Source organism: Hemibagrus wyckioides, linkage group LG15, assembly GCF_019097595.1.
Source record: "Hemibagrus wyckioides isolate EC202008001 linkage group LG15, SWU_Hwy_1.0, whole genome shotgun sequence".
NCBI lineage: Eukaryota > Metazoa > Chordata > Actinopteri > Siluriformes > Bagridae > Hemibagrus > Hemibagrus wyckioides.
The window spans coordinates 9,979,834-10,097,049 of record NC_080724.1 but is presented as its reverse complement, the minus strand read 5'-3'; the positions used below and the strand labels follow the sequence as shown (position 1 = coordinate 10,097,049).

The following is a 117,216-nucleotide window of genomic DNA, read 5'->3' as shown; positions in this document are numbered from 1 at the left end:
CATTTCTAGCTGCCCCTGGTGTACACAGTGTGTGTGTGTGTGTGTGTGTGTGACAGAGAGAATGTAATAGTGTTATGGGCTTATGTAACTTAATGAAGTTCCCACTAATGAGATGGCGCAGACTCAAAACAAATTCAACCACGAAGAGACAGAGAGAAAAACAGGCAGGGTGTGTGTGTGTGTGTGTGTGTGTGTGTGTGTGTGTGTGTTTGTAGATCAATACAGGCAGCTGGGTGATAAGAAGACTGAATGAAGGTTAGGCAGGGACACATAGAACACCATCTAAACAATGTTACACCTCTCTGTTCCCTCAGCACTAATGCCTCTGTCTCTCTTGCACTCATCACTTAGTCACTATGCTTCTATGTGAGTGTGCGTGTGTGTATTGATGCTGTATGATATAAGGTGTATTGTCTGCTAATCATAATCATTCAATATTGCCTTTGCAATGCTGATGTTGTAAATAGATTTCTAGCCAGTCACTAAAACGTTCATCGATTGTCTGTTTGGCCAGCTTTTGTTATTGAGTCTTGAATTTACGAGTCTTGAAAGCCAATCTTGATACAATGATTTCTTTGTATAGTGCAATACACACTGACACAACGCAACGTCACATAAATCCAGTTATAGATTTAGATTCCTACTGAGCAAACCACAGACGACAGTAGTAAAGAAAATTTGCCTGAGATGACATGAGCAATGTAATGTACAATCCTGGGATGTTTTTAACCATATGAGAGTTTTTATGATTGCAGCAGCAGTTCTTGAGAATATATCTACCAGGGGAGATTGCACACTGACGCAAGGGTGAGATCTGTGCGTAAACGTTTTTTGGTTGCACAAATCTTTAGGGTGTTCATGTGGGAGAAGAATTAATGAAGTGCAAAATGATCTCAAGCGTGACACTACAGCGAAGGCTGCATTGTGGCAACAAATAACCAATTATATATCTTGTTCATTGGGTGCTATAGCTGTAAGTAATTATGGCTTTCAAACCCAATAATTTAACATCACATATTACAGAAAAAGAAATATAAATGCAGTGTGCATTGTGGTACATATGATGACTATGCTGTAGTTCGTGTCTGGGGACAAAAAGAAACCTGACATGAATTAAATTTCCTCTAAAATAGGTGTATATAATGTATCACTCTATGATTTATGTAATATTATATAGTATCATTTCCGTTTGATTGTTTGCACAAAACACGCTGTAAAATGCTAACGTTAAGGTAAGGTAAGGTATCCAAATAAAAAAGAAGGAAAAACAAGAAATTGCCACAAAGGGCAACGAGTGCATCCTTGTTAGAGCGCGTGCTTCATCAACAACAGTCAAGGCAGCCAATAAAAGGCGTGAGGGACAAACCGGTGACCAATCACCATCGCTTACAGCGTTAATTTGGCAGCGAGGCTCCGCCCATGGACTTTAAGAGCTCGCGCGGAGCTTTAAATAGCAGGTGTTTGAGGCGCTGCTCGTTTTTTGCTGCTGCTCGCCCGTGACCTCTGCCATGTCCGCCGCCAGCCCCGAGCCGTCCGCGCCGATCCCTACGTCCCCGGGTCGTGTATTCTTTCAGACGGCACCCGGTGTGGGGTGCGTCGGTAACGGCCCAGTGCCTCGGGACGAACCTGTGCAGAAGAAGCAGGGAAAAGTCACGGTGAAGTACGACCGAAAAGAGCTGCGGAAGAGACTCGTGCTGGAAGAGTGGATCATAGAGCAGCTGAGCGAGCTGTACGACTGCGAGGTTTGTTTGTGTGTGTGTGTGTGTGTGTGTGTGTGTGTGTGTTACAGATACAGCTGCATGCGCATTTGCACAGCTGTATGCGTCTCTGCACAGATGCACAGCTGCATGCACCTGTCTCTAGGCGCATCAATTGTCAGGATCTGTTATTTGACCTACATTTTGTCTGGTCCCTTCTGCGGTGCCTTCACGCATCACCACACAATACAATCCTCAGTGCTGCAATAACTCTTATGTTCTGCGTTATACTGTGTAGCGGTTAATTCATCAAATACCACAAATCTAGTCGATACCCTGCTCTCCATCATGTGTACGTCATGTTGATTTTGTGCTCGTCTTGGCTTTTAATGTGGCAGAATAGATTTTTATACTAATTAGGAATTATAGGAGACCTTGGTTATTAACTGGACTTATTTTTTTGTTCTTTGTATTTCCCCTGATTCATTGTTTCCAAATCCTGCTCTGATCGTATTAGTATTCTTCCTGCTCTAAGACTCCAGACTTCCCTAATCAGCTCATTAATAAGCCCTGCGTGAGATTAAATGGTTCTGTAAATGTAATACCTTGTTGTTCCACTGGGGAATCGGAAAAAGCTGCATAAACGGGTGAGACATGGTGAAATCTTAATAGAAGTGAATCTCTATTATTACAAATGCATAAATATATTTGAAACTGCTCATTTGTAGTTTCTACTGTTCATGCTTGCCAGATAAAGGCAAGATTCTGGAAAAAAAAAAAAAAAACTGAACATGTTTTCAGTGTCCTGTATCAGTGACCCTGACTTGGACCCCATACCCTATTTTTTAGATTTCCAGTCCTGGTCCTTGATTTCTTCTTCACTTTTCCACTTTGTTTTCCCTGTCCTCAGCCACCTGATTCTTTTCTTTCAGCTGCTCCCATTGATGGTCCACAGATTTTTTTTTTTTTTTTGTACCTAACCTCCCACTGTGCAATTTCCAGTGGTTGAGGAATCAAACCCAGGCCATAGTGGTAAGATCCTAGTGCAGGATCCTATCCACTAGACCACCAACAAATTGGCATCATATTTGCCCTCCTTAGGTCCCTTTTCTTCTCCTAAGAGAATTTTGCAAAACACTTTGCTCTCATTAGCACGACTGATGTGTGCTTTTCCACCACAGATTTATAGCCAGTTCCCCTCTCAACTGCTTTTACTACTGCTTTTAAGACAAAGTGATGTTTGGGTCAGTAAATTAGACTCTAGTGCTTTATATATATTCTGCTCCTGTCTTTTTTTTTTTTTTTTTTTTTTTTTTTTAAATCTTAATCTTTAATCTAATAAGCTCACTAATAATCCCTCGATGAGATTAACCGGGTGTGTTTGGACAAAGAAAATGTACACTTCAGGAGTGTAAAGGAGTTGAATTGGAAAGTGTGGTCTAGTTTGCATCTTGCTCTAAAGAAGCCTGAAACAGTGCTGAAGTCGTGTTTTTTTTTTTTTTTTTTTCCTCTGGTTCTTGCATTAAATAGTCATTTGCTTTGTTTTTCCTCTTTGCATCAGGTCATTAACTTGATAGGAAATTAATATACATGGTAGGAATGCTACTGTGTGTCTACTGAGCGATTTGGGGATTGGTAGTGAAGCTTTTTTTTAAAAAAAAAAAAAACACATAAATGGAACCAGATGCTGAATTATTTTAGTGTTTATTTCTCAGACAAAAGTACAGATGTATTGTGTACATCTTCAATGCTCTTTTTTTATCCGTTTTCAAAAATGTAATCTGTAAACAAAGGACCTCATCAGTGGGTTTTGTTGATGCTTGCTCATACACCAGTAAGATGGTTGGATGGTGAATTAATGCCTTTAAATGTGGTTTCCATCCATTTCCTAACTCCATTTCACTTCAGTGTTCTGACTTTGTTGTGTACAAGGTAAATCTGCTATACTATAACACCAGCACTTGACTTAAAGAGACAGATCTTGCATGACGTTTTCTACCTGCAATGTCAGATGCTCAAAAAGCACTTTTCCATAGCCCATGGAGGCGTGCGTCAGTGTTTGCTCCGGTGCTGTGGAGATCACTTGAGAGATGCTGCAGAATGTGTTGTGTTCCCTGAGGAGGTTAAGGTCTGGAGCGAGTGTGTGAACAATAACATAGATTGTGGTTTGAATAGATGCTATAGTAATGGTGCTGGGTATAAGGAATATTCACAAAGCTATTCTTAACCTGGAGAATAACACAAACAAGGCTGTATTTTAAGTACGTCTAGACATTCAGTAGTATCTGTGTCGAAAAGTGGAGGTGTGTGGAGTTCTCAGCACAAGGCAGAGAGAAACTAGCTCATAAATGACCAAAAAAGAAGGAAACACTTTGAACTGTTGTACTGGGGCAAAGACCAACATTAGCTGAAAACATCTTAACAATGGCAAGCACAAAAGTCTAGCTAGCAAGTAAACAGTCATTTGGTTAACATGAGGGTGCCTCCACCTCTTTGGTTGGGTTTCCCATTGGTCAGATTGACCCATTTAAGCCACCTGTATAGAGGAAAGCCAGATCGGCTAGCATAAACAAATAGAAGTGGGAGAAAAGCACATTGAGGCAAGCAGCATGCTGTCTGTTGAAAAAGCAACAACCGAGAGAAACCTTGTGAGCATATGCTGTGTTTATTAGACTCCAGCTGGTCACTTTCAGAGAGCTGCTTCCACTCGCACTGCTGGAAAGGTTGTCGGTGTTATATAATAAGTTGCTTCTATTCCAACCGTTGTGCCTGATATGAAGAATTTTCAAAGGAAACTGGAGACATGTTAAATATATTTGTACTGAGATATTTGTCATGTGTTTAATGATTCAGGTGCTAAGTTTGTCGGCTGGTGCTGAATTGACATTTTTCCTGTTAGAAGTCAACACTGACATGCCATCCAGGTGATTTCTGTTCAGGAATTTTAATGATATTCATTTCCTGGACATAAGTAACGAAGGATGTGTATGAGAATTCGTCTGGGGAAAAAAGTTGCATATCTTGATTAGCTAACTAGCAAAATGGTTTGGCAAATTTATCTACTCTTAAACAAAACTCCACCCTGAACATGTTAAGGATGTTTATATTGAAGTGTTTATAAAGAGCTCAGCAAGTCTGTTGTAAATCGGTTGGTTGGCCGTTTTTGGTGTTCTTGTGAAAGGCTAGCATCATAGAGGAACAGAGCTAGTGTGGCTGCAGTGGCATTCAATAGGTTAAAGACAAAATTCAGTCTCATAGGGGATGTGTTTATCAATTAGTTCCTAAAAACATAAGCACATGTGCTAATGATGCAGTCGATTGAAAAGAGACTCTGCTCTACTAATTAGCGAGCTACATGCTAACTAGCGTGATGGTGTTAATGGCAGTATTAGCATGAAAGTTGAGGCTTTAGAAGCTGATCTGTTGAGCAGTGTACAGATGAACAGGTAAGTGAGTTGAACATACAAAAGGATGAAAGTGCAGTTTCCAGCTTTTTCTCTGCTATATTTAGTAATATCTTGGGCATTCAAAACAAACCATGCAAGATTATTCGAGAACGATATTTGGTTTGAAAGGACACTTTTTGCACTAATGTAAAGGTTGAGCGGTGTGTGTGTGTCCTCAGTGTGTATGAGCGTCTGTGTGGCAGAAAGTCTCGTCATTGAGAAGGTCAATGTATTGAAGTGGCAGCAGCAGCTGATGTGGTGGAACACCATGATATTTCACGTAGGTGGACTCGCTCTGCCAGCGGGCTTCCAGTAGCATGGGTTTGTCTGTAAACACGCCACACATACACACTTCTTGCTGTGGATCGATTGGTCTTTTGAGGTTGAGCCTGGAGGCCATGTCTGTGTGTCTGTCTGTTTGAACCCATGAGGGATTACAGTTCATAGTGCGAATACAGAGCTTGTACTAAGATTCTTTTTATTTATCACTTATTTCACACAATGAGTGTGTTTGCATAAAAGCAGGTGAACAAAAACAATAATTCTAGAGATGTTCCCAAAAACATCATTTGAGTTGAACCGATAATGTATTCTAAACAGAAACGATTCAGTAGCCACTTCAGTAGGGGGCCAACGTAATATCGCAGGAATGGTACAAACCCATATAATAAACGCCTGAGCGGATTGAGCTACACTTGCGAGTGTTTGTATTACATGAAGGTGAAACAAGGTCAATTAGAAAACAAGCATCAATATATGTACCAATGCTCTTTCTGTTACACCATGCAGGAAAGATAGTCTGTATGTGAGCATTATGTGGGGGGTAGGGTGATGTAGAGGTTGCTGTCTGCTCAGCGTCTAGCTGGTATCTTTACTCCTCATAAGCTCTCTCGGTAGAATTCCAGCCTGCTTGGTATTCCTTGGTAAACCTTACGATAAACTGACCGTCTGCTCCTCTTTGTGCCTGCAGACAAAACGCAGCTCGCCTGCACAATGAGGTGGCACAAAGAAAGCATGGAAAATTTACTCAAATTGCCTGTGCCTATGGTTTAAAAAAAAAAAAAAAACTTCTACCGCCACACTAATAAATGAAGCGCCTTGAGGAAGTAAGTGGTTAGATTCTAATATTTTTGTCTTCTCCTATACTGATGAGAGATACTCTAGCTCTGCCTCTTAAACGTGACGTGTGCTTGACTATATATAGACCGTTTTCCTGAGACTTTTACTTTATAGAGGTTCTTTAACAAATTGCTTTCACACAGCTAATCCTTCTGTCGGCTTATCTTCATGGCTGTGCCTCGCTCCTGATTTAGGGAGTGTAGCCTTGCAGCTCCACGGTCCTCAACTGGATCTCTGGTTACTGTCCATGTGAAACTCGCACATTCCATATTGTTTTTTCTAAGCGCCTAGAAATGTGAATGTTGATGGAGTGACAGTTGGTTAAATTTAAATTTTTAGTAATGTACGTAACTGTACACAATACGCCAATGGATTTTCACTGTCTGTGATGTAAAGGTAGAACGAAATAGAATAAAAATAATTACCAAACTTAGATATGGAATTATCTATGCAAGTGAAACTATATAGAGAAAATCTTTTAAAACATTATATGAATATGATTAGCCTACTGGTGGCGGCAGGATCCTGCACTCTCGTTGCCACAGCCCGGGTTCGATTCCCAGCCGCTGAGGAGTTAACTTTCAACGCTGGTCCCAAGCCCGGATTAAATGGGAGGGTGTGGCGACCCCAAACGGGGAGCAGCCAAAAGAACATGTATGAATGTGAATCAGTGGCAGAGCAGCATGACGATGGTCAGTAAAGTGCTATGTATATATGTACATATGTAATATGTTCTGGTTGAGGGATCAATGTTGTGTTGAAAAGTCCAGAAATAGTCAGTTTTCCATAAGTATAGTTATCTTTTAACTATGTATAAAGAGGCTGCAATAAATTTGTCACAATATTTAGACAGTGAACATTTATTACTCTTGTTGTATTTATGGCAGAGACGTGATGACCGTTTATCTTTTTGTTTTTTTGTTGGACTTGGCAGGACCACAGTGCAATGCTTGAGAGTGAAAGTTGTCCTGCTTTTCTGATTATGCATCTGTGTTTGGACAGCTGCGTAATATGTGTCGGCGTGTGTGTGTGTGTTTTTTGGTTGTTATTATTAGGCTTGAGAAGTGTGTAAACACCTCACCTTTTAAAAGGCACTTGTCAGAGTGGGCATTGATAACTGACAGGATTTCACATGAAGCTAAAGACTAAAACACACACACGTATACAATGTGACCGCGATTGATTATTTTCCACTATAGCACACCCTGAAGTAAACGCTTCATTCCTCTAATGTAACCACATTTTGCCAACGCTAACAGTTTCCTCTTTGTTAATGAATAAAAGGATTAATAGATTTTTATCCATTTATAGTTACATTTAATATTGTGGAACATGCTCAAAACATGTTTTAGCAGTTGTAGCTGTATTCTTTTTACTGAAGTTAATGAGGCGAAAAATGCTTGTCGTTGCTGGGGAAAAAAACAAAAACAGGAGTATTCTCCAACTTAACTACCACTTTACCTCAGACTGCTGACACTGTAGACTTCTTACAGGTGATCAACATTAAAAAAAAAAAAAAAAGCTGTGTATATGAATAACATTAGAACAACACAATAATGTGAAGAATCAAGAATTTAAACAAAAGATTTCTTTGTTCATATTAAAGGCATATTCCAGATTTTTTTCAGCCTTTTATTAATTTACTCCACATATGAAAAGAAATACAGTGAAATGATATTGTGCTTACTTGGGTCTTTTATGCTTCTGATTTAAAAGATGTTTTCATCCCAAAAGGCTTCTTTCTTTGACTAAAGAATTCTTGAACATTTTAGTAACACAAAAAGTCTCAGTATATGCCATTAGACTTGCATTGTAAATAAGGAAATAAAGTTGGAGTAGGTGTTTAATTCTTTTTTTTTTTTTTTCTTTTTTTTAAATACAGGGGGGGAAAAGGCAGCTATTATCCCTGGTAACATGCGTGCACACACACACAGTGGTAGTAAAAATGCATTGAAGATTGAGGAGAAATGGAAGATTTTGGATAAAAGCCCAAGCAAAGTGCTTTAAATATATCTGGGGAAATGGCGCTTTAACAAATTTTCCTTCTTGAGTCTGTGGAGTGGTAATAAATGTGAGCTGGACACATGCTTGGCCACAGAGGATGTTGAATATGCACTATTTTCACTTTCTTCCCTACTGGTCATTTTTCAGTGTGCGTTTCCCTTTTTGCTACCCACTCGTTCTCTCTCTAACACACGCACCATGCTCATCTCTTATCAGCTGTTCCCTAACCATTCACTAATGCAGCCTCTAATTACTCCGACCCACTTCATCTCCCTCTGTTTTTCATGTGTGTGCTTTTCTTGAACAGCTTCTTGCATCAAACCAGAGGATGGTATAATGGCAATTTTGTTTATTAGACAGATATCAGGCAGTATTCTTGTAGTAATGCACCATGGCAGCTCTCCTGAGGCTCTTTTGGCTCAGCTCAAACAATTTTCAACAAGAGTTCCATCTCGGTAAATGCAATTTATCACACACACTATATCATGTGTCTGTGTATCGACTGTAGAAATTGTTTCTATAAAAGATGTTTGTCTCTGTCTGCCTGAAATCCAGTTAGGACACTTGTTTTACAGTGATGGCCATGTGCAGTTTTTTTTTTTTTAAAGACATCATTTTGCTGATGGGAATGAACTGATGCAGAGTAATGTGCGGAGGTGTGTGTGTTTCAGAGGTGATGACAGATGAAATTGGACAGGCAAGGGGGGGATTCAGCTGCATAATCCAGCTGGCAACTATCCATAGAGGGTGTATATACATGCGCGCGCACACGCACTCTTTCGCATTATATATTAACTGACTAAATGGTAATTAAATAATTTACCAACTTTTATCACTATTTTTGTTCAATGTTTGATCTGTGACATAAGGACTATGGGCTCCAATGTTCAAATTCTTTGTGGCCCAGATGTACATTAGCCACACCCCTTTGACTGAAGCCTAAAAATAGAGGCCATGCCTCCTTTATTGAGGCCCAAAGGTACAGTTTGCCACACCTCTTTCACTGAAGCACAAATGTATAGAAACCACACCTCTTTCATTAACATCCAAAGGCATTTAGGCCACACCCAAAGTATGAACAAAATGGGAACAGAGGCCATGTCTCCTTTTAATGAAACTATTCAGCGGAAACGCGTTTCAGAACTTTTGTCTGAGACATGCTGTTCTGAATCTGATTGGCCATGTTTGAAACAAATAATTGTATTGATAAATTTTTATATTACTTTGCAGAAACCTGTGTATTAACCTACAAATTAAAATTTGGTTGTTGGACCAGTTGCCTAATATTGATTGCATACAATTTTGGTGCATTTGACTGAAACCCATGATTGACTCTGGTGAGGTGTTTGTTGCGGTTGTGTTTATTGTTTGTGGTGGTTGTTTTGGTTGTGTTTATTGATAGGTGAGGTGTTAATTATTTGTAGTGATGGGATTATGGTTGTTTATTTGTTGTTGGTGGTGGTTTAGATTAGTCATGCGTTGTAGTGTTGTGCTAATTTAGAAGAATTTACCGTATTTTTCACTTGGGAAGCATTTTATTCTTTTCTCTTCGTCTTTGTCTCTCGCGTCCCTCAATATCACAGCCACTTGTCAATCTTCCATTCCAGATAGATTGCTTAATGGAAACCAGACCCCTTTCCCCCCACACATCACTTCAGATGCATATTTATAGCCTTCATCCCACCATGTGATTGTGTGGATGTGTGCTTGGGTTTTTTTTTTTTTTTTTTCTGTCATCGCTATGGTGATTTAATGAGGTATTAGATTAATCTCACCCTCGTGACCCCAGACCAATCCACAGTTATAGGATGTTTTTAAAAACTGTTCAAGAGATTTCAGGATGGTACACTGCTGCAAATTGTCACCATGCTTCAACATTCTGACCGTCACCTCCAGACGAGAAACACGATGAATGACTGTGATGAATGACCTTTTTTATTCATTTAACCTAGAATAGATAAATCTTGGAAAAATGCTTGAAGGGGAAACCTGGGGAAGATTTTTACTCGTCTGTCTTCTTTTTTTTTTTTTTTTTTTTTTTTTCTTTTCCCCAGGAAGAAGAGATGCCAGAGGTCGAGATCGACATTGATGATCTTCTAGAGGTGAACAGCGAAGATGAGAGAGCTGTAAAATTACAGGTAAGTGCTTCAATTCACACAGGAGAGAGAGACTGTTGGCTCTTTTTGTGAAGTCAATTTGAACTGTGTGTCATTTCTATGAGCAGATAGTAAGAATACACTAAAATGGCTCTGATTTTGTTTACATTTTTGTTTCTCACCAGGAATCCCTCACAGACTGCTATAAGCCTACTGATGTAAGTCTATCCTAGATTTGCATTTTTATGATCCATGTTCCATGCTCCCCTTAAAGGAAAGGGTTTTTTTGGTTGCTTAATGTTTTTATTGCTCTAAAATAGTTCTACTTGGAAACTTTAGTGAAACCTTTTCCAGGAGCACAATCTGAGAAACCATTTGGGGGGTATATTTTTTTTAAAAAATGTTTATGGCACTGATTAGTCAGATGGTGTTTAATTTTCTGTTCTGAAATGAAAATGTGTTAATGTGTAGAAATTTTCTTTAAACAGACATTTAAAGCTTTATATGAGTCTCCAGGGTTAGTAGTTTGGAGCAGTCCAGTTTCACAGGAACACATACTAGCACTTATTGCATTTAAAGGAAACTTCAGAATGATGATTATTTTCCTTTAACTTAATCTCATTTATCTCATTGCATTTTACTCCTCATGTGTAGTACAGTATCTGGCTTTCTGCTCCAATACACACGTCCTGGGTCAATCTCATGAAGCCTACTGACCAGAAAACCCATACTTATCTAATGGATTCATATAAATAAAATATACTGAATCACTGACCTCCATACAGACTGAGAAATGCTACTATACAGGATAGTAGAGTGCAGTTGAGGACTGAAATGTTCTATTTTTGGAAGTGTCTGTGTGTACATCATGGGCATCCAGCCATGTTTCTGAATATCTACCACCCTGCAAGTCTGTGTAAAATTTTCCCTCTTCTGACTGTACAGCATATGTGTGATTCATATACGTGTGTAATTTCAGGACGATTCCAGGACCTGAGAACTTGTTTATTTGAAACAGGTCACATGAAACATCTATCTTTTTCATATAATGCTTATTATTATGTTGGCATGGGCATTGGTGGCTCAGTGGTAGGTTTCTTGCCTACCATGCAGAAGGGTTCAATTCCTAGCCAATGCCCAAACCCCAGCCACTGGATGCAGTGCTGGTCCGAAGCTCTCATAAAATGGGCGGGTTGTGTCAGGAAAGGCATTTGGCATAACACCTGTGCCAAGTTGTTGTGCAGAATAGTTGGTCCACTGTGGCGACCCCTCACACACACAGAGAGCAGCTGGAATATCAACACTGTATGTTAGCAAGTTAAGCCTTAAAGGTGTAATGTGTGTATGGTGTTGCTTGTGTGGAGACATGAATGTGTTTCAGTTTTTGGAAAATGATTCAAAAGCATGCTGATACAGTGAAATATTCTCTCTCTCTCTCTCTCTTGCGTGCTCTCTCTCTCTGTCCCAGCAACACTAACCAATTGTAGGGATCTGTAAGCTCATGTATGCAAAAGAGGGCAGAGAGCACTTTTTTCTAGTGTTGCAGCTGGTAAAAAATACCTTGGTTGGATTTATGTGCATCTCTGAGTAAGCACGTGCTGGGCTTCTCCCTCTCCGGTTGTTTGGTGGTTGATGAATTTCAGCTGAGGTCAGGAAAAAGCAAGTATGGATCCTAGAGTTCTTTATACTGAAGAAAAAGCTCAAAAACTGCTTTCCCACATGATGTATTATAACCTTTGGCAGCATATCATGGTTATTTTAACTAGTCATAGAAGGGTACAGGGTAAAGCTTGTAAGGTAAACTAGAGTTCAGTGTGTTCAGGTGTGTGTGAGATTTTGATGGGTCTTGGAGACTCTGTAATTACATTATCCCCTCTCATGTCTAGCTAATCCTGACTGAAACTGAAAAATGGAAACAAAACCAACAACCTTGGAGCAGTCAGGCTGGCCATAGGCCAGACACACACACACTGCAGCAATGGACCACAGATTATAAGATCAAATGTCTAAGCTCGAGGACAAAACCCACTGAATTTGTTCAATGTCTCAAAATTTATCTTAAGATGACCTGATGCCATTTTATGCCTCTGTCTCTCTCTCTCTCATATGCAATCTCTCCATCTCTGTCGCAGACTTTTGTACAGGAGCTCCTCAGAAGGATAAGGGGAATGAGGAAACTTGGTGCTCCACAGAAGAAAAGCCTTTAAGTGCTCAGCAAATGGCAACGACAATCCAGCTGCAATGACTGCAAGTCTCAAAATCAATCATCCAGCCCGCGCTTGGTTCGCCCTAACCAGCTCCTCATAGTCTGGACTACAAATCCCAGACAGGACTCCAGTATTTGCGTCCAAAATTGATAGATTGTAGCGTTCACTTAGCACAGCCTACCACAACCTCATAGGTTTTTTAAAAGCCTATAATGTGATTTACATGACAAAATGTTTGGTTGGTTTTTTTGTACAGTGCTATTCATTTAATGTTATGTCTGTAATCTTATTGTAAGACATTTTTTTTTTTTTTTTAAATGGATAAATTGTCCGCATTTTAAAGGTCAAGGATTTGGAGTCATTGTTAGGTGAGCTGTTTATTTTGAGCATTTTGATTCGTCTTCCCGACATTTATATTACAATCTAACTAGCATTTCAGTGTAGTTTTTGGTTTGGTTTTGTTTTTAAAACCTTGTTACACACTTTGGAGTCTTTTAGTTAAAGACATGTGACTGAAACAGTATGTAAAGGGAATTTTCTAGCTCAGTTTAGATGTAAAAAGCAAAAACGAACAAACAAATGCAGCCTGTTTTATGGCTGATGCGTAGCTACTGTATAGTGAGTGCTATAGAGCCATTTCAACTAGCTTGCTTTGGATATTTTAAGCATTGTGTGTGTGTGTATATAAATAAATTTGTCTACACTCCTTTTTATTTCTCCTTTTGTACGTCGGTCGCCACAGAATGCAAAATGGTGGAGTGTGTATAAAGAGCTGTGCCTGTAAATGAACGTGTGTAACATCACCGCACTCATTTCCACCTTACAAATGTCACCCTCCTGCTGAGACGGTGTACAAATTGTCCAGTAAGACAGAAAAGCAACGATGGTGCTGTTAATGTTCCCTTATTAATTCTTCAAAAGCAGTGGTGCCATCGTCCTGGGCTTTCTGTATTCAGACTTTTTACTCTGCGATCTTGTGTTAAGTCTATCATTCGTTTTCTCATCACTGGATGAGTGAGATGTCCGTTGTCCTGAATGCAGCGTTTTCTCTCATTAAAGGAAACTTTGTTTTTTATTTTTATTTGTTGGATGAGACTGAGCATCATGGTGGATTGGACAGGTTCCTTTTTGTGATCCTGTTTGATAAACTCTTATGTATGTGTGTTTTAGATACTCGAGAATTCTTCAGGGTTTTTCAGGGCTTTGGCTTAACTTATTCTTTTAATGAATTCTGTAAACATTAGAAGAAATGAGTCTTTTACTTTTGCATGTGTTTCACTGGCATGAAGGGAACTTTTTAGTCCAACACTTGTATCACTTTTTTTTTTTTTATATACCTTATTGATATTACTGTTTGACACTCCAAGATTTTTATTAACTGTATATCTGAGTTATAAATAGATGTTCTTTTTTTTTTATTATTGTGTGTGTGTGTGTGTGTGTGTGTGTGTGTGTGTGTGTGTGTGTGTGTGTGTGTGTGTGTGTGTGTGTGTGTCTGGTCTTTTGCATTGTTTTAATGATAATAAAGTGAAATGCGAGCGTATTTGGGATGGCTACTTTTATTATTAATTAACTGGGTTTTTTTTCCTGCTTAATGTGATTTTTAAATTATTTGTTTCCATCTTTGGTAATAGAACAAACTGAATTCTTTAGAAAATGTTGCAAACAGAAACGAGCAGAAATAATTATGGCTATGTGTGGGATTGAGAAATTCCTGGCAGTGGGTGTGATCTAGAATAGGCTTGTTTTCTTCAATTAAAAAAAAAATTGTGTACAAACAAGGTTTTAATGCTTAAATGTTTTATCACTTGAAAATGAGATTTCTTAATTAACTGATTGATTGCATGGAAATTCGAGCGCTGTCCCTTTAATTTTTTTGACCCACTTATTTCGGCGCGCAGAGAAGCGCGTTCATGAGACGAAGCACTGTGACCGCAAGGTGAATGTGAAGAGCCGAAGACGGGCACGCGCAGAACTGTACGCATGCGTACCTCTAAAACTGAGGGACAAAAGGATATCAGCAACTTGTCCACTAAACCGACAATATAATCTGAATCTGCATTTTTCAACCTGAGAAGGAAACGGTTCCGTTTAAAGTGAACAAGTCTCTCTCTCTCATGGATGGATAAAGTTACAATTAATTTCTAATTAATTACAATTAATTGTTTACTATATAAATATTTTCTCATCATATTCCTGAAATTTTCCTCATTATTTCTTAGGCTCACCCCCCCTCCCCCCCAAAAAAAGAATTACCTCTGCTGTCCTGTTTTCCATTCTCAGTTTCTTCCTTTCAATATTTCATTCCATTCCCCATCCCCCTATCCATACACCCGTCCTGCATATGCCTGAGTGTACAGGGGAATAAACTACAAGTCTCCATAAATCTACATACATTCGCTGATAAGCTGAATATGAATTTGAAAAAGTCTTTACAATCTTGAGCAAAATAAGTAATCACTCTCAGTGACAGCAAAATATTACAAAGATACAAAGTGCAAATGTGAGTGATCATTTTGTTCATTTTGCCTGGAGTGAATCTGGCTACATTTAACAGCTTTTCCTACTGGGCTGGAATCTCTGACTCTTGAGGGGAAAGAGATGCATTGTGGGACTTTTGCAGCACACAGTGCTTCAGTGACATTGCATTTTTGGCCAAAAAACTGGAAAAGCAGAACGAACACCATCCTTTCCTTTCACATCCACAGAACATCTGGCTAATGTGCACACACACACATACATGCTACATGAATGCGTACTACATGAACATGCGTATATGATCCTCAGAAATATGCTTATAAATAACCAATGAGGCACCATATGTCAGAAAAATGTCAACAGCTTAACAGGGATCCTGAACAAACAAAACCACATGCCTCTATATTGAAAGCACAATTCTGCTTAAACTGGACAAGGCTGTAGTGCCTGTGTGTGTGGGTGTGTGTGCCTTGCTGAGGCCTGAGAGGGTGTAACTGACCCTAACCAATGGCAGCCATTGTAAAATTCAGAACTGCATGTTTATTGGTTATTGGTATTTAACACCCCTTCATTAACCCATTTCTGTGGTGAAGCCCACAGGCGCTGTGAGGAACAGGATACATGGCATTGGACCAACTCCATCATGCAGTTGTAGAATTTGAGCTTTATAACAGCGTCTAAGACACACACAGGATGTTTCATTTGATCTGCAGGATGCAAATCTTACAAATGTGCGATGGACCGGGAAAACCCTTTACATGCTGAAATGTGGACATTTTCTTTCAAAATTAATTCTGAAACTAGACCTAGCAGTACATTATCTTTTGTTTTTGTATAATGCAAGCAAACGTACAGAATGTATAATAATATAATAATATAATTAGCCTTTATTTGTCACATATACATTACAGCACAGTGAAATTCTTTTCTTCACATATCCCATCCTTGGAGGTTGGGGGCAGGGTCAGCTATGATACAGTGCTCCTGGAGCAGAGAGGGTTAAGGGCCTTGCTCAAGGGTCCAACAATGGCAACTTGGTGGTGCTGGGGCTTGAACCCCTGATCTTCCGGTCAATGTATACAGCAGCACATTAGCATGGTGATGTAAAGTAGCAATTATGTAGGCTGATCACAGATGTAGATAATAAATGCAGTTAAAGCTCCATTTCCTGTTTTGATGCCCTTCATGTTGATGTCATGGCTAATAACACAACAGCAACCAGCTTCATAATGAATGCATTTATTTATTTGTTTGTTTGTTTGTTTATTTATTTACTTATCTACTTATCTATCTATCCATCCATCTATCAATTATTATTATTATTATTATTATTATTATTATTATTATTATTATTATTATTATTATTATTATTATTATTATTATTCATGGAAAACTGCTGTTTAAATAAATATATGCCTAAAATTACATTAAAAATAAATAACAATTATTTATTAAATAATAAGTAAAAAGGTATTTATATTTTTGATTTATGGTCCATTTACTTATTCATATATTACAATAATAATTCATTATTATTCATACTTTGATATAACTTGTCTTTCTTTTAAATCCTGAAATCAACAGAAATCGAACAAAAACGTCTCTCAAAATGTATAAACATAGCACAAAGAATATAGACCCATTTTCCTCATTTTATTTTCACATGCTCTGCAATAATCTACCACCAAAGTCTGGTCAATGGATTCCTTAAGCTACTTATTTATGATATTTAATAATAGTATGTAAAGATCTTTTTAGTACAACTTGATAGCCTCGTCTCACTGTATGGGATTTTTTCCCCCAATTTTTATTTTATTCTGTAAATCTGGGCTCTTTCTTTCTCACACACCCAGTTTTAAATCTTTTCCTGCTGTTTTTTGTTCATACTGAGACTGGAGGGCGTGAAATTGCCCGCTGAGATGGGACGTGTGACACTAAAATGTGCGCAGGCAGAAATTCTCATGCATTTTCAAACAAGATTATGTGCTGGATTAAGTCCCCTCATGCAGGCTGTGATTTAATTAGCGTTAATAAATGGCCAACATTGCAGGCCTACAACAACACTCAACTGTCAAATTCCATATTTATTCTCTCAGGCGCTCCGCTCAGGAGACTGAAGGATGACAGGAAGATCATTCTCACTGTCAATTAATATTTCATGCACCGCTAAATTGCATGGAATCATCATTAAAGATGCATTTCTGCCATTCTGTCTGTAGATTCATCAATAAATGCAATGTTTAAAATCATTCTCCTTCCTGGATCCTATTAAATGTTAGCTATTAATTATTAACTGTTATTAAACGTTAATGTTTGATTTGAGGTCGAGCCTTGAACATTCGACCAGTCTGTTAAGTTAACTGTTCTGATTTGATATAATGCAGGGGAAAAGGTCATAGTGCCTACTGGCACACACACACACTAAAAAATACACTGAAGTTTTTAAAATATCTAGGGGTCAATTATAGTTCATTAGACTAGATCTGCTCAGGTTTTCATTCCAACCAAGCAGAAGCTCCACCTGATCTTGACTTTCAGTAGACTCAGGTGTGGCTTTTGCTCAGTTGGAATGAAAACCTGCACCCACACCAGCCCTTTCAAGAGTAAGTAGTGTGTGTGTGTGTGTGTATAGTGGGATTTATTAAAATAATGATCAATTATTAAACTACATTTTTTTATTCCTGAAATCAACAAAAATATAGCGAGAATATTACCGAACATCTTTCACAAAGTATAAACATAACATATAAACAGACTCTACAGAAGTGTGAATACTGCAGATTGGTTATTATTGACCAGTCAGATACTCACTGCTGTGTATCATTCATTCAGACACCTTCGATCACAGACTTCTAAACAGCAGATTCAAAAAAGAGATGATGGCAAGATTGTTCCTCTTATTTCACTCATGCTAGTTTCCAGTCTCTTCCTGCATGACTGACAGACAAGACTGTCAAAACAAGAGCTCCAGCACATATAGGCATATAGGCATATTCTTCCCCTCAGGGCTGTAACAGAACAGACTGCACATTAGTTTCACACAGTAACATTATACAGTGTTTCACTCTTATACTCTCAGGGTGTCCAAGGTTCTGTATCCTGGACATACTGTCAAATTCGATATGATATTTTATTTACGATATTTACTAAACTGTCTAATGAAATATAGGATGGAAATAGATGAGAGATGGAGGTTAGAGGGAAAAGAAATAGATATAGATAACCACAGGCAAACAAATAATGACAAATAAAGGCAGGGTTGATGAATAAAATACAGCCAGTGTTAAATGGATCCCGTTTGGAGACTAAGCAGACATGTGGGAAAGATTCTTTGGTCTTATAAGAGCAAAGATTTATGTTTTGGCCATAGCACAAAACCATAAGTTTGTCAATAACATGTAGGGCATGTGGTTTTATTTATCACATGCATTGTTATTTACTACTTCAGTTCAAAATAATGTGCAATTCCAAGGCATAAGGTGTTGTTTTTCACATCTTGAGTTCTTCCAATGCTCATGTGAAGAGGGGAGGAATAGAGAGAGAGAGAGAGAGAGAGAGAGAGAGAGAGAGAATATGTTAAAGAATACTTGAGCAAGATTAAATGGGTAGAGGGAAAGAGAGAGTGGTTGAAACATTAACAGGTTCCGCCCCTGTAACTTTCCCCTCACAGTCCAGCAGGCCTCTAAATTTACTCAGCTATCCTCAAGCATCGCTCCTGTGTCCTGTCCTGTCCTCGGTGTCATGGCTCTCATTTCCACTCTCACTCCGGTGTTCGTGGCCATCCTGTGCGTCGTCATCGCCATCGTGTTTAAAACACGGCGCGGGTCCGAGTATTCCTCGTCTGAGAAATCTTCCAGCGGTGGGGGAAAAAAGACAGAAAACCGGCCGTGGGTGGACGAGGACTTGCAGGACGACACCGAGATCAGCGGAAGAGAAAACGGTACGAACCGAACAGAACTGTATCGCCTTAGGTTACTGACAGTCAAAAACTACTTTGCACTGTACTTGAATAATGATTTTTATTTCCCACTTTTTTTATTTTTAGCTTATTTCGAGCTTATAAACAGCTCGGATATTGACCACAGTCTGCTTACTGTATTGTTCAGTAATTTGCATTGCACTTTTGTCTCCTTTCTGAACGAGTCGACTCTTTGATTCGTATCTCATAAGGGAATCGACTCACATTTCCAAAGAGCTGTTTGAAATGTCGGTGACCCTCTCGTTGAACTGATCAGCAATGTATATTTACGAATCACTGACGTACATATTGGTAATCACAAATGCTGCTGAAAAATTGATCAAAACTCAAAAGAGTTGACTTATCTGTGAGCTGAGAGTTGACTTCAGTGAGCTGAGCCGACTCATAGAAAAGAGTCGGAATTCTTACATAAGGTGTGTATTTAGGTCTAGGAGCAGAAGTACAGTTCGAGTATACACTGTTTCGACTTGGCATTCAGGTGGTTAGGTCCAGCTTTATATTAATGATGATCGAAAGAGACATGCTCAAAGGATCTGTATTATGGCTTTAGGGGATACAAGATAAATATTGTTTTCAAATGGCTCATGTATTAAAGTATATAAGGTGTTCTTCAGCTGCATGCAGCAGGCTGGCATGTTGTGTGGTGTAAAGTCTACACTGAGCCCATTTGTATTTTTTTTAATCATATGATCTTGAAGAAGGTATGATCAACTATTAAAAAAACAAGTCCAAATGAATAAATAGAGTAGTACAGACTGCATTTACATGGAACATCATGCAATGACCCAGCAGTGACCTTACACTGAGTTTTTGCAGTGCTTTACAGAAAACTGACCACTTCTTCATACCTGCTGATCGAGCACATAATAAAGTCCAGAAGACTGTTCCTTTTGTTCCCAGTTATCTACATCAATGTTGCATTTTCTCGCTGATGTGTTTACAAATCTCTTTTAAGCAGCCCTTTAGTGCAGAAGCTCTGAGAAGACAATGACATCAGTGACCACAGACCAAAGTAAAGTTGAAGAGGATCTGCATTCCAGTTGGTTGAATTACAGTGGAGAGAAGTCCTCCAGAGTTGAATGGGATACTGACTCCATAAAAATGTCTTGCACAAGAGATCATTCAGTGTTTATTCACATGAGACAGATATTTCCTACATAGAAAGAGTTGCAAATTCATTTATATGACCCATGGCCAGGAACATTCATAGATGTTTTGAGATATTTTAATGTTTGTGCATGTGTGTGTGTGTGTGTTTACACCAGTGCAGTTATTTCTTAATGTGTTTTGTACAGCAGTACTGTTAAATTCTTGCTTCTGATTGGTCAGAAGGTGCTGATTCATTTCTATAACAGCAGCTCTGACTTCAGTTCCAGCTACATCTATTTCTATACTAATTAGATTAAAAAACATGAGCAAATAATATCCAGTCAGCAGTGGTCTATCAATCTATAATGGTGGACCATTTCAGTTAATAGGTGGGGTAATGAATTGCTATTGAACTGTACCTACTGTAGCAATTTTCACCCTATTCTCATGAGTTATACTATGAAATTGTGTAGAATAGTGCATAAGTACTGTATGCAATTTAGGACTACATTCAGTTACTATGTTATAGTAGATTCAAATATTGATATAAAAGTGAGCGTACCTAATAAATTGACCATGTATCAGTGTGTTTCACTAATCATACTCGTGATTAGCTAAATGTCATGTTTTCTTCTCTGTAGAGGAAGATGATTGGGCAGACACAGGGACAGAAGATCTCCCCCACGTTCCATACAATCCTTGTCGCTACCCAGAGGACAAAATGCTGGAGCGCTCCAAACAATTCTACACCCTTTTGAACGAGCGCCGGTCAGTCCGCTGTATCAGCCCAGAACCTGTCCCTCGAGAGGTGATCGATAATGTGATACGTGCTGCAGGTACTCACCTCATGGCTTTGTGCCTCATATAAAACCTGGACATTTTAATACACTATAATTAAAAGATGATTCTTTTGGATAAATGTGAACATGTTTTATAACGTATAACATTCTATATCTAGGAGCTCTGAAAGTAGTTCCGGTCACTTGACAAATCACTGGTTTTTATTATTGCGCTTTGTTAGTGATTTCTATACTAACAACTTACATATGGACTCTCAATGTAAAGAGACAAAAAAAATAATAAAAAAAACAAAAACAGGGACTACTGTGCATTCAGGTTCTCCTGGGAAGTCGTAATTATGACATCAATGTCATTTTTGTCAGAGCAAGATGGAAGTGCAACTTCCCTTAATTAACTAAAAAATATATATAGCAATGATTTTACATTGTACTTCTAGAAAATGTAGAACAAAGAATGAGGTGTGTTTCAATCTTTTAATATTTTTAATCAATCTATTAAGGGACTGTAAACTTTACTGTTATATATTATATTGTAATTTTACAATGCTATTATATTAACACATAACTGAAAACAGCTTCATAGACGAGTAAACATTCAATGTCAACGAATTTACCGTTTACTACAGACGCTGCTGCACCCACTGATTCCACTATTTTTTCCTAATGACACGCCCCCAACCCCGAAAATCAGAGCTCGTAGAAGATCCGGTTTCCTACACGTAATTACGACTTTGAGGTTGCATTCATGAGTATTCAACTCGTAAATACTATCTATCCGATATTGCATGAACGCACTATTTATTGATATAGTGATGTTTTTAGTAAGGGCTTATTTATTTATTTATTTATTTATTGTTTGCTAGTTAGTTAGTTAGTTAGTTAGTTAGTTAGTTAGTTAGTTAGTTAGTTAGTTAGGAAGGCGTGTCCACTGTCAGCACTTTGTAAGAATCAGGAACGATGCTGCTTGCGAATAACTATAAGCTGCTATAACGTAAGTGACAATAGCAATAAATAGTTAACATTGACCGGTTGCTGTGTGCTGAAACGCTTTGAGACAAAGTCATTTCTTAAATGTATTCGAAATGTATTCCTTCGCTTTATTATTTGAAGCAACAACTAAAACTGCAAAAACAAGAACCATAAACCTGAGCAGTGGATAAAAGGTGGAAACTTACAATATGTAGTGGTGCTAATGAAGGGGAAGCGAGACACAGGTGAGCGTGAATGAGACACGTGACGTGTTGGGGCTGAGAGGGCCTCATTACCATGACAACGCCCTAACGAGACTTGATATTCTATTGAATATTCGGTTTTTATTGTATCATACTTTCCAATATAGTGTATTCAACTTTTGGTACAGAAGTGACATCGTGTGAGGGTTAGTTAGTGGTATAAGTTACAAGGTACCTGTGGTTCTTTTGTGTGTTATATAAAATGAGCAAAAAATAGAACGAAAATTTCACTTAGCTGTATAAGTTTCTAGAGTGAGTGAAAACATGGCTTCATGAATAGACTAATAAGTGTGTGTGTGTGTGTGTGTGTGTAAAAGGCACGGCTCCAAGCGGTGCTCACACTGAGCCCTGGACGTTCGTGGTGGTGGCCGACGCCGAGACCAAACACAAAATCCGGGAGATCGTGGAAGAGGAAGAAGAAATCAATTATAAACAGAGGATGGGAGATAAATGGGTTCACGACCTGCGTCGACTCCGGTAAAGGTCAAGGTCATACGAGAGAGCGCGCTCGTGCGTGCGCCTGTTTGTCACTGTAATTGCCAAAATTTACTTATTAATTAACGCCATTAATTTCCTCGGCTCCTGTTGCACTAGCACCCTCTTGTGACTAATCTTTGAAATTGCACCGTAGCTACCAAATAAAACAGTATCCCATTCACAACAAATCCGTTGAGCAAATCCATTCCAAGGATCATTTTTTGTCATACAGGACTAACTGGGTGAAGGAGTATCTTGAAACGGCGCCGTATCTGATACTCATCTTTAAGCAGACATACGGAATAATGGCAGATGGAAGGAAAAAGACTCACTACTACAATGAGATCAGTGTGTCCATCTCGTGTGGCCTTCTCCTGGCAGCTCTGCAGGTGGGTTAGGGTTCTGGTGGTCCACTTAAACCTTTTTTCACTGTGGGACACGTGCACTTTTTACGTTTTGCATCACAATTGACTAAACAGAAGTTTCAGGAAAAAGGAAACACTCTTACAATTTTCCATAGTAGGAATATTATCGGTTATAAATGAATCCTGTACTCTGACATACTTCTTCTCAAATCCTCAGAACGTGGGTCTGGTGACGGTGACGTCCACGCCTTTAAACTGTGGGCCACAGCTCCGGGTCCTCCTCCACCGTCCAGCCAATGAAAAGCTGCTCATGCTCCTTCCTGTCGGCTACCCGGCTCCGGACGCCACAGTACCTGATCTAACACGCAAGCAACTTGAGGACATCATGGTGTTTGTGTGACATCCCTAAAAAAATCCATCTGTCATCTGTTGTCAGTAGATAATGTGACTCATGTGTGTAGTTCATGCTTCCAAGGATTCAAGATTTTTCTGGAGTCAGTTTTTTTTAAAGCCAGTACTTCCTACACTTCCACATCCAAAAACATGGATAGAAAATGCAGACTTAATTCTGTTCAATGTAACTGAACTTTTTTGTCAAACCCTGCCCACTCTTTCAGACATACAAGTTATGTCTGAAGGCTGATTATCGCAGTGCACAATTTCTGTATTAAATCCCCACTACACACACTCTTAACTCACCTGCACCTTCAGTAAATTAACAGTGACACCTATGTTTTTTTTTTTTTTAAACAGCTATTATATCTGTGCGTCAGAGTTTGTTAAAGGAGCAGTTTGTATTGTAGTTTGTTGGTAAGTTGCAGCACAAATATTGACATGCCTTCATCTTTACTTTCCAAATCCCACTGCATAAATTTTAGATAGCTTTTAAACAAATGCCGCAGAGCTGAACAGCTTTGACCTGTGTATGAGCATGGATTATTTCTGTCTCAAAAAATTTCAAATTTTTAGAAAAAAAGAATGAAATTATTAAACAAAAAAAAAGCCCAGTATTGCCAATTACAGTGTTTCTATGGTGCATTTAAAAGTACATGATGGTTATGAGTCTGTATTTTTTTATTTATTTTCATGTAGTTGTTGTTTGATTTAGATTATTTGGAGAGGAGTCCAACTTACAAGATATTAGTATAGAAGTGGTAACAGTATACTATATGGCCAAAAATAAAGTGAAAGTAGTAAGTATTTATATTCCAGTGTCCTATTTTTTTTATTACATGTCCACTATCACAACAACGACAGCTGCATTGTTCACGCATCGTGACTTTTATTTTAAAATTCTCACTAAACGTCTCACTTGACTTCGGGACTAGTCGTGACCGGAAATGCCGTCAGTGTCGACGCCGGCAGCTCCCCATAGCTGGTGATCCTCCTTCACACTCCAGAAAATTGTGACCGGACCGCGGTGCCGCTGTCATCATGGCTCTGTATGAATATGTCACTCAGGAGCAGCTCTCCGGCTTTGATAAATATAAGGTGAGGTTTGATTATATGGGATTTAACGTTATCGTAATCAAACACAGCTATTGCTAGTCAGGCTAAGATGCTAATAATGCTAATATTAAAGGCATGGCACGGTGGTTCGAGCCCCGGTGTCCTGCGTTAACCGGTTAGCTTTTGTCCCCTCTGTTACATTTAGTAAAGCTCACTTTGAACATATATATTTGCCCAACATTTATACAAGCTAATTTGTATAATTAGCTTGTATGATCGATCAAAATCAGCTTAGAAGTGAAACAGAATTTCCTGTCAGAAATTTGGGTTGGGTCGGCGTTTACTTATCCAGGCGTAGTATTAAATACTTGTGAATTAGATATGTAGTGCACTATGTAGGGCGTAGAAGCCTTTATTTAAAGTTCTATGAAGTGCACGCGTGTAGGGCTCAGGGCGTGGTTTAGGATAAAGCCTCAGTTTTACGGTCTGTCTTTTGGAATAATTCAATTCACGTTATTGTGGAGAGGTGATTATCGATATTGTGATACACTGTAGAACAATTTTTTTTTGCGATGTTGTCGGTATCCTGTTATCGGTTTTGCACAGAATATTTAGCTTATAATATTATAATATCATAATAATGTAATCATATTACAATGATTCTTATGATTCCATAATAATGTAATCATATTATAATGATTATCTTACGATATTATATATTGTTATTTTATTATTATTATTATTATTATTATTATTATTGGAATAATTGGTCTTGTGTTCTCTTCGTTAAAAAAATCTATTATATTTAAACATTAACAGTTTAAGGAGACATTGTCTATTGTATATCTAAGTATTTTAATATATTTTCATCAGTTAATTTCCAGTTTCCTTTTTGTTGATGCTTCTTATGTAAATAAACAATACATCTTCAGTATGAAGTCCCAGAATGCAGTGCAGCTTTGTGACAGAGGCTTGGCTAGCTAGCAATCTATGATACTGAGGTGTTAACATTAAAGTTAAGGATCTGTTTGAGTAGATTGTAGAGATGAAGAGGTGAGAGTGCTGAAAAAAAAAGACTAAAGTGCCACTGCATTGCTCTGTTTAGGTAGAAAAGAATTGACTCTGCCATGACTATCAGCAGGTATTTGAACAGCATTGTTGGTAATATAGTGAAAGTGAATGTAGACCTTAAAAATGGGAATCCCCCCCCCCCATGTAGCACATGCAGCAGGGTGTCTGTGTACCTCAGCATAATGAAGCCATGGAGCCTCCTCGTGTGTTTGGGGGTCGTCATGCAACTGATCTTTACTCTGTTTGGGGCGTGTCTGCGAGAGTAAATAAGCCTTTGGCCCAGTTGGCAAATTTTTCCAGTCGAGGGCATTAATGTTGTGATGGGTGTATTATAGATCAGTCTTTTCTAACGCTCTTAAAGACCTTTTAGAAGTAATGTCACATGACATGTCTTCAAAAATCATAACTTATAGTTTCAGCCTATTCGTTATTCCTCTCTCTTCAACTTTCAATTTTTAACCCTATGTGATTTGTGTCTTCTTTCTCCCTGAGCATAATTACTTTAAAGACTAAATCTCTAACCAAAAAAAGCCAAAATTCTACAATTTCCAAAAAAGTTATTATAGTTACTTAAAGGTGCATTAGGTAAGATTTGTGTGAAGAAAGATCTCTAACGGTTAAATGGGTTGAGTTGAATAAAATTTGAATGATTTTTTTTAACCCCATTTGCACTCATGCACTCAAAGCTTCACCCCGAAAGGTTATAGCAGTTCAACTAGAGCATATTTGGACCAAGCTAGGTTCATATGACAAACTTGCTACTTCTTTTCATACTCATATATGAGGATGTGAAGGGGTTTTGGGGGCGTGTCTATGTAATGTAATATAACTTATGGTCAGATAGTAATCCAAGGGCTGCATTAATATCCATTAATCCTCTTGTGGTTCCTGAAGTAGCAAATCTTTTGTACCTCTCTTTATTTTGTATGTCTACCATACTAGCACAGTAAAACCTTTCATTTTCTTATTAGACTGGAAACGTCACAGCTGAATCACTAATGCCTTCCTATTCACTACATCTGCTCACTACACATTAAATTTGACACTATCACTATAACTGGTAGAAAAAAATCTGGACAGCTGAAGCATCACTGAAACATAATTCATTTATCAGCCAGAAAGTTCCTGAAATGTGTGCTTTATTGGTTTACATTAAAACACACAACCTTTTACAGTCACATGTGTTTCTTCGCCTTTAAATGTGTAAATATTGCGACTGTTTAAACCAAGAGATGCACGGTGCGCTGCATTTCAGCATGTGGTAAGATCACATGGTTCACCCTCAAGAGAACGAAACCACCAGAACAACCACTGATTTGAAAGTATGGTGGATGTTCTGGTGGATGTTCTGGTGGATGTTCTGGTGGATGTTCTGGTGGATGTTCTGGTGGTTGCTCAGGTGGTTGCTCAGGTGGTTGCTCAGGGGTGCGGCAGCAAGTATGCAAAGTATAACATAATTTCGGTGTTTGTAATGCACTACTAATCCCAGCATCTTAGGACATTTTGAGGTCTGTGTTGATCTGGATGGAGATGGTGATTATGTAATGAGTCAACAATCATTATGTTTATTGCAGCAAAACAGACATGAAATGGCTCCATTATCTAGGTTGTGTGTGTGTGTGAGAGAGAGAGAGAACTACTCACCCCTGTTTCTTCTGTTTTCTCGGTGCTTTCAGTACAGTGCGGTGGACACCAACCCGCTCTCCATCTACATCATGCACCCCTTCTGGAACGCCATGGTGAAGGTGAGAAAGTCATGTCACTCTTTCGGTCACCACTTTCACCACGAATCCGTTTAAATCCCAAAATGTGCAGAGACTCATTTACTTTCCATAGACCTCCTCCTGGTTCATATCTCTAAAACTGACTTATTTGAAAGTTGGCCTTTAGGAAAAACACGATGAAATTAAGGAAATCAGGTTTCTTTTGTTCTTCTGTAGACAGCACTGGTTTAGACCACGCAGAGTTCCTATAATCACACTCTTGTGGTTTGTATTGTGTGCTTTTTTTCTCTCTGTGTTTCTGTGTGTTAGGATTTTTTAGCAGTGTTTGCACTCTCACACTCCGTCTATTAAAATTCAAAGATGCAACTTTAATGAGTTTTCCACTTAGATCTTATTACAATTACAAGAAAGACCACACCCTATACAATAACAACAACCTCTCTCTCTCTCTCTCTCTCTCAGATCTTACCCACTTGGCTGGCCCCTAACCTCATCACCTTCACTGGGTTCATGTTCCTGGTGCTCAACTTTGCCATCTTATCCTTCTACGACTATGACTTCTATGCATCAGGTGAGTGTGTGTGTGATAGAGAGATAGAGAGAGAGATATGGTGATGAACTGCAGGTTATCATGACATGTGTACAAAGTCCTCTCTCTCTCTCCCCTTCTCTTTCTTTCTGTTCCTCACTGTCTCTCTCCATTTGAACACTGTAATTTTAAGACCTGCTTGTCATGTTTTCTTGTAACACCCCCCCCCCTTCACACACACACTCATTTCGATTCACTTTATCTCATTGTTCCAGTTTCACTTTTCCTTTTTCAACTTTTTTGTTTCAAGCAGTCGAGACATATCAGCAACTGAACTAAGGTGTAACACCCCGTGAATCTCCTGCTTATTAACATGAACACACACTGCAAAACGTTCAGCACACCCTGAACTTTCTTTACTTATGCAAGTCAATAATTAAATGAACCTGTGTTTTGTGACTCATTCATATATATGTGTGTGTGTGTGTGTGTGTTTTAGCGGAGGGTCATGCTCACGTGCCAAGTTGGGTTTGGATAGCTGCAGGCCTTTTCAACTTTCTGGCATACACACTAGGTAAGAGAGGGTGGGTGTGTGTGTGTGTGTGTGTGTCATTGTTACCCTTGAGGTTTAATTAGTACCAGCAGTGTGTGAATGTTGTGAAACATATGTGTGATGACACTAACATTCACACACAGCTCTTATTAATAAATTTACATCCCTGTAGTACAGCTGACTTTAAGAAATAAAACATTTTGAGGAGTTCTGTTGTAGTAAACTAATCAACAAAATGGCGGCGTGATGTGGACGAGACTGTAATAAATTGTGTGTGTGTGTAGATGGTGTTGATGGGAAGCAGGCTCGCAGGACGAATTCGAGCACTCCTCTGGGCGAGCTGTTTGACCACGGCCTGGACAGCTGGGCGTGTGTGTTCTTCGTGAGCTCCATGTACTCTGTGTTCGGGCGTGGTGAGAGTGGAGTCAGCGTGCTCACGCTCTACGGCTTGCTCTGGGTCGTCCTCTTTTCTTTCATCCTCTCACACTGGGAGAAATACAACACTGGTGTGCTCTTCCTGCCCTGGGGCTACGACATCAGCCAAGTGGTAAGTGATCGTCTACTGCAAGCACACACACAGAAATACACACTAAATTGCAAATGAACTCAGCAAGTACTCACAGGTATACAGGTTCAGGCGTCGAGGAGTCAGTGCTTTAGGCAAATTTAAGAGGAGCTGTTTGCTTGCACAATGCTGAGGTGTTATGATGTAAACCCTGCTATGATTCCCACGTAGGATTCCCACGTAGGATTCCCACGTAGGATTCCCACGTAGGATTCCCACGTAGGATTCCCTCGTGTGATTCCCTCGTGTGATTCCCTCGTGTGATTCCCTCGTGTGATTCCCTCGTGTGATTCCCTCGTGTGATTCCCTCGTGTGATTCCCTCGTGTGATTCCCTCGTGTGATTCCCTCGTGTGAATCTTTGATGTGGTTCCCTGATGTGATTCCATTCTATGATTCTTTGATGGGATTGAATCATCTAATTCCCTGTTGTGACTCCCAGACTTGACTCCTTGAAGTGATTCCCTAACATGAATTCCTGTTATGAATCTCTAATGGTGATGTAAACATGATATGAATCTCTGATGTCAATCTCAATGTGATTTTCTTTCTTCACTGCTTTTAATTATGATATGATTCACTCATATGATGCCTTAATCCTGATATAATTCACTATAATTCAGCAAATAAAGACATAATATTATTTTAAATACTAATAGTATGTTATTCCAGAGTGTTTTGACACCACATCCCTCTCACTCTTTACCCTTTTTTTTTTTTAATTTATTTTTAATTTAATACAATTTTTTTTTTTTTTAAACTCTCTGTCTGTCAGACAATCTCTATCGTGTACATCATCACAGCTGTGGTGGGCGTGGAGAAGTGGTACAAACCACTGATCTGGAACATTCTCTACAGAGATCTCTTCATCGTCATGATCTTGGGTGAGGGTCTTGAGCTCACTGTTGCCAGTTCAAGCTTGATTTATCTTTTCTGTAACACGATTCCACTTTGTTCAGATCTCGCTGGTCAGTTTTATTATCAAAAAGCACCAATCAGGCATAATATTATGACCACTGATTATCTCCTCTTTATGGCACCTGTTAGTGGGTGGGATATATTAGGCAGCAAGTGAACATTTTGTCCTCAATGTTGATGTGTTAGAAGCAGGAAAAATGGGCAAGAGTAAGGATCTGAATGAGTTTGAGAAGGGCTAAATTGTGATGGCTAGATGACTGGATCAGAGCATCTCCAAAACTGCAGCTCTTGTGGGGTGTTCCCGGTCTGCAGTGGTCAGTATCTATCAAAAGTATCCTTTAAGTCCTGTAAATCTTCCTGCTAACATCTTGGTGCCAGTTACCATAGCACACCTTCAGGGATCTAGTAGAGTCCATGCCTTTGATGGGTCAGGGCTGTTTTGGCAGCAAAAGGGGAACCAACACAATATTAGGCATAATATTATGCCTGATTGGTGTATGTCTTTTACAATTAGGGCTTGTTGAGTGCCAGAGCTTTATAAAGTCTCATCATTGCACCTCTCTTGTCTGCCTTACAGGTTGTTTGTTTGCTGTAACGCTACCAATGAGCCTTTACAACGTCTTAAAGTAAGTGTCGCTCCTTAAAATTTGTTTTTATGTACCTTTTCAAGCTTAACCAATGGGTGAGTAATATATTAGAAAAAGTATGTTGTAGATAGATGTATAAATCCTTCACGGTAACATAAATAAGAAATTTAAATACGATGTGTTGTACATAAAGTTGTGCTAAAGAAAAATCATCAGTGATGGATAATGTCGTGGATAAGGGCAGTGGTGGCTCAAGTGGTTAAGGCTCTGGGTCGTTGACCGGAAGATCAGTGGTTCAAGCCCCAGCACCGCCAAGTTGCCACTGTTGGGCCCTTGAGCAAGGCTCTTAACCCTCTCTGCTCCAGGGGCGCCGTATCATGGCTGACCCTGCGCTCTGACCCCAACCTCCAAGGATGGGATATGCGAAGAAAGAATTTCACTGTGCTGTAATGTATATGTGACAAATAAAGGTTGTTTCATTTCGTGTGACCCCCCCCCCCCCCCCAAAAAAAATATTGAAAAAAAAATTCTTTTGGGATGTGGTTTGAGTTATTTCAGTGTCTGTTGTGTGAGTAACAGTGCTTATGGAAAATGATGCTGGTTTTGTGCAGGGTGTACCGCAGTAAAACGCTGAAGCACAGCTCTGTGTACGAGGCCCTCCTGCCTTTCTTCTCGCCCATGCTCCTCTTCATCCTCGCCACACTGTGGGTCATCCTGTCTCCCAGCAACATCCTAGAGCTGCAGCCCCGACTCTTCTACCTGATGGTGGGAACAGCCTTTGCCAATGTTACTGTGAGTAAAACACACACACACACACACACACACACATACACATAGCGTTGTTTTCTCTGGTATGCCTGAAGTCGTCATATAGACAAGGGACCTCTTGTATCGTGCCTCTCTAGCTTTCTGCCTGTCTCTTTGTCTTCTTCCGCTGCCTCTCAATCTCAGCTATGTTTTATTGCCATGAATGTAACCTCACATTATTGCCAAAGCAGATATTCTGGGAAATTGTAGAATAAGAACAAATTAATATAACAAGATGAATAGAAGGGAAAACATTGATCAGCAGTAATAGTCTGATAAATAGATCCTTTTAGTTCCTTTGAAGTGATTCTTAGGCATGAATCATTTAAAAAAAAAAAATCTCCAATAAAGATAATCTTAAATGGGGAGCCCAAAAGAGTCAAATAAATTGATTCAGTATTGTAACTGAATCATTGTCTGTATCTGTGGTGTATGTTTCAGCTCTCATATCTAAAGGTTTAGCTAGATTAATGAATTAGCTGGATTAATGTGAGCGAAGTTGATCTTTTTACACATCATGTAACTGTGACTGAAGTTGTCTGTTTTACTGTTATTTCCCATGATGCATCTCCAATACCCATGTGTTCATGTGCTCTCTGGTATGCAAAAACGTGCATAAACATACTACACATACAAAGCTGCAGTTATGCTGATCTCTCACCTCCTTTTCTCCCCCTCCTCTCTCTCTCTCTCTCTCTCTCTCTCTCTCTCTCTCTCTCTCTCTCTCTCTCTCTCCAGTGTAAGCTGATTGTGTGTCAGATGAGTAACACACGCTGCCAGCCTCTGAGTTGGCTGTTGGTGCCAATGGCGTTGGTGGTGTTGCTGGTGATCTCTGGAGTGGTGCAGCAAAGTGAGACGGTGCTGTTGTACGTGTGGACAGCTGTAGTCATCCTCGCGCACATACACTATGGAGTTTCAGTGGTGCGTACACACACTCGCATGCAAATTTTCTTTATTTTATTTTTATTTATGGGATCATTTTCTGTTAGTCTGCTTGAGTCTTACAGCTGAACCAAGATGAGCATATCACACACGTTTGCACACGCACGCACACTGTGGTTTATTTCACCTTAAACAGGAAGGTGAGCTGTGTTGGAAATAATGTAGGGTGCGGCTGTCGGTGATGATAAAGCCAACATGTCTGAAATTTTTTTACTTTTCTTCCCTCTGTCTTGGTATGTGTGTGTGGGATGTGTTTCTGTATGTATATTTACCTCACCATCTCTGACTCTATCTGCTCATACGTCTGTCTATCTATCTGCTTCTGTCTATCTGTTTAACATGCTTTTTCCTTCTCTCTCCATTCATTTTACATGTCTATCTATCGGCTTGTTTGTATCACTGTTTGTCCATCTGTCTGGCTGTCTAATTGCCTGTTGGTTTTTCTGCATCTCTCCATCTTGTCAGCCTGTCTGTCCATCTGCTGCCTCTTTATCCACCTGTCCATCTCTCTCTCTCTCTCTCTCTCTCTCCTGGGTTTCTTTAGTCACCCTTCCACTAAGACCTGTATCTCTATTTCATCAGTGTCTTTCTCCATCCCTCTCTTTGTATCTCTCTTTTGTTCATCCAGTATGTCTCTGTGTTTGTCTGTAGGTGAGACAGCTAAGCGGTCACTTTAAGATCTATGCGTTCTCGCTGAAGAAGCTGAGCTCGGACTGACTAGATGAGGAGAAGATCGGCCTGACGGCGGCGGAGGTCTAAGCAGTCACGGTGTCCTCCTCGACCCATCGACGCTGAACCCACCAACGCCGAGACACACCTCAAACCAGGAAACCAAAAGCTGCTGACCGAACACGCCTTCTCCCACCCGAACACGCAGGACATAGCGATGCGGTAGACACGTCTCTTCCTCATCCTCTGTGGAGCTGCGTGACAGGATCAGCTGCGGGCGGTTCGGCTTCTCCGGTGTCCGTTAAGCAGATTCACTTGTTTCCTACGGAAATGCACTTTCTGCCAAGATACTGGAGCCTGGAATGATTAACACATATCCACATTCTAAAACCTAACCACACACATACACTCATTCACATGCAGCAACCAACCACGTGTTAACATGTAACACATTAATGAATGTTTTCTACATTTTTGCCTTGGGCCATTTTATTTGGATTTATTTCTGGCTTATTTTTAGTCTCAAAAGGTTAAAAAGCTTAAAAAAGGTGACTTTTTCTAGTTTGTGGCATTACAGGATCATAGTGTAGTAGAAGTGGAGCAGACTTTGTTTTTGGAGGAAATCTGGGTTAGATTCTTACTTTCCTCTGGTGTTTTCATCAGACCTCTATTCAGAAGACGGACAGACTCAAAGAGTCGGGCGGAGCATCAGCTGTAATAAACCACTCACGGACCTCAGAAGCTCCTTTGATGATCAAACACATGGTTTTATGGGGCCTGACCTTTCACTCCTGCATCCCCACCCAGCTTCAGCTGCTTCTTCTACCTTTTTTCCCCTTTCCTTTATTTTACATTGGTGATGGTGTGTCAGTGTGCCGATTTTACTTTTTTGTTTGTTTTTTTAAACTAGTGAGCTTTTATTGAGTTTATTTGCGCTTAAATGAAGAGTGCGCTTCAAACCCTGTCCAGGAGAGGGCGCACTCGGAGTGAGCGAGTGGCACCTCGCTCTGTTCTCTAAACGCAATAAAAGCGCTAGTCATGTCTCATCAATTCTTTTCCTTTCTTATGGTCTTTAGCTTTTCTTTTTAATCCTTTTATTATTATTATTATTATAACAAATTTGACTTCAGTTTTCATCAATGTCCAAAGTGTCAGTATGCGTGTACTGTAATGTGTGTGTGAGAGAGAGAGTGTGACTCTGGACACTTCATGGTACTGTCACCATGGGATCAGGGTGAGTCTGTGAAATCCGTAATTTAATACTTGATGTTGATGATGTAATATAATGTATTATCACCACAGTTACTCTTCTAATCATTTTTAAAAAAAAAAAAAAATCAGATGATGTGAAACTTCTGAGATCCTCCAGGGGGCGTGACCTCGAACGTGACCTCGAACGTGACCCCCTCACCCACTGGTGTGCAAACATGCACAAGCAAATGGACTGCGGGAGAAACCTCTCTAAACTCTGATTCTTTGGGAGGTTTATGATGAAATAGCTACGTTCCTGTGTGTCGTGTTGACCGTGTAACAGCTAAACAGCTATTTAATAAACAATTTTGCACGAGGTCAGTACCTAGTGTACATCAAGCCATTTATTTTATTGTTTTATTTTCTATTTTAGACACCTATTAGTCAAATCTTTTTTTTTTTATTTTATACAGGTGCTCTAATGTCAGGTTTCAGAAAGCGAGCCAATGTGTTTAAAGGGGAACCCTGGCTTTTTTTTTTTTTCTTCCTCCGGTTTAATATCTATGTAGATGAAGCATATGTGGGTTTTTTTTTATTTATTTATTTTTTATTACGGTTAACAAGTTTCCCTGTACTACGAAAACAACAAGCCTGTTTCATCAAAACTATTACTATTCAAGTCTAGGGGCAGATGTTAAATTTCACTGAAAATTTATTCAAAAGAGTAAACTAGCAATAAAAGCTTTAAAGTTTAAAGCATTTGTATAAGCAACAATGGTCCAGAGTTAGAATTACTGCTTAATTTCAATCTTTGCGTTCAGACCCACAAACTCGTGTAGTGTGTTCAGTTGTAGTACCACAAAAGTGTATATATGTTTGTGAAAGCGCTCCCATAAATACTTTTTGGCAAACATTTATCGACTGCTCCCACATCTGCCCTTAGACTTTCAACATGTCAGATTAGAGCATTAGTTTTTTTTTTTTCTTTTCAGTTAAATTACCAGGTGTTTGACTTTTATTTTGTCCCTGACAATCACACATATGCTACAGATTCATTAGATGGACATCAAATTGAAAATGGCTTAAGTATTCCTTTAATGGGTTGTGCTGATTATTAGCCAGGTTTTATTACGCTGTATTGCTGAAAGCTCTGAGCAGAACAGGTTACTCTTTACTGTGTACTCGGATGTAATGCTAGCGCCGTCAGTGCTGTCACCTGCTAGTGACTCTTACGTTTCAGGATCGTCCCTTAAAAATGTGATCTTTATTTGTCTATAACTGGATCGGGAAGCACAAGAGATTTTTTTTTTTTTAACTGCTAAAAATAATCTCCTGTATCTTACTGTGTGTTTTGTAAGTGGTTAATCAAATTGTATGTTTTTTTTTCCTTGTGGGTTTTTTTTTTTTTTTTTTTTTGGTTAACTTAAACAAACTACTCGCTATGACCACTAAATAATAAGTGTGATGAAATGCAGATGTACTGTATTGTGCCCTACATTTGCAAAGCCCTATTAAATGAAAGCAGATCGTCAAACATGGTTGTCGTTATACGTTTTTGTTTTGTTGTTGTAATTACTGTAATTACCAAACGATTCATTTTTGTTCTGAATTGGACGTGTGTTGATTGATTGATTGATTGATTACCACAAATGTAAAAGTCGAGTCTTTCAGTCTTTCAAATGGATCTCTGCAAGTTTTTTTTTTTCTCCTCAAAAACCGGACAATTAGAGTCAACTCTTTCAGCTCCCAGTCGTTTATTTAGATAGATAGATAGATAGATAGATAGATAGATAGATAGATAGATAGATAGATAGATAGATAGATAGATAGATAGATAGATAGATAGATAGATAGATAGATAGATAGATAGATAGATAGATAGATAGATAGATAGATAGATAGATACTTTATTCATCCCAATGGGAAATTTACAACTTCCAGCAGTATCCACAAGCATAGATAATAAGGTAATAAAAAAAAAAAGCTAAAACAAAAATTTACCAAAAAATACTATACAGCAGCATGGTGGCTTCGTGGTTGGTACTGTTGCCTCACAGCAAGAAGGTCCTGGGTTTGAATCCCGGGTTCGAACAGGTGTTTCTGTGTGGAGTTTGCATGTTCTCCCCGTGCCTACGTGGGTATACTCCGGTTTCCTCCCACAGCAAAAAAACTTGTACATTAGATTGATTGGTAATTAAATTGCCCATAGCAGTGAGTGTGTGTGGTTGTCTGTCTATATGTGGCCCTGTGATGGACTGGTTATCTGTCCAGGGTGTGCCCCTGTCTTTTGCCCAATGTGTGCTTGGTTAGGCTCCAGCAGATCCCTGTGACCCTAAAGCAGGTATAGAAAATGGATGGATGGATACTAAATACTAGAATTTAAGTACAAAATATAACAAATAAAATATAACAAAAGGTATAAGAGATAAGGTAATGTGCAAAAACTAGAATTTAAAGGTACAAGAGATAATGCAAACAGGAGTGTACGGTGCATAGTGTACAGTTTGTAGTACAGTCCAGGACAGAGAGTAATATCAGCACTGAGTCCCCCCAGCAACCTGTCACTTAAGCTGCTTCTCTGTCTGGATATTATGCTGTGCAGTGGATGCAGTGGATTGTCCATAATTGATAGGAGCCTGCTCAGCAAGCAGAAGTGCAAATGACTCTCAGCTGAGAGTCACAAATGCAGATGCAGATTTTGAAAAAGAAAGAAGAAAAAAAAAACTCGAATCATTTACATGAGACAACTTAAAACGTTCACCTAAAAGAGTCGACTCAAAGAACCGAGTGTGTTCGCGAATGACGCGTTACATTACTAACCTCTACGTATTTCCATCCGCCTTTTCTCTAATCCTTAAATAAGAAAAGTAGATGATTATCTTCTGGAATTATAGTCAGATTAATGACCAAATCCAGCTGAAATTTTAGAATAAATTACAGTTCATTTTATCTATAAGGGTTAGTATGCTCTGTCCCCAAAATACCTTATTCAGAGCACCATAAATGTCTTAAAATATTATGTCCAATAGTATATATTTTAAATATATTAATCTACGCTAAGGACTTTATGATTTATTCTCATAATAATGTTATCATCCTACTTTCGCATAGACCACATAATTGTAAGCTTTTATTTTGACAGCCTGACAGTTGCTGTATTCGTCGCACAATCAGACTGCATACTAACGTCCTAAACAGTGTGGGAATTTAGTACACAGCCTGCAGTGACCATGGTAGCCTATGGTGGCGCCGCGTCCTATTTGATCATACTAAATAGTAGGGTAGTATGCAGCGCGCGCTCCACACAGCATCCGAAGCAGCAGGGAGGCAGTGAAGCGGCGGCGGGGATGAGCGGGATGCGAACAGATGTTGAACATCTTGGCAACAAAATGCGTTTTGAGCAGTCCGAGCAGATTTGACAGCCTGCTTAGAATACAGGGTTGAACCCGAATTTCTTCTCCTGGTGCGTTTTTTTTCTTAAAAAGAAAAAGCTACGCAGTTTAACAATGTAGTACGTGTGTGTGGGAAAGGGCAAAACCGGTAAAGCTAGCCGATTAGCCTGCTTGCTAGCATCGTTATTAGTAACTAGGTAGCTGAAAAAGCTAAATGTAAGTCATTCATTTCGGTTGACAAGTGGTATTTTTTTTGCGAACAAGGTCACATATTTGGGACGATGTCAGTGCTTTTAGACAGACTGTTAGTCTGTATTTTATTTAATTCAAACATTAAAGTAAATATTAATTTGGAAAAAAAAATCTTCATATACTTGCTAATCGGTAATCTTACCCTAACTAGCTGTTAAAAGACTAACTGCTGCCCAGATGAGCGTGTCACGGCGGACGAATATCAAATACCAACTTATTCCCTTTATGCGTGCACTAGAGGGTAGCGTAAGGACATAGCTTTCTGTGACCTAACTAGTGACCTACATAGGTATTTATGATACAGACTCAAATTATTTGTATTTCCAATGGTGGTGACCAAGCGCGCGTGCCAGGGTGGCCGAATCCCAAAAGTCCCCCTGCACACTATATAGGTACACTATCTAGGGAATTGTGTACTAGCTTTATACAACATATTTAGTGCCCCACATTTCCATTTGGAGTTCAGCCAATTGCTGCTTACTTACCCTTATATTAATCAGTATGTTATTCAGTGATACACATCCAGGCTGCTGGTATTTTTTTTTATTTTTTTTAAAATTTTGTTTCATAATCTTGATCTTTGGTTGTTTCTGTCTTCCAGCCTAGAGTCACGATGCTGTGCCTGAATCTTCAGTCCGTGCTGATCCTCTGCATCCTCTTGGCTGGAGTTCAGGGAGATAGTGAAGATTTTGACCCATACAAGATCCTGGGGGTCACCAAGAGCGCAAGTCAGGCTGAAATCAAGAAGGTGTATAAACGCCTTGCTAAAGAATGGTAATGTTTCATTTTAGACCTCAGTGAGTTCCAACAGTCCATGTTTGTGCTCTATTAAAGTTCTAGATGCACCTGTTTCAAACCATGTCTGGTCATGATGTTAGATCTGTAGTCATTTAATTGTATTGTATTGAACAATAACTTGACAATGATGCTGTTAGGATTGACACACACACACCTTACAGAAGGCAGAAATACAAGCTGCCCCTGTTTAGACTGCTTGTGTCATATATTTTGGGAGTGGAAAGAAACTCTAACTGAGCATTTCCTGATTGGAAAATAATTTAAATAAGAATTTAAAAAATACCTCAATTATATAAGAGCCATTTTTGGTCTTATCTTATTTGTATCTCTTATTTGTTGTTGCCAGGCATCCAGACAAAAACAAGAGTCCAGAAGCAGAAGACATGTTCATTAAGATTACCAAATCCTATGAGGTATCACAGACTATTCTGCTGGCTTTGAGTTTCATTACTCACAAATTACTAATGATGATCTCTCATAATGTGTGTGGGTGGGTGTGTGTTTGGTGTCATTGTTTAGATCTTATCCAATGAAGAAAAAAGAGCCAATTATGATCGCTACAAGCAGACCAACTCCCAGCCTTATGGGCCGCATGGCTTCCGTCATTTCCACAACAACTTCTACTTCGACGAGTCCTTCTTCAACTTTCCCTTTACCAACAAGGGCAGCCGTGATTCCACCGATAGCAAGTACACCCTGCATTACAACCAGTATGTCAACGAAATTGTACCTGACAGCTTCAAAAGACCGTATCTGATCAAGATCACCTCAGACTGGTGCTTCAGCTGCGTTCACATGGATCCCGTGTGGAGGGAGGCGGTGCAGGAGCTCGAGCCTCTCGGTAAAGTTCAGGCATTACAACGTCAACTGCACTTATTCATTTGCACAATTCTACTGCTTGGGCTTTTCTGTTGCTTTGTACCTACCTACCTACCTACTTACCTGCCTACATACCTAATCAACCAATTGGAAACTGGGACTTGGTTTATGCTCTGGTCCTTGTGTTGATATTCTGTCCTCTTTTGTCTGCAGGTGTAGGAATAGGCGTGGTCGACGTCGGCTATGAGAGACGCCTGGTGAATCATCTGGGCGCTCACCGCACTCCTTCCATACTCGGCGTCATCAATGGAAAAGTGGCTTTCTTTAACTATGCTCTGGCCAAGGAGCACCTCATGCAGTTTGTGGAGGACCTGCTTCCTCAGAGACTGGTGGAGAAGGTAAGCGCTGGACTCCACCCTGCTTTTCTTCCTATTTACTATCATAGGGGCTTGTTCAGTTTGGAAATGAATAGAGATCAGAGATATTTAGATGGAGAATTTCACTTTAGTTGCTGAAGTAAAAGATATAATTTAAATAAAATGAAATAAATTATACTTAAAACTAAAATAAAATGTTTAAAAATACAATCAATGTACAACTATAGAGGGGCAATTTAGGCAAATATTAATAATAATAATCAAGTCAATTATGACACTTTTAAAAGAATTAAAAAAGCTAGTTAAAGATCAAAAGTGTTGATTTTTTTTACCAGTGTTTTTAGCACAAATGTAAGAGCAGTGTAATCAAGTAGGTAGCTTGTGACTCATCAAATATAGACAATATTTCTTTCTCTATTTTGCCCACAATATTAAAAGTTTGGGCACCTCTGATCTATACTACCATTTTTAAATAAACATATTTTTATTTTAATAAAGCTTCTTCTTATCTGTAGGCTGATTTGAGAGGTTCTGAATCATTTACTATTATGGTTCCTCAGGTCACTGACCGGAATGACCGTGATTTTCTGAAGAGTTGGTATGATGTTAACAAGCCACACGTTCTACTTTTTGACCAAGTGCCTGCGGTTCCTCTGCTGTATAAGGTATAGGTGATTATATTAGGAAGTCAGGTGCAGCTCAGTTGCTGAGTGTGTGAATACTAATTTGTGATCGTGAACTGTTCCTCTACAGCTGACAGCATTCGCCTATAAAGACTATGTGCAGTTTGGCTACGTTGACCAGGGTCTGTCTGAGACGGCCAACCTGCTCAAGCAGTACAACATCAATACTTACGCTCCAACCATGCTCGTCTTCAAGGAGAACACAGATAAACCGGCCGACATTATCCAGGTAGATTTTTCACCATGAAGTAATGCATGTCTGTCGTATATAAGGTATAAAACACAAGCAGATATGGGAATTATTAATCAATGATGGGGAGGTTTTTATGTGGCATAAGGATCATGTTTTTTCATTAAACAGGCAAAAGGGATGAAAAAACAAATAATTGATGAATTCATCTCCAACAACAAATTTCTCCTCGCCCCTCGTCTGGTGAATCAGAAGGTCTTCGATGAGCTCTGCCCTATCAAGCAATTCCATCGGCGCAGAAAGTAAGCTGGAATCTATTGTTTTATTTGTAAAGTTTGATGAGGGAGTAGAATGCTAATAATTATAACCTCTTGTGAAGACTAGAAGAACTTTTTTTTTCTCTGTAGATACTGTGTTCTGCTCATCACTGGGGAGGAGGAAGTCTTTGTCCCAGGAAACAAAGCTTTCTTGTCTCTGGCCTCCGCGAACACTGAGGAGGTTCTACGCTTTGCATATGTGTACCAACGCCAGCAGCAGCCTCTGTGTGCTGTGCTGCTGAAAAACAGAGACACTCCACCACAGGTACATGCTCACTGCACTAAAACAAAACAGCTGCATAAGCTAAAAATGTTTCTACGTTATGGCTATGTAAATTATTCACAGTGGTACTTACCTTCTACAGTTCCACAATATGATATAGAGATCATGATTACCATGATATTTATTCCTATGCATTATCTCTCACATGTTCGCTAGCATGACAATAACCGCATTATTAGATAATTGTCACAATAATCAACTACAGTGATAAATACGAAGCGTACATAAAAGCAGATAGATTACCATGATTGGTATTTGATTTCATTCTTGCTGTCACATCTGTTAAAGTTAAAAACGCATTAAATAGAAACGAGAGATTGTGTGTGTGTGTGTGTGCACGCATGTAGGTGGTAATCCTGGAGCGGCGTAACGGGGCCGGTAAGGTTCTCTACAAGCCTGTCCAGGGTGGTTGGAACGGCAGTGAGGAGGACAAACACAGGCTGCTGGAGGAGCTGGAGCGGCTACGGAAAGACCCCTCCATTCTTACCCATGATGCCATGCTGCCTGAGCTCAATAACGAGTTCGCTTCAGTCAGTAGCTTTAAACCTCCGTCTTTTAATGGATTCGCTTTAAATGGGAAATTAGCCCTGACCTATCTTACACTCTCTACAGATTTATATGAACAATGGAGTGATTCACACAACAGGATTAAATAATATTTTATCTACTGCAATCACAGTAATAACGTACATAATGGTTCAGTTAAATTTTGTCTATTTGTCTTATTGCAGATGTTTTTAATCAGATGGATTTATGCAGCGTACGATTACTTGTCTGAAATTATTGATGATGTTCTCCACAATAATTGGTAAGTAATAAACCCAATATAAAATGTATTCTTTAAAAAAAAAAGACGTGTTGAAAGGCAGTTGTTATTACTGTTCTCATTATTGCAGGCGTGAAATGATGCCTCTGCTGTCTCTGATATTCTCTGCACTGTTCATCCTGTTCGGCACAGTGATTATTCAGGCTTTCAGGTACGATTCAGTACTCAGTATTCAGTATTTTGCCATCATTTTTAAATTTGTATTCTGAGATGAATTTTTTAACATGGTTTCAGTGATTCTGGTGAGGAAAAACAGACAAAACCAAAGGCAAAAGAAGCAGCAAAGACCCAGAATGGCTCACCAAGCACAGCCAACACTTCCAGGTGACTCAGATGTTGGTTTGCGAATGAATAGCTTTGTATAAATAGGTTTGTTTTAGAATAGAATGTGCTTTATGACTCCTCTAAGACTTCTTGTTTTTGGAGCAGCCGACCACCAAAGAAGAACTTTGTGGAGGTGACTGAGTTAACGGACATCACTTACATCAGTAATTTAGTAAAGCTGAGACCAGGCCATATCAACGTGGTGCTGGTGCTTACAGACGCAACCAAAAACATCCTGCTCAGCAAATTCGCCAAGGAGGTTTACTCCTTCACTGGGTCAGTCTTTACATGTACTCATTACATACACGTGACAAGACGTGACATCAAGAAAATATCTTATACACTCAAATTGATCAAGTATTTCTTATAGTAAGATTGCAATCAGTAAAAATAAGACTTTTTCTAGACTAATTTCAAGCTTAGATTAGTCTTTGAGGCATTTATTTCTAGAACAAAGCAACAGTTACAATGTCTAGAAATACACTAGGTTTAATAAGCTTTTTAAGTGAGTGTAATAGGAAATACTACATACATTTCATTATATTCATGTTATTTTACTGCTCAGTAAGGTAAAAAAACTTACTGTATACTGTATATATTATTACTGTAATAATATATACAGTAATATACAGATAATATTGTATAAATTGTTTTTGAGATAATTGTTTGAGAATATTCAGTATTTTGAGAGAACAGTGTTTAAAAGAATATTTTTTGTGAGTATATTTTTTGAGAATATACTGTAGATTTAAGAGTATGCTGTTTGAAATGTATTGTGAGTATACTTTTCTTTTAATATATGTTCTGTGTTTTATTTGTATATTGTCTGGAAGAATGCTGTATTTTGGTAGTACACTGTTCCAGAGTACACTTTATTTTAGGGGTGTAGGGTATATTGTTTGTCGTAATGACAGAAATAAAACTCCATGAGTTAACAATACATAACAACATCTGCAGGAGCCAGACGCTGCATTTTTCCTTCCTGAATGTGGATAAGCACAACGAGTGGATGTCTACCCTGCTGGAATACGCCCAGGACGCCATGCAGCTGGAGGCAGATGAGGAGGAGGAGGCCAGCAACCGCAAGACGGACTACACGGGCTACGTGCTGGCGCTAAACGGTCATAAGAAGTACCTGTGTCTGTTCAAGCCAGTGTACACGGGCGAGGACGCTAACAGCAGGCCGGAGGAGGAGGCAGGGAGCTCCAGATCCAGGTCAAGCTCCAGAGATGACCACCAGCACAGGAAAGGAGGGGCACGCTCACGCTCCACAACTCTCCACATCCACCACAAATTGGACCGTCTGGGCCTGTGGATGGAACGGCTGATGGAGGGCACGCTACCTCGCTACTACATCCCGGCCTGGCCTGGCCTGGACAAGATTACGGTCAATAAGTAGAGCTGGGAATCCTTGCACGTGTTGAACAGAGACAGCATAAGTTTTTTTGGGAACAGTTTTTCATTGCTCCTATTGCAGTGTGACTCTGGGTGGCGCTGTAGGCTTCATGACCTCAGAGCTCAGACTTAAGGCTTACACAGATGCTGTAAGTGACCCGAGTCTAACAGTAGCTCCATTTAACCATGATGCTGCTCCGGTTGTTACTTTAAAGGTACAATAAATAGGGATGTCCATTAATACATGACCAAAAATTATGTAATACAAGGAAAAATCCACCCTGAACAAATCCTGAGTTAAACGTCTTTTAATCAACGGTTCCCTGTGTTACCCACAGTACCACTTGTCCTGCTGATAATGGTACAATGGGATTTAGCCCTTGCTTAATCTTTACTTGCAGCAAGTGATGCAGTGGCGCTTTAGTATTTCAGTTTGTCAACCTCTCTCTCACCTCATCATTTGTACACTCAAAAAAAAGATCTGCTTCCAAATACTACTGTAAACACCATTTCACTTTACATGCACGCTACTGCTCTGTTGGCTCCCTCATTAATATGATAGGGAACATCGCTGGAACGTGCTGATGGGAAAATAAGCTCTTGCTGTTTTGTTTAGTGTTCTCAGAGCTAACAGTGTTATTTCAGAGGTACCAGTTATCTCTTATATTTTGGGGTCATTAAAAGTGTAGTCTACAATTAAACACCACTGTAACTGCACTAGCAATAACAGTGTCTTTCTGTGATGTCAGCGTGGCACCAGAATCACTACAGATACTACAAATAGTTCAGTAGAAACATACAGTGGCATGCGAAAGTTTGGACACCCCTGGTCAAAATTTCTGTTAATGTGAACAGTTCAGCAAGTGGAAGATGAAATGATCTCCAAAAGGCATAAAGTTACAGATGACACATTCCCTTAATATTTTAAACAAAATAATTTGTTTATTTTCATCAATGATGTTTAGGTCAGAAGACTGTGAGGGCAAAACCTTGAAGAAACCAAGAAGCTTGCGCCTCTTGAGGTAGTCCATCGTGGATTTTGGGGTGTGTTTAGGATCATTATGCGTTTGTAGAAGCCACCCTCTTTTTACCAGCAACTTCAGCAGAATTTGTTGAAATTTAATTGAATCCATTCTTCCCTTTACCCGTGAAATGTTCCCCGTGCCATTGGCTGCAGTACAAGCCCAAAGCATGATCGATCCACCTCTAAGCTTAACAGTTGGACTGGTGTTCTTTTCATGAAATTCTGTGCCCTTTGTTCTCCAAACATGCTTTTGCTCATTGCGGCCAAAGAGCTCTATTTTAACCTCATCGGTCCGCAGGACTCTTTTTCCAAAATGCATCAGGCTTGTGTAAATGTTCTTTTGCAAAATTCAGACGCTGAATTTTGTGGTGAGGACGCAGGAGATGTTTTCTTCTGATGACTCTTCCATGAAGGCCATATTTGTGCAGGTGTCGCTAAACAGTGTACCACAACTCCAGAGTCTGCCAAATCTTCCTGGAGGTCTTTTGCAGTCAAACGGGGGTTCTGACTTGCTTTTCTAGCAAAAATATCTTGGTCTTCCAGACCTTATCTTGACCTCCACTGTTCCTGTTAACTGCCATTTCTTAATTACATTCCAAACTGAGGAAATCGGTACCTGTAAACACTTTGCTATCTTCTTATAGCCTTCTCCTGCTTTGTGGGTGTCAATCATTTTCATTTTCATAGTGCTAGCCAACTGCTTAGAGGAACCCATGGCTGCTGATTGTTAGTACAAGCATAGAGGAGACTGGGTATTTATAAAGCTTTGAAATTTGTATCACTTTGCCTTTCCTAACGACGACTGTGAACAAGCCATGAACCTAACAGGCTAATTAAGGTCTGATACCTTGGTCAAAGTTATCTGAGAGGTCAAGTCTCCTGGGGTTCCCTTTCTTTTGCAGGGTGCTGCTTTCCCTTTTTCACTCTAAAGTTGTAGAAAACAATTTACTGATATTGCAAAAGAGTGTTTCATGTTTAACTTTATGCCTTTTAGAGATCATTTCATCTTCCACTTGCTTAACTGTTCACATTAATAGAAATTTTGACCAGGAGTGTCCAAACCTTTGCATTCCACTGTATGTACTGTGTTTCAGGGTGGAGATTTCCTTAAGACATGGAGAAGTGAAAGCTTACTGTAGTCGGGGTATATATATATATATATATATATAAACATATATATATATAAACAAACACACACACACACCTTTGGGGCAAACCTGACCTGATCCGCTGCCTCCCACACTACAGTCACTTTCACCTGTTAAATGTAGCATGAACTAAAAAAAAAAACTGTAAAAGTGGGAGGCTCTCATTTTACAAGTTTCATTTAAACACCTAAACAGTAATTGTTAGTATTTTTAATAAATATATATTAGTATCAAGCATACATGTACATATATATATATATATATATATATATATATACATATATACATTCTGTCCTGAACAGAAGGATCTAGAAGACAGTGTCTTGCTTGTGCAATAAGACGAATTTGCCTTGAACCTGTTTCTTTCTGTGTGAAATATCTGTGTAATAATGAAGTGCTACACAGTGATCCCTGCTGCATTTTGCTTTCCCGACAGTCTCGGGGCATTTAGCATGGAATCAGATGTTCTTCATCCAGTAATATTAACTACTCCTGTGTGTTTCTGTTTGTGCATTGAGAATGTTTCAAAAAGATGTTCTGTAAGGAAAACTAATTTGACTGAAATCATCCTTTCTTCCTTTTCTAAAAAGAAATGAGTTGAAACGTTAAAAAAAAAAAAACAAACCTCAGTTAAGATAGAACTCTTAACAGGCTTGTGTGATTGCATCATAAAATATAAGAGCCTATCAGGTTCCAGTATGCAAATTACAGGAGGATTCCACAATCATATTATATATTGTCAGAACATTCTGTATCATTTAGCTGACATGAAACATTCTCACAATAGGCGAGTAGAGAAGATACCAACATGGCGAGTGTGTACGGGAAATTCCCAGAGTTAAAAATGTTAAAACGCTAACAGTCATGCTAGGGAGCTTGTTTATTCCTGTTGTATTGATAACCTGTAGTTCCTAATCATTCGGGAACATTGTAGCTGCTTCTGTGCCTTTTTCTGTTGTCCGACATTTCATTTTTGTGGACCGAGTTTTGGATGATTTTTTTTTTTTTTACAGCATGATAATCCAAATCCAGTCTTCCATCCCAGAAGAGATTTTAGGACAGGGCTACCAGATGAAGCATTATTTCTTACCAGAGTGCTGTTCAATGGTCATTAATGCATACACTGCTGTTATTTATAGATTATCGGATCTGTGTTGCTGTGATGTAAATAAGCTCAATTCTGTCCTGTGTTGTTTTTTTAAATTAATGATTATTTATCACACGTTGGCGAGTACGTTTCATAATTTATGTACAGTCCATGTGTAGATCTGCTTGGTAGTTATAGAATAGATCCAACATTATGTGGCCTGTTTTATTTATTAAAAAAGAGAACATTTCTGAAATGTAGAGCTATCAGAAAAAAAAATAAATCATTGAATTTTATTTCCATAACTGATGTGTACCAATGTATCTTTTTTTTTTTTTTTTAAAGAACATGTAATAAATAGGTCTATTTAAAAGCTCTGCTGAATTTTATAAACATATAGTGCTTAGTTATTTTCTCCATATTAATTTGTGTAACAGCTTTTGTTGACTTTTTATGTTTTAAAAATTAAGCTACTCCTTAGAGAGAAAGAGGGGAAAAATAATGGAAAAGCAAGAAAGTGAGAGAAATATATATTACTGTAACAAATTTCTGCCTAAACACAAACAAAATAAGTGATGAAAATGTATAATAAGCTGGAAAATAAAACCTACTGTAGGATATAGACTTAAAAATAATTTAATAATTTCTAATTTAAAAGCTTTAGCACCATGAATTGCGTTTAAATCATACAGCTCTAGAAATTCCCATGCCAACATTTTATAAACTTTTATAATACGTACATTTTTGGCTCATCATTTAAGCGCTCACACGGCCGGCAGGACCAAACACTGCTACAGCATACACAAAAGCAAGTTCTGAAAGACTTTGTTATTTAATTTAAAGAAGTTCTTCTTCATTAGTAGTATTTTATCTTCGGAAGGACGCAAAGCATTTCGAAAAGCAGGTTGGCTGCAGTTATTGCCGTGTTTCCTGAGAACGGAAAAGACAAAATAGCAACAAAAATGTTGAACACGGATCAGAATAAAGGATCTCTTAGCTGTTAGTCTGAAATATTCGGGATGTGCGTTACCTGTATTGTCGTACGGTGGGGAAACCTCCACCAGGTCACAGCCAACAAGATTCAAACCTCGGCAGCCTCGAACGATCTCCAGTCCCTGAACACACAGAGCTTGTCATGTTACCAAAAAACCAAAACAAAAAAAGAACCAAACCAAAACCCCAAGCTTCTGACCAATCACATTAAATAATTCAACGAATTTAGCTTAAAGACTTTATACTTCAGCTTGATTCGTTTTATCATACATTTTAATATATAGCACATACTTCAATCAGCGCACTTGCCTAGCTAATATTAGCAGAATACTAATCATGATACTACTGGTTGTCCAATCTGGAATTCTCTGAAGCCTGATTGACGTATAGGTTGATGTGATGTTTTTACATCGATTACCTGAATAGGTGTGAGGCCTGCGATCTCAGGTGTTCCAGTGCCAGGGGCAAACGCAGGATCCAAAGCATCGATATCAAAGCTGAGGTACACGGGCCCTTTGCCCATCTGAGCCCGAACTTCGGTCATGAGCGGCACCAGAGATTTGTACCAACACTCTTCCGCTCGGACCACCCGGAAACCCTGGAGAGAAGACTTCCTGTTTTCAGCATGTAGACATCAAAAGCATGAAAGAACAGCAAGTCTCTTACATACACACACATCACACCTTTCAAACTGTAGACTGCTTATCATATTCATCCTAGACACTGGCTTATCACCTGAAAGTATTAAAAAAATCTTACAGGTCCCCCTGGTGGCTCGATGGACTTATTTCACTTATCATAGTCAGACCTGTTCTCTGCTCCAGGAGTAGGCGTCTGGCGTATAGCCGGTTCCTCGGAGGCCGATCTGAGCCACGCGCTTACAGTCAAGGAGCCCCTCCTCCACGCAGCGTCTGAACGGTGTGCCGTGAGTGATCTTCACCCCCAGGGACATGTCGCCCGTGTCAGCGTGAGCATCCACATGGATCAGACCCACCGGTCCATGTCTGAAATGAATCAAATGAATCAACATCATTGGATTATATTTTATCTCCCATTTTTACAGAGGAAGACGCTAAACATTGTTTTCTGTCCTACTTTTCTGCCACGGCCTGGAGAATCGGGTACGAAATCGTGTGATCTCCCCCTGTGAAAGCAAAGAGAGTTATTAATCCTGTGCAGAGGTTCAAGTACATTTTGACATGTAAATCATTGATGATGCTGAATGTACCTGTTGGTAAAATATATAAACACGGTTAATCATTATAGAAGCTGCAGATGATGCAAGTTCAGTCAGTCTAAAATACTTGGAATGAAGTTAATCATTATTTCATCTCAGAGTGTCACATTTTTGTCTTTCTATTAAAAATCATCACACTGGAACTCACCCAGAGTAAGCGGTATGCAGCCATTCACCATCACTTTGCGATACATCTCACGAATCCGCTTGCAGGTGTCTTTTATGTCGTACAGGTTCACATTGACGTCGCCGATATCCGCAACCATCATGGACTCCCAGGGCGCAGCTCCTGTGCCAGAGTAATTCCTGAGTATCACCGATTCGGCTCTGATTTGCCGAGGACCAAACCTAGAACATAGCAATTCAATTTTATTTTATCTGTACAGGGCTCTTAACAATGGACATTGTCACAAAGCAGCTTTACTAGAATATAAAAATACAGAATAATAAATGATTCAATTTATCTCTTAATGAGCAAGCCAAATACACAAGCCAAGACATTCCACCAAAGTCATCTAGTGAAATTTGATGTGAGAAGTATTAGCAAAAACAGACGTCTTTGATTTTCTTCTTCTCACATCATACACACGCAGGACCACATACACCAACTCATGACAGCTGGAGCAACGTTTACACTGTCAGCTGATGCATAGCCTCACCTCCTAGCCTTGTTCCTGTTGAACCCATTCGAAGCTGAAAATGGTCACCTTCACTGTGCTCACTGCCTTGACACTGAGCAGCACCAATGCAATGATAATGCTGAACCTGAACACTCATGTTATGTAATGGCTGATATACTATTACAAAAAAAAAAAAACAGTCTGAGTTATCTTCTATTTGAATAAAAGACCTGGTATCAGGTTACAGATCAGCTAAAATCGATTCACAGTAAATCCTCTGTTCAACCCAATGATACGTCACCCACAGTATTGGATCTCCACCATGACCTGGATTAACTTAATGCCTATGCATTCCTATGCAAGACGCTGAACTAAAACGAGTGTCACCAGCAGATCACTAGATAAGCAATAAGCTCTTGCAACATTTGGCCACCAGATGAGGTTGTGTCAACTTTGTGTTTGAATCTTGGCGTTCTGCCCAACATCATGTCAACATATTCTGTGAATCTGTCCAGAAAGCAGAGAGGAAACATGCAGAAGCCTTAACTAAGCAGGACATTAGGTGGAGGATGTCCTGATCATGACTTAAAAAAAAGGTGACATGCGACTTGAAGAGGAGTGGACATATGCGCTGCTGCTACCTGGACGTCTTCACGTTATACCGTTTTACAAACTTTAGTTACATGTGTAACGGTCCATTTAAATCCAGAGTGGACATAACCTAAAGTTTCCATGGAATTATAACTTGCATTTGTGCACACAAACACAAAGTTACTCCAAAAAAATACGTGGATTGATGCCATAGAGCCTTGTCTTACTCAGGGTATAATCTCACCTCGTGCCGAGTGATCACGTGAAACATTCTGGATACACTGTGACCCTGACCCTGACCCTCAGTAGATGATTAAATGAATGTTGTAACATGGCTTTATTAAAAAAAAAAAAAGTTAATTATTATTAAAACTATTATTATTATTACTAAATAAATTTGTTTCATATTATTAACATTAATGTAATACTATTTAATAAAAGAAATAGTGTTTAAAATGACACAAATCATGATAAAATAAAATTATAAAACATTGCTTTTTTAAATAAGATGCAAAATAAGTGGAGCCTGGAGAAATGCATGTGGTTGGAAATATTCTGCATATGGAACAGATTTTCATGCCACGAGCTTACAGTGCATGGTTTCTAAAAGGTCCAGGAAAAAAAGGTGCGGAGGGGAAAAAGTGCAAAAATGACAGATGAGAGAGATATGCATGAGCAAACCTAGTTCCGGGGCGGTTGGAGGTCCCGGTGTCGATGGGCACTCCGATGAAAGCTGCGTCCAGACCCTCGGCTGTTTCCTGATACGGTAACTTGGCCATGGTGGCGATTCCGGACACTCGCGCGACAAACTCACTGCTCGGAGGAACATTGTATGTTTTGCCGGACATCATCCTCCTCGGTGTGACTTTCAGATTTCCATTCCCAATACCATTCCCACTCACACCGACCAGCTGACCCCGCATGAACACCACGCATGATCTGAGCTCGCGGATTAGTCTCATGTTCATGAACTGAAGCAAGGCTGTTCTTTGCTTGCACGAGAGAGTTACTGCTTTCCGTAATCGGTTTTTCAGGTCCTGCAGTTAGGAACACTTAGAACTTTCTGCTTCCAAACCGAGCTGAACTTTTGCTCTCCTGTAATCAGATCCCAGGTCTCGAGGGGCGTTTCCTCACCCTAGTGTTCATGGGAAATGTATTTCATTCAACCAGGAAACCATCCCATTCTACACATCTTCACCTGACGTAACATGATCTGGTCTGTGTGTATACTGGAACACAGGGTGTACTCACTGATACCTGGTGTGAGGTGGCCAGATCTCCTGTTTCCACCCATAAGTTTATTTTTCAGTAACGCCCTGCCCTGAGCTGTATTTTTCCTCACAGCTATTTAGACATTATTATACTTTTTTAATCCATTAATAATTACAGTAGAATGTGTTACCACTTCCAGCATATTCTAAAAGTTTAAACAGTCGCTTGCTTACTAAAAGTATGGAGACTCCTTCCACAACTGTTAAATAAACATACATCCACCGTTTATATCCGCTTTATTCCTAATTAGGGTCATGGGGGTCTGCTGTAGCCTATCCCAGCGCACACTGGGTGAAAGGCAGTCCATCACAGACAGACAACCACACACACACACACACACCTATGGGCAATTTAGAATTACCAATCCACCTAATGTACATGTTTTGGACAGTTGGAGGAAACCGGAGAACATGCAAACTCCACACAGAAAAGCCCCTGCCTGTGCGAACTCAGGATTCAAACCCAGGACCTTCTTGCTGTGAGCCAACAGTGCTAACCACTAAGCCTGTTAAATAAACATCTCCTTACAAAATAGTCATCCTAACAATTAATGAGCATTCTGGTAATGATAGTAAAATAATTTAAGCACTTAAGCATTTAAGCACTGACTTATTTAGTAAAAATGTGTATTATACAGTCTAAGGTGAGTTTAATGATGAGATGAGATGACAGTTTAAAAGGACTGACTGTTTATTTCATGTGTTAAAACATTTATATTATCCAGAGCAACTTACATCTAGCTTTTTTTTTTTTTTTTACCCCTGAGCAATTGAGGATTAAGGGCCTTACTTAAGGGACAAGCAGCGGTAGCTTGGTGGACCTGGGATTCGAACTCGCAACCTATTGATCATTAGTGCAACACCTTAACCACTAAGTACTTCCAAACTATAAGCTGTCTATTTAACAGATCAGTATGTGTTCTTGCAATCACCTAGCAATGACTACAACATCATTGACAGTCCACAGGGTTTAGTCACATCCTATCTGAAGACTACGTCAAACAGGGAACATATATGAAAGTGCGTGAACATAAAGCAGAGATAAAGTGCTATTGCATCCACAGTGTTAACTCAGGAATCTACAGTCTCTGTGCTTTTCTCAGGATAAACGCTCCTACAACAGCCTTCTCACAGAGCAGCTCAGACTCTAACGCTCAGCTGACAGCTGTAGTCCACACATGAGGTATCCTGCCGCCATGCGAAGCTCCTCCAGATCCAGGTTGGTGAGGAATCCTCTCTGGAGCTCGGCCTCCACTGAGGAGCCGCCCCCACAGCCTTTCAGAAGAACCACAGCTGAGTGACACAGCAGCCAGTCGGCTATCTTCCCCAAGCTGGCAGGGTTCAGGCTGGCTAATGCACGTTTGCCCCACAGGCTCAGGTGCAGGATGTTGGCAGCAACACGTGCAGTTGGACGCTAGAGACAAAAAAAAACCCCAAAAAAAACAATGTACAAGGTGAGTGTTAAAAAAATGATGTACTTACTTGCAGAACTATTTTGCTTTAAGATGTAACTCATAGAAATATACAGGTCGAATGAGGAACTCTTACCTTGTTAGGGTTCCTGCGCAGAAGCAGCCTCACCACCAACTGCACATCCAAGGGCACGCTGGAACCCAGGAGGGGCAGCTGTTTCTCCTGATAACTGCGGCTTTCCAAGCCCGTGTTGCTGTAAAACGGGTTCGGCTGACCGAAGATCTCATAACCGATGGCTCCCACTGCCCATGCATCTGCCTTACTGTAATCGATCTCTACACCGGGGCCAGGCTCGGCTGTGGCCACCTGCACAAATGTGTATTAAATTAGCTAAGTTTTGTATTGGCTTTAAAGCTAAAGTTTAGGGTCTTTTTCCTGCCAGACGAAACAACAGCTGTGCTGGATACCTTAAGAGTTACTTTTTAAGGAAGGCTAATAAATTATAAGTAAAAGCTTCAAACCAGGATGAAGATGAAACAAATTGAGACTGATTTGAAGGAAGGAAAAAAAAAGCCCTGTACCTCTGGTGCCATGAGGCAGGAGTTCCCTCCTCGGTACACATAGCGACTGGTAAAGGGCAGTTTCAGTCCTAAACACTCTTCCGCCAGGCAGCAGCCAAAGTCTGTGATGACCAGCCTGGGGCAACCCGCTTTCAGGACAAATACAATACAGCTGTTTTATGACATGTTCTTATACTGACACTACATGTTTTGTTAGAAGTTTACAAAGCACTAACCAGAGTCAAACTCCAGGAGGATGTTATCAGATTTGAGGTCTCTGTGAGCGATGCCCTGTCTGCACAGGTGATCCACACCCTCCAGCAACTGCAGGAGCATCATGGAGCCATGTCTGGAGCCTGGCACACACACCTGCAGGTACTGGTGCAGGGTACATGGGTAACTGTAGCAACACAATGTTCAGAGAAGAATAAATAAGGAGTAACAGTTACTGCATTCATATCATTATTCATTAAATGCTGCTTTGAACATGTAAACTGAAACGATGAAACTCCTTGTAGTAGTTTTACATGCTATTTGACTTAACATACACACATGGATGGCAGGACCAAAAATATGAGTAGATTCTGAAAGAACTCTTTTTTTCATGTCTGTGAGGCAAACGAGTCTTTGGACAGAAAGTTGACCAGAGAGTGATCATTTTAGTGGCCTCTTACTTACTTCTTCATGACCAGAAAGAGTGTGTGGTTGTTGCCCAGGCCGGCGGGGTTGAGTCTGGCAGGCAGGGCAGCAGGGTACTCTTCTAAAGCATCAGGAAGAAGCGGTACCTCAGCCGTGAAGGCACGATACACACGGATCACGTTGGGGTGGGGTGTTACTCTCTTGGGAGTTTCTCCAAAATGACTGCAAACAGAACACATTAAGTTAAACCTACCAGCAAAAGCATGCTGTTAATGGTGCAAGTCTGTATTTGAAATAATTTCAGCAAAATGGAATTATTTTTAACACAAGTGTACTTTCAATCATAAACAACAGCTGGAAAAATAACAAACTGTCCCTTTGATGTAATCAGTTATCTGGGACATCTTCAGGCATAAACAGACTCACCCACTCAGGACAAGCTCTTCTTTTTCTTTCCTCAAAGCCTGAGGACTCGCAGGGACCAGCTCTTGGGACATGGCATTAAGGATCGCCTCGCTTGAAGAACCTGCCTGCAATGCAGATAAAATAAAAACCCGTGAGAATTTTTAAAAAAAAATGTTTGTTTACAGTTGCACTACAGTGAATCATTCACAGTGGTGTTGAACATACCCCGATATTCCACATCATCTTCACAGCCAGGGGGTAGCTGTTTGAACTGGGGGGTTTTAGAGGTTCTGTGAGGTCAGTTTCTTCTCCGATTTGTTTTAGCTCTACCAGGGAACACTTGTTTGTCACAAGGGGGGCAAACGGAGCTGCAGCCTCGTAGACAGCAGCATTGCAGCCTTTTCCTATCTGCTTCCCGATCACGTAGTCCTCCAGTTTATATCCACAGGAGAATGGTTTTACAGGGCTCTGAAATTTCTCCTTCTTCTTCATGAATAACGCCTTTATGTCAGTGGAAGTAAAAACAATAAATTGTTTTATTAATAGAACAAATTGAAATGATTATTCTCAATGTCAATTTTGGTATTTTAACCTTTAGCATTTTAAAATCTTCTTTATATGATCCTAGTGTCTGTTTTATCTTGTGTTGTTCTGTCCCCTTTAACTACCATTTACAAAGATCAGGCATAATATTATGAGCACTGATGAGTGAAGTGAATATTGTGAAAAGTGAAGTGATATTGTGAATTAGTGGGTGGGATATATTGGGCAGCAAGTGAATATTTTGTCCCCAAAGTTTATGTATAAGACGCAGGAAAAATGGGCAAGCGTAAGGATTTGAGAGAGTTTGACAAGGGACAAATTGTGATGGCTAGATGACTGGATCAGAAAAAATCTCCAAAACTGCAGCTCTTGTGGGCAGTTCCCGGGCTGCAGTGATCAATATCTATCAAAACTATCCTGTAAGTCCTGCAAGTGGGGCCCATGGAGTCACATTTCACAACTTGAAGGACTTAAAGAATCTGCTGCTAACAATTTGGTGCCAGATACCACAGCACACCTTCAGGGATCTAGTGGAGTGCATGGGTCAACGGGTCAGGGCTGCTTGGCAGCAAAAGGGGGACCAACACAATATTAGGCAGGTGGTCATAATGTTATGGCTGATCAGTGTATTGCTTAATTGATTACAGAGATTTTAGTGCTGAACAGCAGCTCTGTTCCGGCCTGAAAAATGTCAGAGGACAGGAACGAATAAACTATAGATGTTTTGTATGGCAATACTGTTTAGTCCTTCTAAACGACATCTAAAACACTTTTGTAAATATTTCACTTGCACCGGTTTTAGCCGGTGACGAACAGGATCGCTGTTAACTAAAAATAATACCTGGATTTCCTGGCATGTTGCTGCGCTCCGTCGGTCTTCGTCCAGCTGTTGATCGATCAAACCCAAACCGACACCGAAAGCCAGAAAAACGGCTCGGTTTCTCGGAGAGCCGCCTCCTATCAGCCTCCTGAAACCGGCGGACTGGAGCTGCGCTGCGAGGCCGCTGAGGGACGTGCGGTAATACCGGTAACGTGCAGGCAGGAAAGTCCGAGGCTGGACGGTGCGGCCTGGTTGACTCACCCGCAGGCGCTCACCTCGGAACTTAACTGCAATTCGTGCCGCAGGTTTTAGGATTCCGAGCTGGAAAAGCGATCTTCCCAACTCCAACCCACGACTAAGAGCGTGTTTAACCGACATGATTTACCTTAATCTAAAATTAATTTAAAGAAACTTCGCCGTTCGTCCTGACGGTTACATATCAAGGACAATGTTTACCTGATTCCTATTGGCTGAAAGGGCGCATGTCCAGTCACATGACACCTGTCGCAGTGCTGCTTTATTTTTATCATAATAAAAGTATTAGTCATCGTTGGCGTGTAGATAAGTGATACAGTATAGAAATATATAAATGAGGAATAAAATAGGAACTATCAACGATAGGATGTTGTGTTGACTCCTGACAGAGGTACTGGTGCCAACCAACATCAAATCAAAGTGTTTTATTCCTCTTATACCACACGCACACACAAGTAAACAGAAAGACTATAATACCTCTGTCATGAAAACCTTTTCTGACTATTACAAAACACTGACAATGGAGACTCCTTCCATAAAATGTCTCCTTAAATACAATTATGCATTTTAGAATAAGCACACTAATGTAAACATGTGATTTGAATATCCAGCTGGGACCTTCAGAGCAGTGCTGTTATAAAAATGTAAAATTTAGCAGTATAAAAATATGCATTTGGCATTAAATGAACCTCTTAACACTCTCTTGAATAATAATAATTTCCTTTATTTTAGTACCACTGAACGGATACATTAAGGTTTATACATTTCAAATATAAAGACATATAAGCCTACATACATAGAGCATTCTCAGATGCCAGCGTATTTATTCAGTGAAATAATCTAATGGCTATTCTCAGTAGGAATCACTTAAGTGCTCATTAAGTCTTCAGGACCAAACGAGGTAGGAAGGAGCTCCTCCACGGTCTTCTTTATGAAAGAGCCATCCGATTTTGACAAATAAACTTCCCATTGCAGGCCAAACTGCAAAAGAAAGAAAAGCTTAGACACACAAAGTCAAGCACTTAATGCCATAAAGCATTGCATTGAGCAAGAAGCCATGTGGTCAGTCAAAGATAAGAAAAACACAACAACTAACCTCCCTCATAAACTGTCTGCAGCCACCGCACGGTGAGATGAAATTATCCACCATGTCACTATGAAAAAAACATGTATGTTAATAACGTAAACAAAAACGTATTGAAATATAATTTACCTAGATAAATAGCCCCAAAGTAAATATTATGGTTTAGAACCTGGTTATAGCAATGGCCTTGAACTCTTTCTGTCCTTCTGAAACAGCTTTGCAGATGGCAACTCTCTCAGCGCAGATACCCATTGCGAGGCAGGCGTTTTCTACATTACATCCTGTAGGAGGGACAAGTAAAACAATACACAAAGCATGTCAGTAATTATTTCTGAAAAATATACAGAGTTCTTATTTGACTCATTTATTAGCATGCTAGTATAATAAGACAGCTATCCAGTTATAGTTATTCTGTCAAAATCCTCATACACTAGTGTCAAAATGAAGAAAAATACTTCTCTATCAGGACAGCGACTGTGGTTGAGTTAAGTCACACAAGTCAGTTTAGCCATTATCAATTGTTCTACAGTTCCAAAGTGTAATGGATTCCTACTGCAGATCTCATGCAAGCAAGTGACCCATGCTTCTGTTTTGGTTCCTGCTTTATTTGGATGTGTTTTGTTGGCAATATTTGGATGATTTTATCACAGTAATTATATGGTATGAGTGCCATAAAGTTCAGAGGTTGAGCCATTTGGACTCTGTTCACTTTTTTAATAAGTGAGAGTGGAAGCTGTTTTGTTTAATCACTTGATCTGCCTATATATTTAAATACACTTTACATAACTTTCTTAAACTAATTATGTATATTATTTTTATCTTTAGTATGATAATACTAGTGGTTATAAGCTAAAAGCTTTTATTGCCTCAGCTAGTTGTCATAGCCTCAACTGGCTTTCATAGCCTCAGCTAGCTTTTGTATTCCCAGCTAGCTTTCATAGCCTCAGCTACTGTAGCAGCGGGCTGCGGGAGTGAGATGCCGCAGTGATTATTAAACAGAGAGCATGTTCAGGTAGATAGATATATTTCATATTTAGAAGTGTTTTAGAGAATATATAAACGTGACATAAGATAATATATAAGTGCTACAATAACGATCAAACGCGTATAATGTAAAAACTATTAATAACTGAGCCATAAAATTGTTAAAGCCATTTGACCAGTCCATAAACAAATTTTTACATATTGCTATAATATTATAACAATGGCTTAAAATAGCTTTTAGGCACAATATGTTTTATCCATTACACTCAAAACAAGTGCGTAAGCAGAAGAAGGGTGCATTTGTAGAATCTTAAGTTTTTTTTTAGATGGATGCTCTGGGTTCAGCTGCCTGCAGGGCAACGCGCTCTACCTGCTTCCATCACATGCAATAAAACCTCACACCATGAAGTTATGACATTGAAAACTCACAGCTGAAAATGTTAAATATGAATTCCACACGTTTACTTTTATTTGTTGCTTGTTTTAATCTGCTTCTGAGAGAAATTCCGTGGCCAAGCACATCATTTAATGTGTTTGACTTCATGCAACAGTATTAAACTCATGCAATATAGGGATTAAGTTGTAATGTTTTAGTTATAATGCCATATACATCAACGTGTTTGGAGTATTGTGAACAAGCAGATAAGTTATACCTACCTTATTATTAAAACAGGTAGATGCGCATACAACGAGTAAAGTTTCACCTTTATGCGTATTCTCAACGTAGCTTAATGCATTAAGTCTTTTTTATTAATACATTAATTTCACTATACACAAATAGGCCTAATTTATTATTCATCACTCTAAACACGTTAATGTAAATAATGACATTATTCTCAAAATATTACGAATTTAATCCCGTATTGCTACGAACCTCGTGGTCCAAGCACATCATTTAATGTTTGACTTCATGCAGCGCTTCCATAGCAGAAAGCTTTCATAGACTCAGTTAGCTTTCATAGACTGAGAAATATTTGCACAACAATCATGTCTTGGTAAATAACCAAATTTAACTCCATTAAGTTTGATTGTGATCACCTGAAAGGATTTTTCAACTTGTTTCTTCTATTAAGAGTATCTAGTTTTAACTTAAAAAATTTCTTTTACTCTGGGATAGTTATGTATAGCCTTTATTTGTTACACATACATTACTGCAGAGTGAAATTATTTCTTCGCATATCAAATCCTTGGAGTCAGCTATGATGCAGCGCCCCTGGAATAGCATGGGTTGAGGACCCTTACTCAAGGACCCAAATGTGGCAGATTGGCAGTGCTGGGGCTTGAACCCTGAACCCCGATCAATGCCTCAGAGCCTTAACCACTTGAATCATCACCACCACATTAACATGTCAACACATGAAGCTAAATATACCACAAGTATTCTTATATTTGATTTAACTAAAATCCACACATCTAGCCTAACAGGAGGTCACAATTATTTATTTATTTATTTATTTATTTATTTATTTATTTATTTATTTCCCTAACCAAAAGCTCTGTAGTTTGTCATTTTGAACACTTGTCTTCTACAACTCATCTCTAGACAAGAATGTCTAAGAACCTTTAGTTTAACATCAAGCTGTGAAATGTGACACCATTACAGTAGATACTCGATGTTGCATAATCTCTCTAAAAAATGCAACATTTGCGTATTTGTATTTTTACCACTGCCCCTGATTTTATGTCCTCAGCTGTTCACTTACAATCGCCCCAGTGTTTGCCTCGCAGACAAGAAACACCATTTGGAAGAATAATTTTAGGCACAGCTGTGTTTATCATTAACATCAAATAGTGTAGCTTTGTGTTTAAAGCTTCCTTCCAGGAAACACCACAAAGAAAACACCCTTATGCACTGGAATGAATACATATTCAATATAACTTTTACTAGTTTTACTGTATTACAATACTGGTAGTAGTAACAGCAGCAGTAGTAATCATAGTAGCAATACTATTAATAGTTATTCTATTAGTAAAAGTAGTTGTAATAAATGTAGGTAGTATATAAATAGTAGTAGAAGTAGAAGAAGAAGTAGTACTATTAATCGCAGTAGTATTACTAGAAGCATCAGTAATTTTGGCAGTACTAGAAATAGTAATTGTACTAGTAGCTTTAGTCGTATATGAATAAGAAATACTATTAATAGTAGAAGCATAAGCAGCAGCATCAGTAGCAGTAGAAGTAATTATAGTAGTAGTTGTTGTAGTAGTAGTACTATTAATAGTTGTAGCAGCAGCAGCTGTAGAAGTGATAATAGTAAGGGTAGTTATAATAGTAATAGTAGCAGCAGTAATAGAAGTAGTAGTAGAAGAAGAAGGAGATGAAGTACTATTAATATTTAGTAGTCTTAGCAGCAGAATCAGCAGTAGTAGTAGAAGAAGTAGTTATAGTTCTATTGTTCTAGTAGGTTTAGAAGTATTAGAAGTAGAAGATGAAGTAGTTATATTAGTAGTTCTAGTAGTGGTAGTATTAGTATTAGCCATAACAGGAGTACTAATAGTAGTTCTCAGAAGCTCTTATCATTTGGCAACCCTGAACATTTCCCTTCACTGAAAAAGTTTTGTTGACATGAGCCCTTAAGCCACATAACACTGTTATCTTAAAGAAGTGCCATCATAAACAGTTCAGCTTGTTAGTTGATAGTTGATCAGTAATGAATGAACCTCTAAAGTGTAAAGTCTCCTTACCCGTAAAGACAGTTCCATCCTGTGTGAGGAGAGCTGCTCCTACTCTGAACTTGCTGTACGGAGAGTAGGCAAAAGTTTTCGCTTCCTGAGAGACGGTAATTAACTCCTGTGGACTGCACTTGATGTTAGCCATTATAATGAAAGGATTCAGTGAAAATATCCAGAAAGTGTTCCTGCTCTAGCACTCTCCAGGCAACTGAAAATGTGAAGGTGTGTGAGGGCATATATTTGTGCCAGTGTGTGTGTGAGTGTGTGTGTGTGTGTCTGTGTGCACGCATGCAGACTGACTAATATAATGATTACAGGAATGGGAATGTCACATTTCTAAGAGCATGTTGCAAGAGTTTAATGTCTGTATAACAGCATGTTGTCAAACTAAAATATCACACCTTGAAATATTGGTGGTTATATAGTGGCCGTTAGAAATTGCAGTACAAAATCTGTATAAACACATGGCAAGGAAAGGCTCAAGCAAAAACCTTGTTAGCTGACTTTTAACAGATAATAATCAAGTTCGGTTACAACAGAAATGTCCACATTACTGGTAGAAAAGGTCAGACAGGGGTTGTACTTCCTGTGAAGTAAATTACGGTATGTTGTCACAAGCCTTAGTTCATCACATCTAGCACATTCACTTCTGCTTGCGCCACTGGAAATTACGCTGGTGTGTATTGTCCAGACCATTCAAATAGGGTTATTCAAATGGGGTTTGAGTAAACACATCTGAGGATAGTGTTCCTAATGTTCCCAGCTATTGTCTTTCTACTACTGTGTTGCAACTTGGAAAAAACTGATTATTATTACTTATGTTCATTAAACGAATACCTTATTTATTATTACGTGTTTTATTATGTGTGTATGTGTACATGTGTGTCTGTATATACACTCACAAAATAATAAATCCTTTATTGAAGGATTGTGCATTGCGCTTTTTAAGGGTCATAGTCTAGAAACGCAGAAATGTTTTTTTTGACTGAAGATTGGGGAAGTTACAAAGCAAAATTTTAGATAGAAACTACAAGTGGAATTACTATTAGCAGTAAGAGCAGCAGTAAATCTGTATCTCGGTTTCTTTTACACACGGACAGTTGTAAAAAACATTTCACTTCATGTTGTATTGTGTATGATTGTGTATGTGACAAATATACTATTGAGTAATAGTTCTAGCAACTAGTATTGATAGTGGTTGTAGTAGTAAGAGTAGTAGTATTAGATGTAGTAATAGTTGTATTAGTAGTAATAATAGCAATACTTTTACTAGTAATAGCAGCAGTAGTAGTTATATTAGTAGTATGAACTGTATTAGTTAGGAGTAATAACAGTAATACTAATCTTCAGTTATAGTATCAGTAGCCTAAATATTGGTATTAATACTAGAAGGAGTTCTATTAGAAGTAGTAGCTTGTATACTTTGGCATCATCAAACAAACAGCAAATTTCCAATTACAGTATTCTTTAGAAATAATCCAGAATCCCACAGTGTTGTATTTCCTCAGCTCTGCTGGCTCAGCTTTTTACCCGCAGTGAACCCAATGTGTAAGTGAATCAGCATTTGGCTGACCTTAATTTGACTCATGTATGTTTATTATTTACATACAAACTATAAATAAGTGTTTAAATCTTCCGAACAAGAACCACAAGATTATTTATTAATATAAAAATGATTCAATCAGAGTTATTGTTACTCTTGTACATAAATGAAAATGTGCATCTTTTATTGATAGACTTTCAGTCAAGGCCTAAAGCCACTGTTAAATTATCTTAAATCCATTTCGAACTTGTCCTCCAATGTTTAATTGAGTCGATTTGTGATGACTGAGTGTTGCTCCTACTCTAACCCTGCTGTATAGACAGACAAAGTTTTGTAGTCTCCAGTGGATTATAATGACATCAGTGAATGTGTTCCAGCTCCCACATACTCCACATTCCATACAAAGCTTTATGTGTGAGTGAATGAAGGAATGTGTGTGTGTGTGTGTGCGTGTGTGTAATGTGGTTTACATGTATTAAAAATCACCACCATAACGTGATTTCTTTTTTTCAATACCTAAAAATAACACATTTAATCTATTCTGAGATATAAACAATAATCAATTACAAATATTCAGCTTTATAGCCATAACTGGTTTAAAAAAAGCTTTTACATATTGCAATGTTCACAAGTTAAAGCAGGCATATTACACGACAGAGAAGGATGAAATTAAAATGTGCTTACACATTATATGATCATTAATCTAGACCCTGCTGTGTCAGCAGGAGTCACTACCCTTTAATTAGTTAATGAATTATGCATGTGGATACACACCAAGGCTGTTTTTCCTTTCAGTTCAAGCTAAATTAACATGTGCCCAACGTATTATGCATAGTTAAAGTTGCTTATAACTGAGGCTTGGCTTTAGTCTGAAACTAAAACTTTTCATGATTTTTTTTAGGCCTGACTGTCACTTAAGATGATCCCATTGATCCACTTGTTATAATTCCTCACTTTGGTGTAGACACCTGGGTAATAGGGATTGGCACAGCCTATTCCCCAAGACACAATGCCTTCCAGAAAGCCATTGCACATGAGGGGTCCCCCTGAGTCCCCCTGTGGAAAACAGAAATATAAATATTATTTTAAAAATGCATTTTGATAAATTTTAGTGTTTTATTGTACAGAATTCACTGCATTCATTAACTATAATAACGTACGTATAATAATAACGTACTATTAATATACCAGTGCTTCAGCACAAACTATTTTAGTGTAGTTCATGAAGCCTTCAGTTGTATGTATTTATATGCAAACATTTGATTCTGATTGTGATCACCTTAAATAGTCCCAATCAGCTGTGATTAGGAACTTATACAATAATTAGAGCTTGCTTTAATTTAGCTATAGACACAAAGGTCCTTATTGTCTCATTTTAGCTATAGAAAAATTTCATTATTGAGTCATATTACTCTTTTGGAATAGTAGGATAGTTGAAATAGGATGTGCCTTACTTGGCAAGAGTCTTTGCCTCCATAGCGAGATCCGGCACATATCATGTTCTCATTGACCCTGAAGGAGTAGAAGTAATAGCAGTTGGTGATGTAGTCCACATCCACAGCACGGAGCACTGGCGACAGGAAGAAGCTGTAGATGCGTGTGACGCCCCAGCCGCTCACTGTGCATGTGGTTCCAGCATCTAGAGGAGGTGTGCTCTCGTCTGGGAGAGGAGCCGGCTGAACATAAGCGTTTAGAACAGCTGGTTGGCTCAACTGTGAAATACAACACAATTGTAAATACAAACACACTTTCTGTGGGGTCCAAGCACCTTATGATCACTAAGTACAATACAGCCAGCTTTACTTCCTGCCTACTACCAGAATGTGAAATAGCTCCGTTTTAGTACATTTTTAAGAAGCAAGGTGTATTTTTGCCTCTAACTGTCATAATGAGTATTAGATAAAGTAGATAGTAGATAAACTACAAATGAGAGGCTGATTGACAAATCTAGCCTGCTAGCAACCTAGTGATTATCTCTTAGTAATTAGCAAGGTATGTTAACCAGTTAATGATAATAGATGGTGCCATATATATTTAAATAGCCTAAACCTTATAAGTTTACTCGTGAGGTAAATACCTATATAGTATTTAACATAATTTTATTTAATTTACTTGACTAAATGAGTGTTGCCTTTAGCAGTCAGCTGGTTCTTAACAATGAACTAATGGATAAGGCACTGGCCTTTTAAGACAGGGATGGTCTGTTTGAGTCCCATCTGGGGTGTGCTTTGAGCAGAGTGGTGCAGCGGAAGTGTGCTGGGCCCATAACCCAGTGGTCGATGGATCAAAACCATCCTCTGCTAAGCAGAGCTTTCGTTTATGTGGTAGTTTAAGTGGTCAAGGCAAGCTGCCACCATTGGGCCTTTGAGCAAGGCCCTCAGCCCCCCCTGTTCCAGGGGCGCTGCATCATGGCTGACCCTACTCTCTGACCCCAACCCCCAAGGATGGGATATGCAAAGAAAGAATTTCACTGTGCAGTAATGTATGTGTGACAAATAAAGACAACTTAACAACCCCTGTTTCAACCTTTCTGAATTAGACTACAAAAATTAAGAGACCTATATGGCACTGCTCACCTTCAGGAGCATGACGTCACCATTGTATGTTTTTGGGTTGTAGGTAGGGTTGGCTATGATCTTGGACACGTTAAGCACTTGCTCAGATCCATCCTCAGCTACCAGATTATGTCCGCTCAGAACCACCTGAATGATGTTGCTCCTATCCAACAGAGAACATGCCAATTGCTATGCAGAAAACCAACCTGTGATATAATTTTGGACAAATTTAAAGCAAAAGTACTGTACAGTCCTGTGGATGACTGAGGCAGTGGATTGATGGTTTATTAGAAAATACTTTGGACAGATATAAATAAAAACTGGTCATTGGGAGTTGTTTGCATGAGTGGTTGGGATTGGTTCAAAGAATTGTCTGCATGAGTGGGTAGGATTGGTCAAGAGTTGTCTGCATGAGTGGGTGGGATTGGTCAAGAGTTGTCTGTGAGATAGGCCAGATTGATCAAACCTTTTGCAGGAGCAGACAGGATTGGTTTTGAGTGCCTGTGCGACTGCTCTGGATTGGAAGACTTTATGCAGGAGCAGGAAAGATGGGTCAAACATTCTGCAGGAATGTGCAGTATTAGTCAAGAATGTCTGCAAAATTGGTCAGGTGGGATTGGTCAAGAGTGTCTGTAGGAGGGGGTGAAATTGGTCAGGTGTGTATTTGGGAACTGTGGGACTGGTCAAACATTCTGCAGGAGCAGGCAAGATTGGTTTAGAGTATCTGTGGGAATGAACAGGATTGGTCAGAAGTGTCTCTGGCAGTGGCCAGTCAAACTTTCTGCACAAGTGAGCAGGATTGGTCAAGCATATCTGCAGGACTGGGAGGGATTGGTCAATAGTGTCTGCAAGATTGGGTGGGATTGATCAAGTGTGTCTGCTGGAGCAAGTAGGGTTGGTTAAGAATGTATGCAAGTGGGTGGGGTTGGTCAAGTGTTTTGGATAGATTTGGCTCTGCATATTCCATTTGTGTAAATTCCTCTAGCCTTTGTCATCAAAGAAATAGTGAAGATCTACCACTTTGCAATAGAGCACTTCAGTACTAAATACAGAATGCTTAATGTTTCACTAACATGTAGATATGGAAAGGTTGTCTACTTAATTCTTTTGGACAATGCTGTGGGCTAGAATCAGGGGCGCCATGAATCATCATTATAAAATTTTTTTTTAACAGTTTAAATAATTTGTAACAGTTTTCCTTTTTATTCTCAGTATGATATTACAATCTAGCAGTAACAATAAAGAAATATAAAAACCTCAAATAGTGGAATAACTAACTCTGCAGTCTTATTATATATTAAAAAAGAACTGGTAGCCAGTAAAATGAACATGTCTTGTTTTCATGCTTGCCCATTTTTCTAACATTTCTTCAAAGGGTGTGGATTGTGCAACTGCATGATCTATTGATAGTCCAGTCCCTCTAAGGTCATCATCGCCGGTGCTGCCGCTGACTTGAATGCTGTCCTTTCGTACTGTTTCATCTCTGCAGATTGTTGCTTTTTTTATTGCTAATGTGCTGTAGCGTTTCGCTGCTAGTGTCCAAACTGAGGCCGTAACAATTAGCATGTTCAGTCTGTCCCTGTCTGTCACTACAATCATCTCCAATATTTTGTTTATTCTGATGTGTAAGAACCCAGTTCGTAAGGGAAACTTTTATTCTTTTAATGTCTTTATCTCTAGTTGTTTTACGTTTTCGCTTTTGTGTTCCAGACAGGTGTTTCTTTCCATCCGTTGTGTTATTTTTGTGCGGTTAACACCATGCGCATTGTATTTTGAATTGACAAGAGCGTGCTCACGTTGACTTCTCACTTTCTATAATTTTTAATTTTATTTTTCCTACAATATTATTAGTTTATAAAAAAAAGTCGTGATTTGGGGCCCCCTAGCGTCCTGGGCTCATCTGCCCAGCATACTCTGCATCCCCCATAACGGCGCCCCTGGCTAGAATGTACAGTGGAAATAGCTTTAATGTGAACATGGCTGCAGTACTTACGGTCTCCAGCAGTGGGCAGCAGACACCACCCATTGCTGGTTGATCAGGATTCCTCCACAATAGTGATTTCTTTCATATTGAAGAGATGCTTGGTACTTGATGGAATGAGGCACGACTTCTTGGCCACCAATAATTCTTTGGGTCAGGGAGTCTGATAATCAAAAAGAAGCTTGAAAACACGAAGCAAGCCTTTATGTGAGACCAGCAGTAGATTACCATCTACTATGTGAAATATGAAGAACATGTGAAACAACTAACATTTTGTCTTACGAAGTAAAGATCATATTATTATAGTATAGTTCCAGCTATGGATATATATTAATCTGAAAAGAATTTTGGCGAGCGACTATAATTTAAATATGACTACGAAGCTTTAGAACGCAAAAGATTTCAGCTAGACAAAATCTAAACAAAGAAAAAGTGAAAAAAAAAAATGTTTAAACTTCAAATACCTACCTCGGATCATCATAGATAGAACAAGGATCACCACTCTCCAGACCTGAGCCATATCGTTAGCACCTGCTGCTGAACACACCAGTTAATAATCATAAAATCTAAATGTCATGCAAGCAAAAAGCATGTCATTGTATGATTTATGAAGATAGCCATGCAGACATGGCACCAGTGTCCATTTGTATCCTGCATATCTCAGTGTCAGTCTGATTTATCACTCCGTGCATTTGAAAATGAAGGCTTTTGTCGGTCGAGTGTAGTTCCATTACAGTAAGTGATGCAAAATAAAGAGTGTGTGATCCATCATATTCCACACAGAGACTTTTTTTTATATAGAAATATATCACATAAAGCTTAAAGACTCACCACACACAGTCGCCATCAAACGCTTGGGATATGTTCAGATAGGACTGCCAGAGGTTCTCATAATGCTTTTATAATAGAGCCATGTCTTTTGTGTATAGCTTTTGTTAGCATGTTGTGTTGTCTCAGAATGAACTACAGGAATTGACCTAGTACATGACAAAGCAGAGGGGTCCCATGGTACCCAGTGACCAAGTCAGAGCTTTCTTCACTCTCACGCTGTTGACTGTGGGTGTAGTCATAGAGAACACCTCTCCATGGGAGAGATAAACACTAAGGGAGGGTGTAAAAGAGACTGAAGTAATTGTCATGAAACAGTACTGGGTGCTGCATGTTTCAGTTACAGGGGTAAAACAATTCCTGGTGGAACAGAGGGCAAACGTCTTCATGGGAGCTTCTTTGTACAGTCAAAGTTCTAAAGTCTGCTCTCTGAATGGCATTGCTCCAGGGCCCCCAGTTCTATCATGAGCTCAGGTTACAGTCTGTATGGAGTTTTCCATGTTCTCCTCGTGTCTGCTTGGGTTTCATCCAGGTTTCTCTGGGTTCCAACCTCACAAAAATGTGCCAGGAGGTTATTTGGTTAAAAACATACCTTGTAAATCTGTGTGCAAGTTTGGTGTCTAAAGATGAACTGGTGTCCCATCCAGGGTGTTTTCCTAGTGTTCCCAAGGATAAGCTCCAGATCTACAGCAGAAAAAACACTTTGCATACTTACACCAGGAACTATGTTTAGATCCTTATTTTACAGTCTGTGAGTCAGAAATCACAGTTTTATATAGTTTTACTATCCGAATTACTATTATTAAGGCTTGTGAGATTGTATCATTTGTAGCTCAGGTGACTGCTTTTGTTACTTCAACCTTGTGTTTAGTTGTGTTTGTTCTTTCTACATTTATCTTGCTATTGTTTTGGGTCCAGTGGTGCCATTCCACAAACAATTCTGATTTCTGCATGCAGCTGCTGTTTAAATGTGTATTTATAGCTAAACAAGACACTTGAAAATATTCTACCTTTTCAGCTGATTGATTGTATTAGGTACCATTTTGAGATGCTGGGTTGAAGACGTCATTGCTCCAAAGCTCAATAAATTAATGACATTTGACTGCCCTAATGACGCAAAATCCTGAGAAATGTGCAGCCTTTTAATTAATTATTTACATTAATTCCTGCCAATGCCACACCTTGCCTACCCAAATGACACCCTGCTTAGGTCAGTTGGCGGAAACTTACAGCAGTATTTCGATTACTGTCAGCTCTGGCTATATCCAATATAACAGCTCAAGCTTGGATTGGATTTTTTCTTTCTTGCATTCTCTTTGGATAAAAAAGATGAGCTGGATGAAATAATGTAATATACGGGGTAAATATAATGGTGCAGATGCAAACGTTCTGATTCTTAAGCCTTGAATCTGATATGGTTGTATGGAAAAAAGTACCGTACCCTAGACGGTATATTTAAATGCTGTACAGCATTTGTCTTACTTTACAAATAAACATTCTACAGGAAGCTTCAACATATCCACACTTCTCTTATTGTTCTTTTCTTTTTAAAAAACCTTTTCATTGTTAGCTTTAGATTATTGTGGAACATCTTCCATACAAATCCCCCGAGAGCTATCTTCCTCATGATGTCTCATAAACACTGACTGTTCATCCAGCACCTCGCATAATGTTTTCTTATTTCTTACATTTCAGGATTTTATTTCTTCTCTACTTCTCATATGCTTTATATTGTTATGGCCAATTTTAATGTTTTATCTTTTACAGGGCTGCACCTCAGTGATACAATGCTGGAGTTTTGTGCGATTCACACAGAGACTATCCTCGTCTGAAATATTTTATAGAGCCTACAATCACAGTCTGAGTCTCCTTAAATGTCTCAAATCAGTCTCCTTGTGGGAGTCTGGAAAAATCCTCCCAGCTGCTCTTTTTAAAATTCTTAAATCCGAAACAATATGTTTCAGGAGTTAGTGGGATTTAACAAAGATACCTCAGAGAGCAGAAGGATTAAACAGGGATAACTGTGAGTAATAAACAACAGATTCAGTAGCCCTTGTAGGTAAGAAGGCGATGGCTATCCAGGTCTTAGTTAAAACCTCTCTGAGATATTCTGAACATGGAAAAGTGATGACTGCAAAGTCTAAACATCTTAAAGAGAACACTGCACATGAAAATTAAAGCAGCAAGAAGTGATTGGATCTTCACAGTGCTGCATTTTTATGCTCGGAGATTTTCACTACTTGCAAAATGTACTTAAAAAATTCCTGTGATGAAGTGAAATGAAAATCCTAATCTGAATCTCGAAAGCACTTTTTCCATCATCCCACCATCCAAATTCCTTACCTGTATAATAACAATTTTAAAACAGGTATTTCAGAAAACTTTTCATGGATTTAAAAAAATGTTTATTATATTCACACTGATGAACAATTTGGGTCAAGAAACTAATTCTCTTTGTCAGCACTTTAATAGATTAATAGTTTAAAAAATTGTTCTGGATTTGACGTCACAAGCTTTTGTATATATATCCATGTACATTTGTTCCAGTTCTGTCTCCATCCCTGTTTTGTCACTGCTGTGCTATCCTATTGTATACACCTGTTCTGTTTTGTCCTTGATTATTTGGTATATATATATATATATATATATATATATATATATATATATATATATATATATATATATATATATATATATATATATATATATATATATATATATATATATACACACTATATTGCCAAAAGTATTCGCTCACCTGCCTTGGCTCGCATATGAACTTAAGTGACATCCCATTCCTAATCCATAGGGTTCAATATGACGTCAGTCCACCCTTTGCAGCTATAAAAGCTTCAACTCTTCTGGGAAGGCTGTCCACAAGGTTTAGGAGTGTGTTTATGGGAATTTTTGACCATTCTTCCAGAAGCGCATTTGTGAGGTCACACACTGATGTTGGACGAGAAGGCCTGGCTCTCAGTCTCCGCTCTAATTCATCCCAAAGGTGTTCTATCGGGTTGAGGTCAGGACTCTGTGCAGGCCAGTCAAGTTCATCCACACCAGACTCTGTCATCCATGTCTTTATGGACCTTGCTTTGTGCACTGGTGCACAGTCATGTTGGAAGAGGAAGGGGCCAGCTCCAAACTGTTCCCACAAAGTTGGGAGCCTGGAATTGTCCAAAATGTCTTGGTATGCTGAAACATTCAGAGTTCCTTTCACTGGAACTAAGGGGCCAAGCCCAGCTCCTGAAAAACAACCCCACACCATAATCCCCCCTCCACCAAACTTTACACTTGGCACAATGCAGTCAGACAAGTACCGTTCTCCTGGCAACCGCCAAACCCAGACTCGTCCATCAGATTGCCAGATGGAGAAGCGTGATTCGTCACTCCAGAGAACGTGTCTCCACTGCTCTAGAGTCCAGTGGCGGCGTGCTTTACACCACTGCATCCGACGCTTTGCATTGCACTTGGTGATGTATGGCTTGGATGCAGCTGCTCGGCCATGGAAACCCATTCCATGAAGCTCTCTGCGCACTGTTCTTGAGCTAATCTGAAGGCCACATGAAGTTTGGAGGTCTGTAGCGATTGACTCTGCAGAAAGTTGGCGACCTCTTCACACTATGCGCCTCAGCATCCGCTGACCCCGCTCCGTCAGTTTACGTGGCCTACCACTTCGTGGCTGAGTTGCTGTCATTCCCAAACACTTCCACGTTCTTATAATACAGCTGACAGTTGACTGTGGAATATTTAGGAGCGAGGAAATTTCACGACTGGATTTGTTGCACAGGTGGCATCCTATCACAGTTCCACGCTGGAATTCACTGAGCTCCTGAGAGCGACCCATTCTTTCACAAATGTTTGTAAAAACAGTCTGCATGCCTAGGTGCTGGATTTTATACACCTGTGGCCATGGAAGTGATTGGAACACCTGATTCTGATTATTTGGATGGGTGAGCGAATACTTTTGGCAATATAGTGTATATATATATATATATATATCCTGCTATTTCTTTGTTTCATCATCAACTCTTGTCTTATTAATCTGGAATGCTCACCTGCAGCACAAAGCACGGGAAGTGTGTAGCAACTAGCAATTGTGCATTCTACGAGGAACTTGCATCACATTGCAGCATTGCAGCAGACGTTTAAGATTACCTCAAGCTAAAATGTTGAAAGTAGGTCGATAAAGATGTGTTATATGGAACATGGCCCTTTTAATCTTTATATGCTTAGTAGGAGCTCAGGTCTAGAACGACGGGTCAGCTGTAAAAACTGCCTGTGGTCAGCACTCGGGGGAATGAAGCATAGGATAAAGATGGGGAGAGAAAGAGATATTGGAGTTGTAATGAACAGAAAAATGAATGAAGCCTGCTGTGTCAGGCTCCAAAGGTAGATATTAGCTGTACCCTGTTTGGGGGAGTTGTTCAGGGAAGCGAAAGGGGATGGAAGACTCGAATGAACACTGACAGGGAGCAGCTCCAAGTTTACGGACTTCTCTTCAAACTAGCCCTCAAAGTAGTTTTTTCCATCGTGGTCCCAGATGGTCTCATTATGCAAATTCATAACAATGTAGGAGTGAGGTGAATGTCTGTGTTTTTTGTTTTTTTCGAATGAAATTATATGAAATTTAACCATGATGACTCTATCGCATTTGTTTCAGTTTTCTCATGGGTCAGATTTGGATGATGGGAAAGCTTCTTTTTTTTTGCTGCTATTACTGTAAAATGTATTCATAATCTGTAAAAGTGATTCATAATCTATTAAAAATGATATCCAATGATCAGTAACCTATACTAATCATCACACTGTCCTTAAGCATTGAAATGAATTCCAGCTGTATCACAGAGGCTGTAAAATTCCTGGGCAATTTGCAACGCAGTGCAATATAGGTTTCATGCCAGGAAGATTTGAATAGAACGTCTGAATCAAAAGGTCACGGGTGGGGTTAAGAAAGGTACGCTTCAATTATATATTGTTTTCGTGTCCTCGGTCATCATGGTGTCCATGGAAACAGAAATCGGAACTGAGAAACTTGAGAGGGCTTGAAACGATCCTGCCTTTGCAAAGCAATCAGAGTATGGGGTGGAAAGGTTCCTCGCAGTTCAGCCTGGCACCTGTGGATCCTCTCTCTCACTCTCTTTATCTCTCTCTTTCTTCCTCTCTCTCCCTCTCTCTCTCTATCCCTCTCTCTATCTCTCTCTCTTCTCTAACATGAATCTGCTCACCTTTTCGGTATGCATCCTGCTGGAAGTTCTCGCTGTCACCTGTAAGTAAAGCTGTGGACATTTGAGTTACGCTTCCTGAAGATAGTTTGATGTAACTGATATGTAGCATGATTGGGGTTTCTTCTTTTTCTTTTCTTTTCTTTTTTTTTTAAATATTGAACTGAAAGAGTCAACACAGATAAATGTAAAGGCTTTTCACTTCCAGTAGTTACAGCTTCCCAGAGATGTATAATATAATAAATGTTGATTTTCTTCTTCTTTTTTTTTTTTTACCCAAACATTGGCTTCTTCACTTTTGCAGTCTTTCACGGTCTTAATACATGTCTCAAAATCACTAAAATGCAACCAAAATGTTTTATTTTGCTCAGTATTTTTGTTATCTAATTTGATTAATGATCAAGTTTTGAACCAATTTAGAAATTAATAATTTGTCTGAAAATTCAGGCCTGTCTTAATCAAGATGCTTGAAAAATATTGACAATATTTTGGACATATTGTTTCTACTTTCTGGCTGTTACTATATTTTTAAGTTAATGTACTATTAAATTGCACATAAAATCTTAAACAATTTGGAAAAGGTAAATGCATTTGCCCAAAGAGACTTTTTAGGTATAATACTGTATAATTTATGGAGATGAAATCAGCTGGTAAACATTAAGCAGAAATGAATTTTACAGGAATGTGGATCCCATGATAATGCTTTCATTATAATATGGAAATATCCTTCCTTTACACTGCCAGATGCCTGTGTAATTTCTCACGAGCAGGGGCAAAGAGCTGTTAACTGAATCTATATATGCACCGATGCCAAAGCAGATCTAGGAACGAAGAAGCGATGCCAAATTCTGAGCACGCTTGAGGATATTTCTGCCCTGTTCCAGCTTTAAAGCTCCTTGTAGGTTGTGCAGGTTGACTTGCTTGGAACTAAGATAGATTATAGAAAGAAATTACTCTATATGTGGTACTGTTATTTATGAGCTGAAACTGGAGCTGAGTTTCAGCTGATGGTGGGGATAAGGATGAAGATAAGCATTTTCAGTAAACAGCTTCATAACTTAAAACAAAACCTGTACTCTTTTTTTTATATACGGAGTTGATTTTATCTACATGTAATAACAGCACACAGAGAAGCGTTTTATTTCTGTTATAGCAAAGAAATTTGGAAAGCAGATATGTAAAAATAAAAAAAACAAAAACAAAAAACAAAAGACATGTCAGGGTTTTTGTTTATTTTGCGTTAGATCTCATTTCATGGAATGTCAGAAAGACAAGTTAGTTGCTGGTATTAATCAGCAGCTTGCCTTGTGTTCTCTCTTTTGATGTTAATAATGCAGAAAAGAATAAAAGAATAAAGGAGCATGTCATGTTACTGAGAAACCAGAATGTATTCAATCCTGAAGAATTTTCTTTAATGGGAAAAGTTCCAGACTGTAACACAACCCCTACAGACCCCTAACATTTGAGCTAAATTTGACCATATGAATTGAACTGTTACTATAGAAACGATCACATATTAGAAAGAGTGAATTATGATATAATTAAAAGAAATATAACAAAGAAGGCTCAATAAATGTCTGCTGATTCACTTCACTACTCACCTTGTGTTATTGTTTGGTTCACGGTCTGAACGGGTTCAAACCCAGGTGCCGTCATCCTTTCAGGAAGGCAGTTCATGTTTTTTCCAGAAATGATCTTTGAAAAAAAAAAAAAGAGCGATAAGATTCTCTGAGGTTTCACTCTCATGAGATTGCAAGTCTTGGGTGCTCTGTTGCATATTGAGTTTCAGTCCAGCGTGTGTGTGTGTGTGTGTGTGTGTGTGTGTGTGTGTTTCACACGAGAATACAATCACTGTCATGAGGTTTATGCATTCAAGCTCAAGGCAGTTTAGAGATGTATGGTGGCACTTTATGTACGCTTGTATGTATGCTGTATTTATCGGTTTGTCTGTAAAGACGGGATAGAATCACATCGCAGACTCGGAGCATTGTTTGCCAGGAAGTATAGTAGAGGATTGAGTTACCGTTTGACTAAATTAGCACTCCGAACCTGAAACTGTGGCTTATGTTACACCTCTCCTTCCTTTTATGCTCGCTTAGGCTGAGATGAAGATAGCCATAGATGAGTTAACACAAGGGATGAGTGATGTGATGATATAAGTATCATTAACCAATAAAGTACACTTTTCGGAGACACTTAAAACATCACAAGTTTTTTTTTTTGTCCTATTTTTACTTGAAGCAACTGGATGCATTTTATTGCCAGTGTATAATATAATATAATATAATATAATATAATATAATATAATATAATATAATATAATATAATATAATATAATATAATATAATATAATATAATATAATATAATATTGTCTCTAACATATATTTTAATAATAAAATTAATACATATATTATATTAATAATAATATTAATAAATATCATAGCGATATTTTTGCAGCCTTATATATAAAAATATATACACTACTAAATGCTAAAATATTGAATTACATTTCTTTTTCTAAATCTTACTTCTGACCTGACTTCTGACTTATAACAAACATACATAAGTGACAAAGAATTTGTTCAGATTTATTTCATTTACACTCTAAGCTCGCCAACAGAGCAATTTGATATGGTAGGGATTATTTCTGTTGTTTTAATCCCACTGTGTATTTCTCAGGTCAGGAGATGATGCAGGGCCGGATAATCGGCGGCTACGCCCCTGCGCCTTACTCCATCAAGTACATGGTGTCCATCCAGACCATCGTGGGACAGCACTTCTGCGGCGGCACTTTGATTAACAAGTACTGGGTGCTGACAGCAGCACACTGCAATGTAGGGTAAGCTTCCTAAGCAGCTCGCATTCAGGTGTGTGTATATAATAATGCAGCACTGGAATTGTTACAGCTGCTGATTATATATTTCACTTCCTGTAGCACTTTTATGGATGTAAATGATCCATCCCAGTGATTACAAACTCTGAACAGTATATTACAGAACTGTAGTATTATAGCACGGATTCAGATCAAGATCATTATACATACAAAAGAGGCACAGTTAAAGGCAGAAATGCAGCTGTATTTTCTCCATGCAGTAAATAATCTGCAACCACAGACTCAAAAAAAATTCAAAACAGTATCTAATACAGAAAAAGGAACCAAAAATTGCCTCTGTAAAATAAAATGCTAGGAAGTGAAAAATATCAGCTCAAATGGAGATCAAATCTAGGGGATGTGTCACTCGTTAAGTGAGTGTCACTGATAGGATGCATGAATGTACAGTCTGGGCTAGAAATAAGTCGGCCTCAGCCTTGCCTTCTCATATCAGTCTGTTTATTTGTCTTAACATTGATTTGTCAAGCCAAAAATGAAGCTGTCACTGAAAGATAATACTGCTGACCCAGTTACACCAGAAGCCCCTGATGCAAACACACACACACACACACAGTTGGCAGGCAATACTCAAAGTAAGTATCCCAAACACTCTGAGAGACAGGAGATGAATTTCAATTTTAGGGTACAGGTTTTGTGGCCTGTGACTTTGGAAATAAAGTAAATGCATTAAAGATAAATATGACTGAAAAATATTTTTTTCCCCCCTAAAGCTCTGTACATTGGATTTCTTGTGCAGGATTCAGGTTTGCCCAGGAAGCTTGTTGACAAATAAAAAATGAAGACTAGGTCATGAAATATTTTTCCAAAAACTAGCACAGAAACATTTGGTGTAAAAATTAATATCAATTAAAAAATGAATGTTCATGAACCTGTATTGAACCAGCATGGGGTAATTATGATATTGGAAGACTTGTTTTTGTTGACACTGACCTCTGGATATATATCGTACAATACTAAGAGTAATAAAGTGAAATAAATTGCAAGGTGGAAAAGTGCAGCAGAGAAAAAAACAATGTATTTTTTTATGTCTAACCTTTGCATGGCTGATTTACTGTGCAATATTCAGGTTATTATTCCTAACACTACATAAAATATGATCTAATCATACAGAGTAGTTAAGCTTTATGCACAGAGCTATCAGAAATGCTAATCAGATTCCATATTTCAGTGTTACATCACATTTCCACTGTGTTAAGGGATGTGATTGTGATTAGTTGTATGTGTTGTGTCCAGTGCTGGGAACATGAGGATTGTCAGTGGAGATTATTCTGTAAGTGTGTATGAAGGGACAGAACAGTACCGCTCACCACAGCTCCTAGTACCTCACCCACTGTACAACAAAACCACCAACAACGCAGACATCATGCTGATTAAGGTAAGAAACTACACAATGTCATCTTCAATCCTGAATTCAAAACACCATTATTTACCTTAGGGTAAAAGAAGAGTCAGAATTGCTCCTGCTAACTAGTTACCGTTTCTAGTAACAGCTTACATAGGGATGTGTCTGGTTGATACTCTGGTTGATCATTGAAGCTCATAAATCTGTTTAACAACAGGAAAGAACTTGTTACTATACAGGATAAACTTTGCAAAGACTCCAGATGATTAAATGTAACCAGAAACTGATAAAAATGATTACGTTAGCTATGCTGTACGAGGAAAATAGTTGTAATCGAGACAAATTACATCACCATGGTGTTGATTTTTTTTTTGTATAACAAAGCAAACTGATGTGTTTTATGCCTTATATATGAACACCTAAAAATAAATGAACAAAAATGAAATGCTCCTCTTCTTATTGCTAATAATAATAACTACTGCTACAAACACTATTACTGTTAATAGTGGTAGAAATAATAATCATACTTGTGGGGTAAGGCTGTGTGCTTCTTTATATTTTGGAAGCTCATCCTTTATTCATAATGAAATATGTAGCTTCTGGAATATTTATCTAGTGTGTGTTGAGTTGGTGGAATGATCGAAGCATCTAGCAGCTGAATTTTTTTAAATGTTGATGCTTTTTTCCAAAAGAAGAGATCATTACATTATATGTGTATATAAGCTGAACAATGTTGTGAAGCTCAGAATGTGAGGTTTTCAGTAAATGACCTGATATGAGGTTTGAATATTATGTTTTGAGGAAGTGAAACCTGAAACTGCTCAGGTCACTGGATTAAATACTGCTTTTAGACATGGGTAGATGTCATGACTTGTCACTGATCCTTCTTCTTCTGGTTTATTTGGCTTGACAGAGCAACCATAAAAAGAAAGTCCTTTACTGTCTCACTCTATTACATTATTAGAAGAAAATAAATGAAAACTATGTATTGTGTGTTTTAAAATGTGCTGGGTAACTTAATAAGCAGCGTTTTGGGAAATGCAATAACTACAGCAATGGAGTATGTAACCGTTAAAAGATTAAAAATTAATACCGGCTCAGCAATATGATATTTTATGCACTCTTTATATAATGATGAAAGTATTTGTACAGACATAACATATCCACATAAACAGAGCATTAAAAAAAACTATTATTTAGATGTAATAAAATATTTGGCTCCAAACGTTCCTGGATGATTAAGAGATGGATAGATGATTAAGATTAACTAGAATTATTTGAAAGCTTTTTATTGTCTCAGCATGTGTCCTTGTATATGAAAGCCAGTTTTGTGTCAATAATTTTTTTAAAGGGAAATTTAGTTCTCAGTCCACTCACATCTCTCACAAAATGTCCTTCACCCCCAAAGTCCGCTGAAATATTGCATAGAGATCTGGGGCAGTGCCTTTGGACTGGCAAACCAGGATGGTGTAGCTTATTTTTTTAAAGAGGGACCAGAGGGTAAGTTCCAATTATAGGGGAAAAAGTCTATGCCAGAGATCTGGAGAAACAGTTGATTCTTTTATTCATGAGGAGCAACATAGATTCTGCTTAGGATCGTTAATCTTCACAGCTTTGTCAGGGGTAGTGTGCTTATCAAGTTAATATGTGATTTCTAGATTTGGATAAGGCATATGAAGGAGTTCCTTTATACTTGATGTTGGAGGTACTTCAGGAGTATGGGGTATATGGGCTGATACTAGGGTAGAGTTCTTGAGGGACAAAGTTGGAGTTTTCCAACAATGTTGATAAGGTATGCAAAGATGGCTAGACACTGATCAAGAATGCCAATGGTATACCTGACCTCTGAGGCACACCCAGCTATAATCACTTAATAACCAAGATCTAGTGAGTGCCAATAACCTATTATTGGGCCCTCTTCCCCTGGTAGACCTTAAACATATTGTCCCCACAGTTGTTGATCAAATCTATTTTACCTCGCTGGCAGGAAGCATGTCCCAAATCCTAGATCTAATAAGTAGTGGTTAAATCCCTACTGCTTCATGTCACCCATAATGTCCTCATATTGATCCAGATGGTTCTGAGAGTTATTGGTGATGCAGGTCTGGTGGCCAGGGTACACTTGTATATCTCACTTGCATGCTTCTTGGACAAAATGGTTCTTGACCTGAAATTGTTGGAGTTGTAACAAAATAAGTAAAGTTTTCTCCCGGGTTCCGGTTTGGGTGCCAGATTGGGATGGGTTCTGTCAAGGGTGTGCAATGGTAGTAAATAATTTCCAAAGACCTCAATGAGGAGTGTAACCATTTACATTTACATTGATTGATTGATTACTGCTTTTTTTATTTTTTTGATTTTTGAGGACAACCTTTTGATCAGTAGCCAAAAATTCTTTGATCCACAACTGCAAAGAAAGTTTTCTTTACCACTTTTTAAAGTTCCCCTTTTCACTTATTTTCTTGGCTTTTGGATTAATTTATAAAGAACTGCTATAAAGAACTGGAAAAAATTCTCAGCCAAGAGAGCTTCTTTGACAGATTCCAGGAGATCCATCATCTGATCCCCTGGTTCACACGGACTTGGTGTCCTTTGCCAAAGGGTCATGATACACTGAAGTTCTTTTGTACTGTGGCCTGAATTCAGGACAGTTTAGATTCAGTTACTACAAACATTAATACAATTATGTCAAAAGTGCCTTTATGTGAGGTTCATAGAGTTTCTTTGCAGAATTCTAAGATTTGAATGTCAGTTATATAACTTAATAACCATAAATTAAAGCTGACCTCCGAGACGAAGACTGCTCCATTAGTGGCAGCTGAAAACAATGTTATTTCAACTATTTGGCATTTAAATATCTTCAGACTGGCTGCTTTTTGTTATGTTGATGACCAGTGCTAAACGTACTCTGATTTTCAAAAGGGCTTAGACAATTTTTTTTAATTTTGGCCTTTCATTGTGAATGATGCCATAAGTAACAGACTTTTCATGCACACTACTTCTTTTTCCCATTCAGATGCAGACTCCGGTGATTGTGAATAACTTAGTGTCCCCTGCACCGCTTCCCCGTCAAGGGGACGACATGGCAGAGGGTCGTGTGTGCCGTGTATCTGGCTGGGGATTCACTAGCCCCACAGGGGGTATCCCTACAGCTCTTCACACCGCCACAGTACCCATTGTCTCCAGCACCCACTGCAACAGCACGGATTCCTACAACGGCAACATCACAGAAAACATGATCTGTGCTGGCTATGCGGAAGGAGGGACCGATGCTTGCAGTGTGAGCTAGACATTTAGCGACATTATTTCAAAATCATTGTCGCATTAGGGGTTTTTAATCAGAGACAAATTTAGTTTAATCTTCAGGAAGTGGACAGAGACATTTGCTTATTAGCTAGTAAAGCAATTACAGATCACAGATGCAACCAAAGTCAAACAAGGGGAGAACCACTTAATCAAAATGAACAAAAATAGACAGAAATATTTAGAGAATTTGATTTAACAGGATAAATATAAACAGTTCAATATGTGATTTTAGTATTTAGGGATATTGTGCAGGGTTTATATCACTTGCCTCTTTGCAGGGTGACTCCGGAGGGCCGCTGGTGTGTGAAGGTCGTGTCTACGGGATCGTGTCTTGGGGCAACGGCTGTGCAGATCCTCGGTATCCTGGAGTTTACACTGCTGTGTCAAAATTCCGCAAGTGGATAGACAACACCGTATTTGGCTTTTATGGGAACTGTGGCAAAAACTAGACTGCGCTACCTCAATACATTTTCAACCATTAACTTGAAACCAAGAGATCAACATGCCAAATTCCATGTTGTTGTATATCAAGAGTATATCTTCTTGTTGTGTTATCATGTTAATAATTTGTTAAATATAACTCCAATTGTCCATTTGGATTGAAAGGAGTCTCCAGCACAGCACTTGTAAATGATCAGAGGTAAAACTTTGGCGTTAAACGAAATCTCTTCACGACGTTGAAGGTTGTTGCTGTGTTTTGCGGTTTCTTGGTATTTTTTCTATTATTTACATCTTAAGAGAAAATGGGAAGCATGTGAGTATAACTGATATAATAAAGGATAACAGCAACTAACCTCCACAAATGTAACTGTAAAGGTATAGCATATTTACAAAAAAAATCATATAATGGTATAAGAGGATTAAAACCATTTTACCAGTTCTGTTCTGGGAAGGTTTTTAAGTAGTTTTCTTTTTGATTTGTGTCACCTCATTGTTGATTCATTTTCTTATAACTCACTCCCCCCAAATATTTTGGTTTTTTTTTTACTCAATAAAATAGATTAAAATAGTTTATTAATAGTTTAGCTTAAGTAATAACAATATTTCAAGAAATATTAAGGTTCCTCGGCTATTTTTTTTTTCTTTATGGCCGAGTGAATTGTTGCATACGTTCTTTAGTAGGTGCCATATTGTGTAGCACAAATATTATATTAATAGATGCAACAAATTCAGCAAATACAGATACAACAAATACAGTGTGTTCCTACCAAAGAATTACCATTGTGTAGAAAGAGTTTTTTTTTCCAGCATACCGTCTCATTTTAAATTCTGTTACCATAAAGGTGCTGAAAGAGATGTTTATAATTCTTGCTGAGATCGGGCTGACTTTCCTATTTGTGCCTATACTGAGTGAATTTCCAAAATTAGCTACATTAGCAAAACTGCGCACACAAATTGTCTTGTGGTTTTCACAGACACAACAAAACACAGACGAGCATCTGTGTGTTATTTTGTTTGTTGGTTTGTTTTGTCTGTTTTGTGAAGAACTTCTTGCAGAAACAGTTCCCTGTTGTTCAATCCCTCCAGATTTAGACAATTTAGCCAACATGCTTAAAAAATTCAATTGTTTTTATGATTGTGGTTCAGTTTTTTTTTTTTTTTTAATGACTAGATTTGTAGTTATGCCAGAAACGAACTGGTTAACATTACGGATAACTAAAAAGCTCCTCATTAGTGTCTCAGAGTTGTGTGAGGATTGTGAAAAAAACAATCGAATATTTGTGTGATAAACAGAAGTAATAAATTGTTCATTATTTAAACACTTTTTGGTATTTAATTTTCCATTCGCATAGTAATGAATGAAATTATGATCAAATTTATAATATAAAACACAAATTCAGAGCAAAACAAAGCTCTCACTAAAATCATCCTGCCATGTTGTTGAACTTTATATAAAACATTTTAACTGTCCTTTTTGTGAGAAGGTCAAAAAATATTAGTGTGATTGTTTTTCTTTGTACTTGACTGGAAAGTAAAGGCGATACTGTATAAACCTCCTGTATCTTATCTGCTTGGTTTGGTTGTAGTATTTTTTCCTTCACAAAACGTTACTGAGAACAAAAGCGACATCTAGCCAAAGAAGACAAAAATGATTAAGCAGCAAACATTTTAAGCATCACCAAAGAACATAAAATATTAACTGCACTGTACTGATTCAAATAAATGAAATAAAATGTACAACTAATAAAATATGTGTTTTCTTCAGTCATCAAAAGAAACAGAAAAAAAAAATCCCCACTTTTCTCTTTGGTGTCGTTGATGAAAGTGTCAATGTTGTTAGCAAGAAAATCCTAGCATGTAGGATTCCATGCTAAAAAATAAAATTGGCAACACTTTCGTATTTTTTCCACAGAACTCCACTGTCTCGTCTGAGAAGCAATCCTCCTGTCACAAGTATCTGGATTCTGGCTTCCAGCTAAACAACACTATGTGTGGTATATTAGCTTCCTGTCATGCTCAAACAGCAGTCAGGGGGAAAAAAATCACTCAGCCGTTACACTTGAAAGTGTAAGGTTTTTCTGCATCATATCTTAGGTGTCATATCTGCTTTAAGCTCTGCTGTAAATCTGCTTTAAAAGTTTTTAGCAGGAGTATCTCTAATTGTAGCTTATGTTTTAGCTCTAGTTCAGTGCATGAATTAATAAATCTGGACGTTTCTATCATTAATCATCTTTGAGAGAAATCTGTTCTTGCATATGTTTTGTTAAAATTCAAACACTGGTTGATGTTCATGATGTTCTTTATTTATCAAAAATGAAAAAAATGTATCAAAAAATCAAAAATAAAATTTTCTTCAGCATCATATTACACAGTTGTTGATTATTTCATTCCTATAAATCCACACCCACTTGACCTTTTATTATTTTGTTTAAAAAAGTAATCTGTACGCATTTCCTTCATAGTAACAATACCACAGTCATGATTTCAGATAAAAGTCTTATTTGGCGTAATTTAAACACTCTCGGGAGGACACACCCGTTAGGATTGCCGTCGAAGTATCACAGTGACAGGAAAATAATAGTCCTGGTTTTCTGATTATTGTCTATTGTCCCAAAATCTTTCTGATCAAAGGTGTGTCCTTATCGCAGTCTTGTCTCCACAGCTGCAGTTTAAGGGACACAACCTCACTGTGGCACTACTCCTTATTGTGTGACAAACAAATATTGTACTACATACTGAATCTCAAAAGAACTATATAACATGTTAGATTGAAGACGTGGTGACAACAACAACAACAAAAACCCCTAAAGTGTCCTTGCCAACGGTTTTCAGGAGAGCTAAAGGTTTAAAAGACAAACCCTGTGGTGTAGCACTCAGATAAAAGTGGCCTTTTATCTGAATCTAGGTCATATATTCATAACACGGCTATTTCAAGTGGACAGAGAAGACCCTGAGATATATTCACATATTCAAGTTGAAGTGCTTGTTAGACATGTACACTTGCAAAGTGTTTTGTGTTATGTCTGAAGCAGATTTCGACCACAATCATGCCTTAGCAAAAATTACTTTTAACTAATTTGCATGACCAAGTGAATAGGAAATGTGAGATGAGAGGCTGAATTCCTAACATCTCTGATTAGACACTGATATAACAGATGATTTGTTATTTAATTGTCTTGTTGTTGTTTTTTTAAATCTCCCGCACAAATCGTATTAAAGGTTAACATTTGAAATATTTAACCTCAGTTTGATTTAATGTCTAATAACACACCCATTGCATATTTCCTGGCATAGTGAGTTGTGCTTTTATAGGAAAGTAATCAACAATGGAGTGACACAGTGATTTACCAACTATAATAATCAAGTGTACTTTGTATCCATTTATATTATCCATCCATCCATCCATCCATCTTTATTCTCCAGCGCTGATCCTACACAGGCTCACAGGAAACCTGGAGCTTATCCCACTCACAGACAATTTAGAGATGCCACTCAGCCTACAAGGCATGTCTCTGGATTGAAGAGAAACCAGAGAACCAAGAGGAAGCCCTCAAAACACAAAGAGAACATGCAAACTCCGTATACAAAACATGGAGGTGGGATTAGAACAACCAACCCTGGAGGAGCAAAGAAACCTCAATTTATAGCTATGACTATAACAAGTGCAACAAGTGTATAGAAATAATGTCAACTTGGACCAGATGGATGGATTTTTTTCAGTCAGCAAAACCTGTTTCGAAAGAATTAACTAACGACACCAATGTTGCCTTCAGCATGCTTTCTAATGCTACGTGATTTTTCGTTTCACTTTTTGTTGACAGATTGGTGGCATGGGTGGTCTGTTCTATTTGTAGCCCAAGCTTGGTAGCCAGACTTCCTGTGAGATGGAATTTCTTGGCTTGGGTCAGTTCTTTGTAAGCAGCCATACAGTTTACATATGCTTCATATTGGTCACATTGGTAACATTTTTGGGTGGCTGGAACAGGTTATCTGCATTTACATAATTTCTTATGGGAAAATTCATTTCACAATACAAATTTAAACTTAAGTTTTAACTACTCGCCTCCAGAAAGAATTAAATTTATATGCCGAGGTTCAACTGTACTTCCTAATCAGCCTGAAGGTGAAACAGCTCAAACACTGATATTAGCTCTTATATTGATTGATTTTATTTAAAATTTTGCTTATTTTTTTTAATTTAAACTCTTTATTTCTAGACAATAGTAAGTTGACTCGCCCTTCAGATCCACCGTAGGCGTATTTGCTTCTCCTTGTGACAAGACAAGACACTTCAGATTCTAGGCCATAAATTGCGGCTGGCAGAGACGATGTGGAACAGAGCCGCAAAGCTCTGACTGATGACTTCCTGTCTTTAAACGGACGAAGACACGAAGGACTCAAAAAAGAAAATCAATACAAGCTTTCAAACCGGGCTGACTGAAACTCTGATTTATTTTCGAAAACACTTTATAGAACCTTGAATTTGGAGATTTAAGTCGCAGAAACGTAAATGTTTAGTCCAGAGCAGCACTTTCTCTTTTTCCTTTATCCTTCAGGCAAATAAAGCTCTCATGCTGTCATACTGCTTTCTAGTAGCAGCCTTTTATTTGAATGTGGGTTAATGGCATGCTTCCCTGCTTCATCTGGTTGCACTGAGTGCTTTGGTTATGCACTAAGAAAATAATAAATGGCAGGTTGCTGCGGCCTAACATGATGTTTATTATTTTCAACATTACAAAAGCCAAAGCTGCTTTAATCGTCTTATCTTTTAGCATCCGTCATGATTGTGAAACAAGTAAGTTCCTGTTATCATTTATAACAGCTAGAAACACGAGCCTTATTTTTTTCCTTATAAAGTTAAAAAACAAAACAAAACAAGACAAAAAAGCCTGTCATGTTAACGAGAATACAGAAAGAGATTCATATGCTGGAAAAATCGAAGGTATGAGACAAATGTGCTAAGTGCCAAGTCTCTGTGCTTCTGGTTTATACTTCTGACGTTAAATAACTATAATAAATAAAACTTTATTATAGTCGTGACACTGGAGACTCCTTCCATGAAAGTTAAATAAACAATACTTTATTAAACAAAAACATCATCTATGGATTGATTACTATATTTATATACATATGAGATAATATGAATATATGTAATATGAGCCTTGCAGATGGCTCGACTCTCTCCTTCTGAACTGCTGTTAAGGAAAATTAATCAACACCTTTTGTGACCAATCAGATTACAGCGCATTGTTTTATGTGTTAACTTTATAGTCCACTTTTTCAGAACGACACGTTCAGTACTCACTGTGCTGTCTCTCTCCTGTCTTTTTTTTCCTCCTTTAACCTACTAAACCTACATTTTTATCTCACGGACAGCCTGTTTTTGATAGGACCTGAATATTTTATAGTTTTCAAAGCTTCAAACACCAACACTGAAAAAGCAGCAAAGCCCAGAGAGCAATCACGGTAATTTATGAATTTATTCAGTGTCCTAGTTCTTCATAATCAAGAAAGACGAAGCCTCAAATCTCACAAGCGTGACAGGGTTCTAACAGAAAGGACGGTATCCATCTTCGGCTTGTACTTTGGAAATGTCAGCCTGGCTTTTCTGTCAGTAACGCACAGCCTGCACACGCTGGATAATGTGCGTAATTTGCTACATCAGTCAAAACCTTGGCTTAAAGCGAGCAAGGACTTTATAACCTCAGTCTTAAGGGATGTCATAACCCCAGTGACAGCTCCAAATGCATACGGTCATTCAGTGTTTGAGAGGCATTAGCCCTCAGACAGGAGGCATCTATTTTTCCTCCTCATTGAGACGAGCAGCCGAGCACGGCTAAATTGAGATGAATAGTGCTGAATGGCCTGGCGATGTACCTGCCGGTGCGCAGACCTGCATTAAAAACCGCACAAACGTTTATAGAATAGTAAAACTCTGAAGGATAAGCAAATCATAAATTACGCCATCCTCTCTGTAAATGATCTAAAGGGCCTGTCCTGTTCTATAATTGCAGGGGCTTATGGGAGATTTCTATACACTGGAGATGTTTGCTTATGGAATCTTAACATCTTGGGAAAGATTTGCGCGAGAAAGAACAAGTGAACATCCTGAATGGTGGACTGTGTATATTATAAAAAGTGTACTTGAGTGTACTTGTTTTAGGTTTATTTTCATTTTTCTGTTCTTCTTGTTGCTTTTGTCACATCGCGGTGAAATGTTTATTTGAAAATACTTCAAATTTTTACAACAGATGCAATTTTTGCTCTGAGGAGAGAATGCTCTTGATGGAGAAGTATAGGGATGGTCAGAGAGAGTTACACTGTGTGTTTGTAGACGTGGAGAAAGCGTATGACAGGGTGCCAAGAGAAGAGCTGTGGTACTGTATGAGGAAGTCAGGAGTAGCTGAGAAGTATGTCAGAGTGGTGCAGGACATGTATGAGAGGAGCAGGACAGTGGTGAGGTGTGCTGTAGGTCAGACAGAGGAGTCCAAAGTGGAGGTGGGACTGCATCAGGGATCGGCTCTGAGCCCCTTCCTGTTTGCTATGGTGATGGACCAGTTGTCAGAGGAGGTCAGACAGGAGTCTCCTTGGACAATGATGTTTGCAGATGACATTGTGATCTGTAGTGAGAGCAGGGAGCAGGTGGAGGAAAACCTGGAGAGGTGGAGGTTTGTGCTGCAGAGAAGAGGAATGAAAGTCAGTCGTAGTAAGACTGAGTACATGTGTGTGAATGAACGGGAGGGAGGTGGAACAGATTACAGAGTGAAGAGGTGAAGAAGGTACAGGAGTTTAAGTACTTGGGGTCAACAGTCCAGTGTAATTGAGAGTATGGGAAAGAGGTAAAAAAAGTGAGTGCAGGCAGGTTGGAATGGGTGGAGAAAGGTGTCGGGAGTTCTGTGTGATAGAAGAATATCAGTGAGAATTAAGGGAAAGGTGTACAGGACAGTGGTGAGACCAGCCATGCTGTATGGTTTAGAGACAGTATCACTGAGACACAGACAGGAGTCAGAGCTGGAGGTAGCAGAGCTGAAGATGTTGAGGTTCTCTTGGGGAGTGACCAGGTTGGACAGGATTAGGAACGAGTACATCAGAGGGACAGGTCATGTTGGACGTTTGGGTGACAAAGTTAGGGAGGCCAGATTAAGATGGTTTGGACATGTTTCTGAGGAGGGAGAGTGAGTATATTGGTAGGAGAATGTTGGACATGGAGCTGCCAGGCAGGAGGAAAAGAGGAAGGCCAAAGAGGAGGTATATGGATGTAATAAATGAGGATATGAAGCTAGTGGGTGTAAGTGTTGAGGATGCAGAAGATAGAGATAAGTGAAGAGAGATGATTCGCTGTGGCGACCCCAGAAGGGAAAAACCAAAAGAAGAACAAGACTTCAAATTTTTATTTCTCAGTTGTGAAAAAAGTTATTCATGTGTTGAGATTCACCAGTGACACTGTAAAGACTTTTGGCTGATCCTCATGTGGAAAACTTTTTTTAAAAAACAAAAACTAAATTATAAAGGTTTACATGTTTGCTGGGATTACTGTAAGGTTCAGATTTTTATTATACTGTTTACTGTATACTGTACTCTGTATCCTTCCTGCACCTTAGCACAGCTATTCAGTATATAATCCTGTCGTGATTACGCCGAAATCAGCGCTTTTATATTTTTACCTTTCAATTTTATTACGTTTTCATGTATTTTCATTATCTATTTTTATTTATCTTATCGTATTTTTTATTTAATTCTTAATTTATTTCTGATGTGTATTTTATTTATTTATTTATTTATTTATTTATTTATTTATTTATTTCATGTTTTATCTTTTATTCTAAAAGTATTTTTTATTAGCCATTAGCATATTGTTTGCCTTTATGTTTCTCATTTCTTTGTTTTGGTTGTTTTTGTTACACTTTTTTTGTTCAGTAAAATCTGCACGTGCATCTGCTGCCTCTACAAAATCATAAAGACTAGATATGTTTACTATTAATATTATAATAGTAAACTATGCTATGCATACACTTGTATATTTTTACCTTTCAATTTTGTTTCATTTTTCTGTATTTTCATTATTTATTTTACTTTACCTTATTGTATTTTTTTTTATTTACTTCTTACTTTATTTCTTATATGTATTTGTGTGCTTTTATGGTTGCTGCTGAAATGCTTGCTCCTTTGGGATGAATAAAATTTTATCTTAACTTAGCTGGATTAATAATTCTTAATAATTGTGTCATGGACAGGATAGTAAAAGTGTGTGTGTGTGTGTGTGTGTGTGATGAAAAGAATGTGACAGCCTATAAAATCTTTTATATAGTCATTTTAAATACTTTTATTTCTCCTTATTACTACCAAATGATCCATTTCCACCATATAAATCACTTACATTTAAAATTCTTCTTCATGTTCACTGTAAGAAACTTCTCTTTATTTCTTCTTTAGTGAAATAATCTCTGTTGAGACCCTGCACTTTAATCTACATCTCGTCTTGTTGGGTTTATATAAGAAATGAAAACACGCAAAGCCTCATATTAAAGTATGATCTTACATTATATTGACTCAATGTTATATGAGTAAGGAGTAAAATATAAAACCACACGCTGTTAAGTGAAAAGAGTCAGCAGCATGACATGAAGTGAAGTTGCTTCTTTCTCAAAACATGTCCAGAAGTGTTTTGTTCCTCTTACATGACAGCAAATGACCAGTTATTTTGACCGTTTAGTATTTTAAATTAAGGCACTTCAATTTTTTATCTATTTGTTTATAGTTGCATCTAATGTTGTACATCCAATACAAGAAGATATTTCCTGTTATCATTTATAGTAACTATAAACAATTGTTTGCTCATCAGAGTCTCTCTCTCTCTCTCTCTCTCTCTCTCTCTCTCTCTGTCTCTCTCAAAGAAAAATCTACTGTCTGTTATGAAGCTCTGAAACTGGAGACTCCTTTGTTCAGTAAAAAAAAATAAAATAATAATAATAATAATTTTAAATTTGCTTTATTAATTTTAAATTTGCTTTATTAATTTTTGAATTTGTTTATCATTAGACTTTAATTCTATGGAAATAAATTGTATGAGATTGAATGCATTAACAGAGATTTGTGATTTGAATAAGGATCATATGGAGTGTAAAACTGAAATGTTATTTCTATGTAATTAATTTGTTTCTAATTACTTAATTATAACCACAAGACTGAGGGTGAAAACAGTTGTGAGTCTTATTTATTTATTTGACTGTTTTATCTTTTATTCTAAGGGTTTTTTTAACCATCAGCATCAGAAGTACTCTTAACAGCTTTACAGGAAAGGATGTGACCTGGTTGTTACATAAAGCCTCTGCGAAGGCTGCAATTACCGGAGCTGCTCGTTTTTCGCCCCCTCTTAAGTCTCAGCTGCACTTTTACTGTTCTCCCTGAATAACTCCCCGAGCAAGAAAGGCAGCTAGTGAGGAAAGCTTGCGTCAGTACCCAGACCTTTTAGGAGCGAGTGTGAAGTGAAGAAGTGAGTCAGAGATGAGTTGAGCCTTTAATTATGTTTAAAATGTGGCCATTAGGCAGACTTGTAGCCTGTTGTGTGAAGACAAGCCCTAATGAGGTATTATGTATGCAAAAAATGGCACTCCGCTTCGCTTTCCTTTCTCCTCGTGCCCTCATCCTGATTGTGATTCATCAAGCTGCTCCTGAGAGGAATGTCAGAAACTCAAGAGCTGTAATGTTTCTTAACAAGACCTGTCAGTCAGGAGACAGACCTCTTTGCTGCGTGTCAGTTGATAACAGAGCTTGTTACCTAAAGCCCAGATCAGACCTCTGTGTGTGTGTGTGTGTGTGTGTGACACATAACATCCTCCACATCTCTCCTCTGTACCATTAATGCAGACAGACGCAGACATAAAGACACCCACATACTGCATCTGACTAAGCATGTTACATTTCTAAGGTCTTGGGGACATTTTTCATAGCTATATTACTTGTATTATATTATTATTTCCATAAAACACACAAACACAAACACACACACACACACACACTGATCAGGCATAAAATTATGAGCACTGACAGGTGAAGTGAATAACGCTGATTAGCTCCTCATCATGGCACCTGTTAGTGGGTGGGATATATTAGGCAGCAAGTGAACATTTTGTCCTCAAAGTTGATGTGTTAGAAGCAGGAACAGTGGTGAACCGGTGACATGGTCTACAGCGGCTAAGGCTCAGAGATGCATGTGTGGAGTGAAGACTGGCCTGTGTGGTCCGATCCAACAGACAAGCTACTGTTGCTCAAATTGCTGAAATAGTCAATGCTGGTTCTGATAGAAAGGTGTCAGAATACACAGTGCACCAGAGTTTGTTGTGTATGGGGCTGCATAGCTGCAGACCAGTCAGGGTGCCCCTGCTGAGCCCTGTGCACCACCGAAAGCGCCAACGATGGGCACGAGAGCATCAGAACTGGATCACAGAGCATTGTAAATAAGTGGCCTGGTCTGATGAATCACGTTTTCTTTTATGTTTTCACATTGATGGCCAGGTGCATGTGTGTCACTAACCTGGGAAACAGATGACACCAGGATGCACTATGGGAGGAAGGCAGGCCGGTGGGGGCAGTGCCATGCCTTGGGCAATGTTCTGTTCACGTACCACCTACCTAAGCAGTGTTGCAGACCATGTACACCCTTTTATGGAAATGGCATTCCCTGATGTCTGTGGACCGTGCCACAAAGCAAAAATGGTTCAGGAATGGTTTGTTGAACACAACAATGAGTTTGAGGTGTTGACTTGGCCTTCAAATTCCAAAAATCTCAATCCAATAGAGCATCTGTGGGATGTGCTGAACAAACAAGTCTGAACCATGGAGGCCCCTTGCAACTTAGAGGACTTAAAGGATCTGCTGCTAACATGTTGGTGCCAGATACCACCAAGTCCATGCCTCGACAGGTCAAGGCTGCTTTGAGGGACCAACACATGAGAGATCATTTAAAAGACTTTTTTTTAAAAATGCCTTGTCCACCAAAGTGTCGTCAGCCATCTTAGAATGTTTTTCTGACCTCGTGTCAGTGGCTGGTAGCTCCGCCCCTCTTCCACTCCGTAAGTGTTGAGTGCATGTTGAATAAGTGAATCATCCAGGTATTTGAAGTGCATGTCTTCTTCTTTTCAGTGTGAACACGTGTCACACTATTTATGCTACACCGCATGTGATTTGGGATGCATCTCCTCTGTACTCTTATATATACCTCACATTAGATTTAATCAGCTCTCAAGCCTCTGTATATAAGACTGTATATTACTGCATCATTTTATCTTAAATAAATCATTGTATATAACATATGGTGTCAGAGTTGGATTGTAATCATGTACCAAATTCCACCTAATGACTGATCACAGATCAGATGCACTTAATACATTCATCTATAGAGCTCTTTATAGATATATAAGTATTCTGAAATACTTTTCTAGTATCCATCAAATCTGTCAGGCACACAGCAAACACACACACACACACACACACACACACAGCATTAGAAATAGGCACACACAATCCCATAAACAGAAACAAGCAGTGGAAATGAAGGGGGTGGCTGCATTCTGACTCAGACTACAGCAAAATCACACATCTATCAAGTAGCAGCTAATAAAAAGACGGCAAATGGAGAGGACGGGGATTGGGGGTGGCGGGGAACAAGGGGGGGTGGCTGAACAAAGCGTGAGAGGATTTCTGAGGCTGATGCGTGGGTGTGCTGTCTCTCACTCCTAGCTTTTTCTCTGTACATATGACTCAGTCAGACTGAAGCTCAAACACACATTTTAAACACACCTCCAGGAGGAACATTAGCCTTGCACACATCACAGAACTTCCAGTTAAGGCTCTAAAGTTAAAAGCCGACAGCAAATGATGTTCTGGAGAGAGAGAGAGAGAGAGAGAGAGAGAGGAAAAGCAGGAATATTGACACCCTACAGTAATACAATTCAATACATACTCAAAGTGACATGAGCAGGAATTGTTTGCTGTTTGTATTGTTATACAGCAGAATCCAGTTCTTGAACTAATTCTAGTTTTATGTCACTATTTTGTGTCATTATAGTACCATAAGAATCTGTAATAACCTGTTTAAAATAATAAACTGATGTAGTAATGCTGTTATGGAGCTAAGAATAACCTGAACTTATTGATATGGTGAAGTTTTCTGTAACAAGAATCTCTAGTGTCAGTTCTTTGTATCAGTCAGTAGGTTTTCTTCCTCTGGAAATTTTACGTTTCTCTTTTTTTTCACTGTATCACACATTCCTGTCAAAAGGCCATCATGTTTTACTTCTTAAACAATGTTGTTGTTGTTGTTGTCCTTTAGCTTCTCCTTGGTTGGGGTCACCACAGAGGATCATCTGAGCTGCATGTTTGATTTTGGCACAGGTTTTACACCTTCCTGGATAGGATACCCTTCTTGTCGTAACCCTTCCATATTAACTGGGCTTGAGATTTAATCCCTAGTTGGCTGGGTTGGTTCCCTGCCTGTGAATCGAATGTGTAGTATCTTGCCGGTGGAGCACTAGGGACTTTAATCCTTAAATAATAAATCAGGTAGACAATACACATATTTTTTATTTAATATTACAATGATTTCTGATTTATTTATGTTGTTATAAATACATTGTTACATTTATTTACAGTACGGCCTATTAATTATTATCATTAACCAATTGATGAACTAATATAACATCGTAAATCATGTCCTGAATCTGCTATGCATAAATACATTGATTTCATTTTATTTATTTTAATAACTGCTCGACTAGTAAATAATTAATACTCCTCTCACCCTCTATGGATTACTCATGCATAGATGACAGACTAGACCGAGCTTTTTGTATGCACTTGAGAGCAACTTCCATTTCCACATTTGTAGCAGTTCTGCTTCAGCATTATCCAGGAACTGATCCATCCGCTTTAATGTTTCCTCACGGGGCTCGAGGGGGTTCAGAGTGCGACGTGTGCAAGCCGACCGTTCAAAATTGCTGCAGCGGTACTGATTCTCTCCCAGTGTTTAGCTTCAGGGATGAGCCTGAGCGAGGGCAGAGTCAGATCGATAAGTAAGAAGCGTGATAGGGTAGTGTGGGGCACAGGGCTAATGGGAATAGAAGACCATCTCCTAGCCTTCGTACACCTCTGACTGAAATGAGCAGGAGGCCTGAGGGAAGCACTTAGGAGTAAAGCATAGCGCAGACTGTACAGTATTTCTGAAAGAGAGAGAAATATAACGACATAAAGGCAAACTGATAGGCAAAATAATGACGTTCCTTATATTACTTCCATTTTTTTTACAGGTCAGCCTCTTTTATTATTGTTGATTCTAGATCAAGTGTATGTTCTAGCAGAGAGTCATTACAAGCAGTTACATCGTTTCATTGCTCAAAATTGCATGGCAACATCTCTCTGAACAGGAACTTGCCTTGCCAGTGTACATCTGCAATCAAGCACTTTACATTAAACAGCCAGAGGTGGACAGTAAAGAAGTACATTTACTTGATTACTGTACTTAAGTACACTTTTTGAGTATCTGTACTTTAATTGAGTATTATGTTTTCTGGATACTTTTTACTTTAACTTCACTACATTTGAAAGACAAATACTCTACTTTTTACTCCACTACATTTCTGTCAAGGTCATTGAATAGAAAGTAGTTACATTAATCATAGGATGATTTTTTTCACTCTTGTAGCGTCACGTGTTGTAAAGTTCAGTGGTTTTCCATAATTTTTTTAACTCAATTGCTCAATTGATCAATTTCTGACAAAATGGACGAAGATATGCTTTGTATATTATACACCACCAACGCATTGGTAATGATGTTAGTTAACACACAAAAACGTATGCTGAATATGTGTCCAAATTCTCATACTATGTGTCCTAAATAGTATTCAAAAATAGAATTAGTATGCCCCAAATCGTAGTATACTGAAAAGAGTATTCCAAAAATTCCTGGATGGTCTACTACTTCCGGTAGAAATTCAAAGTGCAGAACAATGCACACTCTAATGGGTAATATTGCCCACAACGCATTGCACACAGGAGGGAGGAGCCTGGACAATGGTGTAAATGCATATTAAAATGGTGTGAATGAATTGTGGAAATATATATAACTCTTTGTTAAAGCAGTGTTGCTGTTGGGTGGTTGTACAGCTACAGTTGTGTAGCTGGGTTTTAAAGCAGGTTAGATTTTTTTTTTTCTGACCAGTCTTCATTTACAGACCATTTGATTGAAATGTGCATGAGTGGATACACATAGATGTGTACAGGTACATCTCAAAATTTAGAATATAATGAAAAAGGTCAATATTTTTTGTCACTCAGTTCAGAAAGTGAAACCCATATATTATATAGATTCATTACACATAGAGTGAAATATTTCAAGCCTTTATTTCTTGAAATTGTGATGATTATGGCTTACAGATAAGGAAAACCCAAAATTCTGTGTCTCAGAGAATTAGAATATTGTGAAAAGTTAAATATTGGAAAGTCGTGGTGTCAAACCCTAATCAGCTAATTACTTCAAAACACCTGCAAAGGTTTCCTGAGCTTTTAAATGGTCTCTCAGTCTGGGTCAGTAGGCTACACAATCATGGGGAAGACTGCTGACTTGACAGTTGTCCAGAAGACAGTCATTGACACCCTCCACAAGGAGGGTAAGCTACAAATGGTAATTGCTAAAGAAGCTGGTTGTTCACAGAGTGCTGTATCCAAGCATATTCATAGAAAGATGGAAGGAAAAAGTGTGGTAGGAGAAGGTGCACCAGCAAAAGGGATAACTGCAGCCTTGAGAGGATTGTCAGGCAAAATCCATTCAAGAATTTGGGGGAGCTTCAGATGAATCCTAGATATGGCCTACAAATGTCGCATTCCTCGTGTCAAGCCACTCCTGAACCAGAGACAACGTCAGAAGCATCTTATCTGGTCTGTGGAGAAAAAGAACTGGACTGTTGCTCAGTGGTCCAAAGTCCTCTTTTCAGATGAAAGTAAGTTTTGCATTTCATTTGGAAATCAAGGTCCCAGAGTCTGGAGTAAGAGTGGAGAGGCACAGAATCCATGTTGCTTGAAGTCCAGTGTGAAGTTTCCACAGTCAGTGATGATTTGGGCTGCCATGTCATCTGCTGGTGTTGGTCCACTGTGTTTTCTGAAGACCACAGTCAACGCAGCCATCTACCAGGAAATCTTAGAGCACTTCATGCTTCCTTCTGTTGACAAGCTTTATGGAAATGCTGATTTCATTTTCCAGCAGGACTTGGCACCTGCCCACACTGCTAAAGGTACCATAAGCAGGTTCAATGACCATGGTGTTACTGTGCTTGATTGGTCAGCAAACTCGCCTGACCTGAACCCCATAGAGAGTCTATGGGACAATAGAGGGTCTATTGTCAAGAGGAAGATGAGAGACACCAGACCCAACAATGCAGATGACCTGAAGGCTGCTATCAAAGCAACCAGAGCTTCCATTACACCTGAGCAGTGCCACAGGCTGATTGCCTCCATGCCACGCCGCATTGATGCAAAAGGAGGTCCAACCAAGTATTGAGTGCATAGAACATACTTTTCAGAAGTCTGACATTTCTCTTTGAAATATCCTTTTTTATTGATCTTATGTAATATTCTAATTTTCTGAGACACAGAATTTTGAGTTTTCCTTATCTGTAAGCCATAATCACAATTTCAAGAAATAAGGTTGCTAGGTTGCTACAAAAGGTACTAATAAGTATTGCATACAACAATGCAACAATAATAAAACAATGCGTTGACATTTACTTTTGATACTTAAGTACTTTTAAAAACAAGTACCTCTGTACTTTTACTTAAGTAAAAATCTGTCTTTACAACTTTTACTTGTAATGGAGTAATGTTTGACCAGTAGTATTTGTACTTTCACTCAAGTAAGGAAGTTGTGTACTTCGTCCACCTCTGTAAACAGCTTGCATACTTCCTCCACAATTACATGTGCAGATGACTTCCATAAACAGCTGTGATCAAAGCGGGTATGAATTATTAATTCACGCGGCCCGAAGGTGTAAGTGGTATCTTGGATAGTAATTTTGGAAATTGTACCCAGGTTACTAATAAAAAGCGAGCATTCCTCCTCAGCATGTGGGCCTGTGAATAATCATAATATTTTGATCTCATAATGAAGAGCTAAAACATTATTTATTATTATTTTGACTATTGATATTTTTGATTAGATTTCAGATTTTTGATCTTTTATTTTAATTGAGGAGATGATGGCTTAATTGTAGGTGCTAGATCAACTGGTTTGAGTATTTCAAAAACAGGCTGATCTCCTCAGATTTTAATAATTCAAAGCAGTATGAAAAAAAAATTTCAGTGATGGTAATTTTGTTGATATTTGCTGATAAGAGCTTACAGGGAGGCTACAGTGACTCAAATAACTACTCTTTACAACCGGGGTAAGCAGAAAAGCATGCACAGTATATGAACACTTGAGCTAAAAAAAAACACACACAACACATTCCACTCCTGTGAATCTGGACATTGCAAAAAAACATTGTCTGATCTTTTTCCAGTCTTAACCTGTCCAGTTTTGGTGAGTGTGTTTACATCCACAGCTATTACATCTTACCTGAGTTGCAATCTGTTGCTCATTAATTGCTGCTCTTTTTAAATGGACACCTGAGCATCAATCATGCTTTCTTTTTTTCACACCTGTTCTTCTCTTCTGCTGAAATGTCTAATTTATAAACCCACATACATTCTTACACTACTGATAGATCAGATCAAGTGACGATTTCTTTGGTTTCCTTTAATTGCAGGTACAGTGGATGTGAAGTCAATTTTCCCTTGTGGCTCTGGTTTAAGACACTCTCTGTAACAGAAACTAATTAGCACTAACAAGCTCCCTTATGTGCTTTTTTTGCTCCATGGTGCCATTGTTCTCAGTGCTAGAAAGACGCATAGAACCCCAAATCAGTGGATAATGTTTAGTAGGCTGTCTTAAAAATAGGGGCGTTAATGCACCAGTGAAGGGCTATTAAGTCAGGATAATTTTGGTGACATTCCCTGCTGCTTAAACGCCCACTCTCGCTCAGTTCTCCAGCATCAGCTGTAGCACGTTCCGCTCTGAAGAAAGAGCCCAGAAAGTCACAAAGCCACAACAAATACGGCTGAACCGAAGAACTTCCTGTCTGCAAATAATCAGTTCTGCATCCCAATTCTGTGTGGTCAGATTCCTGAGGCAGGAGCATCTGTCCAACCACATACTCTTAGGAGGAAAAAAAAGGTCCTCTTAAGGGTTCTCTGGTTTTGTTTCATAGTATAGAGAGTTTCCTTATAGGAAACATTTCAAGTCAAACATTTTGTCAGAAGCAAAGAACCCTTAACTATCTTCGAGGAACAACTTATTAAATTATTGAAGCATTGAACCATCTGGGAAGTATACACTCAAAGAATTCTAGAGTTCTACTTGGAACCCTTAGGTGGTTCTAGATACTCAAATGGGTTCTATGTGGAACCCTCTGTGGATTGTGTGCTCTTCCAGAGGCTCTACATGGAACCTGTTGGTGAGTGTGTACTTTGAGGATACGTTCCACAAATTTAGAAGGTGTTCTATAAGAAACCATTGGTAAGAGATGGTTAGACAAGGGTGAGGTTCTACTTAGATCCAACTAACAGGTCTATATTCTTAAAGGAGCCTTGGAACCATTTGTGAGTGTACATCCTTAAAAAATGTCTGAAATCTGTAGAAGCCAACTGTTTTAATCATAGTGCGTTAGAAAATCATTTGTTGAAAAAAATAAGAAAATACATAAAAGCAATAAAAAAATTACCCGTAATCTGGATATGTTCTGATTTTCTTTTTAAAGATATTTCTCTAAACTTGTGCCTAGGCGTCAGAATAGAAGTGTGCACTCAGCAGCTCTGTCCACTGCAAAATACAACATCCACACCAAACAAAATGCGGTCAGCAAAATTCATCATCTGACTCAGACATTGGCAGGCTGATTTATCTGAAATCCTGGCAACCAGACAAAAGCCTCACAGTCTCTCACTTTTTTTTTTTCTTTTAATCCGGGGAATTGTGGGTAAGTGTGCAGATGGCTGAATTAATAACACACTCTCTGCTGACAACAGGGATGCAGGGAGGCATCCTGGAGAAAGTATGTATGAAATATACTGTATTAGTGACCAAAGAAACCAAAGCTGTATAATTATGTAATAATAATGTATGATAAATATAAATGAAATTCTAAATACCACTTTTGCTCCCACACAACCCCCTCAATCCATCGTCCGAAAAGTGCCATGTCCATGTTGATGTTATGTCTACTTTCTTGTCTTGTCTGTTGTTTTGTCTCAACCGTCGAAAAACAAAGTACAGCACCCTCACGAATATGATTGAAGTAAAATAAATAAATAAAGTCTCAATAGTCGCCCAAAAATAAATAAATAAAGTCTCAATAGTCGCCCAAAAATAAATAAATAAAGTCTCAATAGTCCCCCAAGAGGTGGGAGGGATGTCAGGGGGAGGGGTTTAGTTTGTGAGCAAAAAAAGTAGCAGCAAGTTTCTATATATTGTGTACTGTATATAAACTACCAGAGTGTTTTTGGCTTCTTGAATCTGATTGGTTGTTTGTAACAGGAGCTCTGAAAGTTGTAAGGTTTATATGAAGATACATATTTAAAGAGTTTTATAGTAAAAGCTTTCACATTCACAGAAACTGTGTATCGTGCTTTACCAATCATTTAAACCACTAAGTGTTTTCACCATGGTGGTTAGTGTCTGAAAAATATCCAGGCTAGGTTTTTGATTTGAGACCCAGCTCTTGATACCAACATTGTATATTTAACATCTCGCTGCTGCAAAGTGATAAATATGCGTTCCAAAATAGCTGGTGTGAAATCAATAAACATTGACATAGAAACCTGATGGACATGGTTTTAGCTTTGACAAAATCATCTATAAGATTTAATCCCCCAGCTGCACAAAAGATGAGTACACAGTCGAGTATGCGAACAGAGCCGCTTGTGTTGCTGTATTTACTAGGCCCTAGTCAGTATATAGTGCATTATTTATGTAGTACACTATTTTTGTAGTGTAGTCAATGAAGCTCACCCGGGGCTTCCTACACTATTTGCTTCACCGTTAAGTTATGTAGCCTTTATTTGACACATATACATTACTGCACAGTGAAAATCTTTCTTTGTATATCCAATCCTTGGAGGTTTAGGGGCACAGGGTCAGCCATGATACAGTGCTCCTGGAGCAGGGAGGGTTGGGGGCCTTGCTCAAAGACCAAACGGTTGCAGCTTGGCGGTGAACCGCGATCAACAATTACTTGAGCTATCACAGCCAATAAAACTACCCTAAAAACCCCCCCTGAAAAACTGTGAAAATTCATACTCTGACTACCATGATAGAGTACAAACTGTATATCCAAGCAGGCACTGACATTTTTACATGAAATACATTTATGTTGCTCTCTAAAATTTTCCCAATAGAGCTGACTTAAAAAAAAAAAAACAACCAAAATACAAAAGAACATGCCACAATTTGTTAATATACAGCTGTGTTATGAGCGAGCTGGAGGGACGAGGAATAAATCAAACCGAACTTAATTTCACAGCTGCACGTGTGCTGTGACGCAAGTAGTCCGTAAGAACAGGATTCATGGCGTGTCAGACTCATACACTTGGCTTATAATTCATTAGAACGACACACTTCAGGCCTTCCTTGTGTTATTAGAAACGCTGTCTATCATTGTATTGTTGCGTTACTCACTAAAGTGAATCTGAACCTAAACTTACCTACATGCATAATATCACATAATATCATTTTTTCCCATGTAGAGGAACGTACAGTGTCTTAAGTTTTATTTCCCGGGGCTGACTTCAGCTAGACATTATGTATTTTTGTCTGGGGAAAAAAATCTAAATGCTGTTCAGAAAAAAAATTTCTTTCGAACGTCCTTCAGCTATGAATTAAATGGCCTTGCTGATGATAAAGCGATGACGCCGCTCTGGTCTTGTGCCAGATCTCCATTATAATTGCAGTTTATCATCAGGTCGCAAAACTCGTACATCTCCCCACCATCGAACGTCTCGTTCTTAGACAAAGGTGACTCGCAAAACTTTCCTCGAACTTTTCTAAAAAAATGTAGCTTTTGTTCTGCAGAACTTATGATTCAAGTGACTGGAATACAAATGTGTTATAACTGTGACTTCTGGAATGCAGGCTAGGAAATTAAAAGTGCATTAGAAAGTGATTATTACCTGCTGGCGAAATAATCATCACAAATGAGACTTTCTGAAAAGAGCAAGACTCGTTTCTATAATTTGAAATGAGTCATTTAGGATAAATTCCATGAGGCTATAGTACAGTTCGCAGGATTAAACCTACAGTTTTATGTTTTATGTCTCTTGTATCCTGCAGTCAGGATACAAGAGACATAAAACAAGAGGCATTTTCCAGCTGCTGGCTTTAAAATTTCAAGATAAAGGGACAGAAAATTACGATATTCCAGACAGTCCAAAAATGTAACTCTGATATTTTTTTTTTTTACTATAATTCTACATCAGATATTATACAGATATAAGTACATTAATACAGTAAGACAGTTTCACCCTGCTGAATTGAACCTAGTCACATCTCTCCTCACACGCAGATCAATACAGTGTGCACACACTGTTCTCTCTGCCCCCATTAATCAAGAACTGGAACATCCACACTTTTTTTTGTACGTTACTCATATTGCGCTTCTTTCATATTGATCAAATTTAGACTCTACATATTTATTACTGGATCTCTATAAACCCAACTCACTCTACCTTGCTGACCTATTTATTGCTTAATCTGCATTTTTCCACTACTGCTGTTGTACATTTTGCTGCACTAGTACTTGTACTCTGTGTAATAACAATAAAGATGAATCTATGCTTGAATCTGCCCAGATTCTGAAAACTATTTCTGTCTCCCCCTGATCTCAGGTTACTGTCTGGGCGTTTCCTTGTTCTGCATATGTCCATGGGGTTTCCTTGGGGTTCTCTGATTTCCACCCACCTCTTAAAAACATGCTGGGAAGTCAAATAAAAATGCAGTCCAAAGTCATTTATTTGTCACATATACATTACTGCACAGTGAAATTCTTTTTTGGTATATCCCATCCTTGGAGGGTTGGGGGTCAAAAAATACTCCTGTGTGTGAATGTGTTGTCTTGGAGTTATATATAATCTGATACTCCACTTTAAAAAGAGTGTTCCTGGGCTTCCTGGCTTTAAATCCACCAGAAACCTAACAGGACAGAAAATGCTAAACAAATGAACTTAGTATTCAGGATAAGTTTGTGATATATTTTAATTACACCCAGTGCTCAAAATGTGCTCGTATAAACTTGATTTTAGGCTATCAAGTAATTATGGTTGACCCCCTCAACTGCCTCATGTTGTCTCATGTCTCAACTGTACCTTGGGAGAGAAGTGTTACATTTAACATGAGATATAAACAAAAGGTTTAATAAAATTCTTTTTAGATTTTCCATGAAATGATTTGCTAATATGATAGAGACTGTATGTGTAAATCTTAGTGATGCCATGGCAACACTGTCCTCTCTCATCTCTCAGTGCTAAAAGATGTAGCAGCTTCATTTTTCTTCTTCGAAGCACTCTCATCATCCCTCAAGTGACAGCAGGAGACCCAGATAGTGTTTGGATTCATTTGTTTATTTTAAAGTGCACTTTTAAGATTCGGTATATAGTTTATTTTCAATTCATTTCATGGATAGGGTGTTAATAGCTTCTGCCAAATGTCATGATCGGACAGGGGATTGGACAGACATGCAGGATTATTGGCAAAGCACAGAGACAAACGCCCTTGAAAGGTACAGGAAATCAAGAAACCAATTGATTTAGGCAAATAAAACCTAAAAACCAAAATGTACGTACACACTGAAAGTGCTTGGTTATATCATTAGGGATGACTTAGCTGAGATTCTTTTTAACATGGTTTGAGTTGCGTTATCATGGCAGCAGTAAACTGAATTAAAATAATACTTCCTCTCCAAATGTATTTTCTTTGAAAGTGACTTCACCGATGAACCCACCAGCGGCTTTGTTGTCTGAGCGCTGTTTTCCAGATCTGTGACACGGATAAATGAATTTCATTCTCATGCTCGGCTTTGTTATCTGTTACGATACCCCTTAGTGTCAAGAAGAGCATGGGTTAGCATTTTTGTGAAGGCCTCGTGCTCGAAAGCTCGGCATTAATCTATAATTAACTTCAACCTAGCGGAGAGAAAATGTGCAAACTCGCAAAGAAGAATTTGATCACTGCCACATCGAAATGTAAATTTGCTCAGTCTTCGGTCTCCTTTAAATGCCGCTTGCAGAAGAACGACTTCAGAACATTTCTCTCGGTTCACCTCTAAGGAGAAGATATAAAACTACAAAGCAGGCTTGATCTAAATGAGATTTTCACTATTTATGAGCTCAGGGGGTGTTCCATTGAGCCAGCACATATATTCATCTCAGTATACTCAACAGACAGATTTATAATCAGGAACTATTACCGTAGGTAGATAGATCATCTCAGAGATAGAACTACTAATTTAAAGATTTTAATGAGGATTGAATACATAGAGCTGCCTAGTAAAGCAGTATTAAAATACTTAGCGCAATTAAAAACAACTTGCTCTCATCTGTAACGGTGTAAGATGAACATGCGGTATATTAGCAACATAAATTACTTTATAGTACCGCAGAGAAGCAGAGGTCTGGAGGAACTGCTGCATCAGTAAAGGATTGCAGTAATGGCTTAAAGATCTTCGAGCAAAGTCCAACTCATGAAGACAACTTTTTCACCGCAAACCATCTTCAGTGACTTCTCTCATTTCCTTTCAGTTGCATATCTCCAAAACCGCAAAACTCAGTTTTAGTATGCTTGGAACCCATCAGAAAATTAGGTTTGGACCAAAATTCTGAGTTTTTTTTAAAGCTACTATGCTAGAGCCATCATATCATAGTATCAATAAAAGTTTGTGGCTTGTTATTTTCTAATATGATAGCTTAGTGGTTAAGGCTCTGGACTGCAGATCAGAAGGTTGTGAGTTTAAATCTCAGGACCAAAAAGCTGCCACTGCTGAGCCCCTGAGCAAGGCCCTTAACCCTTACTTTCTCAGTTGTATAAAATGCGATAAATGTAAGTTGCTCTGGATAAAGTTGTCTGCCAAATGGCATAAATATAAACGACTTAAACTGTTGGAAGCACACAGCTGTATAGCATATTGGCCATATCGTAAACCTTGGCATCTATCATTTAAGAATCCTTAAATGTATTTCAATAAAATGATGTAGAAACTTTTTATTTACTTTATAATCTTAACCAGACTTCCTGTATCTTCCTGTAAATATGTTTATTAAAGTCACTGATATAGATCATATCTGTATCTTAATGTCTGTTTCTGTATTTTGATCTCTATTTGAACCCGAACAGATGTGGCCTAAACCCCTGATATTTTCTCATGTCAAAGCATGATGTATGAATTGTGGCTCCTCATCATCAACATCACTCGGATTCATGATTGATCTCAACTTATATTGTTATTATTTTTGTTTCTACCTGTAGATGATATTTTATAACACATTTAATTGGTTCTGTTCCCATAAATACAAATAATCAAGCTGCCTAATTTAAAAGCACTGCCACCCAGATCAGGCAATTAACAAAGGATGAATAAATGGATGCTGTAAATGCATCACATGTGAGTGAACAGGGTCTTTGTTTGTCCTGTGAGCTTCATATCTGACCACTGACTCAACTTTAGGGACAGGTAATATCCATCACCGCTAGTCACCTTGAGTGACTTTTACCTCAGATGATGAGACAGAGACTGCTATGGATGTTGGTGTTAATCAAAATAAGAAGACATTTCCTGTTTTAAAGTTTATTTACAACACATTTTTTCGGAACATTTTCTGTACATTAAATGGAGGTGGAATCATGATCAGCATGTTGCCGACTTTGAGCAAATGTCTCCTATTTCTTATGTTTGAGATATGTGCAAAAGAAAAACATATCACCCTGTAGATTTCAGGTCGTCCTACCTTGTAGCAGAAAATGTCACAATCTGAATGGATTACCAAGGCCGCTCTCCCCCAACGTGTCTTCCCTGGACTAGCAGAAAAATACATTTTTAATACATGAGCAATAGTTTAAGATGTTTGCCTTTCTCCACAAGCATGAGTTTATCCAAGGGTCACTTGACATTGGATCCAAATATCCAAAAAAACTAATTCAGCGGTTCAATTAAATTTCAATTTCGATCTGGCTCGCTGAAGGACAACCATGAATAAAAACAATTAGTGCAAAAATGCAGGCTGAGCTCCGTATCACAGTAGTGCATCCAGAATTATAATGTAACCCTCCGTTCGCAGCGTTATTAAAAGTGGACAGATGGTTGAATACCACCGTGCTTGTCTCTTTTATGGTTTCTGCTTATATAAATATTACCCTATGCGATCTCTGATCTTCACAGGCCCATATGAATGGCAGTTAGTCACAGATGCGTTCTTGCTATGAATAGTGATGACTGTACTGCCTTGTGAACTTCACTCTTGTTTTGTGAATATTTCCGAGAGGAATGACAGACAGCGTGTGGCAGATGGCTGAGGACGTGTGAGCTTTTATATGTAGCCAAAGATGTGCATTTAAGCATCTTTGATCAACAAACAAGAAGACAAATTTTGTGATTCTAATTGTGGATAAATCAAGCAGATGTTTTAAAAGGCATACAAGCCGTTTTTTATTTGTTTTAGGTATCAGTGTTATGCAATCTGAGCTTAGCAGCTCATCTGTGTTCTTTGGGGAAGGATGGAGGAACATCGGGGGGGGTTCAGTAAGTGTGCAAAATAAGATTAGCCGGTCAAGTTGGCCAACAGGCAAACTCAAGTGAATTTAAAATGAAGTGTGATTAAAACAAAGGCACAGAATCACATGCAGAATCACAACAACCGAGGCCAAAGGGAAAGCCATTATACCAGCTTTAATATCCTCATATAATATCTGTGTGCTGTAAAGGCAACTTTCCCATGCGTGTCATGAGATTAGCAGAGCCAGTGCCTCTACACTCTTAGAAAAAAAAGGTCAGCTCTATAAAGGCTCTACGTGTAACCCGACAAAAGAGTGCTGAAGTAAAGAACCCTCAGCTGTACAAAGAACGCTGTTTCAGTGTGAGGGTCATATCACTCCAGCAGAGTCGAGAGCACGCTCAGAAGAACTGCCCACACTGAGATCGACTCAGGGGTTTGACTGACAGGAGTATTTATCCTGGCAGAGGATATTAATCTGTGAGACAGGGAGATAGGAGTTAGTCAATATACACACTCCTCATTACAGAGCCCAGAGAGGAGCAGCTGTCTCCACTGCTATTTCACTGTCTGCTTATTGGAAGAAACTATAAACTGCCTGGCGATTGAAATGACAGAGCAATTGTCTGACTATTAAGTTAGGAATTAAACACGACACGTTATAGGAAAATAATAAAGAAGGTGGTGTGATGCGATTAGGTTCGATGTTGAATCGAGATCAGTCTCGAGAAATTTTCTGTCTTGAAATGGATTTGTCTTATTTGACTTATTTTAATTGGTCTTTAACTATCTGGTTCCTCTGTAACATGACAAGCTGGATCTCTTTTGTCTTATTCATTTTAACAGAGAGTAAAATAGAGGTTAGTATGAGAACGACGGGACGGCCTTCGGGACATGCTGTAATTGGAAAAAAATCATTTTAACACATTGTTAATTATCTATTTTTTATTTTTGCCCCCACACCATGTAAAATACCATACACAAATTTCCAGTATCTGTTTACAGGCTATATAAATTGTTCTATATCTGAAGTTGCCCTTTAGTTAATATATTTTTATGATTTAAGCAGTAATGCTACTCCTGGATGTAGCAATCATTCCTAATGATATATACTCCAAATCCTCTGCACTAGTTTTACAGTAACAGACCTTTTTTTTTTCCTACCAGAGATATGTTTATTCAAAATGTCAGTGTAAAAAAAAAAAGTAAGAAAAACGAGACGACAATGAAACCTTTGCATGAAAAATAAATGCTAGCGTACGAGGCTGTGTGTTGGTGCTCAGCTCCACTGGGCTGTGTGCATGTAAATCAGGAGGTGTGTGAGGTACATGCTGCACCTTGTGCTGTAATGAAGGCATAATTCTTTTTCTCTCTGTGGAAACGGCATTATTTTCTTCACGCTGCTGTCTTGTTAGTGCTGTGCATCTCTTATTGCTTTCCATCCACTGAGTCACTTCCATCATTCCCCAAAAGGAATTAGTAAAGGAGAACAGCGTCATGTTGAAAATGTTATTTTGCAAGCTTATTACATATAAACCTCTCCCTAATAAAATCGCTGCAATCAAGATTTTTTTATTGCTTTGATTATCCAGCAAGCGGTGAGTAATCAGAGCCTTGTTTATTTATTTATTTCTGTGTGTGTGCTACAGTGAACTGAAGACTTTAGGCAATATATTTTTTTATTCCTCATCATCAACTCGAAAAATGTATCAAACCCAATCTATATATGTGTGATTACCACAAAATAGCAAAACACAAACAGAAAACCCATTTCTCATTTGCTGGGGAAGCTGTTAGGGCAAATGTTTCCCAGCTCAGGTATAAATCCTAACCCAGATATTTAGAGCACTAAACAGGGAGAGATAGTGGTCTTTAATATAGCAACTGTGACAACAAATACAATGACAATGACAAAAAAGATGATAATAATAATAATAACTACAACAATGACAACTGTGACAGTAACATCAGTGGCAGCTACTGTTGACTAAGACAGACAACAACAATGACCACAATGACAATAGCTACAGCAGCGATGGCAGAAACAGCAATGACAGCTGTGTGTCAAGTCAAGTCAAGAAGCTTTTATTGTCATTTTAACCTATGTGTAACATATGTTTTAACATATGTAGCTGACACAGTACACAGTGAAATGAAACAACGTTTCTCCAGAACCATGGTGCTACATAAAACAACACAGCTAAGGACTTAAAGTAAGCTGTCCTATCCACATAAAGTACATCGTGTGCAACCTAGTGCAAACAGTGCAAGACAAAAAAACAGTGCAAACAAACAATACGGTACAGTTACACAAAATAGAGGGGACCAGTATATATATTCCGTACAGTTGTCGATCTTTTGGCTGCTCCCTACGTGTGTGCGGGGTTGCCACAGCAGAGAAAGTGGTACACACCACAACTTGGCACAGGGTTTATGCCGGATGCCCTTCCTGACGCAACCCTCCCATTTTTATCCGGGCTTGGGATCAGCACTGCAGCCAGTGGTTGGGGCGCTGGCTGGGAATACAGTAGAACCCAGGCCTTCCAGCTATGAATATAACAACAATGATCACAGTGACAACAGTTACTACATTGAGGACAAATAATACAGTAATACCAATGACAGCTATGACTGACATCAGACAACAACAATGATCACAATGACAATAGCTACAACAATGATGACAACTATGAAAGTAACACCAATGAACACAATGACAATAACAACAAAGACAACAATAATGTCAATAACAGCAATTATTACAACAATGATGACAAGTATGACAGTAACACCAATGACAGTGATGACATCAACAACAGCCATCACAATGACAAGTACTACAACAACGAAAATGCTGACAACACCAATGACAGCTATGACTGTAACAAAAATCAAAATAACAATTACTACAACTATGACAGTAACACAAATGACAGCTATGACTGTAACAACAATCACAATAACAACATTTACTACAGTGCTGACCACTGGGGCACTGGTGGCTCAGTGGTAGGTTTCTTGCCTACTATGCAGAAAACCCGGGTTCAATTCTCAACCAGGCAAGCCTGGATAAAATGGTTGCGTCAGGAAGGGCATTCAGCCTAAAACTTGTGCCAAGTTGTTGTGTGGACCAGTTGGTCCACTGTGGCGACCTCTCACACATGTAGGGAGCAGCTGAAACAATTACTACATCAAGGACAACTGTGACAGTAACATTAATGACAATAACTACAACAACGGAGATAACTATGACAGTAACACTAATGACAGCTAAGATTGTAACAACAATTACAACTATGACAGCAACTACATACAACATGATGTAACCTCGACAGCATGAGAAGCCTTTCTGTGTTCTGTATTAGTCACAACAAACAATGATCCCAGTGTAATTACACCAATATAAAATTATTATTTATGGTACACTACAGTTTGGGTAAAAGCTCAAAACTGGTCAGAAGGTGTATGTGATATTTGTATAACAACATGGCTTGGGCTGTAGTTGAATGATGTTATCTTTTCCACAATGTTAGCATTGCTATAGTAACAGCTCATATGCAGAGACTTGTACAGTGGATGATCCACATAATGAGACTAATAATAAAATAATTTTTTAAAAATTAGTCATTGCTTAACAAAGAAAAGTGTACAAGTACATGGTGGAGAGAGAGAGAGAGAGAGAGAGAGAGAAAGATCAATATTGAAATATCGTAAGTGATAACAGGAACTTGTCTTGCAGAACATTAATAAGAGTAAAAAAAAAATAATAATAATAATAATAATAATAATGTTGTGTTATTCATTATGAAATAAAACATAACATTTGGAAAAAGATCGCTTTAGAATACATGTGAAGAATTATTTTTAAATAAGATTCCTTACAGAGCAATGTGTTATCCTCTAAAGCCTCTAAAGCTAAATCCATACTAATCCCTAAAAGCCAGATGTACTTTGTGAACATTTTGGTGTTTTTTTTTTTTTTTTTTTAATGCATAATTATGTGTACACAAACCACGAGATGCAGCAAACATGGAGATGCAGCAAACATGAAGAAACACTCATAAAATCTCAAAGTTTGGGTCAGGAGACATTTCACTGAAGCACCCTGGGGATCTTGTAATTAGTGCACCTTTAAATAGCTGAGCGTTCGCCTGTCTGCTCTGTGCAGAAATAATTCACACAGTCACACATGGGAAAATCGGCTTTATAGGTCGTTGTATTAGACATCTTACATGTCTGTAGATTTGAGGCTCTGGAGTCCTTATTGGCAGAGAAACTCCCATCATGCATAGCAACAAATCTAAGGAGGATAGAAGTGGTTTTAGGACAGGGAGAGAAATTGGTGTGAGAAATGAGTTTGAGCACAAAAGACTTTTATATGACGCAGAACACAGGGTGGGTATTAATCTCTATTTGGTGTCAGCAATACTGCATACAAACTGTCTCTCACACACACACACACAAACCATTTTGGGAGTTGAATCACAGCCAGTCATTAGATTAAGGTGCTGCAATGTAACAGTTTCACAACTAGATTTGTGTCAAGGCCAAGTACTGGTTATTCAGCTTGTCTATGAAAATAAAAACAAAAAAATGCAGACATGATGCTTTGTACTTCCTTTTTTTCTGATCTCTGAAGAACACAGCCTATCTATCCTCTCCTCACACAACATCGAGTAAGTGTGTGTAAAATTCTGTTGAAAATTCCAGCAGTAAAATGACATTGCAGCATAGTTGCTTGTAAAAAAAAAGAAAAGCTCATTTTATCAGTAGAGTAATTTCACACCTCGCATCTGAGTTCCTTTCCATTAGTATAAAATCCTCGCCCTGTGTGTGTGGGGGGGGGGGCATGGGGGGGGGTTCTGCAAAGCTTAGCTCCACGCAGACAGAATGTTCTTGAATCATCGAAGATATAAAATATAATCAGGCAGTATAACATTGCTTTCTAGCTTGTGCCTGATTATAAATTCAACTATTAAATGCTTATAAACGTGCACACACGTAATAAATCTAGTTATATCTTTAGAACAATTTATGCCTGTATAATTACATATGCACTCATACACACCCTCATTAAAACTCAGCACATCTGGCTCTCAGAAGCAGAACGACAGCAGGCATAAATAATGCACGGGCCAAAAGTATCTGCTTTGTGTTTTCCATCATAAAATGACAAGGCTCATCTCTATGCGAGAATGATCGAGACATTCATTTTCCCGCTGAGGGCAGGAGACAGAGACGAGTGCAGAAACATATTAACGCTGTGTCTACAACCCCAGTGTCCCTCCAGCTTTCCTTTACATAACTGCGTCACATTTTTCAAGACAGCAGCCTTATTATTGGTGATGCAGAGATTAAAGTGTAAAGGATTTTGATCTCGGTCCTTGGCAGTTCTGTCACGGAGCTGTAGACTCGCCCACTTGTCTCCATAACTGTTAAAAACTTCTAACAGCCAGATGATTGTGCTTAGGAAGCAATTCTCTGCTCAGTATTTTAAAGCACAAGGACAAATATGATAAAGGAGTTCATTAATAATTGTGTTTTGATAAAAAAAATAATTGGTCTCTTAGAAAAGTCTGTGGAAATATTCTGACTGCCAATTTATAGAGAAATGCATCAAGAACTGGAAAGAAAGTTCATCAAGCAGCGACCCAAAAGACACTGCCAAATGACATCATTAGAGCAAAAAACAAAAAAAAAAAGGTGGGAGGTTTCATTATGCCCATGTCAATCACCAGACCTTAACCAAATTGCTAATGTATGTCACCAATTTAGTAAGTAAGTAAACCTGGAAAAGCCATGCACAAGAAAAATGCAGTAGTTTGCTTGCTAAATATCTGCTTCTGCCTTTAACTATTATCATAAGCTGTGAAAGCCAGTGCAAGATTATTGTCAATTAAAGCAGCCTTTTGGAGCTTGTTATCAAGGCTCCAGCTGTTTCATACGTGATTTCCGCTGGTCCTGGATGCAATCTTCAGCCTTTAAGGATTAGAACACTTGAAAAACGAGCAGAAGGATAGTGCCATGTTCATCGTCAGGATGAAAAGCACTATTGCCGTAGTACGACGTTCATCCTGATAGAATATGAATCATCTGGTGCAGTTCTACATATTTTTTTACAATTTTATTCATTCATCCATACATTTTCTGTACCACTCTTCCTACACAAGGTTGCAGGGAACCTGGAGTCTATCCCAAGGGACTCAGGAACACCCTGGATGGGATGGCAAACCATCACAGAGCACAATACAAATAATTTGGACATGTATAACAATCAGCCTTTGGATTAAAAAAGGAAAGCGAAATACTAACGCAATGCGATTAGCTGTTCCGAAAATAAACACCGGCTTTAACGAGCCAGAGAACAACTGATTCATCATGGTGTCACTCATTGTAAATCTGTCCAGTACATTCCCCAGTGTCTTCTAAAAGCCTCATTGAAAATCCTGCCTAAAAAGGTTCCTTCAAAAATAAACTGTCAGATCTGATTGTGATTTCAAAAATAAGGCAGAGATGCAGTCCTTTCTGAAGGTAGCAGGGTAGACATTTAGCAGAGATGAAGTCTGTGAGAATTAAAAAGCAGTAAACATGGGAAGTGGGCCAAGAGTCCACAAGAAAAAAATGAGGCAAAAAACGCTGACATCAAGGCTACGTTTGTGTCCCTGAATAACAGGCCATTATTCTTAGATGTGCAATTATTTTACTCAGTTCTCAAATACACATAGAATAGACAAAATAAAAGTAAAGCTTGATTCGCGTTTTCATTGTGCTATGCAAAGCTGTGTGTGTGTGTGTGTGTGTGTGTACGTGTGTGTGTGTGAGAGAGAGAGAGAGAGAGAGAGAGTGAGAGAGAAAGCAGCTGGAATAGACCTTTACAGTTACAGACCATTACAGTACTGTAAAACTGACAGCACAATAAACTCATGTAAATTTGCATAGCAGCAAAAAAGACCCTTCAAGTCACGTTTTATGACAATGTTCGCTTCTGGGAAATACAGCATGCGTGGGTGTGTTATGTGTTCGACTGTCTGGTCCACAGCAAGAGATCACTCTCGAAGATCTCTCAGTGTAGTCGAGACCAGCAGCAGAACGAATGCAGGTCTGGGATTCTTCTTGTCTGCACACGCTGAGGTGATCTGTCTAAACTCGTGAAGGCACTTTACTCTCTCTCACAGAAAACACTCTAGAAGCAGCATATTAGAAGAAGACAATCAGTGAGAGAGAGAGAGAGAGAGAGAGAGAGAGAGAGAGAGAGAGAGAAAGCAGTTGGAAAAGACCTTTAGAAGAATTATTGAATCACTTCTGTTATTGCACATTCGCTCAACCGAAGTATCAAACGGTCCCCAAAGGAGAACAGCAATGTTATGAGCTTTAATCTAATATATCGGTGTGTAGAAACGTATTAAGGAGAGACTCCACTCTCTTAACTGAAAGGATTTTATCAAGGGGTCAGTGCTTATTAGCTCTCCTCACACACCTTGCTCTGTTGTTTATTAATTGATTCTTTTAGTTTTAGACCTGATCAGTTCTTTGTCATGCAGCTTTAGGAAGCTAAGAGTGTATGGAAGTCTTGACCAGTGTATTAGCCATGTCTCTGTGTCTTTGACAAGGTTTTTTTTTAATTGCTGGCAACTATATTTGCCTAATTTTACTAAATGCTAAGGAAGAATGTACAAAGAGGAGGTCAAAGACAGTTTGTTAATTAAATGTGTTAATTTAAGTTTGTTAATTAAAAGTTAGTTTTGGAGGAGAGCTTAAGAGCTAATATTTTTCTGAAATTACTGTTTATTATTATTATTATTATTATTATTATTATTATTATTATTATTATTTTTTTTTTTTTTTTTTTTATTATTATTATTATTATTATTATTATTATTATTTTTGTTTTACTGGAACTCAGTTTTTGTCCTTTTGTTTGTATACCATCACACTCAAGGTCACTACAGTAATTAAAAAAAATTAAAAAAGATTAAAAGACATCTTAAATATCACAGAAAAAATATCAGATATCTTAGAAAAATGAATCTCGACTAAAAATGTACTATTAGATCAGTGCTTTAGGTCTGTAGCTGCTCGGGGTCACTGCTTCTAATGAAAAAAAAATAAAGAAAAAATATACGGATGATGATATGGTTAGTTCGAAAAGTGTTTCTGAAATTAAGGAATAAAACACTTGGATTCATGCTGTTATATTTGCCAATAATTATGTTTATTATTTTTTTAAAATCTAAGAACAACTTTTAAAGTCTATCTATATTAATCTACAGTTAAAAAACATTCATAAAATAAGTTAAAAATTTATAACTTAATATAAACTACAAAGCAACAATTGTATGTTTTTTAAATGATCATTTATTTGGAATATTCCTCATAGAAGTACCTGGAAATTAGCTGTTAGCAAGCATACTGTATTAGAACTAAATGAACCTTGTATCCGACACTACAGTCAGAGCTGCTGTTATAGAAAATTAATCAACTAATTAAACTGCCTTTTTCCTCCTTCATTAGACCAGAATTGGATCGAAGACTGTTTGGGTTTTATCGATTTGCTGCTGGATCAGAATCACTGAGAAATTATAGGTAGTGATCAGATAAAGATTGCTGTGTGTCTCCAACTTAAGGAACAATTTCATTTAGGTCCTAATCGTCTTCCTCTGGTTTATAATATTTTTCTCAAAAACTCTTTCAAGTAGGTTAGAACTGGAGCTTTTTTCTGAAATCTAGGAGTCTTCTTTAAACTGAAGAGCCATTAATCTTGTTAGATCTCGTTGAAACCTTTAATTTTCCTCCTTCAACTGGTTTCCTATGTCCTAGATCCTATAACTATATATGTCCTTTATCTATATCTTTAACTATGTTGCAATTCCAAGGTTTTTTGTTTTTTATATTTTCAAAAAAAAGTTTGGTATGTTAAATTTAATGGTTTTATTCAGTGCACGGTTCCTATGTTGTTACTGTAGTAAAAATAATTTGGAAATCAAAAGAAAAAAAAAATCATGCAAATAAGCTGCACTGGAGTGGAAACGAAAGAAGGGCAGATTTCTTTTGCGATACAGTAACACTCATGCAACAATTTCATTTTTAAGGATGATGTCATCACAAATACCATTTTAACTGATAATTGGCCAATCGCATGAAAACAAGCGAGATACAAAAAATTCATTTTGTTTATAACAGAAAAATAGATGAAATTTGTTACTTCATTTCTAAATTTTTGACCTTTTCTGTCTTATTGATTCATCAGTGCTGATTTTGACTGTTTTTTTTCTCTCCACTCATGAATTTGGGCCATGATTCCTGGACGTTCACATGGACTTTGGCGAAATCCTTACTGAATTTTGATTTTTAAGGAATACCAATTTAGAGGTAGTGGAGTGAGCACTTGCAACTTTATAGCGTATCATTAAATAAATCTAAATTTTAGAACTACTGTGTTAATAAATGAGCAGTGTGCTAATCCATAACCGTGCTCCTGAATGGCGGTGTGACATTTAGAAATGACATCAGTCTTGACGTTGTGTCAGTAAATAGGAAATGTTTTCAGATCTCGCTCATTTAGAGCACGCTCATTCACAGATTCACATTGACGGTTTCATAATCGCTCGTCTTATGAGACCAATGATGTCAGCAGCATGGCAGGCCAGCTGGACAGTGTGGAAGGTGTCTGAATCCAATCTGTAAGCTCTAACGGGTGAAATAAACGGATACAAAAACCCTTCACATATCGTTAATGGGGTAGAGCTACACTGAGGGACTTTACATTGGCGTGACAGTGAGTTAGATGTCGGATCTCAGTGTCTGTTGTTTAGATTTTTATTCTTTCCATTCTATACACTCTGATGCATGAGCGCCCAGAATATTAGGCTAGTCTGAGTGTCAGAGGGCAGCGAAATCATAGGCGGAAAAACGAATGGAGAAATACGACTGGGGTTTTGAGTAGAACAGTCTGTGTATGCTCAAGCATCATCAATCATCTGTGGTCACTAAACGTGGCATTTTATTCACTCACGTGTGAGACTGACCGAGAATTGTCTCTCCACTGAGACACCGATCTGTAGGCGGGGATTTATTCATGCAGCACAAATCCCGATCACTGAAATCTGTTAAACCTTCCACATTCAGGATTAAGCAGCATCTAAAATAACACTTGATCCAGCACATTTTAATATTCTTCATTTGATATTTGTAGATGCCTCAGAATGAAGCCATGAGATACTAAATCAAGGTCTATTCAGTGATGGAACCCACCATTAACGAAGCTATTATATGTACTATTGACATATTATAAATATTAAATTATTTGATTGGCAGTTGAGTTGAACACGTTTAATACGAATTTCAATTACTCAAAAACAAATAATGTCAAATTAGACCAAAAATTGGACCTCATGTGTTCTGTGTGTGGAAGATTCAGGGAACATCAAAAGAGCTTTGGAAGCTAGTGAGGCTGCAAAAAGTTTGATAACTGGCCTAACTGAGACAGCCTTTTCCATAACATCTCTAGATTGGTCTTTAATTAATCTTAATTAAAGATTAATTGCTCATCTGTAGGTTGGATACAACAAGATGGGTAAGGAATATTACAGTACTGTATATACGCTATCTATTTATGATAAATCAAAGCGGTAGGAGAGCAAGCACAAGGTTAGAATTCTCCTCCATTCCATTAGGGGTCCATTGATGTGTTAAGCGGCTCAGTGATACTCTCTGGAAGCAGGTGAGGTCTTTAAGAACCGAGTCTATTGTTTGTTTGCATTTCTTGTCTCCGCTAGCTGGGAGATGCTGTCAGAAACTTGTTTGCCTTCTTGTTCAATCCCATCGCGGCTGCCTAACTGCTTTAACACAGGCTGACAGAAAATACTCGACAAGAAACATGTTTACAGTGAAACCTTGCTAAAAAAAAAAAGGCAAACGTCCACACCAGATTACTAGAATTGGAAAGAAGACGCATACGAAAGAAGACATCTTTAAAGTACCACAGAGGAGCCAGAGTGAATGTAGAGAGAGTAGAAAACATGCCTTTAAATGAAACGGTATATTTATTTCACTTTTATAACTGTGCATTTATTTATATTTGAGGTGCAAATAATAGAAAATAGCAATTCTACACCTAAGAGTGTGTTTTACTAAAGTCTTAGCAGTGCAAGTGTGTGTTACTATACTATCACATTAAATCCCATGTAATGTGATCCTCTTTAAATATGGATGGATATGGTGATGTAATGAAAATTGTGATATTAATATACTGAGCAGTTTTCATGGCATTACACTC

The 117,216-nt window shown here is 38.5% G+C and overlaps 9 protein-coding genes across 9 annotated transcripts; 5 read left to right on the top strand and 4 right to left on the bottom strand.

The window, feature by feature from the left end:
• The first annotated feature begins 1,449 nt into the window (after positions 1-1,449).
• ppp1r14c (protein phosphatase 1, regulatory (inhibitor) subunit 14C) lies at positions 1,450-14,063 on the top strand. The gene is made up of 4 exons (XM_058409284.1): positions 1,450-1,742; positions 10,321-10,404; positions 10,548-10,580; positions 12,495-14,063. Exons 1-4 carry the CDS (start codon positions 1,509-1,511, stop codon positions 12,567-12,569), a joined length of 426 nt encoding a protein of 141 aa, XP_058265267.1. The 5' UTR covers positions 1,450-1,508; the 3' UTR covers positions 12,570-14,063.
• Positions 14,064-18,708: 4,645 nt separating this feature from the next.
• On the top strand, positions 18,709-24,048 carry iyd (iodotyrosine deiodinase). Its single transcript, XM_058410014.1, has 5 exons — positions 18,709-18,987; positions 20,757-20,951; positions 22,465-22,624; positions 22,857-23,013; positions 23,207-24,048. The coding sequence occupies exons 1-5, from the start codon at positions 18,789-18,791 to the stop codon at positions 23,387-23,389; spliced, it is 894 nt and encodes a 297-aa protein (XP_058265997.1). The 5' UTR covers positions 18,709-18,788; the 3' UTR covers positions 23,390-24,048.
• A 153-nt stretch (positions 24,049-24,201) lies between these two features.
• On the top strand, positions 24,202-35,520 carry selenoi (selenoprotein I). Its single transcript, XM_058410012.1, has 10 exons — positions 24,202-24,480; positions 27,186-27,254; positions 27,696-27,804; positions 28,262-28,336; positions 28,600-28,862; positions 29,654-29,762; positions 30,374-30,422; positions 30,995-31,175; positions 31,929-32,111; positions 32,784-35,520. Exons 1-10 carry the CDS (start codon positions 24,424-24,426, stop codon positions 32,889-32,891), a joined length of 1,203 nt encoding a protein of 400 aa, XP_058265995.1. The 5' UTR covers positions 24,202-24,423; the 3' UTR covers positions 32,892-35,520.
• A 2,729-nt stretch (positions 35,521-38,249) lies between these two features.
• On the top strand, positions 38,250-47,249 carry dnajc16 (DnaJ (Hsp40) homolog, subfamily C, member 16). The gene is made up of 14 exons (XM_058409554.1): positions 38,250-38,410; positions 38,781-38,847; positions 38,954-39,275; positions 39,467-39,651; positions 40,191-40,295; positions 40,384-40,542; positions 40,675-40,805; positions 40,911-41,085; positions 41,451-41,633; positions 41,835-41,911; positions 42,000-42,080; positions 42,164-42,253; positions 42,359-42,529; positions 43,211-47,249. Exons 1-14 carry the CDS (start codon positions 38,250-38,252, stop codon positions 43,650-43,652), a joined length of 2,349 nt encoding a protein of 782 aa, XP_058265537.1. The 3' UTR covers positions 43,653-47,249.
• A 278-nt stretch (positions 47,250-47,527) lies between these two features.
• Positions 47,528-51,482, bottom strand: agmat (agmatine ureohydrolase (agmatinase)). Its single transcript, XM_058409556.1, has 7 exons — positions 51,030-51,482; positions 49,286-49,485; positions 48,996-49,044; positions 48,709-48,904; positions 48,319-48,498; positions 47,938-48,022; positions 47,528-47,837 (listed from the first exon to the last, which is right to left on the bottom strand). Exons 1-7 carry the CDS (start codon positions 51,314-51,316, stop codon positions 47,764-47,766), a joined length of 1,071 nt encoding a protein of 356 aa, XP_058265539.1. The 5' UTR covers positions 51,317-51,482; the 3' UTR covers positions 47,528-47,763.
• An 810-nt stretch (positions 51,483-52,292) lies between these two features.
• On the bottom strand, positions 52,293-56,479 carry pink1 (PTEN induced kinase 1). Its single transcript, XM_058409555.1, has 8 exons — positions 56,021-56,479; positions 54,862-55,137; positions 54,658-54,761; positions 54,271-54,453; positions 53,829-53,992; positions 53,614-53,741; positions 53,168-53,398; positions 52,293-53,033 (listed from the first exon to the last, which is right to left on the bottom strand). The coding sequence occupies exons 1-8, from the start codon at positions 56,375-56,377 to the stop codon at positions 52,767-52,769; spliced, it is 1,710 nt and encodes a 569-aa protein (XP_058265538.1). The 5' UTR covers positions 56,378-56,479; the 3' UTR covers positions 52,293-52,766.
• Positions 56,480-56,957: 478 nt separating this feature from the next.
• On the bottom strand, positions 56,958-61,284 carry cdaa (cytidine deaminase a). The gene is made up of 4 exons (XM_058409557.1): positions 61,008-61,284; positions 57,508-57,619; positions 57,351-57,408; positions 56,958-57,235 (listed from the first exon to the last, which is right to left on the bottom strand). Exons 1-4 carry the CDS (start codon positions 61,138-61,140, stop codon positions 57,122-57,124), a joined length of 417 nt encoding a protein of 138 aa, XP_058265540.1. The 5' UTR covers positions 61,141-61,284; the 3' UTR covers positions 56,958-57,121.
• A 1,883-nt stretch (positions 61,285-63,167) lies between these two features.
• Positions 63,168-68,971, bottom strand: LOC131365850 (trypsin I-P1). Its single transcript, XM_058409736.1, has 7 exons — positions 68,942-68,971; positions 68,495-68,586; positions 68,087-68,175; positions 67,087-67,237; positions 65,115-65,256; positions 63,993-64,250; positions 63,168-63,594 (listed from the first exon to the last, which is right to left on the bottom strand). The coding sequence occupies exons 1-7, from the start codon at positions 68,969-68,971 to the stop codon at positions 63,436-63,438; spliced, it is 921 nt and encodes a 306-aa protein (XP_058265719.1). The 3' UTR covers positions 63,168-63,435.
• A 4,042-nt stretch (positions 68,972-73,013) lies between these two features.
• On the top strand, positions 73,014-83,412 carry zmp:0000001088 (trypsin). The gene is made up of 5 exons (XM_058409383.1): positions 73,014-73,168; positions 75,805-75,964; positions 77,252-77,393; positions 80,374-80,637; positions 80,942-83,412. The coding sequence occupies exons 1-5, from the start codon at positions 73,114-73,116 to the stop codon at positions 81,110-81,112; spliced, it is 792 nt and encodes a 263-aa protein (XP_058265366.1). The 5' UTR covers positions 73,014-73,113; the 3' UTR covers positions 81,113-83,412.
• The last annotated feature ends 33,804 nt before the right edge of the window (positions 83,413-117,216 follow it).

Bases quoted from the DNA above. Each gene is read 5' to 3' on its own strand.
- dnajc16 (XM_058409554.1), top strand. From the start codon at position 38,250: ATGCTGTGCCTGAATCTTCAGTCCGTGCTGATCCTCTGCATCCTCTTG. The intron at 42,254-42,358 runs GTGACTCAGATG...TTTTTGGAGCAG, and splicing joins AGCACAGCCAACACTTCCAG to CCGACCACCAAAGAAGAACT. The intron at 42,530-43,210 runs GTCAGTCTTTAC...CAACATCTGCAG, and splicing joins GAGGTTTACTCCTTCACTGG to GAGCCAGACGCTGCATTTTT.
- pink1 (XM_058409555.1), bottom strand. From the start codon at position 56,377: ATGTCGGTTAAACACGCTCTTAGTCGTGGGTTGGAGTTGGGAAGATCG. The intron at 55,138-56,020 runs GTATTATTTTTA...ACTGACATAAAG, and splicing joins CAACATGCCAGGAAATCCAG to GCGTTATTCATGAAGAAGAA. The intron at 53,034-53,167 runs GTAAGAGTTCCT...TTTTGTCTCTAG, and splicing joins TGCGCAGGAACCCTAACAAG to CGTCCAACTGCACGTGTTGC.
- agmat (XM_058409556.1), bottom strand. From the start codon at position 51,316: ATGAACATGAGACTAATCCGCGAGCTCAGATCATGCGTGGTGTTCATG. The intron at 49,045-49,285 runs GTGAGTTCCAGT...TTGCTTTCACAG, and splicing joins CTGCATACCGCTTACTCTGG to GGGGAGATCACACGATTTCG. The intron at 47,838-47,937 runs GTAACGCACATC...TTCCGTTCTCAG, and splicing joins CCCACCGTACGACAATACAG to GAAACACGGCAATAACTGCA.
- iyd (XM_058410014.1), top strand. From the start codon at position 18,789: ATGGCTCTCATTTCCACTCTCACTCCGGTGTTCGTGGCCATCCTGTGC. The intron at 18,988-20,756 runs GTACGAACCGAA...TCTTCTCTGTAG, and splicing joins GATCAGCGGAAGAGAAAACG to AGGAAGATGATTGGGCAGAC. The intron at 22,625-22,856 runs GTAAAGGTCAAG...TTTGTCATACAG, and splicing joins CACGACCTGCGTCGACTCCG to GACTAACTGGGTGAAGGAGT.
- ppp1r14c (XM_058409284.1), top strand. From the start codon at position 1,509: ATGTCCGCCGCCAGCCCCGAGCCGTCCGCGCCGATCCCTACGTCCCCG. The intron at 1,743-10,320 runs GTTTGTTTGTGT...TCTTTTCCCCAG, and splicing joins GCGAGCTGTACGACTGCGAG to GAAGAAGAGATGCCAGAGGT. The intron at 10,581-12,494 runs GTAAGTCTATCC...TCTCTGTCGCAG, and splicing joins ACTGCTATAAGCCTACTGAT to ACTTTTGTACAGGAGCTCCT.
- LOC131365850 (XM_058409736.1), bottom strand. From the start codon at position 68,971: ATGACGTCTTCAACCCAGCATCTCAAAATG. The intron at 68,587-68,941 runs GTACCTAATACA...TTTCTGCTGTAG, and splicing joins CAACCCAGCATCTCAAAATG to ATCTGGAGCTTATCCTTGGG. The intron at 63,595-63,992 runs GTAAGGCACATC...TGTTTTCCACAG, and splicing joins GAGGCAAAGACTCTTGCCAA to GGGGACTCAGGGGGACCCCT.
- zmp:0000001088 (XM_058409383.1), top strand. From the start codon at position 73,114: ATGAATCTGCTCACCTTTTCGGTATGCATCCTGCTGGAAGTTCTCGCT. The intron at 77,394-80,373 runs GTAAGAAACTAC...TTTCCCATTCAG, and splicing joins CAGACATCATGCTGATTAAG to ATGCAGACTCCGGTGATTGT. The intron at 80,638-80,941 runs GTGAGCTAGACA...GCCTCTTTGCAG, and splicing joins GAGGGACCGATGCTTGCAGT to GGTGACTCCGGAGGGCCGCT.
- cdaa (XM_058409557.1), bottom strand. From the start codon at position 61,140: ATGGCTAACATCAAGTGCAGTCCACAGGAGTTAATTACCGTCTCTCAG. The intron at 57,620-61,007 runs GTAAGGAGACTT...TCCCTCCTACAG, and splicing joins GGATGGAACTGTCTTTACGG to GATGTAATGTAGAAAACGCC. The intron at 57,236-57,350 runs GTTAGTTGTTGT...TTTCTTTTGCAG, and splicing joins GCAGACAGTTTATGAGGGAG to TTTGGCCTGCAATGGGAAGT.